This window comes from Scyliorhinus canicula, chromosome 15, assembly GCF_902713615.1.
Source record: "Scyliorhinus canicula chromosome 15, sScyCan1.1, whole genome shotgun sequence".
NCBI lineage: Eukaryota > Metazoa > Chordata > Chondrichthyes > Carcharhiniformes > Scyliorhinidae > Scyliorhinus > Scyliorhinus canicula.
The window spans coordinates 137,602,560-137,745,775 of record NC_052160.1 but is presented as its reverse complement, the minus strand read 5'-3'; the positions used below and the strand labels follow the sequence as shown (position 1 = coordinate 137,745,775).

At 48.8% G+C, this 143,216-nt stretch overlaps 5 protein-coding genes across 10 annotated transcripts in view; all 5 read right to left on the bottom strand.

Annotated features, from left to right (window-relative positions):
• The window catches only part of LOC119978319 (polymeric immunoglobulin receptor-like), a 49,578-nt gene extending 9,813 nt beyond the window's left edge, over positions 1-39,765 (bottom strand). The window contains exons 1-6 of one of the 3 annotated variants that reach the window (XM_038819860.1): positions 39,674-39,765; positions 32,530-32,859; positions 28,591-28,917; positions 27,575-27,605; positions 26,544-26,650; positions 25,419-25,674 (exon numbers count right to left, since the gene is read on the bottom strand). In XM_038819860.1, the coding sequence (XP_038675788.1) occupies positions 25,655-25,674; positions 26,544-26,650; positions 27,575-27,605; positions 28,591-28,917; positions 32,530-32,859; positions 39,674-39,713 (855 nt within the window). In that variant the 5' untranslated portion in view covers positions 39,714-39,765 and the 3' untranslated portion in view covers positions 25,419-25,654. Of the gene's footprint in view, positions 1-25,418; positions 25,675-26,543; positions 26,651-27,574; positions 27,606-28,590; positions 28,918-32,529; positions 32,860-39,673 lie in introns of those variants that run through there. The other 2 variants (XM_038819861.1, XM_038819862.1) reach the window with 2 other exon arrangements.
• A 3,604-nt stretch (positions 39,766-43,369) lies between these two features.
• LOC119978318 (polymeric immunoglobulin receptor-like) lies at positions 43,370-54,908 on the bottom strand. 3 transcript variants are annotated; one of them, XR_005463420.1, is made up of 6 exons: positions 54,780-54,908; positions 50,196-50,525; positions 46,143-46,469; positions 45,273-45,303; positions 44,032-44,204; positions 43,370-43,629 (listed from the first exon to the last, which is right to left on the bottom strand). XR_005463420.1 is itself a non-coding variant. In XM_038819858.1 (6 exons), the coding sequence occupies exons 1-6, from the start codon at positions 54,817-54,819 to the stop codon at positions 43,610-43,612; spliced, it is 855 nt and encodes a 284-aa protein (XP_038675786.1). In that variant the 5' UTR covers positions 54,820-54,908; the 3' UTR covers positions 43,370-43,609. The 3 variants fall into 3 exon arrangements, 2 of the variants coding, with proteins under 2 accessions (XP_038675786.1, XP_038675787.1); XM_038819858.1 differs by lacking the exon at positions 44,032-44,204 and adding an exon at positions 44,243-44,349; XM_038819859.1 differs by lacking the exon at positions 44,032-44,204.
• A 14,829-nt stretch (positions 54,909-69,737) lies between these two features.
• LOC119978184 (CMRF35-like molecule 1) lies at positions 69,738-87,963 on the bottom strand. The gene is made up of 6 exons (XM_038819614.1): positions 87,565-87,963; positions 82,411-82,734; positions 80,926-81,031; positions 76,894-77,000; positions 74,703-74,755; positions 69,738-69,893 (listed from the first exon to the last, which is right to left on the bottom strand). Exons 1-6 carry the CDS (start codon positions 87,602-87,604, stop codon positions 69,738-69,740), a joined length of 786 nt encoding a protein of 261 aa, XP_038675542.1. The 5' UTR covers positions 87,605-87,963.
• Positions 87,964-95,592: 7,629 nt separating this feature from the next.
• Positions 95,593-110,558, bottom strand: LOC119978233 (CMRF35-like molecule 3). The gene is made up of 5 exons (XM_038819693.1): positions 110,295-110,558; positions 105,229-105,552; positions 103,680-103,767; positions 98,920-99,036; positions 95,593-96,207 (listed from the first exon to the last, which is right to left on the bottom strand). Exons 1-5 carry the CDS (start codon positions 110,332-110,334, stop codon positions 96,180-96,182), a joined length of 597 nt encoding a protein of 198 aa, XP_038675621.1. The 5' UTR covers positions 110,335-110,558; the 3' UTR covers positions 95,593-96,179.
• An 8,745-nt stretch (positions 110,559-119,303) lies between these two features.
• On the bottom strand, positions 119,304-138,815 carry LOC119978232 (CMRF35-like molecule 3). Of its 2 annotated transcripts, none has more exons than XM_038819691.1 (5): positions 138,691-138,815; positions 128,770-129,096; positions 126,535-126,622; positions 122,633-122,749; positions 119,304-119,917 (listed from the first exon to the last, which is right to left on the bottom strand). In XM_038819691.1, exons 1-5 carry the CDS (start codon positions 138,773-138,775, stop codon positions 119,890-119,892), a joined length of 645 nt encoding a protein of 214 aa, XP_038675619.1. In that variant the 5' UTR covers positions 138,776-138,815; the 3' UTR covers positions 119,304-119,889. The 2 variants fall into 2 exon arrangements, with proteins under 2 accessions (XP_038675619.1, XP_038675620.1); XM_038819692.1 differs by lacking the exon at positions 138,691-138,815 and adding an exon at positions 130,720-130,964.
• Positions 138,816-143,216: the final 4,401 nt, after the last annotated feature.

Here is a 143,216-nt window from a genome sequence, read left to right as displayed (position 1 = left end):
AGAACACCGGCCTCTATCGCCTCCTGCACTCCCGGCTCCACTGCAACCCCAAAAATTGCGAGTCCCCAGCCTGGCTCGACCCTGGATCCCACCACCCTCGACACCGTCCTTGCTACCCCCTTCCAAAACTCCCCCAACGCTGGGCACGCCCAAAACATATGGGCGTGGTTCGCTGGGCTCCCCGAGCACCTAGCAAACCTGTCCTCGCCCCCGAAAAACCTACTCATCCTCGTCCCAGTCATGTGGGCCCTATGCAGCACCTTGAACTGTATGAGGCTAAGCCTCGCACAGGAAGAGGAGGAATTCACTCTCTACAGGGCATCTGCCCACGTCCCCTCCTCAATCTCCTCACCCAGCTCCTCTTCCCATTTACCCTTCAGTTCCTCCACCGAGGACTCGTCTACCTCCTGCATTACCCGGTATATGTCTGAAATCCTCCCTCCTCCAACCCACACCCCCGAGAGCACCCTGTCCCGTACCCGACATGGGGGCAACAAGGGGAACCCCTCCATCTGCCGCCTGGCAAACGCCCTAACCTGCATGTACTGAAACATGTTCCCCGGGGGGAGCCCAAACTTCCCCTCTAACTCCCCCAAACTCGCGAACCTTCCCTCCACAAACAGGTCCCTCAACCTCCTAACCCCTGCCCTGTGCCAGCCCAGAAATCCGCCATCAATGCTCCCTGGGACGAACCGATGGTTCCCCGTATCGAGGCCTCCATCGAGCCCCCCATTTCTCCCCTGTGCCGCCTCCATTGCCCCCAAATTTTGAGGGTAGCCGCCACCACCAGGCTCGTGGTATACCTCGTTGGAGGGAGCGGCAACAGCGCCGTTACTAGCGCCTCCAAGCTCGTGCCCACAGAAGACGCCGCCTCCATCCTCTTCCATGCTGCCCCCTCCTCGTCCATTACCCACTTACGCACCATCGCTGCGTTGGCAGCCCAATAGTACCCACAGAGGTTGGGCAATGCCAGCCCCCCCCCCATCCCTGCCTCGTTCCAGGAACAGTCTTCGAACCCTCGGAGTCCCATGCGCCCACACAAATCCCTGTTGACCCTCCTAAAAAAGACCTTCGGGATAAGGATGAGGAGGCACTGGAACAGGAGCAAAAACCTCGGGAGCACCGTCATCTTAACGGACTGCACCCTACCCGCCAGTGACAGCGGTAACATATCCCACCTCTTAAACTCCTACTCCATCTGCTCCACCAACCTTGTGAGGTTGAGCTTGTGCAGGGCCCCCCAGCTCCCCGCCACCTGGACCCCGAGGTACCTGAAGCTCTTCCCTGCCTGCTTCAATGGGAGCCTACCAATCCCCTCCTCCTGATCCCCCGGATGTACCACAAAGACCTCACTCTTGCCCAGGTTCAACTTATACCCCGAGAAACCCCCGAATTCCCTAAGAATCCTCATCACCTCCGGCATCCCCCCCACCGGGTCCGCCACATACAGCAACAGGTCGTCCGCGTACAGTGACACTCGATGCTCCTCCCCACCCCGCACCAGGCCCCTCCAGTTCCCTGACTCCCTCAATGCCATGGCCAGGGGCTCAATTGCCAACGCGAAGAGCAAGGGGGACAGGGGGCACCCCTGTCTTGTCCCCCGGTACAGCCGAAAGTACTCCGACCTCCTCCTATTTGTGGCTACACTCGCCATCGGGGCCTCGTAGAGCAGCCTCACCCACTGGATAAACCCCTCCCCAAACCCGAACCTCTCCAACACCTCCCACAAATACTCCCACTCAACCCTGTCGAAGGCCTTCTCCGCATCTAATGCCACCACTATCCAACCCCTCCAGCCCCTCCGTGAGGCCCAGGATCCGCAAATTCTTCCTCCTCGACCGGTTGTCTAGGTCCTCGAACCGCTCCTGCCATCTTTTATGGAGCACCTCGTGCATCTCCACCTTCCCCGCCACGGCCACGACCTTGTCCTCCCTTTCGGAGGCCTGCTGCTGCAGCTCCCGGATCGCAGCCCCCTGGGCTGTCTGGGTCTCCATCAGCTCCCTGTTAGTTACCTTCAGCGACTCCAGCAGCTCCAGCTTCAGCTCCTGGAAGCAGCGCAGCAGAGTCGCCTACGGCTCCTGGACCCACTTCCTCAGGACCTCGAGGACTTCACCGGCCGCTATTTTTTCTTCCTGCCCCCGTTTTTTCAGAGGCACTTTCCTTGGGTTTCTTCCTGCCCCGCTCCTGGTCCGGACAATGGGACCGTCGGGGACACCTCCTGCCTTCTTCCCCTGTTGGGGTTCGCCACTATAGCTCCGTTGGGGCCCTGAAAAGAGCCCCAAAGTCCGTTCTTCCGCGGGAGCCACCGAACGTGCGGCTCAGCTGATCATCACCGCCACCGGAAGTCACTGTGTGCATTTCTTAAAGGATAGTGTCATGTGAGAGTACCTTTAAGAAATGGATGTTTATAAATGGGTATGCATATAAATATCTGTAGTGAGAGTATCTTTAAGAAATGGGTGTTTGCTACTGCAGTGATGTCAGAGAGTGGGTGGAGCTGAGCTGCCTGTCAGCTTTTTACTTTTGTTTTAGGCTGTTTGCTGCATCGTGTGTTTTAGTTTTGTTTTCTGTGTTGGAACTGAAGCCAGACAGAGCAGCTATACTGTTGATCTCTCTGCCATGAAAAGACTATCTCTTGATCATTTGGTGAATTCAGAATTATAAATATTCTCAGTAGTGAATGTAAACCTTCTGTTAAAAGGTGTTTTTTGGGTCTTCTGGATGTTGTTTGGAAAGTTATTAAGGATTAGTTAGTGTTGTAGTCTTTGGGGGTTGTATTTGAATTAATGGTTGCTAAGATGTTCACTGTATGTTTCAAAAAGGTTAACTTGAGTTCACAGAATAAACATTGTTTTGCTTTAAAAAAATACTTTTCCATTTCTGCTGTACCACACCTGTTGAGTGGGCCGTGTGCTCCCCATACCACAATCTATTAAAAGTTGTGGGTCAGGTGAACTCCATGCTACATTTTGGGGTTCTCTCAACCCTGGCCAGTAACACTCGACTATTTCTGGCTATTTCTCGGTTATTTCTGGTTCCGGCCTTCCCTGCGACCTGCGTGCTCAGGGCTGGGAGGGTGGTGGGAAGAGACGGAGCAACAGAGAAGGCAGGGAGGGAATGAGTGTGGACAAAGGGTGGAAAGGTGGATGGATAATGGGGGATGGAGAGTCAAGGGGGTGGGGTGGAGGAGAGGGAGGCAGGAGGAGAAGGGGAGGGTGGATATGAAGGCAGAAACCTGATGTAATCCAGAAGTGCGGGCTATGGGGGGGGGGGGGGAATTGTGGGGACAGTTGGCAGAAAATGACTCCAGATGGGGAAGACAAATGCTGCAATCCGGGGTAGCGGGGGTGAGAGGGCATGGGGGGGGGGGGGGGGCGAGGGGATGTACTGTATTAGTTGTAGGTTATGAAGAAACATGTAAAAAACCAGCTCAAAAACAGATATTAATATCGAAGCTGCTTCTTCTAAAGTTAGCGTGGATTTTGGATGATGGAAGAAATAGATATTCAGAAATATGGAAGACTCCAGATTTTCCAGCAGGAAAACCATTGAATGGGATTTAGAATGTTCTATTCACAGTATTGGGCTTTACATAGTATCATAGAATTTACAGTGCAGAAGGAGGCCATTCAGCCCATCGAGTCTGCACCGGCCCTTGGAAAGAGCAAACTACTTAAGCTCACACCTCCACCCCATCCCGTAACCCCGTAACCTCACCGAATCTTTTCGACGTTAAGGGGCAATTTAGCATGGCCAATCCCCCTAACCTGCACAAGGGGCTGGTTTAGCTCACTGGGCTAAATTGCTGGCTTTTAAAGCAGACCAAGCAGGCCAGCAGCACGGTTCGATTCCCGTACCAGCCTCCCCGGACAGGTGCCGGAATGTGGCGACTAGGGGTTTTTCACAGTAACTTCATTGAAGCCTACTCGTGACAATAAGCGATTTTCATTTCATTTTCACCTTTGGACTGTGGGAGGAAACCGGAGCACCCGGGGGAAACCCACGCAGGCATGGGGAGAACGTGCAGGCTCCACGCAGACAGTGACCCAAGCCGGGAATCGAACCTGGTGATGCGACCATCAATTCACTCGAGACCTGAGTAGAAGTAAACCGTGGCTTTAATCAGAATTTGGGACATGTAGTCGGTCGGGTCCCTGCCCTCGATTCCCTCCGCCAGGTCCACTATTCAAATGTTCTGTCACCTCGACTGATTTTCTTGGTCCTCGACCTTCCCCATCCGGCTCCCCTGGGTCGCCAGCAACCTCTTCAGTTCAGCCTCCAGGGCGACCATTTGGTTGCTCTGGTCGGTCAATGCTTTTTCCAGCACCTTTATCGTGCTCAACACCCCCTTCTTAAGGGTACTTAGGGATAAAAATGCTGGTCTAGTCAGCGATGCCAACATACCGTAAAATAATTTTAAAAAACAGGTTTGGATGGAATATGATGTTAGGTTTGTCGATGGGTAAGGGGGAAATATGTTTAGAGAGGTTAATGGAAATGGGGAGAAATGGGAGGATGGGAGGCCTTTACTTGCACATAAGGAACTGTGATAATCCTTTCATAGTCTGAGCTCACACAGCAGCAGTGTTACTGCAGCCCAACCACATTATCAACGCTAGAATCAATCTTCTGCAATATTCTTACCTGTGAAAACCTTCAGCAATATAACATCTGAAATATGGGTTACACCATTATCATGTGGCCCACACCAGTATGTTCCTGTATCTTTCTCTTCAAGTTGTCGTATGGTTACTGATATCTTGCCATTGGTATCAGTAATCGATGTTCCTCGATAATCGTTTCTGACTGTCTGTCCATCAATGCTCGATATCTGATCGCACCGAGTTCCTGAAATTACCTTGCACCACCAGATGACATAGTTTCTTTTGTACCTTTCTGCCTGTGGACATCCCACTGTGATGGTTTCTCCCACTGCAGCTCTCATCACTATCGGAGCCGTCCGTGTCTGTGAAGCTGTTGGGGGAAACATTAAGTTTTAGGAAAGCTGGAAATATCCCAACAATGAATTTTAGACAATCCTTTCACAAGGGGACACACACAAATCCTGAGTGGGACTGGAATCAAGAACCTTAAAGCAGAGAAGGAGGCCATTCGGCCCGTCATGTCTGTGCCAGCTCCTGGAAAATTTATTGTCCAATTTAATCCCACACCCCAGCTCCCCCCCGAAACCCTGCACATTGGTCCCCTTCAAATGTATGTCTATCTGCCTTTGGAAAGTTCCTCTGGAATCTCATTCCATGATTATTCCAGGTGGTGTTTTCCAGATGATAACAGCCTAATGTGTGAAATAACGTCTCCTCATTTACCCACTGTTTTTTCTCCCAACTATTTTAACTCTATGATCTCTTGTTACCAATCCACCAGCCGTAGGAAATAATTACTCTCCACTTGCTGCAGAAGACCCTTCCTCAATTTCAATACTTTTTTCCCTTTAATCTTTTCTGCTCTAAGGAGAATAATCCCAATGTCTCCAATCTGCCCACAAATCCAAACTGCCACATCCCTGGTATCATCCTGGTAAATCTGTCCTGTGCCCTCGCCAGGGGCTTGATCTCATCCCTCAAGTGTGTTGCCCAGAGTTGAACACAGTACCTAACCAGTGAGTAGTGAAGGGTTAACATAACTCCTCACTTTGCATTTATTACTCTTATTTAAAATTCAAAAATCATCCTCACATTAACTTTATATTGTAATTATCAGCTTCTTTAAGCTTGGGGGAGTGATTCGGGATGGCACAGCCGCACAGTGGTTAGCACTGCTGCCTCACATCTCCAGGGGCTCGGGTTCAATTCCGGCCTCTGGTGACTGTCTCTGTGGAGTTTGCCCCATTCGACCCGTGTCTGCGAGGGTTTCCTCCGGGTGCTCCGGTTTCCTCCCACAGTCCAAAGATGTGCAGATTAGGTGGATTGGCCGTGCTAAATTGCCCCTTAGTGTCCAAAAGGTAAGGTGAGATTACTGGGTTGTGGGGATAAGGTGGAGGCGTGGCCTTAAGTAGGGTGCTGTTTCCAAGAACCGGTGCAGAGTCAATGGGCCGAATGGCCTCCCTCTGCACTGTAGGGCTTCTGTGATTCAGCGGCCTTGTTGGGCCCAAAAAGGCCGTTGAATCCTGCGAGAGGCCCCTCGTGAGATTTACGACGCTGGAAACAACGGAATCTCACGAGACGTCGCGATCTGGATCTCGCTCTCGCTGCGCGTGACCCAGATCGGTATATTTAAATGAGCCATTAGGCGATTGCCGGATTCTCCCAGCACTCGGGATGTAACGGCCACTCCTGGGAGATCTTCGTCAGGACGCCATTTAGAGCTGGTTTCCACAAACGTGGATCAGGCAAAACAGACCCGGGGTGGGGTGGTGGGGGCGGGGGGGGGGGGGGGGGTGGGTGGCTGCTCCCAGCCATTAGAGACCCCTGGGTGGTTGGGGGCAGGGCAGGGTGATACCCTGGAACTCCCTCTGCTAGCCTGTCACCTTGACCCTCCCACCCTGGCACCTTGGCAATGCCATCTTGCCGCTGCCTGGGTGCCAGGCTGGCAGTACCAGCGTGTCCAGGTAGCAGATTGACACTGATGGCGATCAGGCCCAGTGGAGCCTTACCAGGTGGAGGAGGGGTGACAGGGTGTTTCCAATGACCTCCCCAACGTTGGGGTTAGAAGGGTGAAAAGGAGTGGGGGGGGGGGGGGGGGAAGGCTGAAAGTGTGCAGGGCGGGGGCAGAAAGATCGGACCAGTATTTCAAAATGCGAGGTGCATTTCCTGGCGGCTCCCAGCCCCCTATTCTCCCGCTCCCGGGGGGGCGAGGAGCAGCACAGCGTCATTTACGCGATGCCAAGGCCCTGCACGCATAAATGACGCGGCTGCGCCGTGTAAATTACGTCACCCGCGCATGTGCGAGTGCAACCTCCCCGCGTCTGCCCCGCAAGAAGATGTCGGATGGATCTTGCGGGGCGGCAGAGGAAAGGAGGTCCTCCTTCAGAGATCTGGCGCGCCGATTGGTGGGTACCAATCGTGGGCCAGACCCCTTTTGAGGACCCCCCCCCCCCCCACAGGTTGCCCCCCCCAGTGTTCCCGCGCTGTTCCCGCCGGCAGCGACCAGGTGAGGACGGCGGCGGCGGGAACCTGTCATGTTGGGGCAGCCGCTCGGCCCATCCGGGCCGGAGAATCGCCGCTCGCTCGCTACAAACGGTGAGCGCCGATTCTCCCAGCGGCCAGCCGTGAATCTCGCCATGCCGGTTTGGGGGGGGGGGGGGTGGGAGAATCGCGTGCGGGTGCCGTGGCGGCGTGGCGGGGGGGGGGGGGGGGGGGGGGAGAATTCCACCCTACTTCTCCCAAAGGGTTGTGAATCTGTGGAATTCGCTACCCCAGAGTGCGGTGGATGCAGATACTGGAGTAAATTTAAGGAGGGGTTAGACAGATTTTTAATTGGTAATGGGTTTGAAGGGTGTGGTGAATGTATTGCAGGAATAATTCACCATGTGTCTTACTGTATTATGCTGTTGCCCATGTGGGCTCCACCTATGGACCATTGTAAGGTATTACCTATAATGTAGCATGTTGGGGCCTGTGTGGGCTCCACCCCCTGAGGGGAGGTATAAAGAGCAGTCGCCCTGTAAGCGGCTCTCAGTAGCAGACCAGTTGCAGGCAGGCACTGTTCTAGTTGATTAAAACCACAGTTTACCTCTACTCCTGGTTTTGTGTGAATTGATGGTCACATCAAAGGGTTATGGAGAACAGGCAGGACGGTGGAATTGAGGCCAGGATGGGATCAGCCACGATCACATTGAGGGTGTTGGGCTCGGGAGGGTAAATTCCCCACTCCGGCCCCGAGGTCGTGTGTTCCAGGGAGGAGATGCTCCGGCTGATTCTGCAATCTCGCTCTTGGTCTGTAACATTGTAGATAGCAGATGAGGGACATGACAGCCATGATAGAATGGTGGAGCAGACTCGATGGGCCAAATAGCCTAATTCTGTTCTTATATCTTATGAATTATGAATCTTATTCCATGACTATTCCAGTTGGTGTATTCCAGATAATAACAGCCTAATGTGTGAAATAACTTCTCATTTATCCACTCGCTTTTCTCCCAACTATTTTAACTCTATGATCTCTTGTTACCAATCCACCAGCCAGAGGAAATAATTACTCTCCACCTGCTGCTTAAGACCCTTCCTCAATTTCAATACATTTATTAAATTTCCCTTTAATCTTTTCTGCTCTAAGGACAATAATCCCAATTTCTCCAATCTGCCCACATAACCAAACTGCCACATCCCTGGTATCATCCTGGTAAATCTGCCCTGTGCCCTCGCCAGGGGCTTGACCTCCTCCCTCAAGTGTGTTGCCCAGAGTTGAACAAGTACCTAACCCCAGAGGCCTAACCAGTGAGAAGTGAAGGGTTAACATAACTCCTCACACTTTGTATTTAATACTCCTATTTAAAATTCAAGAATCCCACAACTCCCTTATCATCTTCCTCTTCCGTTAGTGATGTAATGATGCTGGAGCACACCGGAATACCACTCCGGCACCTCCAAACGGGAATGGGGAGCAGAGTGAGGAGGCCCCGGGGAGGAGACACAGATTGTGAGATGCAGGGGAGGAGAGGCTCATTGCAAGGCCTCGGTGTGGTGAACCATTGTTACACCTGTGTTAGGGGATGTAAGGTAGGACCTGTATTACAGGTTCGCTGGTAGCCCCTGCCTGCTGGCTCCGCCCAGGAAGAGGAGTATAAATATGTGTGTCCTCTATGCAGCTGCCATTTCGCCAGCTGCTGTAGGAGGCCACGCATCTTACTGCAATAAAGCCACAGTTGTACCCAATCTGAGTCTTTGTACAATTGATCGTGCATCACTCGGAATGGAGGTTGGAGTTTGGGAGGAAGAGGATGACGATGGTGTGTGTGTGTGTGTGTCAGGAAGTGGGAGGGGTGCGTGTGTGAGAGTGTGTGTGTGTGTGTCAGGAAGTGAGAGTGTGTGTGGATAAGTGTGTGCGTAAAGGAGCGAGAGTGTGCTTATGTCAGGAAGTGAGAGTTTGAGCGGGATTCTCCGTCCCGGCAGCCGGCCAATGGGGTTTCCCGTTGTGGACACCCCCCCACGCCATGGGGAAATCACGGGGGCGTGAGTGCGCTGCCGGCGAAGCGGAGGATCCCACGGACGGAGAATCCCACCCCTTGTGTTTGTGTGGAAGTGTGCCAGTGAGTGTGTGTGGTGTGTGGTGTGTGTGAGAAAGAAAGTGTGTGCACATGAGAGATGTGTGTGTGTGTGAGGCAGTGAGATTGTGTGTGTGTGTTAATGGGAGTGAGAGAGTCAGTGGGCGGGATTCTCTGAAAATGGGGCTATGTCCCCACACCGGCGGGAAAACCGGCGCCAACAACTCCGATGTCAGCAGCCCCCGAAAGTGAGAAAATCCTCACCTTTCTGGGGGGCTAGGCTGCCACCGGAGTCGCCCCACAGCTCCAGCCGGAGTTTGCGCATGCGCAGAATGGCTGGCGTATTTCCGCGCATGCGCGGGGATTCCCTTCTCCGTGCCGGCCCCCGGGCAATATGGCGGAGCCTGACAGGGGCCCGGAGGAAAGAGGACCCCCACGGAACCAGCCCGCCCGCAGATCGGTAGGCCCCGATCGCGGGCCAAGCCACCGTGGGGCCCCCCCCCCCCTGGGGTCAGAACCACCCTGCCCCCAGAACCGCCCCTGCACACTTACCTGCCAGGTCCCGCTATGCGTGAGGTGAGTAATTCACGCCGGCAGGACTGGGAAAACTTTACGGCCACCTGGCCCATCGGGGCCCAGAGAATCACTGGGGGAGGGGCCTGTCAATGGCCCCCTGACCGGCGTGGCGGGAATCCCGCCGGCCCCTGAAAAACGGCGCCGGAGAATAGGGCAGCCAGCGTCGGGGCGGTGGGTCGGGATTCGCGCCTCCCCCCCTGGGATTCTCCGACCCGCCGCAGGGCCGGGGAATCCCGGCCAGTGTGTCTGTTCGGGAGTGAGAGGGAGAGTATGTGTGAGTGTGCTTGTATGTGTGCGTGTGAAGAATTGGGCCTGCTCCTTCAGGAATGAGCCAATCCTGACAGCTGCTACCACCCAGGAAGCTGCCACCTTGGCATTGTGATACATTTGGTGACTGGATGTGTTGTGGGGCAGCTGCCATTGCTGAAGGATGTGGCACGGAGAGAGAAGCACATTCTGCAGGTACATCTCTCCCAGGCACTGAGCAATGGGCCCAAACCTATCCACGTTAAACCTGCATTCTCTTAAAATAATAATGTGTTCTGCTTTTTGATTATTATCCTTTCTTCCGTTGTGTTATCACAAGCAGAAGGAATGGCCTCTATTATAGAATCTCAACAACGGACTGCGACCTCTTTACCCTTCCCAACCTGATAAACATTGTTTAAAGATCAAGACTTGGCTCATGTGAAGCAAAATTCTGGACGAATCAAGAAATTTCTTTCGGCCCCAGAAGTTTGTCACCACATCTTTTATCCTTTGTGAAACACAGCCACATTTCCTCAATCAAAGAGGTAAAGTATATTCCGAAATGATGATAATTGGTCAGAAATGAGGGTGTTACCTTATTCAGTAGATAGTATGGCAGGGAAAGATAGTTGAGGGTGCAGGCAAGGATTTCTGCAACATGAAAATGTCTCAACATGTTGGGAAGTGATGGGTTTAATCAGTATCCTGAGATGATATTCAATTTCCATGAGGGAACCACAGGATTTCACAAGACAGAAGGAAACTACACAGCCCATCATTGTAACTGATCTGCCCTCAGAAAGTACTATCCCCACTGTCCTAGTCCCCACCCTCCTCCCTTTTCTTTACTTCAGATATGGAACATATGATGGATTCTATTCCTGCTGCTGTCCCTGGGTGGCAGGCTTCAGTACCATGTGGACCTCTAGATCTTGCAAATTGTTGTCATCTGTTCTCATTCCTGTAATATCCTCCGATATTCCATTATCCCCCTCCCTGAGAGAACTCTCCAATCCTCCGAAACAAGTGCATCGGTTCCTCCCTTTGCCCCTCTGTTAATGGCTGAGTTTTCAATCAGATCGAAAGTTTTGAATCTCCATCGCTAAACCCCTCCTCCTCGCCAACTCCCTCTCCCCATTTAGGATCCTCTTTAAAACCCATCCCTTTGACGGAGCTTTTGGTCAACCCCTCCAACCTTCCCTCCTTTGGCCCAGAGTCTGTGTTTCTTTACCCCTGTGCGGCAGTGGTGTAGTGGTATTGTCGCTGGATGTGTAATCCAGAGACCCAGGACAATGATCTGGGGAATTGGGTTCGAATCCCACAACGGCAGGTGGTGGGATTTAAATTCAGTTAAATTTCTGGAATTAAAAATCTAATGATGACCATGAAACCGTTGTCAATGGTTGTTAAAAACCCATCTGGTTCACTAATGCCCTTTAGGGAAGGAAATCTGCATCTACCATCCTGACCTGGTCTGGCCCACATGTGTCTCCAGCCCCAATGTGGTTGACGTTTAAACGCCCTCTGAAATGGCCCATCCCCACTCAGTGATATCCAACCGCTAGAAAAACACAAAAAAGGAACGGACCATCCGGCATCGAACCAGGGCCCGGACACGGCAATGCCCCGGAAACGACAATGTCCCGGAAACGGCAATGCCCCGGACACGGCAATGCACCGGAAACGGCAATGCCCCGGAAACGGCAATGCCCCAGAAACGGCAATGCCCCGGACACGGTAATGCCCCGGACACGGCAATGCCCCGGAAACGACAATGTCCCGGAAACGACAATGTCCCGGAAACAGCAATGCCCCGGACACGGTAATGCCCCGGACACGGCAATGCCCCGGAAACGACAATGTCCCGGAAACGGCAATGCCCCGGACACGGCAATGCCCCGGACACGGCAATGCCCCGGACATGGCAATGCCCCGGACACGGCAATGCCCCGGACACGGCAATGCCCCGGACATGGCAATGCCCCGGACACGGCAATGCCCCGGACACGGTAATGCCCCAGACACGGCAATGCCCCGGACATGGCAATGCCCCGGACACAGCAATGCCCCGGACACGGCAATGCCCCGGAAACGACAATGCCCCGGAAACGGCAATGCCCCGGAAACGGCAATGCCCCGGACATGGCAATGCCCCGGACACAGCAATGCCCCGGACACGGCAATGCCCCGGACACGGCAATGCCCCGGACACGGCAATGCCCCGGACACGGCAAAGCCCCGGAAACGGCAATGCCCCGGACACGGCAATGCCCCGGACACGGCAAAGCCCCGGAAACGGCAATGCCCCAAAAACGGCAATGCCCCGGAAATGGCAATGCCCCGGACACGGCAATGCCCCGGACACGGCAATGCCCCGGACACGGCAACGCCCCGGAAACGGCAATGCCCCGGAAATGGCAATGCCCCGGACACGGCAATGCCCCGGACACGGCAATGCCCCGGACACGGCAATGCCCCGGACACGGCAATGCCCCCGGACACGGTAATGCCCCGGACACGGCAATGCCCCGGACACAGCAATGCCCCAGAAACGGCAATGCCCCGGACACGGCAATGCACCGGAAACGGCAATGCCCCGGACACGGTAATGCCCCGGAAACGGCAATGCCCCGGACACGGTAATGCCCCGGACACGGCAATGCCCCGGACACGGTAATGCCCCGGACACGGCAATGCCCCGGACACGGCAATGCCCCGGACACGGCAATGCCCCAGAAACGGCAATGCCCCGGACACGGCAATGCCCCGGAAATGGCAATGCCCCGGAAATGGCAATGCCCCGGACACGGCAATGCACTGGAAACGGCAATGCCCCGGAAACGACATTGCACCGGAAACGGCAATGCCCCGGACACGGCAATGCCCCGGACACGGCAATGCCCCGGACACGGCAATGCCCCGGACACGGCAATGTCCCGGACACGGCAATGCCCCCGGACACGACAATGCCCCGGACACGACAATGCCCCGGACACGGCAATGCCCCGGACACGGCAATGCCCCGGAAACGGCAATGCCCCAAAAATGGCAATGCCCCAAATACGGCAATGCCCCGGACACGGCAATGCCCCGGACATGGCAATGCCCCGGAAACGGCAATGCCCCGGACACGGCAATGCCCCGGACACGACAATGCCCCAGACACGGCAATGCCCCGGACACGACAATGCCCCGGATACGGCAATGCCCCGGATACGGCAATGCCCCGGACACGGCAATGCCCCGGAAGAGTGCAGGAGAGCATGCCAGGAACAACATCAGGAATACTGAAAAATGAGGTGTCAACCTGGTGAAGCTACAATACAGGAATCCTGAGGTGAAGAACACACCTCCTACCCCAAAACCTGTCCACCATCTACTAGACACAAGTCAGGAGTGCAATGGAATATTCTCCACTTGCCTGGATGAGTGCAGCTCCAACAATACTCAAGAAGCTGGACACCCATTCAGGACAAAGCAGCCCCGCTTGATTACTCGCCTTTCCACAAACATTCAAACCCTCGACCACCGAACAGTGGATACCGTGTGTCCCATCTACAAGATGCACCATAGTAACTCACCAAGGTTCCTTCCACAGCACCTTCCAAACCCACAACCACTACCATCTAGAAGGACAAAAGCAGCAGATACCTGGGAACCCCACCACCTGGAGGTTCCCCTCCAAGTCACTCACCACCCTGACTAGGAAATAGATCGCCGTTCCTTCACTGTCGCTGGGGCAACACCCTGGAACTCTCTCCCTAACAGCACAGTGGGTGTACCTACACCTCAAAGTCTCGTTGTGGTTCAAGAAGGCAACTCACCGCCACCTTCTGAAGGGCAACGAGGGATGGGCCATAAATGCTGGCAAAACCAGAGACGCCACATCCCCGAACTGAATTTTTTAAATAGGATTGTCGTGCCATTGTTCTCAGACATAAACGTGAGCTGTTATTCCAAATATAGTATTTGAAAATCTTACTTGATATCAAAGTGAGGAACAGCAATGCAGTAAAAACCATGCTCCCAGTGACGGTTTCCACAGGTTTCAGTAGAAGAGTCTCTGTATCGTTCAAAAGATCTGTGATGAAGCATTTCCTTCCTCCTCGAACTAGAAATATCTGCCTAACACGTACAGGATAAGAGAAGTTGACCAATCACACTGCTTTACAACATAGTTTGTGTAAATGCCAATGGTTGCAACTTGAGGAAATGATCTCTTGTTCGCCGACTATTCTCACATTACGATATTCAGTAAAGATATTCTCTTTGAAAATATATTTTCAATTTGGACATCTGGTTGTTTTGCTTTTTGCTGTAATTTGTATTAATAAAATAAATAACCCTCTTGGTGCTTTACACAGGAAATTCATTCAAACACATCCTTTAAAATTCGAGGGATGGGAATCTGTGAATTGGTATTCAGGGTGTGTAAAGAGGAACTAGACTGAGGGTATGCGAACCTAACCATATACATAACATTTCAAACTGGGGTGTTTGATCCCTTGGGTTTAAGTTAATGTTTCTGTGCCGGGAAGGGTAAAACCTATAATTATATTGATGCTGCATAAAGGTGTATGTGTCGGGGTTGGTTCATTTCCAATTGTAATTCCATTGTGCTTTGAGAGGGCTGTGGCGTGAGCAAATAAACTAGCAATGGTTGCTGAGCAACAGTAGGCTACTTTCCAGAGGGGAGGGATTCTCTTTGTTCTTAGTTTTAGCTGAATTTGTTTTAAGTTGGAGATAAGATAGTGAGAGGGAAGGCCGATCTCACAGCTCTGCTAGAAACTGTTGGTGGGGGGCTAGAGAGGGAACATCTCTCTCAGCTTTTCTAGAAGGTAACCATACTATGGAGCAATGGTGAAGAAAACAAGTGCAGAGATCCCAAGTGGAGACAAGAGAAATGAAGAGAGGATTCCAGGAAATGTGGAGTAAACGGAACAGAGGAAACTGGGAACTAGAACAGGTTATTCTTGAGCGAGTGAAGTCACAGAGAATCGATAAGACATTGGATTGTGAGAGGCCCAGAAAGATATCTGCAGTGGTGCTAAGGTTTATCAGACATTACTACAGTCTGGGTTTGGGGGGTTGTTAGCACAGTTGGCTGCACGGCTGGTACGCGATGTGGAGTGACGCTAACATCACAAGTTCAATTCCCGCACTGGCTGAGGTTATCCATGAAGACCCCGCCTTCTCAACCTAGCCATTCTCCGGAGGTGTGGTTAACACTCCAGTTAAATCACCACCAATCAGCTCTCCCTCAACAGTCCGTCCCATTTAGCTCATCGCTAGTGCCAACCAGCACGATGGAGGTGACCCTCAATGTGAAATTGGGACTTTGTCTCCACAAGTACGGTGTGGGGGACACTCCTACCCACAGATTCAGCTGCTGCAGGCAGATTGGCCAGGGTGACGCCAAGTAATCTTTTCCTTCTTGTTGGTTCCCTTACCACCTGCCGCAGACCCAGTCAAGCAGCTTTATCTTTTAGGACTGGGCCAGCTCGGTCAGTAGTGGGGCTACCAGGCCACTCTTGACGATGAACATTAAAGTCCCTCAGACACGGTACACTCTGCACTCTTGTCACCCTCAGTGCTTCCCCCTAGTGTTGGTCAACACGGAGGAACAATGATTCATTAGCCGGGAGGGGGGTTGCGAATCGCGGTGTTGAGCAGGGGTTTTCCCAGCTCATGTTTGACCTAAAGACAAGAGACTCCATGAGGTCTGGAGTTAATGATCTTTTTAAAATATAAATTTAGAATACCCAGTTATTTTTTTCCAATTAAGGGGCAACTTAGCGTGGCCAATCCACCTTTTGGGTTGTGGGGGTGGCAACCACACAGACACGGGGAGAATGTGCAAACTCCACACGGACTGTGACCCGGAACCGGGATCGAACCTGGGACCTCAGCGCCATGAGGCAGCAGTGCTAAGCACTGCGCCACCGTGCAGCCCTGCCTGGACTCAATGCTGAGGACTCCCAGGGCATATCCCCCCTGACTCTATACCACTGTGCTGCCACCGCTTTTGCTGGGACTGTCCCGCTGGTGGAACAGGACGTACCCACGGGATGGTGGTGTCTGGGTCACTATCCTGTCAGGTAGGATTCTGGCAGTGTGACTATGTTGACTATGGAGACAGCTCTCCCAATTTGGGCAGAAGCCCCTGGTGTTGGTGGAGGACTTTGTAGGGTCGACAATGCCATTTTTGCCCTTGTCATTTCCAGGCCGTTGGTACGGTTTCATTGTTATCCAATTTTCTATTGCATGTTTAGGTACAACTGAATAGGTGGCTAGGCCAATTCGGAGGGCAATATTTGTCCTATTCCCCCCCTTTTTTCAAAGTTACCTGTTTTCCAGGGTCACATTCAAAGTCTTGGACGTGTCACCTTTGACGACCGGGGAAAAGCCTTGCCAAAGATCCTGGGTTTGGAAATTGGTCAAGAGCAAATCCAATTGCAGCGGCTCCCTGGTGGTCTGAGGGATGGCCAGGCAGCTGCTGACCCCGTTGCATCACCACCATGGGGCAGATTCCCTCCTGGAATGATTGCGAGTCCAGGCAGGGGGTGGGTGGCACGTTGAAAATGGGCAGGTATCACGTGAGTGTCCCTTTAAGAAATGTGTTTGTCTTATCACATGGCTTTAGTGATGTCATTGTGTGGATGGAACTGGGCTGTGGCTCTGGGTTTGACGTTCGCTTTGAATTTTGGACTGAGTTTGAACTGCACAGGTTGAAAGCAGTGTCTCTCTATCTTCATTTTAAAAGCTGCTTCCAGACTGTTTGATGACTTAAAAGAGATAATTGCTTTCTGGAAGGAATTCAAACCTGCTGTTTGAAAAGGGGGAACTGAGTCTCAATAACAAGTCTTATTCCAGTAAGGGTGCCGGGGTATGCATTTGAAAAGGGGTTTCTGGCTTTACTTGGATTTTGTTATTGAATTGGAACAGTTAAGGGGAAATTCACTAAGGGTTATACATCGATTACTGTAGCTGTGTGGGATCTTTATGTTTGCAGTTGACACAAATTCTTACTGTGTGTTTTTATTCAAATGATGAAAAGCGCCTGAGAACTCTGTTGAATAACACTTGAAAGGCAGGCTCTTGTGCTCATCGTAACCAGAATCAATAAACAGTTATAGATCAGGTGAACTCCATGATATAATTTGGTGTTTTCTAAACTCTGGCCCATAACACAGGTCTCCCAGCTCCGTCTTCATGCCCATGCCCAGCTTGGTGGGTGTCAAGGGGGCAGGTCTGCCACTCGGGCATTCGGCTGTCAGAAAGCAGCTGGTTTGTACGCAGTAGATACGGAGGAGCAGTATTGATATTGAGGAAAGAATGTAGTTTCTATCCAACTCATTTAGTTGAAGAGGAAACAGCTGTCCGGTTCAAACTCAGTAATGTAGCTGTTGGCATTCTGTGGTAATCAACGGCTTGGCACACTGCTCTACCCAGGATTTACAAAGGCTTCAAACGGGACAGAGCCTGAATCTTCAGACCCGAGTGATTTACCGAGAATCAAATAATGAACTTGTTCAAACAGTGGTTAGCACTATTGTTTCACAGCGCCAGGGTCCCGGGTTCGATTCCCGGCTTGGGTCACAGTCTGTGCGGAGTCTGCACTTTCTCCCCGTGTCTGCGTGGGGTTTCTCCGGGTGCTCCGGTTTCCTCCCACAAGTCCCAAAAGACGTGCTTGTTAGGTGAATTGGACATTCTGAATTTTCCCTCTGTGTACCCGAACAGTCGCCGGAATGTGGCGACCAGGGGATTTTCACATTAACTTCATTGCAGTGTTAATGTAAGCCGACTTGTGACACTAATAAAGATTATTGTTGTTATTATTAAGTTTGCAGTCGTTGATAGTTGTCAGAAATTGATACTTTACAGATTTGTTTGCTACTTGTAAGACATGGGTTGTGGCAATCAATTGGTAACAGTGTAATATAAAACACACTGTTAGAGACAATCCTGATTGGAGCTGATTGTACGCAATTTGAAGTGAAATTTTGACTTTGAAATAAACATTTCGCTGACTCCCCTGAGCTTTGTTTCTACAACATAAATCTGTTTCTCACAAAACTTTTTCACAAACTTCCTTTGCCATTTTGCGAATGTCGTTTTATGACATGTAACATTTTTCCCTTATTCATAGAATTTACAGTGCAGAAGGAGGCCATTCAGCCCATCGAGTCTGCACCGGCTCTTGGAAAGAGCACCCTACCCAAGGTCAACAACTCCACCCTATCCCAGTAACCCCACCCAACACTAAGGGCAATTTTGGAAACTAAGGGCAATTTATCATGGCCAATCCACCTAACCTGCACATCTTTGGACTGTGGGACGAAACCGGAGCACCCGGAGGAAACCCACGCACACACGGGGAGGATGCGCAGACTCCTCACAGACAGTGACCCAAGCAGGAATCGAACCTGGGACCCTGGAGCTGTGAAGCGATTGTGCTATCTACAATGCTACCGTGCTGCCCTCATTGGATATTTAGGTTTCATCCCTGCTCAATGATGGTTGGGTATCTTGCAGTCCTTGTGCTATTCTCTGTCATTTTACCTGAACTGACAAATCCATTTGAAAACACAAACAGCAGCACTGCCAGCACCAGCAGCTCCAGCAGCAGAACCAGCAGCTCCACCAGCAGCTCCAGCAGCTCCACCAGCAGCTCCAGCAGCAGCACCAGAACACAAGCAGCAGCTCTGCCAACACCAGCAGCAGAAACAGCAGCTCCACCAGCAGCAGCAGCAGCAGAACCAGCAGCTCCACCAGCAGCAGCAGCAGAACCAGCAGCTCCACCAGCAGCAGCAGCAGAACCTGCAGGTCCACCAGCAGCAGCAGCAGAACCAGCAGCTCCACCAGCAGCAGCAGCAGCAGCAGCAGAAGCAGCAGCTCCACCAGCAGCAGAAACAGCAGCTCCACCAGCAGCACCAGCAGCTCCACCAGCAGCAGCAGCAGCAGTGAAGGGGGGTGTCCTGAGGTATGACCCCTTAAAACCGGATTGCTAGGATAACACTAGAATAATTCTACATAAATTAACTTGTTAAGAATTGAGATTAATCATCGAACGTATCCCCAGTAATCATTATTAACCATTAAACATGTAGAACATAGCAGTGACAGGCATTTAAACTCTGGCTAATAAGTAGTGGGCGGGATGTATGATGGGATTTAAGCTAACGTGACCGAGTTCTCAAGATAGGCAGAATTAGACAGGAATAGTGTGGCCAGCAGTAACACAGTCAGCTCAGTGAATACTTCTTATCAGTGGCCCAACATCCTGCGCTCAGACAGGCCATGGCACAAAGAGGAACCAGCTTCAACACCCTGCACCCAGAACGAAGAATCAGCTGGGCAGGGACTGATTGAGATAAGCGACATGGGACAGGGGGGAGCAAAGGAACATGGATATGAAAATGACAGAGGCCAGGGAACAGGATGGGGCTAAATCATGAGCTGATCACGCAGTCACCATGCTGCCTAAAATAAACTTCATTGGTGAAGATAAAATTGACAGATACAAGGATTGGATATAGTCCAACTGGGGTGGGTACTGAATTTTGGAAAATTGTATAACTGTTGTACCTAAACCAGTGTAAAGTAGGTGCAGGCGTTTGTGACTCCGGGAGCGTGGATCCAGTCCCCATAGCGGCTTCAAGACCCCTAGATGGCGCTGGTGAGGGTGGCCGACCCGGGGAGGCGGCATCCAGACCTCTAGATGGCGCTGGTGGGGAGGTTGACTGACCAGGGAAGGGAGCGTCTGTAGAGTGCAGTCGTGGGCGGGGGGTGGGGGGAGGGGGGGTGGGGGGGTTCCAGGCAGGGCCAGTGGGAAAACCGGTTGTCCAAGGCAGGGGGCGACAGTGAGGTGCGCCGGTGGGGGGGAAGGTGGGGCTGGCGTCGAGGGCAAGGGAGGGGATCCAGCGGGCGCCAGGTCCCATAGGGAGACCGTGTCTTGTCGGCCGTCGGGGTACTCCACGTACACGTACTGGGGGTTAGCATGGAGTAGAGGACCCTTTCGAAAAACGGGTCCGACTTGTGTGCCCGCGCGTGTTTCCGGAGCAGGATGGGCCCGGGGGCTGCCAACCAGGTCGGGAGCGAGGTCCCTGAGGAGGACTTCCTAGGGAAGACAAGGAGACGTTCGTAAGGTGTTTGGTTAGTTGCAGTGCAGAGCAGAGACCGGATGGAGTGGAGGGCGTCTGGGAGGACCTCCTGCCAGCGGGGTACCGGGAGATTTCTGGACCGTAGGGCCAGTAGGATGGTCTTCCCGACTGTTCCGTTCTCCCTCTCAACCTGTCCGTTACCCCGGGGATTGTAATTGGTCGTCCTGCTCGAGGCAATTGCCTTGCTAAGCAGGAATTGACGCAGTTCGTCACTCATAAAGGAGGACCCCCTATCACTGTGTATGTAGGCGGGTAGTCCGAACAGGGAAAAAATGCTGTGGACTGCTTTGATGATTGTGGTTGTGGTCATGTCGGGGCAGGGGATGGCGAACGGGAAGCAGGAGTACTCGTCATCACGTTGAGGAAGTACGTGTTGCGGTTGGTAGAGGGGAGGGGTCCTTTGAAGTCCATGCTGAGGAGTTCAAAGGGATGGGAAGCCTTTATCAGATGCGCTTTCTCTGGACGGTAGAAGTGCAGCTTGCACTCCGTGCAGATGTGGAAGTTCCTAGTGACTGTTCTGACCTCCTCGATGGAGTAGGGCAGGTTGCGGGTCTTTACGAAATGGAAGAAACGAGTGACCCTGGGGTGGCAGAGGTCCTCGTGAAGGGCTCGGAGGCGGTCCACTTGTGCTTTGGCACATGTGCCGCGGGACAGGGCATCGGGAGGCTCGTTTCGCTTCCTGGGACAATACAGGATCTCGTAGTTATAGGTGGATAATTCGATCCTCCACCGCAAGATCTTATCGTTCTTTATCTTGCCCGGCTGTACATTGTCGAACATGAAAGCTACCGACCGTTGGTCCGTGAGGAGGTAAGCCTCCAGCCGGCCAGGTAATGCCTCCAATGTCGCACAGCTTCTACTATGGCCTGTGCTTCCTTCTCGACCAAGGAGTGGCGGATTTCGGAAGCATGGAGGGTACGCGAGAAGAAGGCCACGGGTCTGCCCGCTTGGTTGAGGGTGGCCGCCAGAGCCACGTCAGACGCGTCGCTCTCGACTTGGAAGGGGAGGGACTCGTCGATGGCGCGCATCGTGGCCTTTGCGATATCCGCTTTGATGCGGCTGAAGGCCTGGCGGGCCTCCCTCGACAGGGGGAAAGTAGTTGTTTGGATAAGAGGACGGGCTTTGTCGGCGTAGTTGGGGACCCACTGGGCGTAGTAAGAGAAGAACCCGAGGCAGCGCTTCAGGGCCTTGGAGCAGTGAGGGAGGGGGAACTCCATAAGGGGGCGCATGTGTTCCGGGTCGGGGCCTATCACTCCATTTCGCACTACGTAGCCGAGGATGGCTAGACGGTCGGTGCCAAACACGTATTTATCCTTGTTATACGTTAGGTTCAGGAGTTTTGCAGTCTGGAGGAATTTGCGGAGGTTGGTGTCGTGGTCCTGCTGATCGTGGCCGCAGATGGTGACATTATTGAGATACGGGAATGTTGCCCATAAACCGTATTGGTCGACCATTCGGTCCATTTCTCGCTGAAAGACTGAGATCCCGTTTGTGACACCGAAGGGAACCCTTAAGAAGTGGTAGAATCGCCCATCCGCCTCGAGCGCAGTATACCTGCGATCACTCGCGCGGATGGGGAGCTGGTGGCAGGCGGACTTTAGGTCTACCGTGGAGAAGACCTTCTACTGCCCGATCCTGTTGACCAGGTCGGATATACGGGGTAGGGGGTACGCATTCAGTTGCGTAAACCTGTTGATGATCTGGCTGTAATCGATGACCATCCTGTTCTTGTCCCCGGTCTTTACCACCACAACTTGAGCTCTCCAGGGGCTGTTGCTGGCTTCGATGACCCCTTCCCTCAGAGGCCGCTGGACCTCGGTCCTGATGAACGTCAGGTCCTGGGCACTGTACCGTCTACTGCTGGAGTGACGGGGTGGCAATCCGGGCTGAGGTTTGCTAATAGGGAGGGGGGGGGTCGACCTTGAGGGTCGCGAGGCTGCAGACAGTGAGAGGGGGTGTAGGGCCGCCGAATTTAAACGTTAGCCTCTGAAGATTACACTGAAAATCCAACCCTAGGAGTGTGGCCGCGTAGAGGTAGGGGAGGACGTAGAGCCTGTAATTCTTGAACTCGCTTCCCTGGACCGTGAGGTTCGCTACACAATACCCTTTTATTTCAACTGAATGGGAGCCAGAGGCCGGGGAGATTTTTGATTGACGGGGTGGACAGGAAGAGAACAGCGCCTTACTGTCTCAGGATGTATAAAGCTCTCCGTGCTCCCAGAGTCGAGCAGACAGGACGTCTCGTGCCCGTTGATCAATACCATTGTCGTTGCTGTGGAAAGAGTGCAGGGTCGAGACTGGTCCCGGGTCACCGGTGCCAGCTGTGGCAGGAGTTCAGAGTCATCATCGGGCGGTGTGTGGTCACCCGCTCTGAGGTCCTTGGAGCCGGTCCAAGATGGCGGCGCCCACTGGTCGCGCATGGCTGAGGGTGGACAAAATTGCGGCGCCCATCCCCCCGCACGTGGCGTCTGCGGAGCAAGATGGCAGCGCCCGGAGGCCCCACGTGGCGCTGAGGGAGGAAGATGGCGATATTCATGGGCCGCATGGTACCCGTGGAGAGGGTTGGAGCCGCGATCCGCACTCGCCGCCCGGGACCGCAGCGACCGCCCGGGCCGGGCAGACCGCCATGAAATGGCCCTTTTTGCCGCACCCCTTACACGTTGCCGAACGGGCTGGGCAGCGCTGTCGGGGGTGTTTCGCTTGCCCGCAGAAACAACAACGGGGCCCAGCGGGGTTGCTGGGGTGTCTCGCAGCGCAGGCCTCAGGCGATTCAGAGTCCACTGAGGGGGAATTCCACACTGCCCAGGGGGCCGGCGCGCGGTCGGGGACGTAGCCGTGGGTGTTTTGGGAGGCCACACCCAGCGAGTCGGCGAGGCCTGTGCCTCCTTGAGGCCCAGAGTTTCTTTCACGAGCAGTCTCTGGTGGATTTGTGGGGACTGCATACCCGCAACAAAAGCGTCCCAGATCAATAATTCAGTATGTTCGTTAGCCGAAACCTGTGGGAAGCTGCAGTTTCTCCGTAGCACGAGGAGCGCACGATAGAACTTGTCTAGTGACTCACCAGGGCTCTGCCGCCTCGTTGCCTGCAGGTGCCGGGCGTAGGCTTGGTTTACTGGGTGGATATAATGTCCTTTGTGTAGTTCCATTGCGGAATCGTAGTCAGTAGCGTCCTTTTTTAAAAAAAATTAATTTTTATTCAAATTTTCACATTTTCACAAAATTGAAAACAATAACCGAAAATTCTAAGAACAAAAAAAAACAGAACTCCCCCCCCCCCCCCCCCCCCCCCCCCACTGCCGTAAATACAAAAGAGAAGCAATAAATTAACGCCCGGTCAGTAGCGTCCTTGATGAGCCTATAGATGTCCAGGCCCACTCTCGAGTGCAAGATCTGCAGTTTCTGCTCCCTCGTAGGTGTGCTTTCTGCCGTGCCGAGGTAGCCGTTAAAACATGCTAACCAGTGCTTAAAGGTTGCTGCTGCGTTAGTCGCATGGGGGCTAAGTTGTCGACACTCCGGCTTGATGCGGACCTCCATCCGTTAAAATCTTGTCTATTAAATTGATGCACTATTAATTGACCACAGAAGCCAGGTTGTAGTCCGAACTGAAGGCTTTAATACACAAGATGTTTCCCCAGCAGCTCAGGTACAGAAAGGAAGCTGTGGGGAATACACGGGCTCTTATACCCCGCCTTACAGGGCGGAGCTACCTTACAGTTCTAACCAATGGGTGACTAGTGTTACATACCAATGAGCAGCGAGCCGTCTCCACTAATGGTGTCTCGGCATTGCTAGGTACCGGAGTACCAGTAGTCATACTACCACAGCGTTATAAACCCCCCGATGTCTCCCAGGAGTTGTGTGGGAAGCTGACGGAGGTGGCGGGAAGGGTTCCATTAACTTGTTCTGCAGTCATGGCCTCAGCCCCTCGTACTCAGGAAGGCAGGAGGCTGTTGGGGGGGGGGGTGGCACTCTGCACACACCCCACCCCCCAACCCTCAGATGTTACCAATGATGGGTGTGTCCAGAAACAGGGGTCATAGCCTGAGGATTCTGGGTAAACCATTTCGGACAGAGATGAGGAGACACTTCTTCACCCAAAGAGTGGTGAGCCTGTGGAATTCATTACCACAGGAAGTAGTTGATGCTGAAACATTGAATATATTCAAGAGGTGGCTGGATACAGCACTTGGGGAGAATGGGATCAAAGGCCATGGGGAGAAAGCAGGATTAGGCTATTGAGTTGGATGATCAGCCATGATTGTGATGAATGGCGGAGCAGGCTCGCAGGGCGAAAAGGCCCCCTCCTGCTCCTATCATCTATGTATCTATGGGATTTAGGAATTCTTGCAAAAAGCCCACTTAACCTTCCTTGAATTAGAAAGAATTAAACAGCTAGCATTTGACTGGTGGGTGTGAACACTCACAATTGGCCACATGAATGAGGGATTAAGAGAAGTAATCCTGTTGGGTGAGCACAAAATAATTCCCTCTTGCAGAACTTTAAAAGTCATGTGGCTGGACAAAGAGATTCCGAAGCGAGAGGATCAGCTATTGTAGCTGCTGGACAACAAAACTCATTCACAACCTTCCAACTCAGAGTGACCTTGGGTTTAGTAATTCCCTAGTAATATCATTAAATATGAATTCTGGGTTCATATAAAAATTTCTGAAATCGCATTTTACTTATAAGGACACAAACGTAAGACCATAGGAACCAGGAGCAGGAGTCAGCATTTCAAACCCTCGGCCCTGCTCCGCCATTCAATACTTTTTAAAATTCGCTCTTTGGATGTGGGCGTCGCTGGGCTGGGCCAGCATTTGTTACCCATCCCTAATTGCCCTTGAACTGAGGGGCGAAGGATTGTTGTGTGTATCTGGAGTCACATTTCGGCCAGACCGGTAAGGACGGCTGATTCCCTTTCCTGAAAGACCTTAGTGAACTAGATGGGTTTTTACGACAATCGGCAATGGTCATCATTCTACTTTTCATTCCAGATTTTTTTATTGAATTGAAATTTCACCATCTGCCAAGGTGGGATTTGAACTAGGATCCCGCACCTCTGGATTACTGGTCTAATGACAACACTACTGTACCATCGCCTCCCTAACAATCTTGGCTGATCTCGTCCAGGCCTGATCTCCCACCATCCTGCCCATTCCCATAATACTTCATCCCACCACTAATTAAAAACCTGGTTATCTCCTCCTCAAATTTCTTTAGTGTTCCGGCATCCACTGCTCCTTAATGTCAAAAAAAATCAACAAAGTTTATCATCTAGTTGTTTTTATTATAATCAAAGCAGCTCGCACAATTTGTGAAGACTTTACAAAGCTTTTCAGATTGTCATAAAGTATAAAACACTGCAATATGGGAAAGTAACTTCTAAAAGCAAGGTGAAAATATTCTGGTCATTCGTGTAGGTATTAGTCAACCTTCTGGCCGGTCTTCGAGTGCAGCTCTGATCCCATTGGTGTTCTCTGGCTGATGTTTCCACAGAAACGATCATTTGCTGGCCTGCAGAACTGTATAACAAATGAATTTAAACAATCGGAATGAGGAAAACGGATGGATTCACTTTTTTCTGTAAGGCAAATACTTCAAGCGATACTGGTGATAAAATAGGTGAGAGTGCGGATGGAGATATTCTGATGTAAGTGCTGAGGTTTGTTTGCCATAACCTCGCACTGTGATCTCGCTCCAATTTCCTGGGTTCAGGGAAGCTCTCTATTTTACATCTGGTGCCCACAGCTCTGGGGCACATCATGGGTTCCAGATTATACAATGCAATGCTGTGCCTGGTCCAGGGGCACTGTTTTTTAAAAATAAATTTAGAGTACCCAATTCATTTTTTCCAATTAAGGGGCAATTTAGTGTGGCCAATCCACCTACCCTGCACATCTTTGGGTTGTGGGGGCGAAACCCACGCAAACACGGGGAGAATGTGCAAACTCCACACGTACAGTGACCCAGAGCCGGGATCGAACCTGGGACCCAATGCACCACCGTGCTGCCCTCAGGGGCACTATTGATCCTCCTTTACCCATGTTCAAGGCCGCCTTTGTACACAGGCATGCATTATAAATAAATAATTTAATTAAACAGTGCTTTGCCTTGACTGCCGACTTAAATTTTCCCCACCTTGCGCTCCCGCGTAAAAATGAAATCTCCTGATGAACTAACATTTTTATCCTTTCTGTTAACGAGTTTAAAATTCACCCCAAAGGTCATTGTTACCACACTCGAATGGCTCCCTTGTTAAAATTTCACAGGGAGAACTTATTTTCTTGTGGATTATGCGTTGCTTTTCTTGGCAACTTTCAAAGTGCCTGAGCTTTTAGGCTGAAGTAAAATATCTGTAAATATTAGAGCAAATAGATTTCATATTTTATACCTGGCCCTTTTGCAAAATGTGCGTAGCATGTGACTGAAGCGGAGCAAACAGCCATAGCCGCAAAGAGCAGCCAACGGAATATAGTCCATATCTTCAGCAGAACCTCTCTGATTAAACAAGGAATTATAATTAATACAGTACAAAATAATTTAACTCACAGTTTATGCAACATGACCATCAATAATGTCAAAACAATTCTGCAAAATTATAATGAACGGAGTGACAGTTTGTCCGAGCTATGGGGTGATTTTCAAAGTGTAGTCACGCCTCGGAGTTTTGGGCTTTGTACACACAGGGAAAATATCTCTAACAGGAATTGCGCAGAGACGAGCTGTGTTCTGGTGAGACTGCATCTCTCTGTTGAGGATGCATGACAGCAACTTTCGAAGGCTTCTCCAGTAACACCTTCCAAACCTGTGACCATCACCAGTTGGAAAGACAAGGCCAACAGGTAAAGCAGCACCACCTCAAATTCACCTTCTTAACTACCACACTAACTTGACCTGTAAGTGGATCATGATTCCTTCACCTTTTCTGCGTCAAAACCCTCTCCACCGAACAACACCGGTGGGTGTATCGACATCACATGGACAGCAGTGGTTCAAGGTGGTGGCTTACCAATACTTTATCAAGGGCAACGAGGGATGGGCAATGAATGAGGGTTTTTCAGCAGCATCGACATCTCGTGAATGAATAAACGCTGGGCTGGGGTGTCGGATGTTCCGTAAGGGAAGGAATCAGCAGAAAGTGTTAATGTCACTCTCTCATATTATCGCACCGAATGATTACTGCCAAGGTCTGAAAAACGTCACTCCCTGGCTTCGATATGTGTGTATTAAATGGGAAGACAATCAATGGCAGAATTATGAGGAAATATATGGCATCAATATGGTGGTTGCGTGGATTATAGTAATTTAATAACATTGCATTGCTCATCATGACCTGTGAGGAAAGCAGGATTATCTAACAACCGTGGCTTCAATGAGGGTGGCACAAAACTGATATTTAGAAGTTGCAATTTAAAATCTTACCTTGAGGTATCGTTGGAACCATTTGGTCTTCCTATTGTCAGAAATAAACATGTATGAATAATTTGATGAATAACTGCCAACTACCACAATTATTATCTTCAACGTACTGTATTTATGGAAAGTGAACCTGGGTATTGTGAGCAGCGAAATGGTGGGAGTGGGTGGCCAGAAGGGTAGGAAAATGTTACGTTTTTCCTGGACACTTGCTGATTAAGTTTTCTTAAGCCAATTAGTCAAACACAGGATGAATGAACAATGATTTTTGAGAGGACGTCTTTGTCCTTGACTGACACGAAAGCTGAGGAAAAGGTAGATTCTGAGGGGCCTTCACAAAGAGCTTATAGTGTTGGAAGGACAATAATCTGTGAGGTATTGCACAAACTTTCAACATATTTTTAATATCAACATTTTCTTGTAGTATTAGTGAAAGTTTTGGACACTATACCCAGAGAGCTGATAGAAGCCGGAACTTGTTAAATGTGGAACTAGGGACAGTACCTCCAATCCAGTCATGGCTTTCAGATCTTGCTGGGGTGCAGGGTGGGCAGTCCAGGCCACGGGTGGTTCATGTGAGGCTGGGTCAGCTGGTGTAAGGATCATATGGAGCGGCGGATAGAGTGGATGGTGAAGCCAGTATCTAGTCTGGAGCCACATCGTGCCAACGTGGCTCCTAGCCGAGTTGTCCAGCGCGTTTTTAAAAATTTCAATCAGTTAAAATTGGTGCCTTGAGCATCCTAAAAATGTCTGGTTTGTGGACGGACACTGTTGTTTTTTTGGTCAGCGGATCTGAGACGTTCTACCTGTACCACAAGGTGTAATTGTGACAAATTTCATAGATGCTCTTCGGGGGAAATTGAGCTAATCTTAGCGAGGGGGAAAGTAAGAGAAGGATGGGCTGAAAGGTTGAGATGAAGTAGGGTTGTGTAAATAAAGAACTAAGCATTGACCAATTGTTATTGTTTTGTGAGTTTAATTCAACACTGATTGAATGATAATAATTTTATATTGAACCTTACCTTCAGCAGTTGTCAGATGTTTTACCTGGACGATCTTTATGTTCTTTACTGTCACTGCTCCACACCAGTACTCTCCTTCATCAGCTTTATTAATGTTGCCCAGGGTAACAGCAAAATTATGAGAATTATTAATAGTGATTGAAACACTCCCATTTTGCAGATTGGTTACAGCCCCATCAGAGCTGGCAATAATGGTGCATTTATTTATAGAGGTTACTTTACACAGGAATTTCTTATAGTAATTCTCCTCCTCCGTGTACAGACATGGTACAGTGGCGACATTTCCCACAACACCACTGATCTCTGATACAATTGGCTCCCATGTACCTGTTGATAAATGAGAAACACAATCAATAAAAGTTCAAAATGCTGAAAAACTGAGCATCTTTATATTGCTCAAAATATAATAAACCAGCCAAATGTTGAAAATGTCAGAAATATTTTCTGTTTTTAATGTACGGACTGGATTATAGTGTAACATGCACTGTAATCATTGAAGGCTCCTGCGTTCAATTCCTGCTCGTTCTAAACCTTTAATTTAATATTTCAGAGGTGTGTGGGTCTACGTTTAGTGAACCATTTCTATTTCTGTAGCTGCAGTGAAATTGCTCAGAACGTTCGGGTGGGTGAATTTTTAAAGTGGATGAAGGGACCCCAACTCCAGGCCTGTTGGACACAAACTGAGCATCGCTTTGGATAAACACTAAAAATATACAAACAATGTGAGTTTGTTACTTGTAGGTCAAATGGAGTTTCAGTTTTCATCGCCAGAACCATTGGGTCTGAGATTAACTGCTGAACTGCTTTTATACTAAAGAAAATGGTCAGATGTTCCTTCTGCGCTGTAAATTCTATGATTCAATGACATCGTGTTCTAATTTGGGAAGGGTTTTTCATGCCGTCAGCAGTATTTTGCCAACTTTGATGTCAGATGTGATGAAAGACAGCAGGCGTTACTATTATTATTAATTAATAAGTGGGAAGTCAGCAGCACGGTAGCACAGTGATTAGCACAGTGGCTTCATGACGCCAGGGTCCCAGGTTCGATTCCCAGCTTGGGTCACTGTCTGTGCAGAGTCTGCACGTTCTCCCCGTGTCTGCGTGCTCCGGGTGCTCCGCTTTCCTCCCACAAGTCCCGAAAGAGGGGCTGTTAGGGAATTTGGACATTCTGAATTCTCCCTCCTTGTACCCGAACAGGCGCCGGAATGTGGCGACTAGGGGAATTTTCACTGTAACTTCATTGCAGTGTTATCGTAAGCCTACTTGTGACAATAATAAAGATTATTATTATTATATCCCATCAGCACTTAATCCATTTTAGTAATCTATTAATTGTCGAACTGGGAAGAAATTATGAGGGCTCAGGACAATAGGAGTGAGTTTCGGTGGCCTGGTTGTTCCCCCACCCCCATCTCGCCAATCTCGTCTCTGCATCTCTGATGGTCACCCCCCCCCCCCCCCCCCCCTCCTCCCCCCTGTCCCCCCTGTCCCCGGCCCATTGACGTCCAGTACACTACGTGCAGTAGAGCTGGACACCTGGGTCATTTCTAGTTCCGGCCTTCCCTGCGACCTGCATGCTCAGGGCTGGGAGGGTGGTGGGAAGAGACGGAGCAACAGAGAAGGCAGGGAGGGAATGAGTAGGGAAAAAAGGTGGAAAGATGGGCGGATAATGGGGGATGGAGAGTCAAAGAGGGGGGGGGGTGGAGGAGAGGGAGGCAGGAGGAGAAGGGGAGGGGGGGAATATGAAGGAAGAAACCTGATGTAATCCAGGAGTGTGGGCGGGGGGTGGGGGGGGGGGGGGTGGAATTGTGGGGACAGTTGGCAGAAAATGACTCCAGAGGGGCAGAAGGGGAAGACAAATGCTGCAATCTGAGGTAGCGGGGGTGAGATGGCAGGGGGGGGGCAAGGGGATGTACTGTATTAGTTGTAAGTTATGAGGAAAAACATAAAAAACTAGCTCAAAAAGATATGTTAATATAGAAGCTGCTTCCTCTAAAGTTAGCTCAGATTTCGGCTGATTGAAGGAATAGAAATTCAGAAATATGGGCCATAATTCTCCTGTTTAAAAACCCCAGAATCTTTCCAGCAGGAAAACCATTGAATGGGATTTAGAATGTTTTATTCACAGGATTGGGCTTTACATAGTACCATAGAAATTACAGTGCAGAAGGAAGCCATTCAGCCCATTGGGGACAACGTGCAAACTCCGCACAGACTGTCTCCTGAGGCCAGAAATGGGCCCAGATCCCTGGAGCTGAGCCACCACTGTGCCAACATGCCACCCATACTTTGGGCTTGAGAGGGGTGGGGCCTAATCTCTCTGACAGGTATTCGGCCCCCCCCCCATTTCACAATATTGATGCAGCTCCCTCACAAATCGCTGGCAAGACCCCCACCTCCCCCCACCCAGGACCACTGGCAAGGCCCCTCACCCCCACCCCATTGCTGACAAGGTTCCCACACCACTGGCACGCATCTTTAATATTGATTAATTTATTAATAAATTAATCCTTATTGTCACAAGTTGGCTTACATTAACACTGCAATCAAGTTACTGTGAAAATCCCCTAGTCACCACATTCTGGTGCCTGTTCGGGTACACAGAGGGAGAATTCAGAACGTCCAATTCACCTAACAAGAAATGGTGTGAGACAGAAATGTTACGAGACAGTTGAAATGAAATGGGATGAAAACAAAATGGGTCGAGGTGGGGTAGAGCTAATCATCTGAAGTTGTTGAATTCGATGTTGAGACCAGAAGGCTGTAGCGTGCCTAACCGGAAGATGAGATGTTGTTTCTCCAGTTTGCATTGAGCTTCACTGGAACATTGCAGCAGGCCAAGGACAGACATGTGGGCATGGGGGCAGGGTCTTGTGTTAAAATGGCAAGCAACGGGAAGGTCAGGGTCCTGAATACGCACAGACTGAAGATGCTCAGCAAAGCGATCACCCAGTCTGCGTTTAGTCTCTCCGATATAGAGGAGACCACATTGGGAGCAGCGAATGCAATAGACCAAATTGGAAGAGATGCAAGTGAAACGCTGCTTAACCTGGAATGAATGTTTTGGGCCTGGGATGTTAAGCATGGAAGAGGTAAAGGGCCAGGTGTTACACCTCCTGCGATTGCATGGGAAGGTGCCATGGGTGATGGGAGAGGTGTTGGGTGGAGGAGTGGGCCAGATTATCTCGGAGCGAACGGTCTCTGCGGAACGCTGACAGAGGGAGTGAAGGGAAGACGTGCTTGGTGGTGGCATCACGCTGGAGATGGCAAAAATGGCGGAGGATTATGCTTTTCATCCCATTTCATTTCAACTATCTCTTACCATTTCTTTCTTTCTTGTCTTTCCTAATATATATTTAACTCCCCGCCCCATCTTATCAACCTTTCCTTATCCCTTCTCCCCTTTGCTTCCCCCTTCCCATCCCCCCCACATCTCCATCTGTCACAGTTTAGCCTCTGATGTTAGTTTTTCTGCTGTTTGGCCTTTCACACCTTTTGTTCTCTCTGTGGACTGCCATCTTTCCCCTTGGTTTCTGTGGCTATTAGCACCCAGTTTCCCTCGGTTTCTGTAGCTGTGGCTCATCTTTCATTCTCACTCCACAGTATAAATATTTCCCACTTTCTCTGTCTTTTAGCTTTGACAAAGAGTCATCGGACTCGAAACGTTTGCTCTTTTCTCTCCCTACAGATGCTGCCAGACCTGCTGAGATTTTCCAGCATTTTCTCTTTCGTTTCAGATTCCAGCATCCGCAGTAATTTGCTTTTATCCTATGTTTAGAGAGGTTAATGGAAATGGATAGAAATGGGAGGATGGGAGGCCTTTACTTGCACATAAGGAACTGTGATAATCCTTTCATAGTCTGAGCTCACACAGCAGCAGTGTTACTGCAGCCCAACCACATTATCAACGCTAGAATCAATCTTCTGAAACATTCTTACCTGTGAAAACCTTCAGCAATATAACATCTGAAATATTGAATGAGCCGGTATCTTCTAGTCCACAGCAGTATGCTCCTGTTTCTATCTCTTGAAGGTGTCGTATGGTTACTGAAATCTTGCCATTTGTATTAGCAATTGATGTTCCTCGATAATCATTTCTGACTTTGTGCCCATCAATGCTCGATATATGATTGCACCGAGTTCCCGAAGTTGTCCTGCACCACCAGATTGCAGAGTTTCCTTTGTACCTTTCTCCCTGTAGACATCCCACTGTGATGGTTTCTCCCACTGCAGCTCTCATCACTATCGGAGCCGTCTGTGTCTGTGAAGCTGTTGGGTGAAACATGTTTTAAGAAAGCTGGAAATATCCCAACAATCAATTTTAGACAATCCTTTCACAAGGGGACACACACAAATCCTGAGTGGGACCGGTCTCAAGAACCTTAAAGCAGAGAAGGAGGCCATTCGGCCCGTCATGTCTGTGCCAGCTCTTAGAACATTTATTGTCCAATTTAATCCCACACCCCAGCCCCCCCCCCCCGAAACCCTGCACATTGGTCCCCTTCAAATGTATGTCCATCAGCCTTTGGAAAGTTCCTCTGGAATCACATTCCATGATTATTCCAGTTGGTGTTTTCCAGATGGTAACAGCCTAATGTGTGAAATAACGTCTCCTCATTTACCCACTGTTTTTTCTCCCAACTATTTTAACTCTATGATCTCTTGTTACCAATCCACCAGCAGAGGAAATAATTACTCTCCACTTGCTGCATGAGACCCTTCCTCAATTTCAATACTTTTTTCCCTTTTATCTTTTCTGCTCTAAGGACAATAATCCCAATTTCTCCAATCTGCCCACAAATCCAAACTGCCACATCCCTGGTATCATCCTGGTAAATCTGCCCTGTGCCCTCGCCAGGGGCTTGACCTCCTCCCTCAAGTGTGTTGCCCAGAGTTGAACACAGTACCTAACCAGTGACCTAACCAGTGAGTAGTGAAGGGTTAACATAACTCCTCACTTTGTATTTATTACTCCGATTTAAAATTCAAAAATCATCCTCACATTAACTTTATATTGCAATTATCAGCTTCTTTAAGCTTGGGGGAGTGATTCGGGATGGCACAGCCGCACAGTGGTTAGCACTGCTGCCTCACATCTCCAGGGGCTCGGGTTCAATTCCGGCCTCGGGTGACTGTCTCTGTGGAGTTTGCCACATTCTCCCCGTGTCTGCGTGGGTTTCCTTCGGGTGCTCCGGTTCCCTCCCACAGTCCAAAGATGTGCAGATTAGGTGGATTGGCCGTGCTACATTGCCCCTTAGTGTCCAAAAGGTTAGGTGAGATACTGGGTTGTGGGGATAGGGTGGAGGCGTGGCCCTAAGTAGGGTGCTGTTTCCAAGAACCGGTGCAGAGTCAATGGGCCGAATGGCCTCCCTCTGCACTGTAGGGCTTCTGTGATTCAACGGCTTCGTTGGGCCCAAAAAGGCCGTTGAATCCTGCGAGAGGCCCCTCGTGAGATTTGCGACGCTGGAAACAACGGAATCTCACGAGACGTCGCGATCTGGATCTCGCTCTCGCTGCGCGTGACCCAGATCGGTATATTTAAATTAGCCATTAGGCAATCGCCGGAGTCTCCCAGCACTTGGGATGTAACGGTCACTCCTGGGAGATCTTCGTCAGGACGCCATTTAGAGCTGGTTTCCAGAAACATGGATCAGGCAAAACAGACCCAAACAGGGTGGTGGGGGTGGGGGGGGGGGGGGGGGGGGGGGGAGGGGAGGGGGGGGTGGGTGGCTGCTCCCAGCCATTAGAGACCCCTGGGTGGTTGGGGGCAGGGCAGGGTGATACCCTGGAACTCCCTGTGCCAGCCTGTCACCTTGACCCTCCCACCCTGGCACCTTGGCAGTGCCATCTTGCCGCTGCCTGGGTGCCAGGCTGGCAGTACCATCGTGTCCAGGTAGCAGATTGACACTGATGGCGATCAGGCCCAGTGGAGCCTTACCAGGTGGAGGAGGGGTGACAGGGTGTTCCCAATGACCTCCCCAAGGTTGGGGTCAGAAGGGTGAAAAGGAGGGGGGGGGGGAGGGCTGAAAGTGTGCAAGGGGGGGGGGGCAGAAGGATTGGGTCAGTATTTCAAAATGCGAGGTGCATTTCCTGCCGGTGAGCAGAAGCAGGAAATCGCTCAAAGTGCAGCCTCAGGGGGGAGTCACTCCCCTCGGCCAAAAGAACAGCAAAGTGCCGTTCAATATTGGGGTGTTTTTCAGCTCTGCAGCCACCCAGAAACACCCTGCTAAACGCGTGCCAACCAGACATAAATATTGTCTGCTTGAATTGCCCTGAGGTTTCTCATCAACCCTCTTGGGATGAAGCTCAAATCTAGTTGGATTTGTAGCTTCGGATGAGCTGTGGGGTTAGTGGAGTGTCCATCTTAACTCTGCAATCAAGGGGCAGCACGGTGGCGCAGTGGGTTAGCCCTGTGGCCTCAGGGCGCTGAGGACCCAGGTTCGATCCCGGCTCCGGGTCACTGTCCGTGTGGAGTTTACACATTCTCCCCGTGTTTGCGTGGGTTTCGCCCCCACAACTCAAAGATGTGCAGGGTAGGTGGATTGGCCTCGCTAAATTGCCCCTTAATTGGAAAAAAATGAAAAAGGAAGTTTAACTCTGCAATCCTGGACAGAATTGGACTTCCCAGTCTGTTGGGCGACAGGACTTACACTCTGCAAATTTATGTTACTGCATGTGTGTCCTGATTGTAGCTGCCTCATCTTAACCAATTGACTGCTGTTTCTACAATCCTTTGGTCAGATAGTTCTGTTCCTCCATCTCACTGCTGCTATTGGGGGGTCTATAGAAAACTCCCAATAAAGTGACTGCTCCTCTCTTGTTTCTGACTTCCACCCATACTGACTCAGAAGACAAACCTTCCTCCACTACCACATTTTCTGCAGTGTGGTGCACTCCCGAATTCACAGTGCCACTCCCCCTCCTCTTTTACCTCCCTCTCTATTCTTCTTAAAACATCTAAACCACAAAACATCGAACAACTATTCTAGCCGCTGTGAAATCCATGTCTCCGTAATGGCCACATCATAGTTCCAAGTACTGATCCATGCTCTGAGTTCATCTCCCTTATTCCTGACACTTCTTACATTGAAACAGACACACTTTAACCCATTCCACTGAGTGCAACTTTGCCCTATCAACTGTCTATCCTTCCTCACAGACTTGCTGCATACTATTTCAGCCCATTCAACAGCTACCCTATCCTCTGATCCATAGCTCTGGTTCCCATCCCCCTGCCAAACTAGTTTAAACCCTCCCGAAGAGCTCGAGCAAACCTCCCACCCAGGATATTGGTGCCCCCTCCAGTTTAGGTGCAATCCGTCCTTCATGTTCTGGTCCCACCTTCCCCAGAAGATCTCCCAATGATCCACATATCTGAAGCCTTCCCTCCTGCACCAGCCCTGTAGCCATGTGTTCAGCTGCACTCGTTCTCTGTTCCTTGCCTCACTTGCACGTGGCACCGGTAGCAATCCTGAGATCAGTACTCTGCTTGTCCTGCTCTTTAGCTTCCAACCTAACTCCCTTTTTAGATCCTCATCCCTTTTCTTAGCTGTGTCGTTGGTGCCTATGTGTACTACGACTTCTGGTTGCTCCCCCTCTCCCTTCAGAATCCTGCAGACTCAATCCGAGACATCCCTGACCCTGGCACCCGGGAGGCAACATACCTTCCGGGAGTCTCGTTCGCGACCACAGAATCTCCTACCCGTTTCCCTAACCATTGAGGCTCCTATCACTATTGCTTTTCTATTCTTCCCCTTCCCTTCTGGGCCACAGACCCAGGCTCAGTGCCGGAGACCTGGCTGCTTGGGCCTTCCCCCGGTAGGTCCCCAACAGCATCCAAAACGGTATACTTGTTTTGAAGGGGAACGGCCACGAAGGATCCCTGCACTGTCTGCCTGTTCCTTTTCCTTCCCCTGAGTGTAACCCAGCTACTCTTGTCCTGCACCTTGGGTGTGGCTACCTCCCTGTAACTCTTCTCTATCACCCCCTCTGCCTCCCGGATGATCCGAAGTTCATCCAGCTCTAGCTCCAGTTCCCTAACGCGGTCTCTGAGGAGCTGGAGTTGGGTGCACATCCGGCTGGTGTAATCACCATCCACATCCTACAGGAGGAGCTGGTAACTGCCCTAGCTTCCATCCCCTCTGATTTGAATTCCCAAAGAGCTTTAAAAGGAAAAAAAAGATTAAACACCCGTTAGGCCCTTAAAATATATATATATATACTGCTAAATGGTGCTATGTCTTTTCGTCCGACGTCATTTCGTCCAACGACACTTCGTCCACGTCTTTTGGTCCAACGTCTTTTTGTCCGCCCGTCTTTTGGTCCAACGTCACTTCGTCCAATTATCCAATTACAAATAGTTTAATTTAGTTTTTCAATGTTACTGCTCAAGGATCCTCTCCACCTATTTCGCCTCTTGAGGTTGAATTCTGCATTTGTGCTGCTTGATCTCCAGACATTATTAAGATAAGCTGCAGGATATTCACCCATGTATGCTCCAGCGTGATGAGAGCCATTGTATCTGATGGAATATTTGATCATTTCAGACCTGTAATGTCAGAACCCACTGCCAACCAGAGGTTTTAATCACTCGACGAAAATCGAGTTTAAATCTGCTTCTTTCAGAACTGCACTCATTGTCTAAATCCAATTAGACTCCCACTTATATCTGTGTCTGTCGGAATTGTAGAATATCAAATCATCTTGTCCTCTCCCCATTATTCTCTCTCGGGTACAGTTCTCTAACTTTTAGGGAATTTCGGGAATTTACAATTTACATCAATTTTAAGTAATTTCGGGAATTTTAAGTAATTAGTAAACTTTTAGATTTTTTAACTGCATTTTTAGATTTTTTAACTTTTTAACTGCATTTTTCAACTTACATTTTACTTGCATTTTATCAATTACTTGCATTTTAGGAATTAAATTCACTTGCTGTATTGTACTTGCATTTTATCAATTAAATGGTTTTATACGGAGTTAATTTGTAATTGGATAATTGGACGAAGTGACGTTGGACCAAAAGACGGGCGGACAAAAAGACGTTGGACCAAAAGTCGTGGACGAAGTGTCGTTGGACGAAGTGACGTCGGACGAAAAGACGCGACACGCTGCTAAATATATATATATATATACTGCTAAATATATATATATATACTGCTAAATATATATATACTGCTAAATATATATATATATACTGCTAAATATATATATATATACTGCTAAATATATATATACTGCTAAATATATATATATACTGCTAAATATATATATATACTGCTAAATATATATATATATACTGCTAAATATATATATATATACTGCTAAATATATATATATACTGCTAAATATATATATATATACTGCTAAATATATATATATATATACTGCTAAATATATATATATACTGCTAAATATATATATATGTATATACTGCTAAATATATATATACTGCTAAATATATATATATATACTGCTAAATATATATATATATACTGCTAAATATATATATACTGCTAAATATATATATATATACTGCTAAATATATATATATATACTGCTAAATATATATATATACTGCTAAATATATATATACTGCTAAATATATATATATATACTGCTAAATATATATATATACTGCTAAATATATATATACTGCTAAATATATATGTATACTGCTAAATATAATTATATATATACTGCTAAATATATATATATACTGCTAAATATATATATATATATACTGCTAAATATATATATATATATACTGCTAAATATATATATATATATACTGCTAAATATATATATACTGCTAAATATATATATATACTGCTAAATATATATATATACTGCTAAATATATATATATACTGCTAAATATATATATATATACTGCTAAATATATATATACTGCTAAATATATATATATACTGCTAAATATATATATATACTGCTAAATATATATATATACTGCTAAATATATATATACTGCTAAATATATATATATACTGCTAAATATATATATATGTATACTGCTAAATATATATATATATACTGCTAAATATATATATATATATACTGCTAAATATATATATATACTGCTAAATATATATATATATATACTGCTAAATATATATATATATATATATATTGCTAAAAATGGGCGGACTGCCCGACAGCTGCCCAACACCGAACCAGGCTCCGGAAACAACAACAGCAAACCCAGCTCTGCCGACCCTGCAAGTTCCTCCTTACTAACATCTGGGGGCTTGTGCCAATGTTGGGAGAGCTCTTTCACAGCCTAGCTAAACAACAGCCTAATATAGTCATACTCACAGAATCATATCTTACAGCCCATGTCACAGACTGCACAATTACCATTTCTGGGAATGTCCTGTCTATTCGGCAGGACAGACCCAGCAGAGGTGGTGGTACAGTGGTATGCAGTCGGGAGGGAGTTGCCCTGGGAGTCCTCAACATCGACTCTGGACCCCGTGACGTCCCCATGGCTTATTCACCACTTGTCTGGGTGAGCGCAGCTCCAACAACACTCAATAAGCTCAACATCATCCAGGACAAAGCAGCCCCGCTTGATTGCTCCCCCTTCCACAAACATTCAAACCCTCGACCACCGCGAACAGTGGCAGCCGTGTGTACCATCTACAAGATGCACCTCAGTAACTCACCAAGGTTCCTTAGATCGCACCTTCCAAATCCACGACCACTACCATCCAGAAGGACAAGAGCAGCAGATACCTGGGAACCACCCCCCCCCCCCCCCCCGACCTGGAGGTTCCCCTCCAAGTTACTCACCATCCTGACTAGGAAATAGATCGCTGTTCCTTCACTGTCGTTGGAACTCCCTCCCGAACAGCACAGTGGGTGTACCTACACCCAGACTGCAGCGGTTCAAGAAGGCAGCTCACCACCACTTTCTGAAGGGCAGCTAGGGATGGGCCATAAATGCTGGCATAACCAGCGGCACCCACATCCCCGAACTGAATTTTAAAAATAGAAACGTCGTGCCATTTTTCTCAGACATAAACATGAGCTGTTACTCCAAATATAGAATTGGAAAATCTTACTTGATATCAAAGTGAGGAACAGCAACGCAGTAATAATCATGCTCCCAATGGTTTCCACAGTTTTCAGTGCCTCTGTATCGGTCAGAAGATCTGCGATGAATCATTTACTTCCTCCTTGATCCAGCAATATCTGCCCAACACATACAGGATAAGAGAAGCTGACCAATCATACTGCTTCACAACATTATTTGTGTCGATGCCACTTGTTGCAATTTGAGGAAATGATCTCTTGTTGGCTGACCATTGCCAAATTCCGACATTAAGTAAAGATATTGGGCGGGATGCTCCGCCGGTGAGATGCTCCGTTTTGCTGGTAGCCTGGGGGTTTCCTGACAGCGTGGGCTGCCCCACAATGGGAAACCCGATTGACTGGCCAGCGTAATGGAACATCCCGCCGGCGTGATGGGGCAGAAATGCGGTTCAGCGGGATGGAGCATCCTGCTGTTTCTATGTGAAAATATCTTTTCAATTTCAATTTCTGGTTGTTTTGCTTCTTGCTGTAATGTGTATCAATATAATAAATTATCCTCTTGGTGCTTTATGCAGGAAATTAATCCAAATGCCTCCTACTTGGGTCATGAATAACAATTCAATTTGAGCTCTGGAATCCCACTGGTGTCTTCCACAGTGAAGACTGTCTTCCCTGATAGGCTCCTTCTCCAATCAACTCTGGCCAGCTCCTCCCTCATGTCTTTGTAGATACCCTTATTTAATTGTAATACCGTTACCTCTGATTCCAGCTACTCCCTCTCAAACTGCAGGGTAAATTCTATCATATTGTGGTCACTGCTCTTTAAGGGTTCCTTCATCATAAGTTCCCTCATCAAATTTGCCTCATTACACATCACCAAATCCAGAATTGTCTGTTCCCTAGTTGGCTTTGTCACAAGCTGCTTCAAATAACCATCTCTTAGACATTCCACAAATTCCTTTTCTTGGGATCCACTACCAACCTGATTTTCCCAGTCCACCTGTATATTGAAGTCCCCCAAGATTATTGTGATATTGCCTTTTTTACATGTCTTTTCTGTCTCCTGATTTGTATTCTGCCCCACACCCTGACTACTGCTTGGGGGCCTGTACATAACTCCCATCAGGGTCTTTTTTACCTTTGTGATTCCTCAACTCTACCCACAGAGATTCTACGCCTTCTGAGGCTATATCGCTCCCTGGCATCGATTTAACTTCATTCCATACTCACAATGCAACCTTAACCTTGTATATGTAGATCCCAGCCTTGATCTCCTTGCAGCTACATCTCTGTGACGCCTACAACATTGTGTTGGCCAATTTCAATGTGGTGTCTTGCCTTCCTGGCATCTCCTGCCACTCGGGATTGCACCACGGGTGGTCACCATTGGCAGGACCGGAATATCCCATCGTCAGGAATGGGTGGAATATTTAAGCCAAGGATTCTAAATGTACCAAAAACAGAACTATCTAACCAAAGGGTTGTAGAAACAACAGTCAATTGGTTCAGGTGAAGCATGTACAATCAGGACACACATGCAGTGATATAAATTTGCAGAGTGTAAGCCCTGTCCCCCAACAGCCTGTGAAGTCCAATTCTTCCGAGGATTGCAGAGTTAAATTGGGCACTTCACTAACCCCACAGCTCATCCGAAGCTACAAATCCAACTAGATTTGAGCTTAATCCCAAGAGGGTTGATGAGAAACCTCAGGGCAATTCAAGCAGACAATGTTTATGTCTGGTTGGCACGCGTTTAGCAGGGTGTTTCTGGGTGGCTGCAGAGCTGAAAAACACCCCAATATTGAACGGCACTTTGCTGTTCTTTTGGCCGAGGGGAGTGACTCCCCCCTGAGGCCGCACTTTGAGCGATTTCCTGCTTCTACTCACCGCCAGGAAATGCACCTCGCATTTTGAAATACTGACCCAATCCTTCTCTCCCCCCCCCCCCCCCTGCACACTTTCAGTCCTCCCGCCCTGTTTTTGACCCCTCTGACCCCAACTTTGAGGAGGTCATTGGGAACACCCTGTCACCCCTCCTCCACCTGTAAAGGCTCCACTGGGCCTGATCGCCATCAGTGTCAATCTGCTACCTGGACACGATGGTACTGCCAGCCTGGCACCCAGGCAGCAGCAAGATGGCATTGCCAAGGTGCCAGGGTGGCAGGGCTAAGGTGCCAGGCTGCCATCGGGAGTCCCACGGTATCACCTTGCCCTGTGCCCGACCACCCAGGGGTCTCTAATGGCTGGGAGCAACCCCCCCCCCGCCCCCCACCCCACCCTGAGTCTGTGATCCCTGATCCACGTTTGTGGAAACCAGCTCCAAATGGCATCCTGACGAAGATCTCCAAGGAGCGCCCGTTACATCCCGAGTGCTGGGAGAATCCAGCGAACACCGAATGGTTCATTTAAATATACCGATCTGGGTCACGCGCAGCGAGAGCGAGATCCAGATCGCGACGTCTTGTGAGATTCCGTTGGTTCTCGTGAGGCATTACAAGCGTCGCAAATCTCACGAGAGGCCTCTCACAGGATTCAACAAGGTCGTTGAATCACAGAATCCCTACAGTACAGAAGGAGGCCACTCGGCCCATTGAGTCTGCACCGGTTCTTGGAAACAGCACCCTACTTAAGGCCACGCCTCCACCCGATCCCCATAACCCAGTAACCTCACCTAACCGTTTGGACTCTAAGGGGCAATTTAGCACGGCCAATCCACCTAACCTGCACATCTTTGGACTGTGGGAGGAAACCGGAGCACCCGGAGGAAACCCACGCAGACACGGGGAGGACATGCAGACTCCACACAGACCGCCACTCGAGGCCGGAATTGAAGCCGGGCCCCTGGAGGTGTGAGGCAGCAGTGCTAACCACTGTGTGACCGTGCCATCCCGAATCACTCCCCCAAGCTTAAAGAAGGAAGGCTGTTTACTGATAATTGCAATATAAAATTAATGTGAGGATGATAGAATAAGTGCACCAAATGTAAGCTCCCATTTCTCTTGCTTTACAAGGAAAGCAATGTTAAAAAAAAGTCCAAATTCTATTTTTTCCCCTCTGCAAGCAAGGTGTGTCATTCCCAACGAAGGCATTGATATCATTAAATATGTATTCTGGGTTCATATAAAAGTTTCTGAAATCATATTTGACTTATTAGGACACAAACATAAGACTATAGGAACCAAGAGCAAGGGTCGGCAATTCAACCCCTCCACCATTCAATACTTTTTCTTATTCGCTCTTTGGATGTGGGCGTCGCTGGGCTGGGCCATCATTTGTTACCCATCCCTAATTGCCCTTGAACTGAGGGGCGAAGCATTGTTGTGTGGGTCCGGAGTCACATGTAGGCCAGACCAGGTAAGGACGGCAGATTCCCTTCCCCGAAGGACCTTAGTGAACCAGATGGGTTTTTATGACAATCGGCAATGGCTTCATGGTCATCATTATACTTTTCATTCCAGATGAATTCAAATTTCACCATTTGCCGTGGTGGGAACCCAGGATCCCAGACCTCTAGGTCTCTGGATTACTAGTCTTGTGACAATACCACTATACCATCACCTCCCCTAAAAACCTGGGCTGATCTCGTCCAGGCCCCATCTCCACCATCCTGCCCATTGCCATAATCCTTCATTCCACCACTAATTAAAAACCTATCTATCTCCTCCTCAAATTTGGATCGTGTTCCGGCATCCACTGCCCCTTAATATCAAAAACATCAAGAAATGTTATCATCCAGTTGTTTTTATTATAATGAAAGCAGTTCACATAGTTTCTCAAGACTTTACAAAGATTTTCAGATTGTCATAAAGAATAAAAATACTGCAAAACGGTAAAGTAACTTATAAAAGCAAGGTGAAAATATTCTGGACATTCGTGTAGGTATTAGTCAACCTTCTAGCCGGTCTTCGAATGCAGCTCTCTCTGACCCCATTGATGTTCTCTGGCTGATGTTTCCACAGAACCCCTCATTTGCTGGCCTGCAGAACTGAATAACAAATAAATTTAATCAATCGTAATAAAGAAAACAGAGGAATTGACCTTCTTTCTGTAAGTGAAATACTTCAAGCGATACATGGCGAAAAAATAGGTGAGAGTGTGGATGGAGACATCCTGATGTAAGTGCTGAGGTTTGTTTGCAATAACCTATTTTGCATCTGGTGCCCACAGCTCTGGGGCACATCATGGGTTCCAGGTTATACAATGCACCATACTGTGCCTGGTCCAGGGGCACTGTTGATGCTCCCTTACCCATGTTCAAGGCCACTATTGGACACAGGTATGCATTTTAAATAAAAATTTAATTAAACAGTGCTTTGCATTGAGTGTCTACACAACTTTTCCCATTTTGCACTCCCGCGTAAAAATGAAAATCTCCTGACGAACTGACATTTTTATCCTTTCTGTCGACGAGCATAAAATTCAGCCCAAAGGTCATTGTTATCACACTCGAATGGCTCCCTTGTTACATTTTCACGAAGAGAACTTCATTTCTTGTGGATTATGTGTTGTTTTTCTTGGCTACTTTCCAAGTGCCTGAGTTTTTAGGCTGAAGTTAAATATCTGTAAATATTAGAGCAAAAAGATTTCATATTTTATACCTGGCCCTTTTGCAAAATGTTCATAGAATGTGACTGAAGCGGAGCAAACAGCCAGAGCCGCAAAGAGCAGCCAACGGAATATAGTCCATATCTTCAGCAGAACCTCTCTGATTAAACAAGGAATTATAATTAATACAGTACAAAATAAATTAACGCACAGTTTATGCAAAATGACCATCAGTAACATCCCAACAATTCTGGAAAATTATATTGAACACATTGACAGTTTTTACAGGCTATGGGGTGATTTTCAAAGTGTAGTCATGCCTCGGAGTTTTGGGCTTTGTACACAGGGGAAAATATCTCTAACAGGAATTGCGCAGGGACGAGCTGTGTTCTGGTGAGACTGCATCTCTCTGTTGAGGATGCATTAGAGCAGTGTTCTAAGGCTTCTTCAGTAACACCTTTCAAACCTGTGACCATCACCAGTTGGAAAGACAAGGACAACAGGTAAAGCAGCACCACCTCAACTTCACCTTTTCAACTACCACACTAACTTGACCTGTAAGTGGATCATGATTCCTTCACCTTTTCTGCGTCAAAACCCTCTCTACCGAACTACACAGGTGGGTGTATTGACATCACATGGACAGCAGGGGTTAAAGGTGGTGGCTTACCAACATTTTATCAAGGTCAATTAGGGATGGGCAATGAATGAGGGTTTGTCAGCAGCATCAACATCCCGTGAATGAATAAACGCTGGGCTGGGGTGTCGGATGTTCCGTAAGGGAACGTATCAGCAGAAAGTGTTAATGTCACTCTCTCATATTATCGCACCGAATGATTACTGCCAAGGTCTGAAAAACGTCGCCCCCTGGCTTCGATATGTTTGTATTAAATGGGAAGACAATCAATGGCAGAATTATGAGGAAATATATGGCATCAATATGGTGGTTGCGTGGATTATAGTAATTTAATAACATTGCATTGCTCATCATGACCTGTGAGGAAAGCAGGATTATCTAACAACCGTGGCTTCAATGAGGGTGGCACAAAATTGATATTTAGAAGTTGCAAATTAAAATCTTACCTTGAGGTATCGTTGGAAATACTTGATCTTCCTATTGTTGGAAGTAAAGATAAATGAATAATTTGATGAATAATTGCCAACCACCACCATTATTACCTTCAACGTACTGTACTTATGGAAAGTGAACCTGGGTGTTTTGAGCTCAGGAAAAAATAGATTCTGAGGGGCCTTCACAAAGAGCTTATAGTGTTGGGAGGACAATAATCTGTGAGGTATTCGCACAAACTCTCTATTTATTTTTAACATTTATATTTTCTTGTAGTATTCGTGAAAGTTTTGGACACTATACCCAGAGAGCTGATAGAAGCTGGAACTTGTTAAATGTGGAACTAGGGACAGTACCTCCAATCCAGTGATGGCTTTCAGATCTTGCTGGGGTGCAGGGTGGGCAGTCCAGGCCACGGGTGGTTCATGTGAGGCCGGGTCAGCTGGTGTAAGGATCATATGGAGAGGCGGATAGAGTGGATGGTGAAGCCAGTATCTAGTCTGGAGCCACATCGTGCCAACGTGGCACCTAGCCAAGTTGTCCAGTGTGTTTTTTCAAAAATTTCACTCAGTTAAAATTGGTGCCTTGAGCATCCTAAAAATGTCTGGTTTGTGGACGGACACTGTTGTTTTTTTGGTCAGCGGATCTGAGACGTTCTACCTGTACCACAAGGTGTAATTGTGACAAATTTCATAGATGCTCTTCGGGGGAAATTGAGCTAAACTTAGCGAGGGGGAAAGTAAGAGAAGGATGTGCTGAAAGGTTGAGATGAAGTAGGGTGGCCGCAATGTGTAAATAAAGAACTCAGCATTGACCAATTGTTATTGTTTTGTAAGTTATATTCAACACTGATTGAATGATAATAATTTTATACTGACCCTTACCTTCAGCAGTTGTCAGATGTTTTACCTGGATGATCTTTATGTTCTTTACTGTCACTGCTCCACACCAGTACTCTCCTTCATCAGCTTTATTAATGTTGCCCAGGGTAACAGTAAAATTATGAGAATTATTAATAGTGATTGAAACACTCCCATTTTGCAGATTGTTTACAGCCCCATCAGAGCTGGCAATAATGGTGCATTTATTTATAGAGGTTACTTTACACAGGAATTTCTTATAGTATTTCTCCTCCTCCGTGTACAGACATGGTACAGTGGTGACATTTCCCACAACACCACTGATCTCTGATACAATTGGCTCCCATGTACCTGTTGATAAATGAGAAACACAATCAATAAAAGTTCCAAATGCTGAAAAACTGAGCATCTTTTCATTGCTCAAAATATAATGAACCAGCCAAATGTTGAAAATGTCAAAATTATTTTCTGTTTTTAATGTACGGACTGGATTATAGTGTAAAATGCACTGTAATCATTGAAAGCTCCTGCGTTCAATTCCTGCTCGTTCTAAACCTTTAATTTAATATTTCATAGGTGTGTGGGTCTACATTTAGTGAACCATTTCTATTTCTGTAGCTGCAGTGAAATTGCTCAGAACGTTCGGGTGAATTTTCAAAGTCGATGAAGGGACCCCAACTCCAAGCCTGTTGGACACAAACTGAGCATCGCTTTGGATAAACACTAAAAATATACAAACAATGTGAGTTTGTTACTTGTAGGTCAAAAGGAGTTTCAGTTTTCATCGCCAGAATCATTGGGCCTGAGTTTAACCCTATGTAGTTGGATGGGTTTGAATGAGCTAAGATGTTGCACACTGAGTTCAAAGTGGACTATGTAGGGCTCCTCTACGTTCATGATTGGAGTATTGCAGTTAAAGTCGAATGGGGGAAAAAAAGAAGTTTAAGAATTGAGCTGGCAATTTGTGAATAGCCATTTTATGCTATTGCCCAGAACCAACTGTATCCACCTCTGGGCCGATGTTCCTTAGTGTTTGAATTACATCCAACACCAGGCCTGTTACACAGGGAAGGGACGGAGTATAGTTCTGGTTGCACATTAAGCAGTTTGAGTTTTAGTTTGCATTGCTAGAACCATTGGGTCTGATTTTAACCTTTTGTAAGTGGATGGATTTGAATGATTTCAGATTTTAGCCACTGGGTTGAAACCCTACCAGAAAGTGTTGACATTATTCTTTGCGCTCAAAAATGACCAGCGCTCATTTGACAACAAGCGTTTTAATTTGGAATGTGTTTTTTATGCGGACAACAATGTTTTGTAATGAAATGTAATCAAAGGAGCTAGAAGGCAAAAGGTGCGCAAAGGCATCAACAATGCTCAAAGGCATCAATCACGCTCAAAGGCATCAACCACGCTCAAAGGCATCAACCACGCTCAAAGGCATCAACCACACTCAAAGGCATCAACCATGCTCAAAGGCATCAACCACGCTCAAAGGCATCAACCACGCTCAAAGGCATCAAATATGCTCAGAATCGAAATCAAAAAACACAAGGAAATTAATTACTGAAATAATATCTGAATTTATGTATTTTTTCATTTAGTCGAAAAAAACCCATCCCATAATGTATGCTTGAGAGCATCACCAGATTCCCATTGGTTCTTAATTTATTTATGTCATCTTCGGAAGAAAGCATGCAGGGTGCAGGATGATACGTATGCGTCTTGGTGCCCCTGGTTCTTCCCTTCCACTCCACTCCCTCCTCCACCATCTCCAGTCTCTGGCCTGCACCCACCACAACCGGTTTCGGGCCAGCTTTTGCTGCCTCTCCAGATGCTGCCAAACCTCGAGCCCGGGATGCCACTGTTGACTCTCTTCACCCCTGACCTCCCCAACCCGAGCACACACCACATTTGTGCAGCCATTGTTGCTCCACGTTGCCTGGATATCTTCAGCAGAGCGTGGAGGGGCGGAGAGGCAGAGAGACAAGTGGGGGTGGGATGGGTGGAGGGGAAGGAGGGAACGAGGGGGAAAGGCTCAGTGGAGGTGGAGAGAGGAGAGGGGGGTAGAGAGGGAGAAGGAGGGGACAGGGCAAGGGGGAGGAGGAGTTGGGTAAGAGAGGGAGGAGTGATGAAAACTGTTGCAATCTGTGAGGTGGGATTTTTGAGAAGAGGTAGGGTAAAATTACATGTGGGGAAAGAAAGCTGCTACAATCTGGGGTAATGGGGGCACTGCTGTATTAGTCATACATTTGGCAGAAAAACATAAAACTATCTTATAAAAACATATGTTGAAACAGCATCTACTTTTTCTCAAGCTAGCTCCTCTTTCAGGTGATTGAAGCAATGGTAATTCAGAAACTGGGAGAATAAACTCTCTGATCAGTTTTGGTTTCAGATTGTTGGAGAGACGGTGTGTGTTTGTTTCCACTGACGTTTAGATTGAAGTATACAATGATCCTGAGTGGTCATGACAAAGTGGGCGTGGAAAGGATGTTTCCTCTTGTGGGTGAGTCCAGAGTTAGGGGGCAACTGTTTTAGAATAAGGGGGACATCGTTTTCGGACAGCGATGAGGAGAATTCTGCTTCTCGCAGAGGGTTGTGCAACTTTGGAACTCTTTGCCTCAGCAGCCAGGGGAATACGGGGTACACTTAATATTTTTAAGGTGGAGGTAGATTGTTTCTTGTTAGGGAAGGGTATCAGTGGTTATTGGGAGTAGATGGGAATGTGGAATTCAAAATACAAACAGAGCAGCAATGGTCTTATTGAATGGCAGAGTAGGTTCGAGGGGCCGAATGGCCAACTTTCCTGCCTATTTCATATGCTCGCATAATGCTTCAACTAAATAATTTTTCAACTAATGCTTCAACTAAGTAATCAGCAATGTTTGAGCAATGCAGTTTATTGGCAATTGATGATAATGATGCCTGTTGATCACTATTTACAATGGCAAATGATATCTGAATGCTTTTGAGCACAATTGATATCAAATAACAAAGAACAAAGAAAAGTACAGCACAGGAATAAGCCCTTCAGCCCTCCAAGCCTGTGCCGACCATGCTGCCCATCTAAACTAAAATCTTCTACATTTCCGGGCTCCGTATCCCTCTATTCCCATCCTATTCTTGTATTGTCAAGATGCCCCTTAAACATCACTATCGTCCCTGCTTCCACCACCTCCTCCGGCAGCGAGTTCCAGGCACCCACTACCCTCTGTGTAAAAAACTTGCCTCGTACATTTCCTCTAAACCTTGCCACTCGCACCTTAAACCTATATACCCTAGTAATTGACCCCTCTACCCTGGGAAAAAGTCTCTGACCGTCCACTCTGTCTATGCCCCTCATAATTTTATAGACCTTTTGTAAACTTGTAGACTTATTTTGTAAATAAGTGCAAATGAATGCTGTTGAATGCAAATTATGCTAAACGTAATTCCAATAAAACAACCTCCAACTAGTTTTAACCAATTGACGCCATTGTGTTGCAGAAGGCAACTATTGATTTGGCAACTATTAGAGATTTCTACTGTGGTTACACACAGCGACTCACTCCTTCCAAACTTGCTCCCCCTTTCACCGAGAAGGACAAGGGAAGCAGGTGTATGGCAACACCACCACTTGCGTGCTCCTCTTCAAGTCACTCAGCAGCCTGACCTGGAATTACATCGCCGTTCCTTCGATGTCGCTGGATCAAAATCCTGAACTCCCTGCCTTAACAACAATCTGATAGTACCTGCACCACGTGGACTGCAGAGTTTCAAGAAGGCAGCTCACCACAACCTTCTCAGGGATACGTAGGGAGGGGCAATAAATACTGGCCTAGCCAGCAACGCTCACATACTTTAAAATAATTTTTTAAAAAGAGGCATTGGTGGAATTTGATGTTAGGTTTGTCGATGTGTGAGGGGGAAGTATGTTTAGAGATGGAAATGGGTAGAAATGGGAGGATGGGGGGTCTTTACTTGCACATAAGGAGCTGTGATAATCCTTTCGTAGTCTGAGCTCACACAGCAGCAATGTTACTGCAGCCCAACCACATTATCAACGCTAGAATCAATCTTCTGAAATATTCTTACCTGTGAAAACCTTCAGCAATACAATATCTAAAACATTGAATGTGTGTTTATCTCCTGGTCCACACCAGTATGTTCCAGTATCTTTCTCTTCAAGGTGTTGTATGGTTACTGAAATCTTGCCATTGGTATCAGTAATCGATGTTCCTCGATAATCGTTTCTGACTTTCTGCCCATCAATGCTCGATATATGATCGCACCCACTTCCCCAAGTTGCCTTGCACCACCAGATGACATTGTTTCTTTTGTACCTTTCTGCCTGTGGACATCCCACTGTGATGGTTTCTCCCACTGCAGCTTTCACCACTATCGAAGCCGTCTGTGTCTGTGAAGCTGTTGGGGGAAACATTAAGTTTAGGAAAGCTGGAAATATCCCAACAATCAATTTTAGACAATCCTTTCACAAGGGGACACACACAAATCCTGAGTGGGACTGGAATCAAGAACCTTAAAGCAGAGAAGGAGGCCATTCGGCCTGTCCAGCTAGTATTATATCAATGGAGGTATCTCTACAGTGCTGGAGGAGGCCATTTGGTCCATCAAGTCTGCATCAACCCACTGAAAGAGCATCCTACCTAGGCCCATTCCCCCGCCCTCTCCCCACAACCCAATCTACACATCTTCGGACACTAAGGGCAGTCTAGCATGGCCAATCCACTTAACCAGCACATCCTTGGGCTGAGGGGGGAACTGGAGCACCCTGAGGAAACCCACGCGGACACGGGGAGAATGTACAAACTCCACACAGGCAGTCAGCCAAGGTCGGAATCGAACCCTGGTTCCTGGCGCTGAGAAGCAGCAGTGCTAACCACTGTGCCACCGTGCTGCCCTCTTAGAAAATTAATTGTCACAAGTAGGCTTACATTAACACTGCAATGAAGTTAGTGTGAAAATCCCCTAGTCGCCTGTTCGGGTACACGGAGGGAGAATTCAGAATGTCCATTTCACCTAGCAAGCACGTGTTTTGGGACTTGTGGCAGGAAACCGGAGCACCCGGACGACTCCCACGCAGATACGGGGGGATTGTGCAGACGCCACACAGACAGTGACTCAAGCCGGGAATCGAACCTGGGACCCTGGAGCTGTGAAGCAACAGTGCTAACCACTGTGCTACCGTGCTTGAGATACTTAAGATTTTCTGACAGTAAACCCCACCGATTTCCCTTTAAAATACTACCCCCGAAATGACACATCGGTGATAATTTTTCAAGAGCACATTGACAGTGGCAAATCAGTTCCTATTGGACTGTTGCAGGCAGCACGTCCCGCCTTTTCTGATGTATGCTGGGAAGCACTCACTATCAGGGGAGAAAAAGCCCCTGCAATGATCTGCGTGTAAATTAAATGAAATTCTTCCTCGTTAAAATCAAAGTGTACAATACTGGGGATGCTGGAAATCTGAAATAAAATCAGAAAACGCTGTATAAACTCAGCAGGCCTGGCAGCTTCTGTAGACGGAACATTAAGATCCGAAACAGTAACTCTGGGCGCGGATAAATGGCCTCATCGCACCAGATTAAGTGTTGGGACGAGGCCGTTTAATCTCGCGAGAGGCCTTTCGTGAGATTGCCTCGTCAGATCTATCAGGATCCCTCGAGTCGTCGCGATCTGGATCTCGCCCTAGCTGGGTGAGATCCACATTAACATATTTAAATGAGCCATTAGGGGCCTGAGAACTAGCGGCCTCCACAGCGGGGCCTTGTCATGGTGCTGTTTACTACTGGTCCACTCAAACGTGGACCAAACGCAATGGCATCTGGGGGCTCTCCCAGGTCATTGGAGACCCCACAGTGGTCGAACTCTTGCCAGGGTGGTACCCAGGTATTCCGCTGGCATCCAGACACCTTGGCGTTGCCAGACTGCACATTGGCACCATTATCCTGGCACATTGGAAGTGCCAGACTGACAGGGGCACTGCCAGGGTGCCAGGCTGACAGTGCCAATGTGCCCAGGTGCAAGGTTGCCTAGGCCAGGGATTGGGCCCGGGTGTGCCTTGTTATTAAGAGGACTGGTGAGGGGGGGTGGGGGCTCGTGGACCCCCTAAGAGGTTTAGTTCTGGAGGTGGGGTGGTGGGGGGTTCCGGAGACGACGGCTGGAGATGCTGAGGGGGGGCCGAAATATTGGGGCGCCATTTAAAAATGGCACCCCAATCTCTCCCAGCACAGTTGAGGTGAGCTCCCCACTGCAGGAAATGATGTAAGCGCTGTTTCGGCGGGGTGTTCCCTGCACCATTAGATAGCAGGGCCGCTCTCGGTGTTGCAGGTGCCAAGTAACACCCTGCTCTACGAGCCCAAATCGGGACTCTGATCTTTCGTTAATGTGCACCCTCTGTCTCGCTCCACAGATGCTGCCAAACCTGTTGAGTTTATCCAGCATTTTCTGCAATTTGTCCGAGTTAAAGTCAAAAAACAAAATACTGATAAAACCGAAATAAGAACAAGAAATGCTGGAAGAATTCAATGGGGCTGGCGAGACCTGTGCAGAGAGAGACAGGGTTAACAATCCAGGTCAGTGACCTTTCATCAAATTAGGCTCACAAACTCAGCAGTGAATTCAATTACTTAAGATCGGAACTATTGCTCCCCTATCTTCAGATGGCAGCTGTTGGTAATGTTCCTGCCATTGCCATCTAAAGCTCCTCTTACTCCCTCTTTAATTCCGTTGCTTGTTCTGCTACCAACTTCCTATTTCCCCACGTCGTCTTCGCTTTTGTCCTTAATTTCTCCTTCCTTCACAAACCTGCTCTTGATGTTCCTTCCTGTCCTTCCCCTGCCCCGACCATTGTATTTACTTAAAACCTGTTGCAGGTCTTCAACCTGAAATGTTAGCTCTCTCTTCCCTTCCACAGATGCTCCCTACACCTGAAATGTACGCCTTCAAAATGTAAAGCCGGTCTATTCAGCACACTCCAAGTCCAGGTCTCATGTAAGTCAGGATGGAGATGTCGCCAGACATCCACCAGGTTGAGGGACCCGACCTGGTCCCTCAACTTCTCCATCACTGGCATGTGGCGCAGGGTTCCAAAGCAGTCCCTGGCCTTGAGGGGGCAGCTGAAATCTCCCACCCCCAAGAACAGTGTATTCGCCCAGGTCGATGGAACCGAGATGAGTGGACACTCGCTCACTTTGCTGCTGGTCAGCCAGGGGAGAGAAGACATTCACAAAGTGCAGCAATCGGCCTGGTATGTGCTCCTTGACTCCCAAGATCTCTGGCCGAAATAGCGGGGCGAAATAGCGGGGCGAACAAGAGAGCCACCCTGCTAGAATTGGAGGCCAGGTAACTCATGTAGAACCCCCCACGTGGCTTTGTTTCCTGGATCGATGTGGAATTCCTGCTGGAAGCACACTGCTTGCTTTACCTCCTAAGGACCTACCAGTTCTGGAATCTGTGTAGTGCCTCTCTGCTGGACCTGATGGTTTCTCCAGCACGTTCTGCCTTTTCATTAATGTGAAAGTCAGTCTGTGAATTCCATTGTACTTTGGGGACATTTGTGTGGTTGGTAACCACGAGACACTGGGCTATGCATCTAGAAAATGAAGCGCCCATTAGTCCTCTGTCATTGTCATGGGGACATTGGGAATCTGAAGGTTCGTTTTACTGAGCAAGGTGACACATATGACTTGAGAACTGAGACATGGAAACCAGCAGAGGTGGACCCAGTAAAAGGTGCCGGGAATATGTGAAGCCAATCAGTGTGAGATTTGTGGACTTTTGTGGCTCTCCTACTCCAAACCAGGAGTAATCTGTATTTCATTATCCAATTGATTGGTAGAACCATTATAATGACTTGAGTCGACAAAGAAAGCTTCTCCTTTTTGTGATGTAGCTTCAAAGGCAACACTGTTGGGAAAGTGCTGGTTACAGAACGGTATGTTTTAAAGAAGTCTCGATAATCTTCCGTTGGTTAACTATAAGTCTTTATTAACTACTAGGACTATTTACACATTTACAGTAAAGGGTTTAGGCTAGGATCTGACTCTAGGCTTAGGTCTGTATATGTTGCTGCTCAATTCTGCACTGACCCTCGGACCTGGGTCATCACTGTGCCACTTGGCTAGGATCGAGCGTAGGATCAAGCCCGAAATTGGGTGCAATGCCTTCTCTTGTCATCGAATCTAATAACCATTGCTTATTGTCACAAGTAGGCTTCAATGAAGTTACTGTGAAAAGCCCCTAGTCGCCACATTCAAGCGCCTGTCCGGGGAGGCCGGTACGGGAATTGAACCCGGGCTGCTGGCCTTGTTCTGCCTGACAAGCCAGCTGTTTAGCCCACTGTGCTAAACCAGTCTCAGGAGTATGCCCCTTCCGTGGGGACCATGAATTGGGTTCAATTCGAATTGGTTTTCAGAGCAAGCAAGGAGATGGATTAGGGGCGCGCCCCTTTCACACTGCACTTTGGCTTTGTGACTCTGAGAAAGGAATGACATTTAAAAGAAAAATCGCTATGGGGGCGGTACTGGATTCACTTCCACCTCAATCCTGTGTGTACCAGACCCTTATACTGCAAGAACCACACTGAAAAGTATGAGCTGAGCATCCGACATAAACGTGAGCTGTTAATCCAAATGTAGAATAAGGAAATCTTACCTGATACCAAAGTGAGGAACAGCAACGTAGTGAACGCCATGGTCCCAGTGACGATATCCACAGTTTTCAGCACAAATGTCTCTATCGGTCAAAACATCCGAACTGAATCATTGACTTCCTCATAGAATTAGAAATATTTCCTACATATGCACAGGATAAGGGAAATTGACCAATCATGCAGTTTCACAATTTGTTTGTGTATCCATGAACAGTTGCAATTAAGGAAATTGCCAGTTTCACTGACCCACTGTTATGATCCAAGACCAGATCCCGACAATGGCTAGGATAGTGGATTAAAACCCCAATATTTTAGTGTTTGAAAGACTATTGGGAAAGAATGATTCACTCCAGGAGTGATTGCATGAAGAAATAGGGCTTAGTTATTTTTAAAACAAAACTTTATGATGGCTACAATATTACACTTTGTTAACTTCACACCCAATCACGCGCACATGTTTTGGGGTTGCGAAAAATTGGGAAGGTTCTGGGCGGGAGTGTTGGTGGCCTTAGCCAGGACAGTGGAGGAGGGAGTGGGACCTGGACCCTTTGGTGGCGATATTTAGGGTTTCAGAGAAGCCGGAGCTCATGGAGAGGAGGAAGGCCGATGTCGTGACCTTCGCCTCTCTGATTGCACGGCGGCAAATTTTACTAGAGTGGCGGTCGGCATCGCCACCGGGGGTAGCGGCTTGGTTGGGTGACCTGTATGACTTCCTGCGATTAGAGAAGACAAAGTATGAGTTAAGGGGCTCTTCAGAGGGGTTTGAGGGAAGGTGGGGATGTTTGTGATTGTGTTTGAGGGGCTGATCATTGCGGGGGAGGGTTGGGGGGCTGAAAAAGAGGAAACTCTGTACAGAATGTATAGTTGATTTTCGGGAAGCATGCTTTCCAAGGTGTTTGTTCGCTGTAACATGTTTTGATACATGTTTGTAATAAAATACGTTTAAAAAAAACCTTCACACCCGAAGATAACAGCTTACAGTTTCACCTTAGACACCTGTACTCAATTTTGCATTACAAAACAAGAAAAGAAACATACAGCTCTCAATCTATCTTCCAGTGGGAGAATTGTGGACCCAGCATCAGGCAGATCAGAATGCAACTCTTCTCCCTGAGGTTTTCTCCAAAACTGCCTCTCTCCACAGCTTCTCAAAGTGTCTCTCGACAGTCAGTGATTGGTTCTTGTGTGATGCTACTGAGAGAGCTGAGCAGAAGTGATTAGACCTTGAAAGGGTAAGGGACAGTCTCTCTCTCGCTCTCTGCTAAAGTAAAGAGCTGCTTTATTGTTCTAAAACCAGTGAGTGGCTGGCACATCTTTACTATAAAATCAAAAGGATCTTGAATCTACAGAGAAAGTAGACGATCTTGCCAGAGAAAACCATCTCAAGCCTAGAAAGAAGAAGTACCAAAATTAAAGTTTGAACTGCTGAAAGAGCTTAACTGGAAGCCATCCCAATGCATCAAAGATCCTTTATCCTTTTACTTTTATTGATGTTTTCTTTACCTCCCAAACACCTCCCCCCCTCCGTGGTGTTTGTGTGTGTGTAGAGAGTGGGGGTAGTTCGAAGAGGGGGGGGGGTTGGAAAAGGGGTATTCCATAGTCAGTTACAGTTTTGTCAGTTTTATTGTATTACTCAGTTGGCTGGGCAGCTGGTGACATAATATCCTCTCATGTATATCATGAGATGCAGACAGGCAGTGATTGACACACAGGATAACCAATGAACACACAGGACACAGAACAACCAATCACCAGACAGGACACCACCACGATAAAGCCCACAGGACATTAAGGCTCTCTCTCTCTCACAGGACACGGCTGAGGAGATAGTCACAGTGCATAAGCCAGTGAACATCATCACCATGTAGTTAAGAGCTTGTCTGGCCAAGCCAGTAGGAGGTTATCAGTTAGGTTAATCGAGTGTCAACCCACAGCAGATTATGTACAGCAATCAGCAGTTTCAATAAAACAGTGTTGGACCATTTCCTGTGTCGGAAGCCTGTTTCCCGTTTCACTGCATCCAGTTGCAGTCGATGTTAGACCAACACAGATAACACATCAGCTGGCTCATGATGCAGAAAGAGGCCAACAGAATGCGTTCAATTCCCCGTACCGGCTGAGGTTATTGATCAAGGCCCCACCTTCTCAGCTTTGCCCCTCGCCTGAGGTGTGGTGACCCTCAGGTTAAATCACCGCCAGTCAGCTCTCCCCCCTCAAAGGGGAAAACAGTGTCACAGTGAATGTGGGACCCAGAGATAGGTATGTACACACACGCAACAGTTAGTGCCCAGCTCTTTCTGAATAATAAATAAGGAAAGTTCCTTTATCTGGGAATCTCAGAGCGGGATTTTTCGGCTGCGCCTGCTGCAATATTGCCAAGGTCGGGATCGGAACCATGGAAAGGTCCGTTGACCTCGAGCGGGAATTTCTGGTGTTAGGGTGGGTCAGACTCTAGTCACAGATTCAATTGTGTCTTGACAGCACTCTAAGTTACTAATGATTTAGATAACACCAAGGGTGTGGGAGTCACCTTTGCCTGGATTGTGAGATTTCCTATTTAGTCTCCACATTGTAACTATTAGCTCCCAAGGGTGTTCAGCTGCCTCTCTTAGTTCACCATCAGTGCTAGTTTAACAAAAAGGACTGGTACCTAACCGCCCTGCTTGGATAGTTTATATTAGAACTAAAGACCTTCTTTGTACATAAGCTGCTCATGTTCTTTAATGGTGTCTCTATGTCAGAATGCCGCAATGGCTGTTTCATAAAGATTTTTTGACGTATAAATGCTGATGACGGGAGGAGTGAAGGTCGGTATTGGAGAGTGTGGCAGGTTAGTCGGGGGACCCAGGGTCGGAGCAGGCGAAGGTTTGTTAAGAACAGTCTGGTCTCTCTCGCCTGGCCGCCTCCTTCTCTTTTCTGGGGTTGGTGGGCCTGCTGGAATTTCCCCGGTGACCGACGCTTCAATTCAAATTTGATCAACGGGATATCTGTTTGCTATTCTCTCCCATTGATGCTGTCCAGAATGTTGAGGCAGAGGGGCACAGGGAAACTCCAATGGTGTGGTCCAAACCTGAAATTCAACCTGACTTTCCCCCCACTGCGCCAACACAACCACCACCACCCCCCTCCCCCACTACCACAACACAACCACCCCCCCCCCCACTGCACCAACACAACCACCACCACCCCCTCCCCCCACTGCACCAACACAACCACCACCACCCCCCTCCCCCCACTGCACCAACACAACCACCCCCCCCCACTGCGCCAACACAGCCACCACCCCCTCCCCCCACTGCCTCAACACAACCACCCCTGACTGCAACAACACAGCCACCACCACCCCCCCCACTGCACCAACACAACCCCTCCCACTGCACCAACACAACCACCCCCCCCACTGCACCAACACAGCCCCCCCCACTGCACCAACACAACCCCCCCCCCACTGCACCAACACAACCACCCCCCCACTGCCACAACACAGCCACCACCCCACTGCCACAACACAGCCACCCCCCCCCCACTGCACCAACACAACCCCTCCCACTGCACCAACACAACCCCCCCCCCACTGCACCAACACAACCACCCCCCCACTGCCACAACACAACCACCCCCCCACTGCACCAACACAACCACCCCCCCACTGCACCAACACAGCCACCCCCCCCCACTGCACCAACACAGCCCCCCCCCCACTGCACCAACACAGCCACCCCCCCACTGCCACAACACAACCCCCCCCCACTGCATCAACACAGCCCCCCCCCCCACTGCGCCAACACAACCACCCCCCCACTGCACCAACACAGCCACCCCCCCACTGCATCAACACAGCCCCCCCCCCACTGCCACAACACAGCCCCCCCCCACTGCACCAACACAGCCACCCCCCCCCCACTGCACCAACACAGCCACCCCCCCACTGCACCAACACAACCCCCCCCCCACTGCCACAACACAGCCCCCCCCCCACTGCACCAACACAGCCACCCCCCCCCCCCCCCCACTGCCACAACACAGCCCCCCCCCCACTGCACCAACACAGCCCCCCCCCACTGCACCAACACAGCCACCCCCCCCCCACTGCACCAACACAGCCACCCCCCCACTGCGCCAACACAGCCACCCCCCCCCCACTGCACCAACACAGCCACCCCCCCCCCACTGCACCAACACAGCCACCCCCCCACTGCACCAACACAGCCACCCCCCCACTGCACCAACACAGCCACCCCCCCACTGCACCAACACAGCCACCCCCCCACTGCACCAACACAACCCCCCCCCCCACTGCACCAACACAGCCACCCCCCCACTGCACCAACACAGCCACCCCCCCCCCACTGCCACAACACAGCCACCCCCCCACTGCACCAACACAACCCCCCCCCCCACTGCACCAACACAGCCACCCCCCCACTGCGCCAACACAGCCACCCCCCCCCCACTGCACCAACACAGCCCCCCCCCACTGCACCAACACAGCCCCCCCACTGCCACAACACAGCCACCACCCTCCCCACTGCACCAACACAACCCTCCCCCCCACTGCACCAACATAGCCACCACGCCCCCCCCATCCCTCCACCGCACCACTCTTCACTTTAGAATCATAGAATCACAGAATTTACCGTGCAGAAGGAGACCATTCGGTCCTTCGAATCTTCATTGGCTCTTGGAAAGAGAACCCTACTCAAGCCCACACCTCCACCCTATCCCCATAACCAAGTAACCCCACCTAAGGGCAATTTAGCATGGCCAATCCACCTAACCCTGCACATCGTTGGACTGTGGGAGGAAACCGGAGCACCTGGAGGAAACCCACGCACGCACGGGGAGAACGTGCAGACTCCACTCAGAAAGTGACCCAAGCCGGGAATCGAACCTGGGACACTGGTGCTGTGAAGCAACTGTGCCAACCACTGTGCTACCGTGCTGCCTTCGAGCATGTTTCTGTATTGGAGATACACCCATATTGACATCAGCATTGACACATCCCATAAATATTTAATCTACCTAATTCCTCTTTGTGCAAAACAGTCTTGTTAAGCTTTTTCCCGTGTGTCAATAAGAATTGAGTAAATTTGAGCATTAAGTAAACACTCTACAACATGATTGAAACATAAGGTTCTCAGGGGTTTAGACAGGGTAAATAATGGGAGGCTGTTTCCACTCTTGAGAGAGTGTAGGACCAGAGGGCGCATAATAAGGGGCTGCTCATTGAAGCCGAGTTTGAGGAAGAATTTATTCTCTCAAAGAGTGGTGAATGTTTGGAATTCTTTACCCTGGGCCTAGATTGCTATTTGTACATCAATAGAAACCAAGACAGTAATATTGGATCAATGGTCTGGGATGTCGCACAAATGTACGAATACTAATGGATTTGTTATGCTAATGCCCTGTTTGATGTTCAATAAATCGATAGCTTTTGAACTTCACTATTTTGTATTCAATGGTACGATTATATGATTCTATGAATTCCACAGGCTCACCACTCTTTGGGTGAAGAAATGTCTCCTTATCTCTGTCCGAAATGGTTTACCCTGAATCCTCAGACTGTGACCCCTGGTTCTGGACACACCCATCATTGGTAACATCTTCCCTGCATCTACCCTGTCTAGTCCTGCTAGAATTGTATAAGTCACTCTGAGATCCTCCCTCATTTTTCTGAACTCCAGCAAGAACAATCTTAATCTAATCAATCTCTCCTCATACGACAGTCCCGCCATCCCTGGAATCAGTCTGGTAAACCTTCGCTGCACTCCTTCGAGAGCAACAACATCCTTCCTCAGAAAAGGATGCCAAATCTGCACACAATACTCCAGGTGTGGCCTCACCAAGGCACTGTACAATTGCAGCAATTCATCCCTGCTTCTATACTTGAAACCTCTTGCAATGAAGGCCAACATGCCATTAGCCCTCTTTACCGCCTGCTGCACCTGCATGCTTACCTTCAGCGAATGATGCACAAGGACACCCAGGTCCCGCTGCACACTCCCCTCTCCCAATTTAAACCATCCAGGTCATAATCTGCCTTCCTGTTTTTGCTTCCAAAGTGAATAACCTCACATTATCCAAATTATACTGCAGCTGCCATCGATTTGCCCACTTGCCCAAACTGTCCAGATTTTGCTCTAAGATCTCTGCATCCTCATCACTATTCACCCTCCCACCCAACTTGGTAACATCTGCAAACTTCAAGATGTTACATTTTGCTCCCTCATCCAAATCATTAATATATATTGTGAATAGCTGGGGTCCCAGCACCGATCCCTGTGGTACCCCACTGGTTACTGCCTGGCAATTCGAAAAGGACCCATTAATTCCTACTCTTTGTTTCCTCTCTGCCAACCAGTTTTCTTTTTTTTTTAAATAATTTTTATTGAAGAAGTTTTTCAAAATACAAACATTTTAACCCCCCCTACATTTACATTTAAATTATAACAAAACAAAGTCAAACCCCCCTACTTAACACAAAAAGAAAAAAGCCCCCCCCCCCCTACTCGCGCGTCCCCCCCCCCCCCCCCCCCCCCCCCCCCGCCGGCGAACCGACAGTCAGACCAACTTATCATTTCTGGCAGCGTCCTCGGGCAGGCCTTGCCCGTGCCACCACCGCTACCGTACTTCCTTCGTCTTTGTCCCCCCTCCCCCCCCCTCCCTCCCGCCCTCCCCTCCCCTCCCGGGTTGCTGCTGTCACGGCCTCAGTTTCTATCTCTGATCCAAGAGGTCTAGGAAGGGCTGCCATCGCCTGAAAAACCCCTGCACCGACCCTCTCAGGGCGAATTTGATCCTTTCCAATTGGATGAAGTTTGCCATGTCGTTTAACCAGGTGTTAACACTCGGAGGCCTTTCGTCCCTCCACTGAATCAAGATCCTCCTCCGAGCCACCAAGGACGCAAAGGCTAATATTCCAGCCTCCCTCGCCTCCTGTACCCCCGGTTCCACCCCAACCCCGAAGATCGCAAGTCCCCATCCTGGCTTGACCCTGGACCCCACCACTCTCGACAACCGTCCCTGCCACCCCCTTCCAGAACTCCTCCAGTGCCGGACATGCCCAAAACATATGTGCATGATTCGCAGGGCTTCCCGAACATCTAATACACCTGTCTTCACCCCCGAAAAACCGACTCATCCTTGTCCCCGTCATGTGGGCTCTATGCAGTACCTTAAATTGAATGAGACTTAGTCTCGCACATGACGACGACGAGTTGACCCTCTCCAGGGCGTCTGCCCATGTCCCGTCCTCTATCTGTTCCCCCAGCTCTAACTCCCACTTATCTTTCAGCTCCACTACTGGTACCTCCTCCACCTCCTGCATAATCTTATAGATGTCCGAGATCTTCCCCTCCCCGACCCAGACCCCTGATAGCACCCTATCACTAACCCCCCTGTCGGGGAGCGCGGGGAACCCCGCTACCTGTCGTCTGGCAAATGCCTTCACTTGGAGGTACCTGAACGTGTTCCCCGGGGGGAGCCCAAATTTCTCCTCCAGCTCTCCCAGGCTCGCAAACCTCCCCTCTATAAACAAGTCCCTCAGTTGTCTAATGCCCGCCCTCTGCCAGCTCTGGAATCCCCCTCCTGTGTTTCCCGGTGCAAATCTGTGGTTCCCTCTTAGTGGTGCCCCTATCAGACCTCCCACTTCCCCCCTGTGTCGCCTCCACTGCCCCCAGATCTTGAGGGTGGCCGCCACCACCGGGCTCGTGGTATACCTCGTGGGAGGGAGCGGCCATGGTGCCGTTACCAGTGCCCCTAGGCTTATGTTGCCGCAGGACGCCCTCTCCATGCGCTTCCAGGCTGCCCCCTCCCCTTCCATCATCCACTTTCGTACCATCGATGTATTTGCCGCCCAGTAATATCCTGAAAGGTTGGGTAACGCCAGCCCTCCACTATCCCTACTCCGCTCCAAAAAGACCCTTCTAACTCTCGGGGTGCCATGCGCCCACACATACCCCATGATACTACTCGTTACCTTCTTGAAAAAGGCCCTGGGGAGGAAGATGGGCAGACACTGGAACAAAAACAAGAACCTCGGGAGGACCGTCATTTTAACTGACTGCACCCTCCCTGCCAGCGACAGCGGCACCATGTCCCACCTCTTAAACTCCTCCTCCATCTGTTCCACCAGTCTGGAAAAGTTCAACTTGTGGAGGGTCCCCCAGTTCTTTGCCACCTGCACCCCCAAATACCTAAAACTTTTAACTGCTCTTTTGAAGGGGAGCCTCCCAATTCCCTCCCCTTGGTCTCCCGGGTGTATTACAAAGACCTCACTTTTCCCCAGATTTAATTTATACCCCGAAAAGACCCCGAACTCCGCTAGTATCCCCATTACCTCCGGCATTCCCCCCTCCGGGTCTGCCACATACAACAACAAATCATCCGCATAGAGCGAGACCCGATGTTCCTCCCCTCCCCTTGTCAGTCCTCTCCACCCCCCTGAACCCCTCAGTGCCATCGCCAACGGCTCAATCGCTAATGCAAAGAGTAAGGGAGATAGGGGACATCCCTGCCTAGTACCTCGATGGAGCCCAAAATATTCTGACCTCCTCCCGTTTGTTACCACACTTGCCATCGGAGCTGAATAGAGCAGTTTTACCCACTTGATAAATCCCTCCCCAAACCCAAACCTTTCCAACGTCTCCCACAAGTATTCCCACTCCACCCTGTCAAATGCCTTCTCCGCGTCCAGCGCTACCACTATCTCCGCCTCCCCTTCCACTGCTGGCATCATAATCACATTTAACAATCTCCGGACATTTGTGTTAAGTTGGCGTCCCTTCACGAACCCCGTCTGGTCTTCATGGACTACCCCTGGCACACAGTCCTCTATCCTGGTTGCCAGGACCTTTGCTAACAGCTTGGCGTCAACATTCAGGAGGGAGATGGGCCTGTAGGACCCGCACTGGACCGGGTCCTTGTCCCGCTTCAAAATCAAGGAGATCAGGGCCTGCGACATTGTTGGGGGCAGAACCCCCCCCTCGCGCGCCTCATTAAAGGCTCGCACCAGCACTGGACCCACCAAGTCCACAAATTTCCTGTAAAACTCCACCGGGAACCCATCCGGCCCTGGCGCCTTCCCCGCCTGCATCTGGCCTATCCCTTAATTAGCTCCTGCAGCTCTATCGGCGCCCCCAACCCTTCTACCAGCTCCTCCTGTACCTTTGGGAACCCCAATTTGTCGAGAAAGTTCTTCATTCCCCCTCTCCTCTTTGGCGGTTCAGACCTATACAATTCCCTATAGAAGTCCCTAAAGACCCTATTCACCTCTTGCCCCTTCTGCACTACGTCCCCACCCCTCTCTCTCACTCCCCCAATCTCTCTGGCTGCATCTCGCTTACGAAGCTGGTGTGCCAGCATCCTGCTCGCCTTTTCCCCGTACTCATACGCCGCACCCTGCGCCCTTCTCCACTGCATTTCCGCCTTCCTGGTGGTCAGTAGGTCGAACCTGGCCTGCAAGCTACGCCGCTCCCTTAATAGCCCCTCCTCTGGTGCCGCCGCATATTTCCTATCTACTTCTAGGAGCTCCCCCACCAGCCTCTCCCTTTCCTGCCTCTCCTTCCTCTCTCTGTGTGCCCTTATGGAGATCAGCTCTCCTCTAATCACTGCTTTCAAGGCCTCCCAGACCGTCCCCACCTGCACCTCACCTGTGTCATTCGTACCCAGATAGTTCTCAATGCCCGTTCTCACCCTTCTGCACACCTCTTCGTCCGCCAACAGCCCTACATCCAGGCGCCACAACGGGCGTTGATCCCGCGCCTCCCCCATGTCCACGTCCACCCAATGTGGTGCATGGTCCGATATCGCAATGGCCGAGTACTCCGTGTCCTGCACTCTCGGTATCAGCCCCCTGTTCAATACAAAAAAATCGATCCTAGAGTACACTCTGTGGACGTGGGAGAAAAAAGAATACTCCCTCGCCCTAGGCCTACCAAATCTCCATGGGTCTACCCCTCCCATCTGCTCCATGAACCCCCTTAACACCTCTGCCGCTGCCGGCCTCCTATTCGTCCTGGAACTCGATCTATCCAGCCCAGGGTCTAACACCGTATGAAAGTCCCCTCCCATGATCAGGCCCCCTGCCTCCAGTCCCGGGATGAGGCCCAGCAGGCGCCTCATAAAACCCGCGTCGTCCCAGTTCGGGGCATACACATTTACCAGTACCACATTCTCTCCCTGCAACCTACCCCTCACCATCACGTACCTGCCCTCCTTGTCTGCCACCACCTCTGCCGCCACAAACGACACCCTCTTTCCCACCAAAATCGCCACCCCCCGGTTCTTGATATCCAAGCCTGAGTGGAACACCTGTCCCACCCACCCCCTTCTCAGGCGAACCTGGTCCACTACCTTCAAATGGGTCTCCTGTAACATTGCTACATCAGCCTTCAGTCCCTTCAGGTGTGAGAAGACCCTTGATCTTTTGACCGGCCCATTCAGCCCCCTTACGTTCCACGTGATCAATCGGATCGCAGAGCGACCCGTCCCTACTCCCTGTCGATTAGCCATGTCTTGTCCCTAGCTCGCCCCGGGTCATCCCTCCTTTTCTGACCCGCTTCCCATAGCGATGGCCCCCCCACCCCCCCGGCTCTCCCCTTCTCGTCCCTGGTCTTTCCAGCAGCAACCCGGTGTCACCCCCCAGCCCCCCCCCCTTCCCCCCCCCCCCCCCCCCCCCCCCCCCGGCTAGGACCCCTCCTAGCCGCGATGTACCCAACATCGTACTCCCGAGAGTCAGCTGGTCTCCGCTGACCCGGCTGCTCCTGCCACATTCCGACTCCTCCCGGTTCACCCCATCTGCGCCCGTGAAAGATCCCCTTAAAACCCCAGAGAAAGACCCGCATAATCAACCCGCTCCCCCCGTCCCGTCCCCCCAACTTAACGATATAAATACCCAATGGCAACTAAATACATAAATACTTAACTACATACTTAAATAACAAAATAATTAACTAGCTATCAACTAACAGTGTGCCCAACCATCACCCTCCATCAAACAGTATAAATAACCGCAGATAACCATAACCCGAAAAGAAAAAAAAAGGAACACAAAAAAAAAACCCCCCCCAAGCACCCAAAGAAAAAGGGTAAGAGGGGTAAATAACTAAGGGAAATTGGAAACGGGAAGAAACACCCCATAAGAAGCCAACGACCCACAATAGAGATTTCAACAGTACAAATATACAGAAACACCCAACAACTCGAAACCTTCAAGATATTCAGGAAAGTCAACCGTTCGAGAAAAAACACCCCAAACAATCCACGAAACTGTTACCCAGTTCCGACCTGGCCTGAAAAAGAAAAGGGCCACTTGCTCAATCAAGAGTCCCCAGGCGGCTACGACCGCCGGTGCTCCCAGGTTTTAGTTCGTGTCCAACTTTTCCTCTTGTACAAAGGTCCAGGCCTCCTCTGGGGACTCGAAATAATGATGTTGGTCCTTGTAGGTGACCCACAAGCGCGCCGGTTGCAGCATTCCAAATTTGATCTTTTTCGCGTGTAGCACCGCCTTTGTCCGGTTGTACCGGGCCCGCCGCTTTGCCACCTCCGCACTCCAGTCCTGGTACACCCTTACCGTCGAGTTCTGCCACTTGCTGCTTTTCTCCCTTTTTGCCCACCTCAGGACTTTCTCTCGATCACTTAGCCGCTGGAACCGCACCAGCACCGCCCTCGGGGGCTCGTTTGCCCTAGGCCTCCTGGCCATGACCCGGTATGCCTCTTCCAATTCCAGGGGCGCCGGACCGGCCCCTTCCCCCATCAGGGAGCTCAACATCTCCGCCACATATCCCGGGAGATCCGACCCCTCCAGGCCTTCTTCCAGGCCCAGGATCCTCAAATTTTTCCTCCTCATCCGAGTGTCCAGCTCCTCGAAGCGGCTCTGCAACTTCATGTGGAGTGCCTCGTGCACCTCCACCTTTGCCCCGATGACTGTGGCCTCCTCCTCCCTCGCGGTCATCTCCTGCTGCAGATCTTTAATCGACGCCTCTTGGATCGCCTGGGCTCCCACCAACCTGGTGGCCGTCGCGTTCATGGACTCTAAGAGCTCCACTTTCATCTCCGTGAAAAAACGGAGGAGAGCGGCCTGCTGCTCCTCCGCCCATTTCTTCCACTCCTCCGATGCGCCGCCGGCCGCCATTTTGATTTTCTTCCCCCGCTTTTTTTGGGGAGCTGCTGCCGTTTTTCTTGCCGCTCCACTCCGGGTACCGACCATAAAATCGGTCTAGTTCTCCTCAGGGGACCTTCCCCCACCGGGATTCGTTTTTTCAGCACCGTTGGGGTCCTCCAATTGGCCCAAAAACACCTTTGTCGCAGGAGCTTCCAAATGTGCGGCTTAGCTAGTCATAGCCGCAACCGGAAGTGCCAACCAGTTTTCTATCCACCTCAATACACTTTCCTCAATCCCATATGCTTTAATCTTGTATTATAATCTATTATGCGGGACTTTGTCAAATGCCATCTGAAAGTCTAAATATACCACATCTCTTGGCTCCACCTTGTCAACTGTACTGGTTACATCTTCAACAAATTCCAACAGATTTGCCAAGTATGATTTTCCCTTCATAAATCCATGCTGACTCTGACTGATCCCGCCACTGCTTTCTAAATGTTCCGCTATAAAGTCCTTGATAATGGATTCAAGCATTTTCCCCACTCCCGATGTTAGGCTTACTGGTCTATAATTCCCTGCTTTCTCTCTGCCTCCCTTTTTCAATATCGGAGTGACATGAGCTACCCTCCAATCTGCAGGGACAGTTCCAAGTCTATAGAATCCCAGAAGATGACCACCAATGCATCAACTAATTCCAGAGCCAGCTCCTTAAGGACTCTGGGATGCAGATTCTCAGGCCCTGGGGATTTATCCACCTTCAATCCCATTAATTTTCCCAGCACCATTTCTCTACTAATGTTGATCTCTCTCAGTTCTTCCCCCTCACTAAACCTTTCATTCTCCAACATTTCTGGTATCAGATTTGTGTCCTCTTTTATGAAGACAGAACAAAAGTATGTATTCAATTGCTCAGCCATTTCCTTGTCCCTTATTATATATTCCCGTTTCTGTCTGTAGGGGGCCTACATTTCTCTTTACCAATCTCTTTCTCTTCACATATCTATAGAAACTCTTAGTGTCAGTCTTTATATTCCCTGCAAGCTTCCTTTCGTACTGTACATATCCCTTCTTAATCAATCCCTTCGCCCTTCTTTGCTGAATTCTAAACTTCTCCCAGTCCTCAGACTTATTGGGCGCGATTCTCCGCCCCCCCACGCCGGGTGGGAGAATAGCGGGAAGGCCTCCCGCCATTTTTCACGCCCTCCCGCTATTCTCCCCCCCCCCCCACGCCCGACCCACGCCACGAATCGCCGCTCGCCATTTTTTACAGCGAGCGGCGATTCTCCGAAGCCGATGGGCCAAGCGGCCGGGCCTTCACGGCCGTTTCAACACAGCAGCAAACACACCTGCTCGCTGCCGTCGTGAAACTGGCGCCAGGTGCCCGTTTGGGGCACCTGGGGGCCCGATTGGCACGGCAGTACCACGGCCGTGCCAAGGGGGGCATAGACCCGTGATCGGTGCCCACCTATCGTGGGCCGTGCATCCGTAACGGGCGCACTCTTTCCCCTCCGCCGCCCCGCAAGATCAAGCCGCCACGTCTTGCGGGGCGGCTGAGGGAAAAGACGGCAACTGCGCATGCGCGGGTTGGCGTTGACCAACCTGCGCATGCGCAGCTGACGTCATCGGCCGCGTCAGCCGGCGTGACGCTTGACGTGCGGCCTTGACGACCGTCGTCAAGGCCACGCCGCCGTGACGCACGGGGCCGCGCTCCTAGCCTCGCCGGGGGGGGGGGGAGAATCGGCCCCGGAAGTGGGCGTGAAGGCTGCCGGGGTCACACGGTCCTACGGCAGCCTTTACGATTCTCCGCATTTGCGGAGAATCTCGCCCATTATTTTTCTTGGCCAATCTGTAGGCCTCTTCCTTGGATCGGATACTATTTCTAATTTCCTGTGTAAGCCATGGATTGGCCCTCTTACCCCCTTTGCTTTTGTGCCAGACAGGAATGAACAGCTGCTGTAGTTCCCCCACTCGTTCTTTGAATGTTTGCCATTGCCTAGCCCCTGCCATCCCTTTAAGTAATTGTTGTTGGAGGGTAAATCAACATCGGATATGTGAGAATCTTTCAAGTGACAGTTGATTAGGATTCAGGGAAGTCATGTTCCTGTCTGTATGTACGGGTATGTGCTTTCCTACCTTCAAGAGCGTGGATCCCAAATCAAATAATTTCAGCAGCAAGCGTTTGTAAGCTTAAAAAGAAAATGTTATTTATTCTGACATATTTAGCCCCAAAATAATGCATTGTTTATTTTGTGAGGGCCACAAAGAATCCAGCGCGAATCTGCAGAGTCAAACAGAAAGTAACGTTATTTACAACAATATGTACATGGGGCAAGCAGTTCACTCCTGGTTCCCTCTCTAGCCAGATACGACACTGTTAATGATTCCCCCCCCCCCTCCTCTCTCCATTGGGGGTATTTATATGGGGTGTTTGTCCCTATCGAGGCCGCACTTGACTCATTTCCTGCTGGTAATCCCAGCCGAGCAGGAAAGGCTCCTCGCAGATTGGGCTGTCATTTTGTTTGGCTGACCCAATCCCCCCCCCCCCCTCCACTTTCAGCCCCCTAGCCTCTTAAATGAGCTGAGAAGCACTCTACAAACAAAACTCAAAGTAGGGGGTGTTCTGTCTAAGAGGGAATTTCTGATTGCCAATGTGTAATCTCTCAATAAAAAAGGGAGCCTGACAATCGCTGAGTGAACCTGCCAAAAATTATTTCTTCAAAACATATATCAGTTCATATACACGGTCTTCTTGAGAAACATTATAACGGGAGGTTGATCATTTGTAGCTGGGTTCAAGGCACATCGCTGGGGTGGTCCAGACAATTCACAAACGTGGATCCTTTTTTTTTGGGTCACTTCATTGTGAGCCGAAATGAAGTGTGGAATATTCCACAGTTTCCGAAGAATCGCGGCCTTTGGCTGTTCTTTGAGCTTCCTGAAGATTGAGGTAAGTATTTTCCAAGTCAGGCCTGGGAACCACGTTCACAGTGGCGTACGCCACCTCTGTGTCCTCCTTAGGAAATTGAGACAAAAGGAAACCGTTACCACAATGATGCAGAATGTTACCGACAGGTGGTATTTCAGGGAGGAAAAGCGAGCCTCGCCTGTCAGCTGGAGACCCAGCAACACTCCTGCGCGCTGCTGTATTCAGTGTCATTCAGGCACTTAGCCGGACAGTGGAAGGCCTTCCCTGGGATCAAGATCCCCAGGGGCAGAACTGCCACCTGCCGAGAGCTTCTGGCCACCCAGGTGCTGGCAGCTCTATTGAATGGCAGCGCACCGGGGAGGTGGTGGCAGCTGCTGGTCAGACCCCCACCCGTGGTCTAGTAAATAGCCGGAGTGATGGCGGGAGCGGGTCAGGGGATCACGGGGGAGGAGCATCGGCAGCAAGGGTAGGTGGGTGATTCTCAGCTGACCCTTCAATCAGGCACTGAGTGTCTTTGAACAAGAACAACAACCCGCCCCCCCACCCACCCGCCCGCCCCACTCCTCCAACTCCCTGCCCAAGCCCACAAGCAGCGCTGCATGGTTTTGCTTGTCACGTTCCTCGCTTGGCGATCGCTGGGTGGCAGGACAAGGCCACTCATTACCCGTGGGCCAGGAAGGCTCTCCTCAGGCCTTCGCGCCACAGACTTAATCGAGGTGGAGGTGGGAAGGTGGTGGAGTCCCCAACCGCCAGCCTCCCTCCGTGAGGGCCAGGGGCTGGTATAGCACAAGGGGCTGGTTTAGCACAGTGGGCTAAGCAGCTGGCTTGCAATGCAGAACCAGGCCAGCAGCGCTGGTTCAATTCCCGTACCGGCCTCCCCGAACAGGCACCGGAATGTGGCGACTAGGGGCTTTTCACAGTAACTTCATTTGAAGCCTATTCGTGACAATAAGCGATTATTATTATTGATTGTCCTTCCGCCCGATCACCATAGTCCCCATGGGGAAAGGTATTAACGTTTGACCACAGACTTTTATCATACCTAATGAATACTAGAGCTGCAAATGTTCTGTTGCTGTCTATTGTTCTTGTGACTGTTCTATCATTATTTTTCAAGTTGAGGAACTTGAATGAAGGATCAGGGTTAGGAAGGTTTGGAGTAAATGAGTAAAGATATTTCGCTATAGTTGTGGGGGTTTTGAGAGACTGAATCTGGAATGCCGTCCCCACACTCAATAAAGGATATACAGAGGCAGGACAGCAAAGGTTCACTAAAGTGGAACCTGGAATGAGGGGGAACGTCCAATGAAGAGAGGCTGAGTAAATTGGTTTCATCTGTGAGATACCATCGCGTTGAAACCTACAAAACCCAGAAGGGGTTTGGTAAGGCGGACGCTCAAAAGCCTGTTCCCACTGGTCGAGGAATCGAAAACATGGCGCCATAGCTTCAGGTTAAGCAGCCAATCATTTAGGACTGAGTCGAGGAGAAATTACTTCCCTCAAAGGGTTTTGAACCTTTGGAATTCTCCATCCCAGAGAGTCGTGGCCGCTCCATCGTTGAATAAATTTAAGGCTGGGAATGACAGATTCTTGGTCACTCCGTGAATTAAGGGATATAGGGAATGCCGGGAAAATGAAGATGAAAGCCAAGATCAGCCATGCCCGAGCAGGCTCGGGAATCACCAAGACTACACGGAATGGGGGGGAAACTAAGATAGGTCAGAAAGTAGCGGAAAAAGGATCTTGCATAATGTTGTGTCTTTCATGGTCTCAGGAGTTCCAAACATTCTACAGTTAGTAAAACCCACACCCTTTGCAATCCTCTTGCCCTGATCTTATTCCCCATGGCACATTTACCCCCCCCCCCCCCCCCCCCCACCCGCCCCATATGCCTTCCCTCGCTGGACTTTGGCTGCCCTAACCAACCAATGATGGTATCCACCTCTCACACCCCACAACTCACACCGTCCAGTCCTCACGCTATCTCTCATTCCCAACACACCAGCCGCTCGGTGACCCCGGATTGTTACCGGCTAGTCCTGGATCTCTGTCGCCTTGGGGATGGGTGGGGGAACCCTCCTGCTATGGCCCCAAAACTTGGGCCAACTGGACACTGCCATGTGCTGCAATCCAGGAGACTCCTCGGCAATTCACGATGCCGTGGCAGTCCTGTGTGAACTATGCCAAGCACTGAGATTACTACCCGCTTCATAATCTCTTGGTTCGCTGAATCTCTTGGTTCGCTGAATTTGCACCAGCCAGTTTTGACATGCGGAGTACAGATTGGCTCCGATTGAGGATTCCAGTAGCATTGTCACCTTGACAGGGAACCAGAGACAGAACCATAGTCCAAGGAGATAGGGAGAGGGGACAAGTGGGGCTGCACGATAGCACAGTGGTTAGCACAGTTGCTTCACAGCTCCAGAGTCCCAGGCTTGGTTCTCGGCTTGGGTTGCTGTCTGTGCGGAGTTTGCACTTTCTCCCCGTGTCTCCGGGTGCTCCGGTTTCCTCCCACAGTCCAAAGATGTGCAGGTTAGGTGGATTGACCATGCTAAATTGCCCTCAGTGTCCAAAAAGGGTAGGTGAGGTTACTGGGTTATGGGGATAAGGTGGAGGTGTGGGCTTAGGTAGGGTGCTTTTTCCAAAGGCCGGTGGAGACTCGATGGGCCTCCTTCTGCACTGTAAATTCTATGATAAAAAGGTCTGTTGATAGTGGCATCTGACCCCTTTTTTTGCAATCCAGGAGGATTCTATCTATGGTTTCAGTGCAAATTTCAGTCGGTTAGAGGATTATGTCTGATTATAATGAAATGAAAATCGCTTATTGTCACGAGTAGGCTTCAAATGAAGTTACTGTGAAAAGCCCCTAGTCGCCACACTCCGGCGCCTGTTCGGGGAGGCTGTTACGGGAATCGAACCGTGCTGCTGGCCTGCTTGGTCTGCTTTCAAAGCCAGCGATTTAGCCCTGTGCTAAACAGCCCCTGGTAAGTTGGATATTGTGGTGTTACACCTGTTAAAACCAATTATGTATAGATTATCAATCTCCTGGGTTTACCATTGGCCAGAAACTGAAGTGGACAAGCCATATACATACTGTAGCTACAAGAGCAGGTCAGGGACCTGGAATTCTGTGGCAAGTAATGCATCTCCTAACTCCCCAAAGCCTGTCCACCATCTACAAGGCACAAGTCAGGAATATGATGGAATACTCTCCACTTGCCTGGATGAATGCAGCTCCAACAACACTCAAGAAGCTGAACATTATCCAGAGCAAAGCAGCCCGCTTGACTGGCAACCCATTCAACACCTTGAACATTCACTCCCTGCACCAGGAACACACAGTGGAAGCCGTGTGTACCATCTTCAAGATGCAGTGCAGCATCTCACAAAGGCTCCTTTAGCATCACCTACCAAACTTTCACTCTCTACGACCTGGAAGTAGGAGAGCAGCATTTGCAGGGGTACACCACTGTCACCAAGCTCCCCTCCAAGACGCACACCATCCTGATTTAGAAATATATCTTCATTCCATCGCTGTCTTTGGCTCAGAATCCTGGAACTCCCTCGCAGCACAGTGGGAGTACCTACATGGACTACAGCGGTTCAAGAAGGCAGCTCACCATCACCTCCTCGAGGAAATTAGGGATGGGGAAGAAAAGCTAGGCTAGGCAGTGATGCCCATAACCCGGGAAAGAATATAAAATACTACCAGTGAGTTATTCAAATGCTTTCACTTACTCGGTGTGTCTGAGTGTTCCTACCTTTACTACTAATTACCAGCCCAATTCCAGTGAGTTGTTTCTGGTTAATGGTGGAATTAAAGCTCCTTCCACCTGGTTTCCCCCCCTTTGATTTGCTCCATCATTCTCAATTTCTACCCTTGCTTGTCCTATGTTTCCTCTCTTCGCATAATGAGTGACTTCTTCGTCCTCAGAGTTTCCCTGCACAACAGTTCCTGGTTCAAACCCACGGACAAGCACCCAAGGGCAGCATGGTAGCATAGTGGTTAGCACAATTACTTCACAGCTCCAGGGTTGCAGGTTCGATTTATTGGGTCACTGTCTGTGTGGAGTCTGCACGTTCTCCCCGTGTCTGTGTAGGTTCCCTCCGGGTGCTCCGGTTTCCCCCCACAGTCCAAAGATGTGCAGGTTAGGTGGATTGGCCATGCTAAATTGTCGCTGGTGTCCAAAATAGTCCTTCGTGTTGGGTGGGGTTACGGGAATAGGGCAGAGGTGTGGGCTTGGGTAGGGTGCTCTTTCCAAGAGCCGGTGCAGACTCGATGGGCCGAATGGCCTCCTTCTGCACTGTAAATTCCATGATTCTATGACAACGACAGGTGACCAAACTTTTATAAAGTAAATGCAGTCATGTTTACATTTGTCACGTTTTTTGAACGTTATGCGATCAGAGTCATGTGATTGAGTGTCATGTGGTCAGAATGTCATGTAAGGCTGTACCCCAGGGGTGGGAAAACTACGGCCCGCGGGCCGCATGCGGCCTGCCAAAGGTCTTTATGGGGCCCACCAAGTCAATTTTTAAATTAAAAAAAAAAAAATTTAAAATTATTTTTTTAAGGTTAATGGCTGTTGGGTTACTTACTGGTATAGGGTGGATACGTTGACTTGAGTAGAGTGATCATTGCTCAGCACAACGTCGAGGGCCGAAGGGCCTGTTCTGTGCTGTACTGTTCTATGTTCTATATGAGGCGCCCAGAATCATAACCGGGTGAAGTAATTATTTTACTTAATATACTATGCGGCCCTTTAAAATTGTGAATTTCTGAATGTGGCCCTTGCACGGAAAGGTATGCCCACCCCTGCTGTACCCAATCTATGTTTGGAATTGTCTCTTTGGGTCTGCTGTCATGGTGTGACCATTGACGCGACATCATCTCACCTGACGGACTGCCACAGAATTTTCCACACCAGAAAGGTTCTGTCCGGTCGTGACTGCAAAAGAAAATTATCAAACATCATTTTATTATCAGAACTTTATTGAGTTCAAATATGCAAAGATTCTTGATGGGCTTTATTTATTTAATCGATATTTGACCTATGATTTAGGTGGAGATTTTATTCTTCTGAAAGATAGACCTTGTTAGTTTCCAATCGCATCCTCAAGATATTCCATTGTATAACAGAATCTATGGGCGAAATTCTCCCAAAACGGGAAAAATCGTCAAACCGCCGTAAAACCCGGGCGGGTTTTACGGCATCGCGCCCCTTCCCGACGGGGGACCGATTCTGGTCCCCCGTCGGGGCTAGCAGCCCGACGTCGGAGGCTCCGACAAGTCGGGCTTAACGAAAATCGTTAAACCCGCTTGTCGGACTTAGCGCCGGCTGACGCGTCATATGACGTCAGCCGCGCATGCGCAGGTGGGAAGACGCCACCCGCGCATGCGCGGGTGACGTCACCGCGTTTTTGCGCGAAACCCGCGCATGCGCGGTCCGGGTTGCCCCTCAGCCGCCCCGCGTATTGATACTGCGGGGCGGCGGAAGGACAAATAGTGCGCGGGCATCGGGCCCGCTGCCCGCGATCGGTGGGCACCGATCGCGGGCCCATGGCACCCTTGGCACGGCCGTGGTACTGCCGTGCCAATCGGTGCCATGGTTATTTTTTTCCAGGTAGTCACGACGTTTTTACGAACGGCAGGACCAGGTGTGTTTGCCGTTCGTAAAAAGGTCGTAAAGGGCTGGGACTTCGGCCCTTCTAACAGCTGTGAATCGCTGCCGGCCGTAAAAAAACGGCGGCAGCGATTCGTGTCGGGATTTCGGCGGGGGGGTGGGAGAATAGCGGGAGGGCGTCAAAAAAGTCGGGAAGGCCCTCCCGCTATTCTCCCACCCGTCGTGGGGGGTGGAGAATTTCGCCCAATGGGTTTCTAATGTACTGGATTCATAATTTAGACCATTTGAAGACATTACTAAACTGCTTGCAAATCTTCAAGTGCCCTGGAAAGACACAAAGGAGTAGACTTTCCTCCTCCCGGACCTGCATGCATTGGATCACATGGGAGAAGACGGGGCACAAACCTATGTGGCCATTTGCTTTTCACCCTACCCAATCTTCCTCTTGCAATCATAGAATCATAGAAGTTACAGTGCAGAAGAAGGCCATTCGGCCCATCGAGTCTATGCTGGCCCCTGAAAGAGCGCCTTATCTGAGCCCACACCTCCACCCCATCCCCGTAACCTAGCAACCCCACCTAACCTTTGGACACTACGGAGCAATTTAGCGTGGTCAGTCCACCTAACCCGCACATCACGGAGGAAACCCACGCAGACACGGGGAGAATGTGCAGACTCCGCACAGACAGTGGCTCAAGCCGGGAATCGAACCCGGTCTCTGGCGCTGCGAGGCAACAGTGCTAACCATTGTGCTACCGTGGATGTAGGTAATCCAGGATACCCCGGCACTGTGGCAGTAACACCTGACATTCAGCTGTAATGCTGATGATCTGTCAGCATTTGTCACTATGATTCTAGGAAACTGATGACAACTTCTGCTATTAACATACGCAGAGTTCACTGCTTTCATTGATAACCTGCTTCCCCACCGGGTGCGCTGTTGAGGTCCTTGCAGGTGAAAATCAATTATACATTTTATTCTGCGAGTCTGGTTGTAAAAACACTTGAAACAGTTATTCCTCGCTGAATGAGGTGGTTTTTAACAGCAGACTGAATTATAGCTCCTGCTGATCAATCCTTCAAATTGTTTTAAAATCACATCAGCTAAATAGAATCCAGTCCCTCCACCCCCCCCCCCCCCCTCCCTCCCCCTCCCTCTCCTTCTAAATACCTCAAAGAAGACCAGAGGAATTCTCATAGCCATCAGGACCAATATTTACCCCTCAATTCATGTCATTAATCAATGACTCTGCTCATTGCAGTTTTTGGGATCTTGCTGTGTACAAATTAGATGCAATTCCGACATTGCGACAGTCACTGCTCTTCAAAATATTTAATTGGTTGTTAAGTGATTCAGGGATTCCCCGAGGTGCCGGGAAACGCTGCATAAATAAATGCTCATTTGTTCTCATAGTTATATTTGCTGCGGCTGATTTTTACATTCTGTTGCGGACAGAACGTACCGTTTTTCTTCTGCTGCCTCAGTTTTACATAAAGAATAACAGCAGCGATGACCAGTAGGATGAAGAGCGCCAAGACCACCGGCAGGATCACACCCCACGGTCCCTCGCTGCAAAATACAATTCAGATAATGGGGCATGAGACCGTCACAACTGATGTAATCGTACAACATTCCTCGCAAGTTCACTCAGTCGCAATCTGATCAAGTGCAAATAAGAAATACATTTTAATGTTGCTAAACCTGTAGCTCTAAGTGGTGCATGAAATAAGCAACTAAGGGCAGCACGGCAGCGCAGTGGTTAGCACCGTGGCTTCACAGGGCCAGGGTCCCAGGTTCGATTCCCCGCTGGGTCACGGCCTGTGCGGAGTCTGCACGTTCTCCCAGTGTCTGCGTGGGTTTCTCCGGGTGCTCCAGTTTCCTCCCACAAGTCCCCAAAGACGTGTTGTTAGGTAATTTGGACATTCTGAATTCTCTGTCTGTGTACCCGTACAGGCGCCGGAGTGTGGCGACTAGGAGCTTTTCACAGTAACTTCATTGCAATGTAAGCCTACTTGTAACACTAATAAAGATTATTATTATTATCATTCTTTCTGCTGCCATTTAAGGAAACTCTGTGCCTTTGGAACCATACCGTGCCAAGATTAGTTCCTGAACATTTAATGTGTTCCTACTAAATTATTTTTCCTGCTATATTTGCAAATGTTTTTCAAAAGCACATTAAACGTTTCTGTTAAAATAGGAATTTAACGCAAATGTGCGGGTTACATTCTTGTGAACCGACTTACTTCCTGCATTCATGTAATTAGGAGCACAATTCACCCCAATCATTTCTGAGTCTGGTTTCGGGAGGGTGTGGTGGGATGTTTCTAAGGGGCCGCAGTGCCGAGAATGACACAGCCGTTCAATGGCACCTAGCCATGTTTGTGGGCCTCGGAGAATTCCTCCCCATTGAAGCCACACTCGGAGAGGTTTCCTGCGCTGCGGATCGGAGCTCACCAGCAGGTCAGAGATCAGAGTGCGATTCTGAAAGGCCGCCCCCATCTCTACACCCTCCCCTTTCAAGACCCCCCCCTTCACCACTCCACCCTTCCTTCGGCCCTCTCAGGCCCTCTTGGCAGTGCCGACTGGGAACCCTGGAAGTGCAAACCAGCCACCCCGACAGTGCCAGATTGGCACTGCCTGGGTGCTTGGTGTTAGGAATGGGTTAAGAGACATTTCAATTACATGTCAAATTGGTGTTAAGTATCCAATAATTGACATTGATATGTGAAGGGTTTGCAGGTGGCACTTGTGGTGTGTGGTGATAGAGTTTTGTATGGAGTGCGTTCAAGGAAAGTAAAGGTGTTTGGGAAAGGAGCAGAACTCTTGACTCTTTACTCAACAGCAGCCAAAAGCTAACACTTGGTTGGCACTGCCAGGGTGCTAAGCTAGAATGCCAAGATGCCCAGGTGCCGGGGGAGTGCCCAGTCCCAGGCCACCAGGGAAGGGGGGGCACCCTCTGATGCCCTGCGAGACAGCAATGAGGTGCCATCACGCCTGGCCCATGGTTGTGGAAGCTGAACGGCGCCCGATTGAGGCCTCGCTGGCATGGCTGGTGACTCTTGGGCGACGGGTGAATACAGCGACCGGGTATTTAAATAAGCCCAATTACTCATTTAAATATCAGGATCCTACCTAGTGAAGGCGTGATCCAGATCGCGCTGGGCGTAGCGAGTCGGGTGATTGGACCAGCACTCGGTGTGAAGCTTGATTTGAGCCTTTCCTGGAATGCACCCATTGCCTCCGTAATGTGCTCGCTGAATCGCACCCCACATCCAGGGGGCTTTGGGCTTTGTACACACAGTGAAAATATCTCAAACAGGAATTGCTGAGAGATGAGCTGTGTTCTGGTGAGACGGCATCTCTCTGAGATTCCAAGATGGCGCCGGAGCGAGGCGACTCTCTGCGAGTTCACCCAACAGATCAGCCCATAATTCACCCATACCCAGCATCACAGCTTCCGAAGTCAGATCGGCCTTCCTGAAAGTGAACACTTGGAAGGCGACAGGCCCGGACGGGATCCCTGGTCGTGCACTCAGGGCCTGCGTGGTCCAGCTGGCAGAGGTATTCGCGGACATCTTTAACCTGTCCCTACTCCACTCCGAGGTTCCCACCTGCTTCAAGAAGACCACCATCATACCGGTACCAAAGAAGAACCAGGCAACGTGCCTCAATGACTACCGTCCAGTGGCCCTGACTTCAGTCGTAATGAAGTGCTTCGAGAGGTTGATCATGAAGCGCATCACCTCCATACTCCCAGAATGCCTTGATCCAATTCGCATATCCGTTGCAAACGGTCCACATCAGACGCCATTTCCCTAGAGCATCTTGAAAACAAGGACTCCTACAATAGATTCCTATTTATTGACCACAGCTCCGCCTTCAACATCATAATCCCAGCCAAGCTCATATCAAAGCTCCAAAACCTAGGACTTGGCTCCCCACTCTGCAACTGGATCCTCGATTTTCTGACCAACTGACCACAATCAGTAAGAATGAACAACAACACCCCCTCGACAATAGTCCGCAGCACCGGGGCCCCGCAAGGCTGCGTACTTAGCTCCCTACACATGACTGCGTGGCAAAACTTGGTTTCAACTCCATCTACAAGTTTGCTGACGATACGACCATAGTGGGCCGGATCTCGAATAACGACTAGTCAGAATACAGGAGGGAGATAGAGAACCTAGTGGAGTGGTGTAAAGACAACAATCTCTCCCTCAATGCCAGCAAAACTAAAGAGCTGGTCATTGACTTCAGGAAGCAAAGTACTGTACACACCCCTGTCAGCATCAACGGGGCCGAGGTGGAGATGGTTAGCATTTTCAAATTCCTAGGGGTGCACATCTCCAAAAATCTGTCCTGGTCCACCCACATCGACGCTACCACCAAGAAAGCACAACAGCGCCTATACTTCCTCAGGAAACTAAAGAAATTCGGCATGTCCACATTAACCCTTACCAACTTTTACAGATGCACCATAGAAAGCATCCTATCGGGCTGCATCAGCCTGGTATGGCAACTGCTCGGCCCAGGACCGCAAGAAACTTCAGAGAGTCGTGAACTCCATCTACACCTCCCGCTGCCTGGGGAAAGCGGGCAGCATAATCAAAGATCCCTCCCACCCGGCTTACTCACTCTTCCAACTTCTTCCATCGGGCAGGAGATACAGAAGTCTGAGAACACGCACGAAACTGACTCAAAAACAGTTTCTTCCCCACTGTCACCAGACTCCTAAATGACCCTCTTATGGACTGACCTCATTAACTCTACACCCTGTATGCTTCATCCGATGCCGGTGCTTATGTAGTTACACTGTATACCTTGTGTTGCCCTATTAGGTATTTTCTTTTCTTCCCATGTACTTAATGATCTGTTTAGCTGCTCACAGAAAAATACTTTTCACTGTACCTCGGTACACGTGACAATAAATAAATCCAATCCAATCCTCTGTTGAGGCTGCATTACAGCAACTTCCCAAAGCTTGTTCAGCAACAGCTTCCAAACCTGTGATATCCACTGCGTCACCGTGCTGCCCGTCTATATCCATTTCTAAGGTTCTTATTTCCTCATTGCAATTTACTGTCTCACCTGTTTTAGTGTCATCTGCAAATTTGTCCATAGAACTTTCTATCCCTGTCTCTGAGTCATTAATATAGATTGTAAGTAGTTGGGGCCCAAGCACCAAACGCTCTGCAACCCCACTAGTTACACCCTGCCATCCAGAAAAAGGCCCGTTTATCCTGACTCTCTGTCTTCTGTCCGTCAGCCAGTCTTCTATCCAAGATAATAAATTACCCCAATCCCATGTGATCTAACATTGTGCATTAACCTTCTGTGCGTCACCTTATAAAATGCCCTCCGGACGTCCAGATATACTACATCTACAGGATCCCCATTATCCACTTGGCTTGTTACACCTTCAAAGAATACAGATAGCATGTACGAATACTACAGAAGCAAATATACTGAGTTCAGTTTTTACAGGACTCACTTGTGAAAGTTAGCAGTGGTAGAAGTGGTGAGAGCTGTGGTAACAGGAGTCTTGTTACTTTCTGTTGTGACAGTAGATGGGCTCATTGTTGACCTCTGTGGTTGGCCTATAAGAGACAAACTTGTTGAACACTTTATTATTAAATATACTTTTTGTGCACAGTGAATTGGGAGGCAGCTGAGACTTGGACAATGGGGGGGGGGGGGGGGGCGGTGACAGGAGGGCCGCCCAATGTATTGTCAGCGGCAGCAACCTCAGTTACACAACGAGAATTCACCTACCCCCAGTTGGTGGGATTTTAAAATTATTTTGTGGTATGTGGATGTCACGAGCAGGGTCAGTTTTTGTTGCCCATTTCTAATTGCCCTTGCACTGATTGACTTGCTTGGCCATTTTGGAGAAGTGGTATTAGTGGAGGTGCAGCTTCCTGAGCAGTGGCTCTCTGATGACAGTCGCTACTCCTGACAGGGGAGGAGCTGCGGCGCGCGTGACCATGTTCCAGACTTTGAGAAGGTCCTGGTAAAAGATGGACAACACCTGCAAAGAATTGTGACGATAGGTCTGGTCTACGAACAGGTGTTGCATGTCATAGTGCAGGCCGTGCACCTGGTGGAAGAAATGCGTCACCAGGGGTACATCGTCTAGGAGGGGCCTTAACGTAAAGGTACTGCTGCAGAATCTGAAGATCACCACCTGGATTATTAGCACCCTTCCCCCTTGGTTTCTGCAGCTGTCTGCACTCTGTTCCCTTGGTTTCTGTAGCTATCTGCACTCTGTTCCCTTGGTTTCTGTGGCTATGACTCATCTTTCATTCACACTCCAGTATAAATATTTCCCACTTTCTCGGTCTTTTAGCTTTGACCAAGGTCATCTGGACTCGAAACGTTGGCTCTTTTCTCTCCCGACAGATGCTGCCAGACCTGCTGAGATTTTCCAGCATTTCCTCTTTGCTTTCAGATTCCAGCAACCGCAGTAATTTGCTTTTAGCCCAGAGTATTTGCCTGGGTCTCTGGATTACTAGTCCAGTGACAATACCACTACACCACCGGCTACCTCTCTGCCTCTTGTCTCCTTGCAATTAAACCGATTAATTGCCCAATTAAGGGCCACGTTCTGCTGCAATCAGCAATTTCCAGGTATTGGGAGCAGCTGCCACCACAAGTTGAGACATCCAGATAAACCCTGGCCTTTATCCCAGTGGGTTCCATGGAAGGGGGAAGCCTCCATGGCCCATAATGGAAGGTGCACCCCCTGATGGCTGAAGCCTGCCGACTAGGCCCCAGCTTTGTAAATACTATTCTCTGATGGTGCCTCAGAGTGGAGATGCTTCATCGTCATCCTGTCGCCTCAGCAGTGGCCACACCGTTTGGTGACATTGCCAAGTCTGTTGATCTGCTGGTCCTCTGGTGGGACAGGTGGTATTTCTGATTTCAAATGTTAAAATTTTGACTGAATAAATTAAAAGGAAATCCGTTAGTATCTTACCTTCAGATAATTCTATGTCAACAGAAACCATTTTATTATATTTAAATAGTCTTGTTTCTATCACACACCAGTATCGTCCTCCATCGCTCTTTATTAGCTTATCCATGGTCACTGAAAATATTCCTTGTGTTTTGTTGTCAGTCAGAGTTACTTTTCCTTTTTCTGGATGTTCAGTGGAAACCACAACAGAACTTCCTATGTAATAAGAACCTTTACACCATAGTTTAACATTGTCCTCGTATTTCCGATCATACTGACAGTTCACAGTGATTGATCTTCCTAATTCCCCAGAAACCTTCTTGGGTCCAGTTAATTGACACAAATCTGTTGGGATATTAATGACGAAAGGTTATTAATAGCTTCATCAGAATCAACAAAAACAACAACCAAGTAAACGCGGCTGTTTCATTGTTAGGGCAATCTCCTTTGCAATTACCGATCAAGTCACATTTCCCCAACAATCATTCACCTCATTTCACCAACAATCTGTCAAATCACTGCCTGTACACAGGTCAGAATATTACATTGCTCTGGCAAGGTCCTGCCTGACCCGGGAGCGTGTGTATCTCACAGAGAGGCGTCAGGAGCTCATCCCAACGTCATTGTGCACTTGCAAATTATTTCAATTGGCGGGTGCACGTGAGGGTCAGATGTGTGCCCACCCACAATCACTTTAGGGGCACTTTAGCCCAGTAAGGGATCAATGAAAGCAAAGTTTACGTGGCCCATCTAATTTTACAGTTGCTGGTAGGGCCGATTAGTCAGAGAGTCTTTTGATTTAACTTCAATTTCAATCAATGGAGGGTGGGGTGAACTGTCGGACCGGCAATAACAATTAAAAAGGTATCAGGGATGAGATTTATGTTTAAACATGTGGCCTAGACACCCTTGACAAGCACGGATGCTTGAGTGCTTGAGTACACGAGTGTGTGTATGAGTGCACGAGTGCTTAAGTGTGTGCAAGAGTGAGTTTTGTGAAGAGGGGAACCACAAATTAATTAAGCAAAATAAATTTAATTGATACAAAGATGGCAGTTTTTGTTAAGACTACAGCACGTGGGGGCTCATGGTTACCACTGCAATCCAACTCTCTGTCTCGCGTGAATTGATGGTCACATCACGGACATTGGAATGCATCAGCGAGCAGGAACGTTACCTGGAAACATTTTTCCAGAAGGCAGTCCACACTGTCTTGATTAGCATCCTCTGATTTGTTTAGTGATCAGGGACTGAAGGGTGTGACATGTGAGTCAAGTAGGTTAAGGGGATTGAGAAGGAGGGAGTGCAGGATCTTCAGCCCTTCCAGTTGAACAACAAGTATGAGGGGTGGGATTCTCCGACCCCCCGCTGGGTGGGAGAATCGCTGGGGGTGGGGCGGCGTGAATCCCGCACCGCCCCCCCCCCCCCCCCCCCCCCCCCCCGACGGCGCCTGCCGAATTCTCCGGCAGCAAGGTTTTGGCAGGGGCGGGAATCGCGCCGGTCGGCAGCCGCTGTCAGCACCCACTTGGCGATTTCCTGCTCCGCGATGGGCCGCGCAGCTGCCCGTTTTCGGCCGGTCCCGCCGGCGTAAATCAAACCAGGTCCGTACTGGCGGGACCGGGCTCTGCGGGCGGCCTGCGGAGTCCTTGGGGGGGGGATCTGGTCCAGGGGGTGCACCCACGGTGGCCTGGCCCGCGATCGATGCCCACCGATCCGCGGGTGGGCCTGTGCCGTGGGGGAACTCTTTCCCTCCACGCTGGCCGCTGTAGCGGTCTGCCATTGCCGGCGCGGTGAAGAACCTCCCTGTGCATGCACTGGGTTGAGGCCAGCACACGCTGGCGCTCCCGCACATGCGCCAACACGCGCCGGCCGGCAGAGGCCCTTCGGTGCTGGTTGGCGCGACGCCAACCCCTCCAGCGCCGACCTAGCCCCCGAAGGTGCCCGACCCCGGAGTGGTTCACGCCACTCCATCGTGTCAGTCCAGTCCGCCCCGCTAGTGAGCGGAGAATCCCGCCCCATATTCTTGCAGATTGTTTAGACAAGATTAAAGGGCATAGTGTGGATGGACAGACTGACATTGGCACCAAGGGACTTCATCTTCAAGGCAGTACCTCAGGGTCGAGGATGACTGGTTCCACTCTGGGGAGGTGGGTTCTGCGGTGGCTGAATAGGCCAATCGTGGATCCGCAGGCGCTGCCAGAGATCTGGCAGGCGGTGATTGATGAGGTGGATGGTTGGGTCATTCTGGATTCTCAATCTCTTTCCACGGTTTACACTTGGCCTGTGCGTGCTCCACCCTGCGACGCCCGAGGTGATTGGCTTCCGCGCCGATGTTTTTTCCCAGTTTGTTTCTTCTCAGGCAACCAATTCCCACCTGTTCCTGGGGTGTTGCATTTATTTATGGAAACTTTCAGAGTGTTCTTGTAGTGGTTCCTCTGCCCTCCTGGTGATGTCTTGCCATTGGGGAGCTCAGATTAGAGCACTTGTCTTGGGAATCGGGCATACGGGCAATGTGGCCCACCCATTGCAGCTGGTCGAGCGCGACCAGTGCCTCGATATTGGGGATATTGTCCTGGGAGAGGGCTCTCAGGTTGGGACGCCTATCCTGCCAGTGGATTTGCAGGATTTTGCGGATGCAGCGTTTGTGATATCTCGCCAGGGATTTGAGGTTTGCGATGCTTGTTATATCTCACGCGATCTAACGTTGCCATATTCAAGTGAGTAGTTAGTGAGAAGTTGCGCAAGGCTCAGAATCGAATGGCCCCACCTCCGAGACCCTGCCATGGTGCTGGTTTCCACAAATGTGTGCCAGGCATAATGTCATTTGGGGATCGCCGTGGCGATCGGAGGGCTGGGGGTGTCAGGCTCTGGGCACGGTGGCACTCCTGATGCCACGCCGGCACCTTGGCACTTCCACGCTGGAATTCTGGCAGTGTCACACTGTCACTACCACTCTGGCCCTGCCAGGGTGCCCAAGTAACACTGACAGGTGGGCATGGGCACTGCCAGGATCTCAGGCTGGCAGTATCAAGGCACCTATGTGCCAGGTTACCTGTGCCAGGGATTGGGACAGGGGCTGCCCGGCCCTAATGAGATGGATTATGGGGTGGCTCGTGGAGCCCCTAATTGGTAAATTGGGGCACTGGGTGGGACCCGGAGGCTGCAATGGGTGGTTGAGAATTGGGCACCATTTAAAATTGGTGCCCAGATCTCTTCCTGCATTGGCAAGCTGAGCGGGAAATGAGTCCAAGTGGGGCGTTCCTCTCCGAGGCCGGAAAAAGAGTCCTATATAATAGCGGGATCGTTCTCTGTGCTACCAAGCGTCGGAAACACCGTGGTAAATGCGCCCAAAGCGGGACTCTGTTTTTCTATTAAATTGCACCCATCGAATTAGTTTGGGTGGAACTAAGAAACAGCAACAGGCAGAAAACATTGGTGGGCGTAGTCTATCGGCCACCAAATAGTATTGGTTTAGTAAACCACAATATACATCAGGAAATTAGCGATCTGTCTGACAAAAATAATACAATGTTCTTGGAAGCTTTGGGGGCTGGTTTAGCTCAGTGGGCTTGACAGCTGGTTTGTGATGCAGAACAAGGCCAGCAGCGTGGGTTCAATTCCCGTATCAGCTGAGAATTCTGAATTCTCCCTCTGTGTTCCTGATCAGGCGCCGGAATGTGGCAACTAGGGGCTTTTCACAGTAACTTCATTGCAGTGTTAATGTGAGCCTGCTTGTGTCAATAAAGGTTATTGATTATTTATTTATCAATGTACTAATAGGTTAGGTGAACCTAATTAGTATTAATGTTGTGGAAGATGAATTCATGGAATGTATGGGAGATGGATGTCTAGAATAGTGCACTGAGGAACTTGCTAATTTAGATCCAGTATTGTGCGATGAAAATAGGCTAATTAATAATAGTATTTCGGAAAGAGTGACCACAATATGAAAATACTTCACACTAAGTTTGAAAGTGATGTCGATCAAACTGAAACTAGGGTTTTAAATCTAAGCATCAATGTCTGAGAGACAGCAGGGTGACACAGTGGTTAGCACTGCTGCCTGACAGTGCCAGGGACTCGGGTTCAATCCTGGCCTTCGGCTACTTTTTGTGTGGAGTTTGAGCTTTCTGCCTGTGTCCGTGTGGTTTTCCTCCGGGTGCTCCGGTTTCATCCCACAGACTAGTGTCCAAAGATGTGCAAGTTGGGTGATGTTATGGGTTCCGGGGATAGGGTTGGGGTTGTGGGCCTTGGTAGGCTGCTCTTTCAGAGGGTCAGTGCAGACTCAATGGGCTGAATGGCTTCCTTCGGCACTGCAGAAATTCTACGGTTCTGATTCAACAAGATAACCATGCAATAGGGGGACAGGGGGGTTAAGGCAGGTTCTCTGTGGCTCCGTTAGTTTGTAAACACACAAAGACTGAATTGGCTAAGGAGGTGGCCTGTGCTAATTTCGTCACTAAAAAGCAGATGGGAAATGATGTCGGACGACATGAACAGGTACAGGAAGAGAATTGTCAGCTCCGAGCTGATGCTGAGAAATATGATGAAATAATCCCTGGTAAAGACATGTGTCGCAATGCAGATTCATTTAAACAGAAAGAACCACTCAATGTCTATTCTCACGCTGGTGATCTTGGCTGAAATAAAACAGCCGATTGTGAGTCTTTGTTCTCCAAATCTACTTCTATACAGAAGAAGAATATTCCACAGTTTGCCTTTTAAGACACACATACATGTCTTCTAGGTTCCCTATTCATCTATGCAACCTGCTGAGGGAACACCATGTGAATCTGCTTGAGAGCTTTTACTGAGGTCAAGGTGCCCCCCCCCACAGAACTTGTTGTGTTAAACTGAAAAGAGAACAAACAGTTAGTTTCCTGTGATTGATGAAGAGCTGGTGTTTCAGGGAAGACAGAGCTGCGACGAGGCAGATGGAGTGAGAATGCAGAGGGGGAAGCGCGGAAAGGAGCGAAGGCTGATTGAAGATGCTGGAGGAGCAGATTCGTGGCTTTTCCAACAACACCTACAACTTGTAACACCATCCGCAGCTCACACCGACAAAACCACCGGTGCCTGAGTCAGTTCAGTGTTTCTGGGTCGCATCAGCTCAGGTTGCAAAAAAATGCTTTTTAAGAATATTAAAGATCAACGTTTAAAAAAAAAGGAACTCACTTGATACCGGCATTAGAATTAGAAGAGCAATTAATTCCATTGTTCGGAGTGTTTTGGGTGGGTGATGTCTCCCAGCTCAGAGCTCTGCTGTCTTCCACTCTGGCGGTTTTCTACTTTGTATTTGTCATTTCCTCCTTCAAATTGCAGCCAAATTTCTCAGTTCCTCTTTCAGAATGTGAAAGAGGTCGGGCACCAACTGCAGAGCCTGTATCCATGTTCCCCAACCTGACTAAAGGCCTGGGTCGTGGGACACTTACATTCCGGAGACTAAATAAATGGGGAGGGGTCTGTTTCAGTTTAGGCACCTTAATGGTAAATTCTAATACTCTGTATTCAGGTAGACTACTCTTTAACCTCTTCTTACACATTAACAGTTCCAAGTGCTTCCTCACACGTTTCGAAAAGGGAAACAGTCTGTTGAATAGACTCTATTCTAATCAATCACCGTGACAACATAAATGTGGCAGCTGAGGGAGGTTACTTTCACGAGCAAGAAAATAACTTTCCAATCAACATTCTCCCCAAATCGCGTTCCATCATCAACTTACCTCTCAGAATAAAATTCCTCGCCGGCTGCGGAAACCGTTTTCCCCACTTTCTGACCATGAGGGGGATTTTTGTCGGCCAGGATTGAGCTAATTAGAGAGGTTAATGAGTTTACTTGGTTCCTGCTGCATCATTTCGGTAACTACAATATATTTTTATGCCTGCCGTGTTGGAGCCTAAACGTTTTCTGGAACACAGTCTGCACTGATGTCCAAATGCGTGTCTCCAAATTAACAAAGGCCATTCTGCACTGTCTCGATCCGCACGTTTAAACAGCATATTCTGTGAGTACATGACCGGTTATGCAGTCTCATGGTGTTATAACCTGCCTGCTTACCACTGGCTGGGGACTAATGGCAATCCAACAATCCTTTGGGAGTATGAGCTTCCCCAATGAGGCGGCGGGGGGGGGGAGGCGGAGAAATCGTCAGCAGACTCCCTGCATAAATAAAGCTGGCCAGTTTGGAACCGGCTAGAGGAGAGTGAGCAGCTAGGGAAATTGCTGCTGCTGCTGCTGCGTATATACGTTATTGTAAATAAATGTTATTTCTTTCCATCCTTCAACTTGTGCTGGATTCTTTGGGGCCCTCGCAAAACGTGGCAAATGTCTTCCCTCCTCTTATCTGTGGTTAGCAGTGCTTCCTCACAGCGCCAGGGGCCCCGAGTTCACTTCCGGCCTTGGGTGACCGTCTGTGTGGAGTTTGCACATTCGCCCCCGTGGCTGCGTGGGTTTCTCTGTGGGTCTCCGGCTTCCTCACACAGTCCAAACGCTGGCCAGCTGTTAATTATACATGGCATGAAAATTAAAAACACAAAGCGGTAATCTGTATCTGCACTGACTGAAGTCCACCTGTAAAAAAGCGGCTTCCATGAAGTATACGTCAGCACCAGTTTATTGGAACAGACTTGAGGAAAGCTGTATAGTCAGGCTCGTTTTCTGTCTGGATATGGGAGCTAAAACCTATTTGGTTTGAATGTTTTGTTCGCCAGTGTTATGTTGCTGTGCTTCTCATTATTTCAATCCTGTCAATGGAAATCATGAAAGGCATTGGCTGGGATTTTCCCCTCCTGTTCTTTACGGATGGGGAGGTGGGGGGGGGGGGGGGGGGGGGGGGTTGAGAGCGTTCCCGGGGGCACCCCAAGGTTGGAGGGTTGAGGGGGGATTGAAAACGGGGGGCGGGACCTTAAAGGGGGATGGAATTGATTAAGGCAGCCTTCCAAACTGGCACCCTGCTGTGCTGCTGAGGGTGAGAGAGGAGGTAAGACATGTTTCTAGAGGCCCAACCCTGGGCTGATAGCAGTGCCGCTGGCTGAGGGCAGGGGGAGTAGCGGGGTGTGTGACCAGGAGATGGCCCGAGGTCCGGGAATGTCATCCCAAGTCCGGGTTGTCCGGGCACGCACCACCATTGCTGTGGCCATCTGGCTGGGCAATTCACTGACTGCCCACCATGACCGTCAATGTGCAGAGCACCAACGGCTATATGGGGGCCCTGCCCCACTTCAAGCCATCCCACTAGGAACCCCCAGATTCTCGGCAACCCATGTACAGGGCGTGCGTGGCCCAGCTCAGCCAGTGACCCTCCAGGTGACGGCATCACTCAGTACACCCTTCCAAAGAACTGCTCATCTGCAGGGAGGGACGCGGGGGGAGGGGCAGAGCACAGTCTGAACAGGAATAGCAGATGTATGCACCGTGGCAATTGCTACATTCTCCCTGGCACACTGGCACTCCCAGTGCCCTATCACCTCCTCCACCCTCAGGGTGCCTGATGGCCCCTGCGCTGCTCTTTGGGATGGGGGTGTGGCGAGAGGGAGCTCCGGCAGCTCTGCCATCACCTGGCACTGCCAGTCCTGGAGGTCTGCACTCATACCGACCAGGGTCTCAATACTCGCGTCCATGGAGCACAGGGACTACGCCACGTCCCCCTGGGACTGGGCCATCTCACTCAGGGACTGTGCCAGGTTCCTTTATGGTTGGCTCTGATCATCCAGGAACAGGCCAATGCTTTTGACTCCCGCAGCCAGAGCCTGTTGTGTAGGGCCATGCTCTGGATGGCCGCAGCAATGTCCATGTGGCCCTGACACATGGCCACCCTGACCTGTGCCTCAGCCACTGCCCGCACAAGATGCCCCATGCCTTGGATATCCTGACCCATGTTTTATACCTTTGCACCCATGTCCTCCACATGGATGCCACCCATGCGGTGTTGGCCTGGGTAGCAAACATGGTCTGCAACGCCTCCTGCAGGGGGCTGTACTCCTCCAACTGCACCTGCAGGTGCTGGATGTTTGCTGGCACCCCCTCCCGTAGTCCCCGGCTCGGAGTCTGCATCTCCAGCATTGATGGGACCACCACGTGCAGAAGTACCCGACCCTTCTGGACGGCAGCTGGTCCCTGGGGTCGGGTGTCCTCCGACCGCCCGTCCCCTCGCGTGTTCCCACCTCCACCTGATGCATCGCTGCATGTGCCTGCTGCTCAACAGATAGTGTCCCAGGAGCCTCTTCCAACTGAGGTGAGTGTCTCTGGGTGGTGGAGGGTGCCGGTGACAGGTGTGACCAGATGTCGGTGCCGTCCCTGGACATGTGCCACGGAGTGATGTGGGATTGCGGCGGAGGGGGGGGCGGGTGGGGGAGCGGTGTCCCGTCTCATGGCCTGGTGAGTCGTGGGGTTGTAGTTGGGGGCGGGGACACAGGCCGATTCCGCCTGGTCTGGTGGTGACCCTGCAGGACACAGTGCAAAACGTACGGTGAAATTGCGGAGAGGCGCGGTGTGGGGGGGGGGGGGGGGGGGGTCAGTGAGGGGTGCCTCATGTGCCATAAGCACATCGCAACGAAATGGGGGTATCTCATGCCGACTTCCGCTTCTGCGACTACCCTCTTCCTCACCCCGCCAAACAGGTCCGACACCCTCTGCCCCACGATGGTGAGGGGCCGCATGTCTGGAAGCCCCCCCTCCCCAGTCTATTCTCTCTCCCTGCGGTTATGGGCCACCTTATCCTGGGGGACAGATTATGCGCAGTGTAAGACACTCGGACATGGGCAGTGCACGGGGTCTGCAGATGGTGACCTGTGTGTGCGGGGCACACCCCATGGTGAGTCGGATGGGTGTTGGCATGATGGGGGTGGGGGGTGGTTGTGGGGATGGGTGTGGGGTGGGTGGGCAGGAGTGGCGCCAGGGGCAGGAGGCGGTGACTCACCTGGGCCACCCTGAGGAGTTTGTGCAGCTTTGCCCGGCACTGCTGACCGGCCCTCGCGGTGGGGCCCACGGCTCTCCTGCCACCTGCGGCCAGGCCCAGTTAACACGGCGGGTAGTAACCTCCATCCAACTCCGGGGAACAGGGTTCCTGCGTCTCCTCCACAGCATCTGGCAATACCTCCAACTCTGCATCTGTGAATCCCGGGGCCGCTCTCTGGGGAGCCATTTTCTTGGCTGGAATGAGTGTGTGTGGGGAGTGGAGCTCTTATCCGCAGCTCCAGCTTGTCAGCCTCTCCGGTACCAATCCTGACTGCAGCAAATCCAGCGCCGGCGGCAGATGGAATCACACTGGTTCCACGTGCCGCGAGTGCCGTCCTGAATTGCTTTGGGACCGATGCCGCCATCGGGACCCTGGAACATCCACCTTCCAGCCACAGAGTCGGCGGTTATTCTCTCAATCGGAGAATCCAGCCCAATGTTTCCCAACCGTGCGCTACCAGATAAAAAAGGAAAGCTTCCACGGACAACGAGGAGAGGCGACACCGCTGTTTCATTTACTTCCATTTTACTGTAATATAGCCTTTTAGTGGTCTGACCTCTGTGTGTATAGGTTAACATTTAATGGTATTAATGGCAGGTGCTCGAACTTCTGATTATAAATAGTCTCTGGTATCAATGATACAGCTGCACCCATATATGTTTCCAGTTTGATTTGGTTACCATCTAGTTTTGGGAGTACCCAAAGACATTGTTAATCACCCTGTCCTGACAAATCATCCCCTGAGGGGTCTCAAACTTAGTTTATTAACATGTAAACTCGACGAGTAGGTTGAGATATATTTTTTCTCTTACACATCTTAAGTGTTGGTGAGGTTTGCCGTGCCCAGCACACTTTGGCAACATGACCCTTTTTACCACAGCACTTATGCACTTATTTTCTGTTCTCCAGCATTTCCCCATTGAGTGTCCAACTTTCTGCTCGTCGATGACACGGTCGAACCCTTGCAGACTTGTTTTTGGCCGCCTCCATTTTGTGCATCTTCACTCCAGCTCCTATCTGTGAATTGGCTTTTGCTGCGAGCTTCATTGATGTGGCAATTTCTCCAGCTGATTTGAGTTAAATCTCTTACAGTAAGCAGCTTCCTCTGAACAGCTTTGTTGTGGAGGACTCATACCAGCCTGTCCCAAAGGGTGTCGTCAATTGTAGTACCAAACTCTTTGCATTTTGCTCACTTTCTTAAGGTCACCAAGAATTGTAACCTTCTTCCTGACTGGAAACGAAACCTTCCTGTAATTGTAAGTGGTCACGGTCAGAAATGCCCTTCTAGAATTTTCATCCATTTGTTGTAGGTATTATCTCCCAGCTTTGCTGGGTGGACCAAGGTTTACAACAGCATAAAAGTTTTACACCTCACCGAACTGAGAAATATTGCAATCTTTGAGGTCCACAGATGTTTGAGTTGCTAGGAGGACAAATGGAAAGTTCTCTCGATGCAAGTTCCAACACTCACCGTCATCATCAAATGTATCCACGGTGCCACCATTTCCCGCAATTCCAGATACCGGCGCCTCGGGAATATACTTCGATCAACTTTCCTCCCTTCCGTTTTTTATCATGTGTGAAACAAGAGGTCTCCTGATCCACAATGCAACATAAAAATGTCTCTTTTGCCTGGACTCTGGTTTGCCTTATTGGGGTAGTGACATGCACAGAATCGGAAAGACTTTTGAATCCCTAATCCCACAGCCCGTTTCATTCCGCCAGGCGTGTGGTTCCTGCAGCCCAGACCAGTGCTTCCCAACCTGTCCAGTAAAAGGGCACACTTCAATGAGAAATATAATTCCACAGCACAAACACTTTTTTTTTCAGCCAAATTGATTGCTTATAAACACCCCACATTGTAGTAGCGAACCGACTGTGGCCAGTCACATACTAGGGGAGGGGGCATAAACTGTGCCACAATTCAGCAATCTGCAGCAAAGTGTTCCCCCATTGTACGACCATTCATTCTGGGAGATCAGTTTAAATCCGCATTCGGACTGAGCTTCACTTTAATTCAAAGCCCTTATATTCAGTGTAACAATAATTCCAGTGAAAATGATAATAGTTTGATCAACGTATTATTTTAAATTTGTGGCAATAATGATATTAAAAACCCTGGTTTACAACATTGACAGGCAGTGTGTCTACCAAAGCGGTAATTAAGGTATAGTAAATTTGAAGAATTCTTTGATTTTAACCATTTACTTGTTTACAGGGAGATGGTGGATTGAACATTATTTTAATTGCTGGAGGTCCCCTGGAGTGTAGATAATTTGAGGGATTTTGTTTAGTCCCAGCTAAGCAGGTCATGGGACATCTTAGTGGGATATAATTAATAAGAGGGGCCTGTGTGTCTATGGTTTTGCTATAGGATTTGAATCTGACAAGACAGATTCAGGTTGTTCCTGAAAGGGTCTCTCTTCCAAGGTCTGGCAACAAGTCCAGACAACAACAAGTAACCCTGATTGCTAACTTTATTTCTGAGTGGATTTTGACCTGCATTGGGTTGCTTAGTTGGAATATGTACAGAAGCAGGTGTACTGAGCGAGTTAAGGTTTTTCCTTTCATTTAGAACTGTTTAACTGTTAATTGTAAAGCTATTTATTTGATGTCAATGTGATTCATTCTGTGTTTAAATTAAAGTTTGTTTTAACATTAAAAAATACCATTTGGTCAGGTTCATCATTCCTGGGGCGATGTACCCCTGTCTCACAGTTTTCCATGGCGGCTTGATCTTGCGGGTCGGCGGAGGGAAAAGAGTGCGTCTTTTAGAGACGCCAGCCCGACGATCGGTGGGCACCGATCGCGGGCCAGACATCTGCTGAGCACGCCCGTGGTGCTCGATCCTCCCTCCGTCCCCCACAGGCCCCACACTCACCGGTCGCGCGCTGTTCACGCCGGCAGCGACCAGATTTGGTAGGCGCCGTCGTGAACCGGTTGGGCTCGGTAGGCCGCTCGGCCCATCCGGGCCGGAGAATCGCCGGTCGCCGTGAGATAAATACAGGTGTATATATTTCCTCAACATTTTTCTATTATATATCGTTGAGTGTACTTTAATTAAGCTATGCATTCTGTCTCAATAAATCATTAATCCTTGGGGGGGGGGGGGTGACATTTTGTATATGTTCAAAGAATGGGCCATTTCATAGACACAAAAGTATTCCTTTCAAATCAATTCACTGCCTGCTCTGTGTCTTGGGCTCCGAGTAGTTACATCGCTTCCTGTAAAGTCCCAGAGTAAACATAACAGACAGAGACTCCCAGGGAATACAGGAGCAGCTGCAGCTTCTCTCTGGGTACATTTTACATTGAGGATTTGGCTGCCTTGCCCGACATCACGTTAATGGCAGCCAGTGACCAAACATTTGGCAAGGCCTTGTTTTTGACCTTCTCCTAGGCAGCACAGTGGATTAGCCCTGGGTGGCGCGGTGGGTTAGCCCTGCTGCCTCACGGCGCCGAGGTCCCAGGTTCGATCCCGGCTCTGGGTCACTGTCCGTGTGGAGTTTGCACATTCTCCCCGTGTTTGCGTGGGGTTCGCCCCCACAACCCAAAAGATGTGCAGGGTAGGTGGATTGGTCACGCTAATTGGGAAAAAATGAATTGGATACTCTAAATTTATATTGAAAGAAAAATAATTTTGTTGGCCTTCTCCACAGCGCCCAGCAAAGACCTCACAACCGGTGCATTGTATGAGCTGAAAAGGGCCTCCCTTGTCTTGGCCCGAGCGATTGGTGCTCTGCTAACTGGGTGGACGCGTGCCCGGCAGCTGTTGGGAAGAGAACGGATTTCGAATGCAGCATTCAAGTGGCAGCTACAGAGGGAGCCGAGCAGTCACGGAGAGAAAAGATCGGCCGTGTCGGGAGGCATGATGCAAGGGTGAGTTCGCAGAAGCGTCGGCGGCCGAGCCACACTTGCATCCTTCCCGCAGCTCACCAATATGGCCGAGAAACACTGACCTAGAATCCACTGGCATCCGGCGGCAAGAAAACATTTCGAAACTTTTGTTCTGCCAACTCCCGTGTAGTGATCTGTATATCTGTGTAAATATACGAGGGGGCAATGTAGATGCAATACAACTGAGCAAGCACTAGAGGGAGCACGGGAGAGGTGTAAATAGAGACAGACAGGAAGTTAGGGGTCACTTCACAGGAACTGCAGCTGGGAGCAGAACACAGACAGGCAGCTCAGATATAACATAGTTTAAGCGCTGGAGAGAGAACAAACTCACAATAAAGCATCTATCTCAACTTTAAGACTACGAGCTTTATTCAGTGACAAGGAACAACATATCACGGATATCTTTGTTTTATTCTTATTTAAACCTCCTGCATCAGTGCCCTTTCTTACGATCGACTTCAACGTCCAGTCCGCAGAATCTCCTCCACCGCTCTCGTCGCCGCCTCCTCTTTTTGCGCCGGCGATTTCAGTCCCTCGGCAGGTTTTGTTTCTTGCCTCAATCCTCGTCGCCAGTTTTTGCTTTTATTATGTTCTCAATTTTCTGCAAAGAGAAAAGGTTTGGAGGTGCCGCAGGCATGGATTTCTGACAAACAAGATGCGAGGTTTATTAGGAGATGTTACTCATCCAATCTAAGATGGAGAACTGAAGACCACACAAACACTCTGCTGACATCACTATAGATCAGATGATGTTCCACCAGCAGGGCGCGTTTTCTAACACAGAGAAATTTCAAATTATAATCAAGTATAAAATAACATTGGAGCGTAACTTCTAAAAGCAAGTGAAAATGTTCTGGACATTAGGCTCTGATCCTCTGGCCAGTCTTCGAATGCCGCTCTGATCCATTCGTGTTCTGTGGTTGATGTTTCCGTTTAACCCTTCATTTGCTGCCCTGGGGAACTGAATAAGAAATGAATTTAAGCAACTGACCTGTAGAAAATGAACTGATTGTCCTTCTTTCAAAAGTGTTTCACGTGAAGGGCTACCAGGCAATAATACGCAGGGGAGATGGTGGATGGCAATATTCTGATCCAAATGGTGAGATTGGTCTGCCATAACGTCTAACTCTGATATTGTTCAACTTACCTGGGGTTTGGGGAACTTTCTATTTTGCAATTGGTGCCCATGGCATTGGGTCCCAGGTTGAACAATGCAACACACTGTGCCTGATCCAGGAACGCTGTTGATGCTTCTCCCATCCCCTGTTTCATATTTGCCTTTGAACGTAGGCATTGATTTAAGATGAAGGTCAGCATTCTCCACTATGGATCATAGATGCTCTTGCCAGTGGAGAATCGCTACTGGTCTCTGCTGGTGTTAGGAGCAGCGCCCGGAATGCGAGTTTCTCTCCCTACCCATGCTAATTTATGCATGGGGAAGAGTTTGCCCCCACAGCAGAAAGCACGTAGCTGCTTTTGATGTGGTGAGAATCTGTCAATCATGGCAAGAGTGTTTATAAACATTGTGGTTAGCATCACAACAGGCTATTTGAGATGCAGTCAAGTCTGAAGGGAAAGAAAGATAAACAATCCACCTAGCAAGTGTGTCTGGAGTATTAAAACTGTCATCACTGGCTAATGAAATGTATTGTTGCGTGGAATTGAATGGAAGATTTGCATTTCAAAGCTTATCGAGGGATTTGAAGCCTTTTCAGTGTACTTGGTCTTCAAGGAAGCCTCTGGCAAAGCTGCTGTGTTAAACATTATTGCCTGAGGCAGCAGGTGTTAGGGAAGGGGAAGTGAAAATGCAGTGATTTTCGCTCTACTGCCTGGACTTCTCTTCAACTTTCAGGCACGAGTGACTGACGGGAATCTCTGATCGGGGGTTTGTTGGGGGATTTGATGGGTGGTTTTGATGAGGGAGCTAGTGGGGGGGTTGGGGGGGGGGGGGGGGGGGGAGTCGGGTCACCTTCATGCCTGTCTGCTGTTGGTGAGGGGGTGACCTGGTATCGTCATGACCGAGGGTCAATTCCAGAGGGGAAAACAGTGTGCGGCCCATCAGCTCCCCTACAGGTTTGACCCAATATATTTATTGACACCTATTTTGGAATGAGAATGGCATGGATGAGAATAAATTACATTCTTTATTTTACAATTCACAGCAGCTTTCTGGTAGAATCATTTAAGTGGGATACACACATCGATGGTCAGGAACTAGAGCATACTTCCAGACAAAATACATGGATCACAGGCACTAACTGGAAATGGTAATTCTGTCAGTGACAAAATATCTACAGCATCAATGGCAACCTGCACTTTTATAGCTCCGTTAAATGCAGTAAAGTGTCAACAACAACACTGAGTCACAGAAGGAGATATCGGGTAAATGACCAAAAGCTGATCAGTTTTCCACACTTGACCTTGTGCTGCACTCACGTGGGTTGTGACTGGGTCAAGCGGTTACATAAGGCAGGTTTCACCTCCATGAGCGCGGCAGCCCCGACATTGGGAGGGAATGTGCGTCACCACGAGTGGGCGGAGAGTCTGCCAGTTAAATTTTGCGGGGAGCTGCCTATTATGGATGGCCGTCTGCCCACAGAACTGTCGACTCAGCCAGAGGGTCAGTAACTCAGCAGGAACACCGGGAGTGGTGTTGGCTCCAGAGGCAGGAGGGAGACCTGATCTCTACAGGTTTGTTGAGGCCCCAAGGCCTGTCTGCCCCCAGGGCCCTCTCTTTGCTGCTTAAAACCTCCCCTCAGCTGGGCTGTCGCTCAGAGGTTGACTCCATTTAGCTGGTGGCTCCACCACATGTGACAGGGAGTTGCCACGTTGTTGGCTAAATGTAGACAGCCCTGTAAAATGGGCCTTGCTGCTGGTCCACCCAGCAACGCCCACATCCCACAAATTAATTTTTTTAAAAAGGCGCCTTGACATCTGTAAATTGTCTGTCTGTCTCCATGGGGTAATTAGCCTGCCCACTCCCCCCCCCCCACGGCCAGTAAATTACCCCGATGGGAGGACTGTGTCGAGGAGCTGATCTGATTCTGCTCCCCAGGGTTTTACCTCCATTTCTCTCCCTGTTGATCGTTAAAATTCAGCCCATATCATCAGGTAGTTGTTGTAATGTTCTTGTTGGATGGTCTAATTTATTACAAGAACACTTGTAGTTAAGGTTAGAAACGGATAAACTATACAAGACAGCAGATGAACAACATCAAAATCATGCTACATGCAAGCTCCCTCTTTTCCTTCCTCCAGCCAATGTCTGGTCAGCTGAATTCACCTATATACGAGTGAGACTCTTAATGGTCCGTCAGTGAATTGCAACACTACCGTGATATCACTGCAGTTATGTTCTGTAATCAGTCAGTGATCAATGTATGTGAATGTTTTGTATCATCTGCCTGCTCCGATTTGTCCTCTCTCATGGATTTCCATTTGAGAACAAAAACTCCAGACTAACTGCAGTCGACAGGCATAAAGCTTACGGTAAAAGCCATCGTTATAACATCGGAATGGTGACAATGCTTCACTCACTTGGAGTTTATGAGCAGTGGGGATTTTATTTTGGATCTTTGACCTATTATTTTGAGGCAACTTTCAAAGTGCTTGAGCTTTTCAACTGAACGAAATCACCTTGAATATTAGAATCATGAGATTTTAATGATCATACCTGGATTGTTTTGCAAATCGTGTCCAACATGTGACTGAAACGGTGCAAACAGCCAGAGCAGCAAAGAGCAGCCAGCGGAATAGAGTCCATAAACGGTGACTGTTCAGTTCAGCTTCTCTAGTTAAACAGGAAGCTATCATTAGTACATTATAAAAGTGCTTACACCCCATGATGAGTATTTTTAGCCTTTTAGCGTCCCGAGGAATTGTGTCACGTAATAGTGAATGCACTGAGATTTGTCCATTTTCCAGCCTGCGCACATATCTAGGAGGGCTTGGGCCGCCCATAAACACAGGTAAAATAGGACTTGTATACAGTAAACACAGCCACACACTTCAGCAGACCACAAGGTGCCAGTCCAAACACCAGTAATAAAATACACAGCATGAAAGTAAACTGTATTACTAATTAATTTTATAGTTATTCCTTCACGAGACGTGGACATTACTGGGTAGATCAGAATTGATTGCCCATCCCTGATTTCTCTTGAGAAGATGGAGGTGAGCAGCCTGCTTGAACTGCTGTGGTGTAAGTACACCCACTGTGCTGTTAGGAAGGGAGTTCCAGGATTTTGACTCAACAACAGTGAAGGAACGGCGATATCTTCCCAAGTCAGGGTGGTGAGGCACTTGGAGGGGAACCTCCAGGTGGTGGGGTTCCCAGGTATCTGCTGCTCTTGTCCTTGTAGATGGTAGTGGTCGTGGGTTTGGAAGGTGCTGTCTAATGAACCTTGGTGAGTGCCTGCATTACATCTTGTAGATGGTACACATGGCGCTTCTTTGCGCCAGTGCTGAATGTTTATGGATGGGTGCCAATAAAGTGGGCTGCCTTGTCCTGGATGGTGCCACGTTTCTTGAGTGTGGTTAAGCAATGTAATATGTGGGACGTCCGGTGCCGGCAATGCGGAGCTAAGCCGCACGTTCGGCAGCTCCCGCTTTTATAGGCCTTGTGGGCTCTTTTAAGGACCCCAAACGGCGCTGATTCAACGATTCCCGGTGTGTAAAGGGGTCTGGGGCAATACCCCCGGGATTTATGGTGCTGACCCGGAGTGGGACGAGGAAATAAGCGGCAGCAGCTCCCCTGGAAAAGCGGGGGAAGGTGGACAAAATGGCGGCCGGTGGAGCCCCCGAGGAGTGGAGGCAGTGCGCGGAGGAGCAGCAGGCGGCCCTTCTGCACTACTTTACGGAGCTGAAAGTGGAGTTGCTGGAGTACTCAGACCAGCCTGTCCCAAAGGAGTTGGTGGAGCCGGGAGTGCAGCAGGCGAAAGAGGCCGGTGTTTTGGCCTTTGCGTCCTAGTAGCCCGGCGGAGGATCTTGTTGTAATGGAAAGATGCGAGACCCCCAAGCGTGGAAACCTGGATCAATGACATGGCGGGATTCATTAAGCTGGAGAAGGTCAAATTCGCCCAGAGGGGGTCTGTACAAGGGTTCTTTAGGCGGTGGCAGCCTTTCCTCGACTTTCTGGCTCAAAGATAGGGAACTAGGTCAGTGGCAGCAGCAACCTGGGGGGGGGGGAGGGGGAAAAAAAGGGGGGTGTTTCAGGGGGGCATTGTTTATTTAATTTATTGTTAATTTATTTTGTTGTTTATTGGGTTTGGGAGCGTGGGGGAGTTAGTCATATGCATTGTTATGGGTGCCGGGGGGTGTTTATTATTGTTATTGTTATTATTATTATTGTTCTGTTGTTAAACATTTTTCAAAAAGCTCAAGAAAAATTATTATTTAAAAAAAGCAATGTAATATGTGGAGTGGAACCTTTGTCAACTTTGATGAGGATAGTCCTGAACTTTAAAGGGACAGATATGTTGGCGGATTAGACATACAAGTGGCAGGTGAAGTTCAATATAGAGAAGTGTGAGGTGATTCATTTTGGCAGGAAGAAAATAGAGAGACAGCAGAAACAAAGGGAGAAGCTCTAAAGGAGGTGCCCAGATGGATATCACTGGAGATGCATATGAAGCTGGCAGGGCATGTGGAGAGGTTAATAAAGCTAATAGGATCTTAGGCTTTATTAATACAGACTGACAAATTATTGATTGATTTATTTATTTGCTGCCTTTAAGGATTGATTGAGTGTATAGCTTGAGAAGAAAATTATTCAAGACACCCTAACTGCAGAATGATAGTCACTGTTTCAGATAATGAATACACTCTTGAACTTTGGTGCCATGCCTGCATAAATTCAGACATTGTTTCATAAAATATTTTGTATAATGTATAGACCATTGTATTCTAGTGCATTTAGTAATGAAAATGTATCAGATAATTAGCAACAGCAAGGTTAATAGCTCGCCATGACGGGAGCATCTTATCCTCGTACAGTGGTGCGCATGTAGACACTGAATTAATTTTGATGGACATTAGTAAATCTCAAGTAATGACCAATGTTTGATTAATAAATCATCTTCTAAGTGACAAACATCTATTTGAATAAACCAGGAGGTCTCAGCTGAGTATTTGAAACCAATGAGAGTGAATGAGGGATTAGACCATCGATAGAAATTTCCTTAAGAGAAAGACCTCGTGGTTAAGGGGTTGGTCCAAATTTATGCTTTCATGAATTTTTGAACCATCTATCGACTTAATTTGTTTTGAAGTAATTTTATTTGAACTTTTCTTCTGCTTTATGTTTTACGCTTTTCGCTATGTTCTGACAAGTTTCTGTATTTTTTGATCAACGATTTTGATTTAGTTTTTTTGCAAGTGTATTAAGGTGAATAATTAGCAAATAAAAGTTGTATTTTGGACACCTCCAATCAACCGGACTTTTGATCTTATCAGAAGATAGAATAAGCGATCCTATCGGGGCATTGTGTACAAGAGTAAGGACGTCATGTTGAACTTGTATAAGACGCTACGCATGGAGAAAAACAAAGTGGATCAGTATTATTATTTCTGAGATTTTACTATTTTTCACCTTCTGGGTGGTTAGGTCTCATCTTGAGATTGTGTCCCGTTCTCGCCGTCATACATGAGGACGTTTTGAAGGCATGGGAGGCAGTACAGAGGGGATACACAAGAATGATTCCAGGGATTAAGATCTGTAGCTATGAGGATGGATTGGAGAAGTTCGGACTGTTTTCCTTGGAGAAAATAAGGCTGAGAAGAGACTTGATAGAGGTGTTCATGACCCTGAGGGGTATGGGCAGGGGAATTAATGAGATACTGGGCGGGATTCTCTCAGCCCAGGCTGGAGAATCGTCTGGCTGGGCGTGAATTGCGCGACGCTGCCGCGACGGCGGTCTGCCGACTCTCCGGAGAGTGGGGAATCGGGGCGCCGGTCAGGGCCGCACTACGCGCCCCCCCCCCCGGCGATTCCCGCCCGGGATGGGCCGAGCGGCTGGACAACAAATCCGAGCAGCTCCAGCACCGTCCACATGTGGCCTTACCCGGTGGGGCCTCGGCATCCATCCATCTGTGGGTAGCCTGGTGGGGGAGGGAAGGGGGGTCCGACCCTGGGGGGAGGGGACTCCGCGATCAGGGCCTACCAATCGGTGGGCCGGCCTCTCAGGCTGGGGGCCTCTTTCATTCCCTGCCGGCCTTGTCACCCTACGCCATGTTGCATCGAGCCGGCGCGGAGAAGGGACCCACCACGCTTGCGCGCATTGGCACCTTTCGCACTGCGCATGCGCAGACCCGCGATGCCCATCTGACACCTGTATCGACAGCTGGAGCGGTATGGGTCATTCCAGTGCCGTGCTTGCCCCCTGTAGGGGTCATAATCGCTGCTCCTGAGGGCATGTTGACGGCATCGAGGAACGCGACACCGTTTACGACTGCGTCAACACTTAGCCTCAGGATCAGAGAATCCCGCCCACTGTTTCCACTCAAGTGAGAATCTCTTGGCAAAAGGAGTAAAAGTGGTGTGAGGAAATGTTTCATCCAGAGGCTGGAATGAACTTCCTCTGATGGCGGTGGAGGTAGATTCGATCTAAGTATTCGAAAGGGAATTGGATTGCTATTTGAAAAGAAAAAAATCTGCAATGTTACTGGGATAAGGCAGAGGACTTGGCAGCATGCTTTTTTCAGAGAGCTGGTGGAGACACGATGGGCCAAATGGACTCCTTTCGCACTGCAAAGTTTCTGTGATTTTGTAATGTCTGACGTGATAAAATACATTTCGATACTCAGGCTTGACCAGAACAATTGCCATGATATAATGCTGCAGTTTTCATTTACTTATCTAACTGCTAAATAGGGGACTTGGGACGGCGGTGGCATAGTGGGATTGTCACTGGACTGGTGACCCAGAGAACTCTCGGGGTCCCTGGTTCAATTCCTGCCACTGCAGTTAGTGAAATTTGAATTCAATAAAAATTGGGAATTAAAAGCTTAAAAATGACCATGAAACTTTTGTCGATTGTCATAAAAACCCATCTGATTCACAAATGTCCTTTTGGGAAGGAAATCTGCCTCCCTTACCCGGTCTGGCCTATGTGTGACTCCAGACCCACATCAATGTGGTTGACTCTTAACTGCCCCTCAAGGGCAATTAGGGCTAGGCAATAAATGCAGGCACAGCCAGCGACACCCACGTCCCATGAACAAATTAAAAATAATAGTCCTTGAAATCTGATTTGCCCAAAAAAGCCACCTGACCCGTAGATATAGGGTTGGCTGTACTTTGAACTGCGACTGCCCAAAGAATACTGAAGTACAATCTTGCTGTCAGCTCTATAGGGTCATCTTGGCTAATGTTCTGTAGGCTGCCATTCCTTATATATGGTTACTAAAGAAACAAATATATTGATTTCAACTTACATGTGATTGGGACTTATGGAAGAAGAAGGTGTCACAGTATCCGATGCTATCCTGGTGTTAGGGCCCATTGTTGAAGTCCATTGCAGTTCTATAATAGAGGAAGCCGTTGAACATTTTATTAATGAATGCGATCTATTTCAATATTCATTTCTGGGATGTGGGTGTTGCGGGCGAAGCCAACATTCATTATCCATCACTAACTGTTCTTGAGAAGGTGGAGGGTGAGCTGCCTTCTTGAACCGCTGCAGTCCATGCGTTGCAGGTAAACCCACAGTGCTGTTAGGGAGGGGTGTTCCTGGATTTTGACCCAATTATTCTCTTGACTACGCCACATTTTTAAAATATGAAATTTCCACCCCATACCATTTGAGTCACTTAATTCAGCTGATCGTTCCTTTTTAAAGGTAAAATACTGGGATGCATTTGTTAGTCCATGGCACGCAGTCACCCTTCACACCCTTCCCTCTTATTCACACAAGCCATTTCTTCTTTTTTTTATTTAGAGTACCCAATTCATTTTTTCCAATTAAGGGGCAATTTAGTGTGGCCAATCCTACTCTGCACATCTTTGGGTTGTGGGGGCGAAACCCACGCAGACACGGGGAGAATGTGCAAACTCCACACGGACAGTGACCCAGAGCCGGGATCGAACCTGGGACCTCGGCGCCGTGAGGCTGCCCTGCACAAGCCATTTCCAACACTCACAACTCCCGACCTCTCCTTGTGGAGAAGGGAGGACAGAACCTCAGGGAGAGGCAGAGACCTGGGTGGGTTAGAGGGTGGGGTGTGGGGACAGCCAGCTGGGTGGGTTAGAGGGTGGGGTGTGGGGACAGCCAGCTGGGTGGGTTAGAGGGTGGGGTGTGGGGACAGCCAGCTGGGTGGGTTAGAGGGTGGGGTGTGGGGACAGCCAGCTGGGTGGCCATTGGCAAGGTTACCCACCCGGGTGATCGGCCAGGTCTGGGAAACTGAGGCTCGTCATTTTCACTGTCAAAGGCTTCCCAGCCTGTCAGTTTTATTGAAGAAATGTTGTGCAGTCGCCTCAGTGACACGAGTAAGTTCCAAGCAGCTTGGAAAAGAAGTCCGCTGTCTGTTAAGGTCAGAATCCTTAATTTAAATAGAACTTAATTGCTTATCTGAATATGCAAATGACATATCTGACAGCGAGCTGCACGAGGGTTCCCCGCCCCCCATCAAACCTTCCCACGGATATCCTGAAAGGGCACTGGATGCTATCGGGATCCCAACTTTCTGTGACTTGATGTAACCCTTTGCACACATCCAAACGTGCGTCTATTTAACTGTTAAAATTCACCCAATTACTTTGCGGCTGAACCACACGTGAGAAATGTCTGTCTGTGAACAGATCCGCTGCCAATTCAATCCTCTCAGCAGAGGCAGCGTTCCTGCAGCCTCAGCAGTGGCCACGCCGTTTGGTGACATTGTCAAGTCTGTTGAGCTGCTGGTCCTCTGGTGGGACAGGTGGTATTTCTGATTTCAAATGTTAGCATTTTGACTGAATAAATTAAAAGGAAATCCGTTAGTATCTTACCTTCAGATAATTCTATGTCAACAGGAACCTTTTCATCATATTTAAATGCTCCTGTTCCTATCACACACCAGTATCGTCCTTCATCGCTCTTCATTAGCTTGTCCATGGTCACTGAAAATATTCCTTGTGTTCTGTTGTCAGTCAGAGTTACTTTTCCTTTTTCTGGATGTTCAGTGGAAACCACAACAGAACTTGTTATGTAATAAAGACCTTTACGCCATTGTTTAACATTGTCCTCGTATTTCCGATCATACAGACAGTTCACAGTGATTGATCTTCCTAATTCCCCAGAAACCTTCTCGGGTCCAGTTAATTGACACAAATCTGTTGGGATATTAATGACGAAAGGTTACTAATAGCTTCATCAGAATCAACAAAAACAACAACCAAGTAAACGCGGCTGTTTCATTGTTAGGGCAATCTCCTTTGCAATTACCGATCATGTCACATTTCCCCAACAATCATTCACCTCATTTCACCAACAATCTGTCAAATCACTGCCTGTACACAGGTCAGAATATTACATTGCTCTGGCAAGGCCCTGCCTGACCCGGGAGCGTGTCTATCTCGCGGAGAAGCGTCAGGAGCGCATCCCAACGTCATTGTGCACTTGCAAATTATTTCAATTGGCGGGTGCACGTGAGGGTCAGATGTGTGCCCACCCACAATCACTTTAGGGGCACTTTAGCCCAGTAAGGGATCAATGAAAGCAAAGTTTACGTGGCCCATCTAATTTTACAGTTGCTGGGTGGGCCGATTAGTCAGAGTGTCTTTTGATTTAACTTCAATTTCAATCAATGGAGGGTGGGGTGAACTGTCGGACCGGCAATAACAATTAAAAAGGTATCAGGGATGAGATTTATGTTTAAACATGTGGCCTAGACACCCTTGACAAGCACGGATGCTTGAGTGCTTGAGTACACGAGTGCGTGCGCGAGTGCACGAATGCTGGAGTACACGAGTGCTTGAGTGTGTGCAAGAGTGAGTTTTGTGAAGAGGGGAACCACAAATTAATTAAGCAAAATAAATTTAATTGATACAAAGATGTATCAGTTTTTGTTCAGACTACAGCACGTGGGGGCTCATGGCTACCACTGCAATCCAACTCTCTGTCTCGCGTGAATTGATGGTCACATCACGGACATTGGAATGCATCAGCGAGCAGGAACGTTACCTGGAAACATTTTTCCAGAAGGCAGTCCACACTGTCTTGATTAGCATCCTCTGATTTGTTTAGTGATCAGGGACTGAAGGGTGTGACATGTGAGTCAAGTAGGTTAAGGGGATTGAGAAGGAGGGAGTGCAGGATCTTCAGCCCTTCCAGTTGAACAACAAGTATGAGGGGTGGGATTCTCCGACCCCCCGCTGGGTGGGAGAATCGCCGGGGGGGCGGCGTGAATCCCGACCCGACGCCGGCTGCCGAATTCTCCGGTGCCAGGGTTTTGGCAGGGGCGGGAATCGCGCCGGTCCCGCTGGCGTAAATCAAACCAGGTCCGTACTGGCGGGACCGGGCTCTGAGGGCGGCCTGCGGAGTCCTTGGGGGGGGGGGGGATCTGGCCCAGGGGGTGCACCCACGGTGGCCTGGCCCGCGATCGATGCCCACCGATCCGCGGGCGGGCCTGTGCTGTGGGGGAACTCTTTCCCTCCACGCCAGCCGCTGTAACGGTCTGCCATTGCCGGCGCGGTGAAGAACCTCCCTGCGCATGCGCTGGGTTGAGGCCAGCACACGCTGGTGCTCCCGCACATGCGCCAACACGCGCCGGCCGGCAGAGGCCCTTCGGTGCTGGTTGGCGCGACGCCAACCCCTCCAGCGCCGACCTAGCCCCCGAAGGTGCCCGACCCCGGAGTGGTTCACGCCACTCCATCGCGTCAGTCCAGTCCGTCCCCCTGGTGAGCAGAGAATCTCGCCCCATATTCTTGCAGATTGTTTAGACAAGATTAAAGGGCATAGTGTGGATGGACAGACTGACATTGGCACCAAGGGACTTCATCTTCAAGGCAGTACCTCAGGGTCGAGGATGACTGGTTCCACTCTGGGGAGGTGGGTTCTGCGGTGGCTGAATAGTCCAATCGTGGATCCGCAGACGCTGCCAGAGATCTGGCAGGCGGTGATTGATGAGGTGGATGGTTGGGTCATTCTGGATTCTCAATCTCTTTCCACGGTTTACACTTGGCCTGTGCGTGCTCCACCCTGCGACGCCCGAGGTGATTGGCTTCCGCGCCGATGTTTTTTCCCAGTTTGTTTCTTCTCAGGCAACCAATTCCCACCTGTTCCTGGGGTGTTGCATTTATTTATGGAAACTTTCAGAGTGTTCTTGTAGTGGTTCCTCTGCCCTCCTGGTGATGTCTTGCCATTGGGGAGCTCAGATTAGAGCACTTGTCTTGGGAATCGGGCATACGGGCAATGTGGCCCACCCATTGCAGCTGGTCGAGCGCGACCAGTGCCTCGATATTGGGGATATTGTCCTGGGAGAGGGCTCTCAGGTTGGGACGCCTATCCTGCCAGTGGATTTGCAGGATTTTGCGGATGCAGCGTTTGTGATATCTCGCCAGGGATTTGAGGTTTGCGATGCTTGTTATATCTCACGCGATCTAACGTTGCCATATTCAAGTGAGTAGTTAGTGAGAAGTTGCGCAAGGCTCAGAATCGAATGGCCCCACCTCCGAGACCCCGCCATGGTGCTGGTTTCCACAAATGTGTGCCAGGCATAATGTCATTTGGGGATCGCCGTGGCGATCGGAGGGCTGGGGGTGTCAGGCTCTGGGCACGGTGGCACTCCTGATGCCACGCCGGCACCTTGGCACTTCCACGCTGGAATTCTGGCAGTGTCACACTGTCACTACCACTCTGGCCCTGCCAGGGTGCCCAAGTAACACTGACAGGTGGGCATGGGCACTGCCAGGATCTCAGGCTGGCAGTATCAAGGCACCTATGTGCCAGGTTACCTGTGCAAGGGATTGGGACAGGGGCTGCCCGGCCCTAATGAGATGGATTATGGGGTGGCTCGTGGAGCCCCTAATTGGTAAATTGGGGCACTGGGTGGGACTCGGAGGCTGCAATGGGTGGTTGAGAATTGGGCACCATTTAAAATTGGTGCCCAGATCTCTTCCTGCATTGGCAAGCTGAGCGGGAAATGAGTCCAAGTGGGGCGTTCCTCTCCGAGGCCGGAAAAAGAGTCCTATATAATAGCGGGATCATTCTCTGTGCTACCAAGCGTCGGAAACACCGTGGTAAATGCGCCCAAAGCGGGACTCTATTTTTCTATTAAATTGCACCCATCGAATTAGTTTGGGTGGAACTAAGAAACAGCAACAGGCAGAAAACATTGGTGGGCGTAGTCTATCGGCCACCAAGTAGTATTGGTTTAGTAAACCACAATATACATCAGGAAATTAGCGATCTGTCTGACAAAAATAATACAATGTTCTTGGAAGCTTTGGGGGCTGGTTTAGCTCAGTGGGCTTGACAGCTGGTTTGTGATGCAGAACAAGGCCAGCAGCGTGGGTTCAATTCCCGTATCAGCTGAGAATTCTGAATTCTCCCTCTGTGTTCCTGATCAGGCGCCGGAATGTGGCAACTAGGGGCTTTTCACAGTAACTTCATTGCAGTGTTAATGTGAGCCTGCTTGTGTCAATAAAGGTTATTGATTATTTATTTATCAATGTACTAATAGGTTAGGTGAACCTAATTAGTATTAATGTTGTGGAAGATGAATTCATGGAATGTATGGGAGATGGATGTCTAGAATAGTGCACTGAGGAACTTGCTAATTTAGATCCAGTATTGTGCGATGAATATAGGCTAATTAATAATAGTATTTCGGAAAGAGTGACCACAATATGAAAATACTTCACACTAAGTTTGAAAGTGATGTCGATCAAACTGAAACTAGGGTTTTAAATCTAAGCATCAATGTCTGAGAGACAGCAGGGTGACACAGTGGTTAGCACTGCTGCCTGACAGTGCCAGGGACTCGGGTTCAATCCTGGCCTTCGGCTACTTTTTGTGTGGAGTTTGAACTTTCTGCCTGTGTCCGTGTGGTTTTCCTCCGGGTGCTCCGGTTTCATCCCACAGACTAGTGTCCAAAGATGTGCAAGTTGGGTGATGTTATGGGTTACGGGGATAGGGTTGGGGTTGTGGGCCTTGGTAGGCTGCTCTTTCAGAGGGTCAGTGCAGACTCAATGGGCTGAATGGCTTCCTTCGGCACTGCAGAAATTCTACGGTTCTGATTCAACAAGATAACCATGCAATAGGGGGACAGGGGGGTTAAGGCAGGTTCTCTGTGGCTCCGTTAGTTTGTAAACACACAAAGACTGAATTGGCTAAGGAGGTGGCCTGTGCTAATTTTGTCACTAAAAAGCAGATGGGAAATGATGTTGGACGACATGAACAGGTACAGGAAGAGAATTGTCAGCTCCGAGCTGATGCTGAGAAATATGATGAAATAATCCCTGGTAAAGACATGTGTCGCAATGCAGATTCATTTAAACAGAAAGAACCACTCAATGTCTATTCTCACGCTGGTGATCTTGGCTGAAATAAAACAGCCGATTGTGAGTCTTTGTTCTCCAAATCTACTTCTATACTGAAGAAGAATATTCCACAGTTTGCCATTTAAGACACACATACATGTCTTCTAGGTTCCCTATTCATCTATGCAACCTGCTGAGGGAACACCATGTGAATCTGCTTGAGAGCTTTTACTGAGGTCAAGGTGCCCCCCCCACAGAACTTGTTGTGTTAAACTGAAAAGAGAACAAAGTTAGTTTCCTGTGATTGATGAAGAGCTGGTGTTTCAGGGAAGACAGAGCTGCGACGAGGCAGATGGAGTGAGAATGCAGAGGGGGAAGCGCGGAAAGGAGCGAAGGCTGATTGAAGATGCTGGAGGAGCAGATTCGTGGCTTTTCCAACAACACCTACAACTTGTAACACCATCCGCAGCTCACACCGACAAAACCACCGGTGCCTGAGTCAGTTCAGTGTTTCTGGGTCGCATCAGCTCAGGTTGCAAAAAAATGCTTTTTAAGAATATTAAAGATCAACGTTTAAAAAAAAAGGAACTCACTTGATACCGGCATTAGAATTAGAAGAGCAATTAATTCCATTGTTTGGAGTGTTTTGGGTGGGTGATGTCTCCCAGCTCAGAGCTCTGCTGTCTTTCACTCTGGTGGTTTTCTACTTTGTATTTGTCATTTCCTCCTTCAAATTGCAGCCAAATTTCTCAGTTCCTCTTTCAGAATGAGAAAGAGGTCGGGCACCAACTGCAGAGCCTGTATCCATGTTCCCCAACCTGACTAAAGGCCTGGGTCGTGGGACACTTACATTCCGGAGACTAAATAAATGTGGAGGGGTCTGATTCAGTTTAGGCACCTTGATGGTAAATTCTAATACTCTGTATTCAGGTAGATTACTCTTTAACCTCTTCTTACACATTAACAGTTCCAAGTGCTTCCTCACACGTTTAGAAAAGGGAAACAGTCTATTGAATAGACTCTATTCTAATCAATCACCGTGACAACATAAATGCGGCAGCTGAGGGAGGTTACTTTCACGAGCAGGAAAATAACTTTCCAATCAACATTCTCCCCAAATGGCGGTCCATCATCAACTTACCTCTCAGAATAAAATTCCTCGTGGGCTGCGGAAACCGTTTTCCCCACTTTCTGACCATGAGGGGGATTTTTGTCGGCCAGGATTGAGCTAATTAGAGAGGTTAATGAGTTTACTTGGTTCCTGCTGCATCATTTCGGTAACTACAATATATTTTTATGCCTGCCGTGTTGGAGCCTAAACGTTTTGTGGAACACAGTCTGCGCTGATGTCTAAATGCGCGTCTCCAAATTAACAAAGGCCATTCTGCACTGTCTCGATCCGCATGTTTAAACAGCATATTCTGTGAGTACATGACCGGTTATGCAGTCTCATGGTGTTATAACCTGCCTGCTTACCACTGGCTGGGGACTAATGGCAATCCAACAATCCTTTGGGAGTATGAGCTTCCCTAATGAGGGGGGGGGGGGGGGGGGGGGGGGGCGGAGAAATCGTCAGCAGACTCCCTGAATAAATAAAGCTGGCCAGTTTGGAATCGGCTAGAGGAGAGTGAGCAGCTAGGGAAATTGCTGCTGCTGCTGCGTATATACGTTATTGTAAATAAATGTTATTTCTTTCCATCCTTCAACTTGTGCTGGATTCTTTGTGGCCCTCGCAAAACGTGGCAAATGTCTTCCCTCCTCTTATCAGTGGTTAGCAGTGCTTCCTCACAGCGCCAGGGGCCCCGAGTTCACTTCCGGCCTTGGGTGACCGTCTGTGTGGAGTTTGCACATTCGCCCCCGTGTCTGCGTGGGTTTCTCTGTGGGTCTCCGGCTTCCTCACACAGTCCAAACGCTGGCAAGCTGTTAATTATACATGGCATGAAAATTAAAAACACAAAGCGGTAATCTGTATCTGCACTGACTGAAGTCCACCTGTAAAAAAACGGCTTCCATGAAGTATACGTCAGCACCAGTTTATTGGAACAGACTTGAGGAAAGCTGTATAGTCAGGCCCGTTTTCTGTCTGGAAATGGGAGCTAAAACCTATTTGGTTTGAATGTTTTGTTCGCCAGTGTTATGTTGCTGTGCTTCTCATTATTTCAATCCTGTCAATGGAAATCATGAAAGGCATTGGCCGGGATTTTTCCCTCCTGTTCTTTACCGATGGGGAGGGGGGGGGGGGGGGGGCGTTGAGAGGGTTCCCAGTGGCACCCCAAGGTTGGAGGGTTGAGGGGTGTTTGAAAACGGGGGGGGGGGGGGGGGACCTTAAAGGGGGATGGAATTGATTTGGGCAGCCTTCCAAACTGGCACCCTGTTGTGCGGGGAGCATTTCCTGCTGGTTGGCTGAATCTGAGTGCTGAGTAAAATGAGCGTTTTGTTGCTATTGCCCTCCACGATGATCTACACGTGCGAGGTTGGATATTACGTTTTCATGAAGGTGGAAACGGCACGAAAGAACTGGCTGAACTCTGCCAGTTCCTGCATCGCCATCTTCTCCATTAAACCTGATTCAAGTGAGATAGTGAGCTCCTAACCAGTGCCCCTTTCACATTAGAGGTAAGCGAACATGGCGTGTGTCGCGAGGATTCGCTGGTGTCTCTGGCCTTCCGCGGTGCTCTACCTTCGTCTGGCGGAAGTGACGCCATCGCGGTTCACTTGTGGTATTTAAAAACGGGAACCGGGCGCGTGGCTGCTGAGGGTGAGAGAGGAGGTAAGACATGTTTCTAGAGGCCCAAACCCTGGGCTGATAGCAGTGCCGCTGGCTGAGGGCAGGGGGAGTATTGGGGGGTGTGACCAGGAGATGGCCCGAGGTCCGGGAATGTCCTCCCAAGTCCGGTTTGTCCGAGTGTGGTATTGTGCGAAGCAAATAATGGCATGATGGGAAAACTTGTCAAGTCTTCTTGGTACAATTGAATTTAAACTGACTTCACATAACCTAAGGCACAGATACAAACAGCTGAGGTCAACTTGACCTGAGAACTGGCTGACTCTAAAACTCAGATAAGACGCGTTCGTCATGAGACCAGAGGAGTCTAAATATATTCGATAAGCTAAAAAACTGTCTCTTCCTGTACGTAAACAAATTTGTCCATCGCTTAAAACAAAGACAAGATAATGACATGAGACCCGAGTCCTCTAAAGGTCAACAAGGAGACGCCATTGTAACGAGTATTATTTATGTTTTACTTTCGATCAAATTCCTGACCAAGCTGTATTCATGTTATCTTGATCCTATAATGTATACAAATCGCCTTATTCTTCTGTAATATCGCAGACTTGGGACGGACCAAGCAGTTTGTATTTGACTGCCTTCCGACTTCAAGTCTCAGCCATACTGCTAGCAGTCAGTTCTAATTCGTAAATAAAGTTCAGTTTTGCTTACGTAATGAATGTTGTTTGAATTTCTCTATCACAGTCCCGAAGCGGGGAAAATATTGAATACGACACGGGCACGCACCACCATTGCTGTGGCCATCTGGCTGGGCAATTCGCTGACTGCCCACCATGACCGTCAATGTGCAGAGCACCAACGGCTATATGGGGGCCCTGCCCCCCTTCAAGCCATCCCACTAGGCACCCCCAGATTCTTGGCAACCCATGTACAGGGCGTGCATGGCCCAGCTTAGCCAGTGACCCTCCAGGTGATGGCATCACTCAGTACACCCTTCCAAAGAACTGCTCATCTGCAGGGGGAGACGCGGGGGGAGGGGCAGAGCACAGTCTGAACAGGAATAGCAGATGTATGCACCGTGGCAATTGCTACATTCTCCCTGGCACACTGGCACTCCCAGTGCCCTATCACCTCCTCCACCCTCAGGGTCCCTGATGGCCCCTGCGCTGCTCTTTGGGATGGGGGTGTGACCAGAGCGAGCTCCGGGAGCTCTGCCATCACCTGGCACTGCCAGTCCTGGAGGTCTGCACTCATACCGACCAGGGTCTCAATACTCGCGTCCATGGAGCACAGGGACTACGCCACGTCCCTCTGGGACTGGGCCATCTCACTCAGGGACTGTGCCAGGTTCCTTTATGTCTGGCTCTGATCATCCAGGAACAGGCCAATGCTTTTGACTCCCGCAGCCAGAGCCTGTTGTGTAGGGCCGTGCTCTGGCATGCCGCAGCAATGTCCATGTGGCCCTGACACATGGCCACCCTGACCTGTGCCTCAGCCACTGCCCGCACAAGATGCCCCATGCCTTGGATATCCTGACCCATGTTTTATACCTTTACACCCATGTCCTCCACATGGATGCCACCCATGCGGTGTTGGCCTGGGTAGCAAACATGGTCGGCACCGCCTCCTGCAGGGGGCTGTACTCCTCCAACTGCACCTGCAGGTGCTGGATGTTTGCTGGCACCCCCTCCCGTAGTCCCCGGCTCTGAGTCTGCATCTCCAGCATTGATGGGACCACTCCGTGCAGAAGTACCCGACCCTTCTGGACGGCAGCTGGTCCCTGGGGTCGGGCTGTCCTCCGACCGTCCGACCCCTCGCGCGTTCCCACCTCCACCTGATGCATCGCTGCATGTGCCTGCTGCTCAACAGATAGTGTCCCAGGAGCCTCTTCCAACTGAGTGTCTCTGGGTGGTGGAGGGTGCCGCTGACAGGTGTGACCAGATGTCGGTGCCGTCCCTGGACATGTGCCACGGAGTGATGTGGGATTGCGGCGGAGGGGGGGCGGGTGGGGAGCGGTGTCCCGTCTCATGGCCTGGTGAGTCGTGGGGTTGTAGCTGGGAGCGGGGACACAGGCCGATTCCGCCTGGTCTGGTGGTGACCCTGCAGGACACAGTGCAAAACGTACGGTGAAATTGCGGAGAGGCGCGGTGTGGGGGGGGCAGTGAGGGGTGACTCATGTGCCATAGGCACATCGTAACGAAATGGGGGTATCTCATGCCGACTTCCGCTTCTGCGACTACCCGCTTCCTCACCCCGCCAAACAGGTCCGACACCCTCTGCCCCACGATGGTGAGGGGCCGCATGTCCGGCAGACCCCCCCCCCCCCCTTCCCCAGTCTATTCTGCCTCCCTGCGGTTATGGACCACCTTATCCTGGGGGACAGATTATGCGCAGTGTAAGACACTCGGACATGGGCAGTGCACGGGGTCTGCAGATGGTGACCTGTGTGTGCGGGGCACACCCCATGGTGAGTCGGATGGGTGTTGGCATGATGGGGGTGGGGGGTGGTTGTGGGGATGGGTGTGGGGTGGGTGGGGCAGGAGTGGCGCCAGGGGCAGGAGGCGGTGACTCACCTGGGCCACCCTGAGGAGTTTGTGCAGCTTTGCCCGGCACTGCTAACCGGCCCTCGCGGTGGGGCCCACGGCTCTCCTGCCACCTGCGGCCAGGCCCAGTTAACACGGCGGGTAGTAACCTCCATCCAACTCCGGGGAACAGGGTTCCTGTGTCTCCTCCACAGCATCTGGCAATACCTCCAACTCTGCATCTGTGAATCCCGGGGCCGCTCTCTGGGGAGCCAGTTTCTTGGCTGGAATGAGAGTGTGTGGGGAGTGGAGCTCTTATCCGCAGCTCCAGCTTGTCAGCCTCTCCGGTACCAATCCTGACTGCAGCAAATCCAGCGCCGGCGGCAGATGGAATCACACTGGTTCCACGTGCCGCGAGTGCTGTCCTGAATTGCTTTGGGACCGATGCCGCCATCGGGACCCTGGACCTTCCAGCCACAGAGTCAGCGGTTATTCTCTCAATCGGAGAATCCAGCCCAATGTTTCCCAACCGTGCGCTACCAGATAAAAAAGGAAAGCTTCCACGGACAACGTGGAGAGGCGACACCGCTGTTTCATTTACTTCCATTTTACTGTAATATAGCCTTTTAGTGGTCTGACCTCTGTGTGTATAGGTTAACATTTAATGGTATTAATGGCAGGTGCTCGAACTTCTGATTATAAATAGTCTCTGGTATCAATGATACAGCTGCACCCATATATGTTTCCAGTTTGATTTGGTTACCATCTAGTTTTGGGAGTCCCCAAAGACATTGTTAATCACCCTGTCCTGACAAATCATCCCCTGAGGGGTCTCGAACTTAGTTTATTAACATGTAAACTCGACGAGTAGGTTGAGATATATTTTTTCTCTTACACATCTTAAGTGTTGGTGAGGTTTGCCGTGCCCAGCACACTTTGGCAACATGACCCTTTTTACCACAGCACTTATGCACTTATTTTCTGTTCTCCAGCATTTCCCCATTGAGTGTCCAACTTTCTGCTCGTCGATGACACGGTCGAACCCTTGCAGACTTGTTTTTGGCGGCCTCCATTTTGTGCATCTTCGCTCCAGCTCCTATCTGTGAATCGGCTTTTGCTGCGAGCTTCATTGACGTGGCAATTTCTCCAGCTGATTTGAGAGTTAAATCTCTGACAGTAAGCAGCTTCCTCTGAACAGCTTTGTTGTGGAGGACTCATACCAGCCTGTCCCAAAGGGTGTCGTCAATTGTAGTACCAAACTCTTTGCATTTTGTTCACTTTCTTAAGGTCACCAAGAATTGTAACCTTCTTCCTGACTGGAAACGAAACCTTCCTGTAATTATAAGTGGTCACGGTCAGAAATGCCCTTCTAGAATTTTCATCCATTTGTTGTAGGTCTTCTCTCCCAGCTTTGCTGGGTGGACCAAGGTTTACAACAGCATAAAAGTTTTACACCTTACCGAACTGAGAAATATTGCAATCTTTGAGGTTCACAGATGTTTGAGTCGCTAGGAGGACAAGTGGAAAGCTCTCTCGATGCAAGTTCCAACACTCACCGTCATCATCAAATGTATCCACGGTGCCACCATTTCCCGCAATTCCAGATACCGGCGCCTCGGGAATATACTTCGATCAACTTTCCTCCCTTCCGTTTTTTTATCATGTGTGAAACAAGAGGTCTCCTGATCCACAATGCAACATAAAAATGTCTCTTTTGCCTGGACTCTGGTTTGCCTTATTGGCTTAGTGACATGCACAGAATCGGAAAGACTTTTGAATCCCTAATCCCACAGCCCGTTTCATTCCGCCAGGCGTGTGGTTCCTGCAGCCCAGACCAGTGCTTCCCAACCTGTCCAGCAAAATGGCACACTTCAATGAGAAATATAATTCCACAGCACAAACACTTTTTTTTTCAGCCAAATTGATTGCTTATAAACACCCCACATTGTAGTAGCGAACCGACTGTGGCCAGTCACATACTAGGGGAGGGGGCATAAACTGTGCCACAATTCAGCAATCTGCAGCAAAGCGTTTTGCCCATTGTACGACCATTCATTCTGGGAGATCAGTTTAAATCCGCATTCGGACTGAACTTCACTTTAATTCAAAGCCCTTATATTCAGTGTAACAATAATTCCAGCGAAAATTATAATAGTTTGATCAACGTATTATTTTAAATTTGTGGCAATAATGATATTAAAAACCCTGGTTTACAATATTGACAGGCATTGTGTCTACCAAAGCGGTAATTAAGGTGTAGTAAATTTGAAGAATTCTTTGATTTTAACCATTTACTTGTTTACAGGGAGATGGTGGATTGAACATTATTTTAATTGCTGGAGGTTCCCTGGAGTGTAGATAATTTGAGGGATTTTGTTTAGTCCCAGCTAAGCAGGTCATGGGACATCTAAGCAGGTCATGGGACATCTTAGTGGGATATAATTAATAAGAGGGGCCTGTGTGTCTATGGTTTTGCTATAGGATTTGAATCTGACAAGACAGATTCAGGTTGTTCCTGAAAGGGTCTCTCTCCAAAGGTCTGGCCAACAAGTCCAGACAACAACAAGCAACCCTGATTGCTAACTTTACTTCTGAGTGGATTTTGACCTGCATTGGGTTGCTTAGTTGGAATATGTACAGAAGCAGGTGTACTGAGCGAGTTAAGGTTTTTCCTTTCATTTAGAACTGTTTAACTGTTAATTGTAAAGCTATTTATTTGATGTCAATGTGATTAATTCTGTGTTTAAATTAAAGTTTGTTTTAACATTAAAAAATACCATTTGGTCAGGTTCATCATTCCTGGGGCGCTGTACCCCTGTCTCACAGTTTTCCATGGCGGCTTGATCTTGCGGGGCGGCGGAGGGAAAAGATTGCGTCTTTTAGCGACGCCAGCCCGACGATCGGTGGGCACCGATCGCGGGCCAGACATCTGCTGAGCACGCCCGTGGTGCTCGATCCTCCCTCCATCCCCCACAGGCCCCACACTCACCGGTCGCACGCTGTTCACGCCGGCAGTGACCAGATTTGGTTGGCGCCGTCGTGAACCGGTTGGGCTCGGTAGGCCGCTCGGCCCATCCGGGCCGGAGAATCGCCGGTCGCCGTGAGATAAATACAGGTGTATATATTTCCTCAACATTTTTCTATTATATATCGTTGAGTGTACTTTAATTAAGCTATGCATTCTGTCTCAATAAATCATTAATCCTTGGGGGGTGTGACATTTTGTATATGTTCAAAGAATGGGCCATTTCATAGACACAAAAGTATTCCTTTCAAATCAATTCACCGCCTGCTCTGTGTCTTGGGCTCTGAGTAGTTACATCGCTTCCTGTAAAGTCCCAGAGTAAACATAACAGACAGAGACTCCCAGGGAATACAGGAGCAGCTGCAGCTTCTCTCTGGGTACATTTCACATTGAGGATTTGGCTGCCTTGCCCGACATCACGTTAATGGCAGCCAGTGACCAAACATTTGGCAAGGCCTTGTTTTTGGCCTTCTCCTAGGCAGCACAGTGGATTATCCCTGGGTGGCGCGGTGGGTTAGCCCTGCTGCCTCACGGCGCCGAGGTCCCAGGATCGATCCCGGCTCTGGGTCACTGTCCGTGTGGAGTTTGCACATTCTCCCCGTGTTTGCGTGGGGTTCGCCCCCACAACCCAAAAGATGTGCAGGGTAGGTGGATTGGTCACGCTAATTGGAAAAAAATGAATTGGATACTCTAAATTTATATTGAAAGAAAAATAATTTTGTTGGCCTTCTCCACAGCGCCCAGCAAAGACCTCACAACCGGTGCATTGTATGAGCTGAAAATGGCCTCCCTTGTCTTGGCCCGAGCGATTGGTGCTCTGCTAACTGGGTGGGCACGTGCCCGGCAGCTGTTGGGAAGAGAACGGATTTCGAATGCAGCATTCAATTGGCAGCTGCAGAGGGAGCCTAGCAGTCACGGAGAGAAAAGATCGGCCTTGTCGGGAGGCATGATGCAAGGGTGATTTCGCAGAAGCGTCGGCGGTCGAGCCACACTTGCATCCTTCCCGCAGCAGACCAATATGGCCTAGAAACACTGACCTAGAATCCATTGGCATCCGGCGGCAAGAAAACATTTCGAAACTTTTGTTCTGCCAACTCCCGTGTAGTGATCTGTATATCTGTGTAAATATACGAGGGGGCAATGTAGATGCAATACAACTGAGCAAGCACTAGAGGGAGCACGGGAGAGGTATAAATAGAGACAGACAGGAAGTTAGGGGTCACTTCACAGGAACTGCAGCTGGGAGCAGAACACAGACAGGCAGCTCAGATATAACATAGTTTAAGCGCTGGAGAGAGAACAAACTCACAATAAGCATCTACCACAACTTTAAGACTACGAGCTTTATTCAGTGACAAGGAACAACACATCACGGATATCTTTGTTTTATTCTTATTTAAACCTCCTGCATCAGTGCCCTTTCTTACGATCGACTTCAACGTCCAGTCCGCAGAATCTCCTCCACCGCTCTAGTCGCCGCCTCCTCTTTTTGCGCCGGCGATTTCAGTCCCTCGGCAGGTATTGTTTCTTGCCTCAATCCTCGTCGCCAGTTTTTGCTTTTATTATGTTCTCAATTTTCTGCAAAGAGAAAAGGTTTGGAGGTGCCGCAGGCATGGATTTCTGACAAACAAGATGCGAGGTTTATTAGGAGATGTTACTCATACAATCTAAGATGGAGAACTGAAGACCACACAAACACTCTGCTGACATCACTATAGATCAGATGATGTTCCACCAGCAGGGCGCGTTCTCTAATACAGAGAAATTTCAAATTATAATCAAGTATGAAATAACATTGGAGCGTAACTTCTAAAAGCAAGTGAAAATGTTCTGGACATTAGGCTCTGATCCTCTGGCCAGTCTTCGAGTGCCGCTCTGATCCATTCGTGTTCTGTGGTTGATGTTTACGTTTAACCCTTCATTTGCTGTCCTGGGGAACTGAATAAGAAATTAATTTAAGCAACTGACCTGTAGAAAATGAATTGATTGTCCTTCTTTCAAAAGTGTTTCACGTGAAGGGCTACCAGGCAATAATACGCAGGGGAGATGGTGGATGGCAATATTCTGATCCAAATGGTGAGATTGGTCTGCCATAACGTCTAACTCTGATATTGTTCAACTTACCTGGGGTTTGGGGAACTTTCTATTTTGCAATTGGTGCCCATGGCACTGGGTCCCAGGTTGAACAATGCAACACACTGTGCCTGATCCAGGAACGCTGTTGATGCTTCTCCCATCCCCTGTTTCATATTTGCCTTTGAACGTAGGCATTGATTTAAGATGAAGGTCAGCATTCTCCACTATGGATCATAGATGCTCTTGCCAGTGGAGAATCGCTACTGGTCTCTGCTGGCGTTAGGAGCAGCGCCCGGAATGTGAGTCTCTCTCCTTACCCATGCTAATTTATGCATGGGGAAGAGCTTGCCCCCACAGCAGAAAGCACGTAGCTGCTTTTGATGTGATGAGAATCTGTCAATCATGGCAAGAGTGTTTATAAACATTGTGGTTAGCATCACAACAGGCTATTTGAGATGCAGTCAAGTCTGAAGGGAAAGAAAGATAAACAATCCACCTAGCAAGTGTCTCTGGAGTATTAAAACTGTCATCACTGGCTAATGAAATGTATTGTTGCGTGGAATTGAATGGAAGATTTGCATTTCAAAGCTTATCGAGGGATTTGAAGCCTTTTCAGTGTACTTGGTCTTCAAGGAAGCCTCTGGCAAAGCTGCTGTGTTAAACATTATTGCCTGAGGCAGCAGGTGTTAGGGAAGGGGAAGTGAAAATGCAGTGATTTTTGCTCTACTTCCTGGACTTCTCTTCAACTTTCAGGCACGAGTGACTGACAGGAACCTCTGATCGGGGGTTTGTTGGGGGATTTGATGGGTGGTTTTGATGAGGGAGCTGGTGGGGGGGTTGGGGGGGGGGGGGGGGGAGTCGGGTCACCTTCATGCCTGTCTGCTGTTGGTGAGGGGGTGACCTGGTATCGTCATGACCGAGGGTCAATTCCAGAGTGGACAACAGTGTGCGGCCCATCAGCTCCCCTACAGGTTTGACCCGATATATTTATTTGCACCTATTTTGGAATGAGAATGGCATGGATGAGAATAAATTACATTCTTTATTTTACAATTCACAGCAGCTTTCTGGTAGAATCATTTAAGTGGGATACACACATCGATGGTCAGGAACTAGAGCATACTTTCAGACAAAGTACACGGACCACAGGCACTAACTGGAAATGGTAATTCTGTCGGTGACACAATATCTACAGCATCAATGGCAACCTGCACTTTTATATCTCCTTTAATGTAGTAAAGTGTCGACAACAACACTGAGCCACAGAAGGAGATATTGGGTAAATGACCAAAAGCTGATCAGTTTTCCACACTTGACCTTGTGCTGCACTCACGTGGGTTGTGACTGGGTCAAGCGGTTACATAAGGCAGGTTTCACCTCCATGAGCGCGGCAGCCCCGACATTGGGAGGGAATGTGCGTCACCACGAGTGGGCGGAGAGTCTGCCAGTTAAATTTTGTGGGTAGCCGCCTATTATGGATGGCCGTCTGCCCACAGAACTGTCGACTCAGCCAGAGGGTCAGTAACTCAGCAGGAACACCGGGAGTGGTGTTGTCTCCAGAGGCAGAAGGGAGACCTGATCTCTACAGGTTTGTTGAGGCCCCAAGGCCTGTCTGCCCCCAGGGCTCTCTATTTGCTGCTTAAAACCTCCCCTCAGCTGGGCTGTCGCTCAGAGGTTGACTCCATTTAGCTGGTGCCTCCACCACATGTGACAGGGAGTTGCCACGTTGTTGGCTAAATGTAGACAGCCCTGTAAAATGGGCCTTGCTGCTGGTCCACCCAGCAACGCCCACATCCCACAAATTAATACTTAAAAAAAGGCGCCTTGACATCTGTAAATCGTCTGTCTGTCTCCATGGGGCAATTAGCCTGCCCACTCCCCCCCCCCCCCCCCCACGGCCAGTAAATTACCCCGATGGGAGGACTGTGTCGAGGAGCTGATCTGATTCTGCTTCCCAGGGTTTTACCTCCATTTCTCTCCCTGTTGATCGTTAAAATTCAGCCCATATCATCAGGTAGTTGTTGTAATGTTCTTGTTGGATGGTCTAATTTATTACAAGAACACTTGTAGTTAAAGTTAGAAACGGATAAACTATACAAGACAGCAGATGAACAACAGCAAAATCATGTCACATGCAAGCTCCCTCTTTTCCTTCCTCCAGCCAATGTCTGGTCAGCTGAATTCACCTATATACGAGTGAGACTCTTAGTGGTCCGTCAGTGAATTGCAACACTACCGTGATATCACTGCAGTTATGTTCTGTAATCAGTCAGTGATCAATGTATGTGAATGTTTTTGTATCATCTGCCTGCTCTGATTTGTCCTCTCTCATGGATTTCCATTTGAGAACAAAAACTCCAGACCAACTGCAGTCGACAGGCATAAAGCTTACGGTAAAAGCCATCGTTATAACATCGGAATGGTGACAATGCTTCACTCACTTGGAGTTTATGAGCAGTGGGTATTTTATTTTGGATCTTTGACCTATTATTTTGAGGCAACTTTCAAAGTGCTTGAGCTTTTCAACTGAACGAAATCACCTTGAATATTAGAATCATGAGATTTAAATGATCATACCTGGATTTCTTTGCAAATCGTGTCCAACATGTGACTGAAACGGTGCAAACAGCCAGAGCAGCAAAGAGCAGCCAGCGGAATAGAGTCCATAAACGGTGACTGTTCAGTTCAGCTTCTCTAGTTAAACAGGAAGCTATCATTAGTACATTATAAAAGTGCTTACACCCCATGATGAGTATTTTTAGCCTTTTAGCGTCCCGAGGAATTGTGACACGTAATAGTGAATGCACTGAGATTTGTCCATTTTCCAGCCTGCGCACATATCTAGGAGGGCTTGGGCCGCCCATAAACACAGGTAAAATAGGACTTGTATACAGTAAACACAGCCACGCACTTCAGCAGACCACAAGGTGCCAGTCCAAACCCCAGTAATAAAATACACAGCATGAAAGTAAACTGTATTAGTAATTAATTTTATAGTTATTCCTTCACGAGACATGGACATTACTGGGTAGATCAGAATTGATTGCCCATCCCTGATTTCTCTTGAGAAGATGGAGGTGAGCAGCCTGCTTGAACTGCTGTGGTGTAAGTACACCCACTGTGCTGTTAGGAAGGGAGTTCCAGGATTTTGACTCAACAACAGTGAAGGAACGGCGATATCTTCCCAAGTCAGGGTGGTGAATCACTTGGAGGGGAACCTCCAGGTGGTGGGGTTCCCAGGTATCTGCTGCTCTTGCCCTTCTAGATGGTAGTGGTCGTGGGTTTGGAAGGTGCGATCTAAGGAACCTTGGTGAGTGCCTGCATTGCATCTTGTAGATGGTACACATGGCGCTTCTTTGCGCCAGTGCTGAATGTTTGTGGATGGGTGCCAATAAAGTGGGCTGCCTTGTCCTGGATGGTGCCACGTTTCTTGAGTGTGGTTAAGCAATATAATATGTGGAGTGGAACCTTTGTCAACTGTGATGAGGATAGTCTTGAACTTTAAAGGGACAGATATGCTGGCGGATTATACATACAAGTGGCATATGAAGTTCAATGTAGAGAAGTGTGAGGTGATTCATTTTGGCAGGAAGAAAATGGAGAGACAGCAGAAAACAATGGGAGAAGCTCCAAAGGAGGTGCCCAGATGGATATCACTGGAGATGCATATGAAGCTGGCAGGGCATGTGGAGATGTTAATAAAGCTAATAGGATCTTAGGCTTTATTAATACAGACTGACAAATTATTGATTGATTTATTTATTTGCTGCCTTTAAGGATTGATTGAGTGTATAGCTTGAGAAGAAAATTATTCAAGACACCCTAACTGCAGAATGATAGTCACTGTTTCAGATAATGAATACACTCTTGAACTTTGGTGCCATGCCTGCATAAATTCAGACATTGTTTCATAAAATATTTTGTATAATGTATAGACCATTGTATTCTAGTGCATTTAGTAATGAAAATGTATCAGATAATTAGCAACAGCAAGGTTAATAGCTCGCCATGACGGGAGCATCTTATCCTCGTACAGTGGTGCGCATGTAGACACTGAATTAATTTTGATGGACATTAGTAAATCTCAAGTAATGACCAATGTTTGATTAATAAATCATCTTCTAAGTGACAAACATCTATTTGAATAAACCAGGAGGTCTCAGCTGAGTATTTGAAACCAATGAGAGTGAATGAGGGATTAGACCATCGATAGAAATCTCCTTAAGAGAAAGACCTCGTGGTTAAGGGGTTGGTCCAAATTTATGCTTTCATGAATTTTTGAACGATCTATCGACTTAATTTGTTTTGACGTAATTTTATTTGAACTTTTCTTCTGCTTTATGTTTTACGCTTTTCGCTATGTTCTGACAAGTTTCTGTATTATTTTGATCAACGATTTTGATTTAGTTTTTTTGCAAGTGTATTAAGGTGAATAATTAGCAAATAAAAGTTGTATTTTGGACACCTCCAATCAACCGGACTTTTGAGTCTTATCAGAAGATAGAATAAGCAATCCTATCGGGGCATTGTGTACAAGAGTAAGGACGTCATGTTGAACTTGTATAAGACGCTACGCATAGAGAAAAACAAAGTGGATCAGTATTATTATTTCTGAGATTTTACTATTTTTCACCTTCTGGGTGGTTAGGTCTCATGTTGAGATTGTGTCCCGTTCTCGCCGTCATACATGAGGACGTTTTGAAGGCATGGGAGGCAGTACAGAGGGGATACACAAGAATGATTCCAGGGATTAAGATCTGTAGCTATGAGGATGGATTGGAGAAGTTCGGACTGTTTTCCTTGGAGAAAATAAGGCTGAGAAGAGACTTGATAGAGGTGTTCATGACCCTGAGGGGTATGGGCAGGGGAATTAATGAGATACTGGGCGGGATTTTCTCAGCCCAGGCCGGAGAATCGTCTGGCCGGGCGTGAATTGCGCGACGCTGCCGAGACGGCGGTCTGCCGACTCTCCGGAGAGTGGAGAATCGGGGCGCCTGTCAGGGCAGCTCTACGCGCCCCCCCCGGCGATTCTCCACCCGGGATGGGCCGAGCGGCTGGACAAAAAATCCGAGTACCTCCAGCACCGTCCACGTGTGGCCTTACCCGGTGGGGCCTCGGCATCCATCCATCTGTGGGTAGCCTGGTGGGGGAGGGAAGTGGGGTCCGACCCTGGGGGGAAGGGGGGGGACTCCGCGATCAGGGCCTACCAATCGGTGGGCCGGCCTCTCAGGCTGGGGGCCTCTTTCATTCCCTGCCGGCCTTGTCGCCCTACGCCATGTTGCATCGAGCCGGCGTGGAGAAGGGAGCCACCATGCTTGCGCGCATTGGCACCTTTCGCACTGCGCATGCGCAGACCCGCGATGCCCATCTGACACCTGTATCGGCAGCTGGAGCGGTATGGGTCATTCCAGTGCCGTGCTTGCCCCCTGTAGGGGTCATAATCGCTGCTCCTGAGGGCATGTTGACGGCGTCGAGGAACGCGACACCGTTTACGACTGCGTCAACACTTAGCCTCAGGATCAGAGAATCCCGCCCACTGTTTCCACTCAAGTGAGAATCTCTTGGCAAAAGGAGTAAAAGTGATGTGAGGAAATGTTTCATCCAGAGGCTGGAATGAACTTCCTCTGATGGCGGTGGAGTTAGATTCGATCTAAGTATTCGAAAGGGAATTGGATTGCTATTTGAAAAGAAAAAATCTGCAATGTTACTGGGATAAGGCAGAGGACTTGGCAGCATGCTTTTTTCAGAGAGCTGGTGGAGACTCGATGGGCCAAATGGACTCCTTTCGCACTGCAAAGTTTCTGTGATTTTGTAATGTCTGACGTGATAAAATACATTTCGATACTCAGGCTTGACCAGAACAATTGCCATGATATAATGCTGCAGTTTTCATTTACTTATCTAACTGCTAAATAGGGGACATGGGAAGGCGGTGGCATAGTGGGATTGTCACTGGACTGGTGACCCAGAGAACTCTCGGGGTCCCTGGTTCAATTCCTGCCACTGCAGATAGTGAAATTTGAATTCAATAAAAATCGGGAATTAAAAGTTTAAAAATGACCATGAAACTTTTGTCAATTGTCGTAAAAACCCATCTGGTTCACAAATGTCCTTTTGGGAAGGAAATCTGCCTACCTTACCCGGTCTGGCCTATGTGTGACTCCAGACCCACATCAATGTGGTTGACTCTTAACTGCCTCTGGAGAGCAATTAGGGCTGGGCAATAAATGCAGGCACAGCCAGCGACACCCACGTCCCATGAACAAGTTAAAAATAATAGTCCTTGAAATCTGACTTGCCTAAAAAGGCCACCTGACCCGTAGATATAGGGTTGGCTGTACTTTGAACTGCGACTGCCCAAAGAATACTGAAGTACAATCTTGCTGTCAGCTCTATAGGGTCATCTTGGCTAATGTTCTGTAGGCTGCCATTCCTTATATATGGTTACTAAAGAAACAAATATATTGATTTCAACTTACATGTGAATGGGACTTATGGAAGAAGAAGGTGTCACAGTATCCGATGTTATCCTGGGGTTAGGGCCCATTGTTGAAGTCCATTGCAGTTCTATAATAGAGGAAGCCGTTGAACATTTTATTAATGAAGGCGATCTATTTCAATATTCATTTCTGGGATGTGGGTTTTGCGGGCGAAGCCAACATTCATTATCCATCACTAACTGTTCTTGAGAAGGTGGTGGGTGAGCTGCCTTCTTGAACCATTGGAGTCCTTGAGGTGTAGGTACACCCACAGTGCTGTTGGTGAAGGGTGTTCCAGGACTTTAACCCAATTATTCTCTTGACTACGCCACATTTTTTAAATGTGAAATTTCCACCCCGTACCATTTGAGTCACTTAATTCAGCTGATCGTTCCTTTTTAAAGGTAAAATACTGGGATGCATTTGTTAGTCCATGGCACGCAGTCACCCTTCACACCCTTCCCTCTTATTCACACAAGCCATTTCTTCTTTTTTTATTTAGAGTACCCAATTCATTTTTTCCAATTAAGGGGCAATTTAGTGTGGTCAATCCACCTACCCTGCACATCTTTGGGTTGTGGGGGCGAAACCCACGCAAACACGGGGAGAATGTGCAAACTCCACACGGACAGTGACCCAGAGCCGGGATCGAATCTGGGACCTCAGCGCCGTGAGGCTGCCCTGCACAAGCCATTTCCAACACCCACAACTCCCGACCTCTCCTTGTGGAGAAGGGAGGACAGAACGTCAGGGAGAGGCAGAGACCTGGGTGGGTTAGAGGGTGGGGTGTGGGGACAGCCAGCTGGGCGGGTTAGAGGGTGGGGTGTGGGGACAGCCAGCTGGGCGGTAGGTGTAGGGTGGGTGTGGGGACAGCCAGCTGGGTGGCCATTGGCAAGGTTACCCACCCGGGTGATCGGCCATGTCTGGGAAACTGAAGCTCGTCATTTTCACTGTCAAAGGCTTCCCAGCCTGTCAGTTTTATTGAAGAAATGTTGTGCAGTCGCCTCAGTGACACGAGTAAGTTCCAAGCAGCTTGGAAAAGAAGTCCGCTGTCTGTTAAGGTCAGAATCCTTAATTTAAATAGAACTTAATTGCTTATCTGAATATGTAAATGACATATCTGACAGCGAGCTGCACGAGGGTTCCCCGCCCCCCATCAAACCTTCCCACGGATATCCTGAAAGGGCACTGGATGCTATCGGGATCCCAACTTTCTGTGACTTGATGTAACCCTTTGCACGCATCCAAACGTGCGTCTATTTAACTGTTAAAATTCACCCAATTACTTTGCGGCTGAACCACACGTGAGAAATGTCTGTCTGTGAACAGATCCGCTGCCAATTCAATCCTCTCAGCAGAGGCAGTGTCCCCAGTGAGTGGGTAGACCTTGCCTTGGAAATCCAGTGTTCCCAGTGGTTGGGTAGACCTTGCCTTGGAAATCCAGTGTTCCCAGTGGTTGGGTAGACCTTGCCTTGGAAATCCAGTGTTCCCAGTGGTTGGGTAGACCTTGCCTTGGAAATCCAGTGTTCCCAGTGGTTGGGTAGACCTTGCCTTGGAAATCCAGTGTTCCCAGTGGTTGGGCATATCGGTAAGTGGATGTCCACCCCTCCAGCAAATCCACAATATGCAGAGCATGATCCAAAATCACTACTGCAGGTTAGGTGGATTGGCTATGGTGACTTGCCCATTAGTGTCCAAAATGTTGGGTTGGGTTATGGGGATAGGTATGGTGCTCCTTCAGAGGGTCGAGGAAAACTCGATAGGCTGAACAGCCTCCTTCTGCAACGTAGGGGTTCGATGATCCTATGGCAGCACAGTGGTTGACACTGTTGCTTCACACAGCCTGGGACCTGAGTTTGATTCCCGGCTTGGGTCACTGTCTGTGCGGAGTCTGCACATTCTCCCCGTGTCTGCGTGGGTTTCCTCCGGGTGCTCTGGTTTTCTCCCACAACTCCCGAAAGACATGCTTGTTAGGTGAATTGGACATTCTGAATTCTCCCTCTGTGTACCCGAACAGGCACCGGAGTGTGGCGACGAGGGGCTTTTCACAGTAACTTCATTGCAATGTTGATATAAGCCTACTTGTGACAATAATAAAGTTTATTATTATTAATATGCATGTGATGAACCCAGTATGTGGTGGCGAGTGATTTAGAGCAGACTGGTGGCTATTTCCGATTACAAATGTTTAAATCAGGAAGAGTAAACTATACAGAAATACATTAGCCATCTTACCTTCAGAAACTTCCAAATCAATAGAAGTCTTTAGATGTATTTTAAATAATGACATTAATATTATCACACACCAGTATCGTCCTCCATCATCCTTCATTAGGTCATCAATTGTTATTGAAAATATCCCTTGTATTTTGTTATCAGTGAGAGATATTCTTCCATTTTCTGGTTCAATAGTGGAAACCACAACAGAACATTCATAATAATCATGACCTCTGCACAATTGTTTAACATGGCTCACATAAAGCAGATCATACTGACAGTTCAGAGTGACCGATCCTCCGAATTCCCCATCAACCTTCTCGGGCGCAGTTAATTGACACAAACCTGTTGAGATATTGATAATTAAAAATGATCAGCAGCTGTATCGCGATCAATACAAACAATATCTAGCCAGATAAATATTCCTGTTCCATTGTTACGACAATCGCTTTTGCCATTACAGATCCAGTTCCATTTTCAACATTGGATTCCTTGCATGGACTCTCATTTAGCCGACCCTTGTTATTCAAATCACTGCGGGTACACCATCTCTACGCCCACTTCTCCCAACGTGCAGCCTGGTGATTATCTAAACATAGAACATACAGCGCAGAAGGAAGCCATTCGGCCCATCTAGTCTGCACCGACCCACTTAAGCCTTCACTTCCACCCTATCCCCGTAACCAGCTAACCCCTCCTAACTATCCCCGGAACCCACTAACCCCTCCTAACCTTTTTGGACACGAAGGGGCAATTTAGCATGGCCAATCCACCTAACCTGCACGTCTTTGGACTGTGGGAGGAAACCGGAGCACCCGGAGGAAACCCACGTAGACACGGGGAGAACGTACAGACTCTGCATAGACAGGGAACCAGCGGGAAATTGAACATGGGACCCTGGCGCTGTGAAGCCACAGTGCTAGCCATTGTGCTACCGTGCTGCCCAGCTCTCCAGATTCTCCACAATCAGAACATTCAGTTAAAATTCCTGCTGATTTCATTATTCATTATTAGCCCTTATTTAAACTGATCGTCGCTATTAAAACGATTAAAAATATTGTTAAATTAAACAAATTCTCTAAATCTGCCTGCTTGTAAACTTATGTAATATATTATCATAGATTATCATAGAATTTACAGTGCAGAAGGAGGCCATTCGGCCCATCGAGTCTGCACCGGCTCTTGGAAAGAGTACCCTACCCAAGGTCAACACCGCCACCCTATCCCCATAACCCAGTAACCCCACCCAACACTAAGGGCAATTTTGGACACTAAGGGCAATTTATCATGGCCAATCCACCTAACCTGCACATCTTTGGACTGTGGGAGGAAACCGGAGCACCCGGAGGAAACCCACGCACACACGGGGAGGATGTGCAGACTCCGCACAGACAGTGACCCAAGCCGGAATCGAACCTGGGACCCTGGAGCTGTGAAGCGATTGTGCTATCCACAATGCTACCGTGCTGCCGGAGCCTTTTGCGGATCAGAGGAATGTTGAGACATCAGGAAGAGGTGGAGACCCTTGGCAACACTTGGTTTCAAATCCCTTGTTATCCTTACCTCATATCAGTCCTATTCCAACTTCTCAGCCCTAATCTCAAAACCTCCACCAGCTCCAGTATCCAGAGTAACTTGTGGAGGGGGGCGCAGAGCGACTGTTTCTATGAAAAGGTGCCTCCTGATTTCGTTCTTGAACAGCCTAACTCTAATTTTAAGATTCTGTCCCTTTGTTCACAAGTCCCCAACTAGAGGAAATAATTTCTCCATGTCTACCCTGCCGATCATTTTCATATTTCGACACCTCCACCAGATAAACTCTCAATCTCCTAAACACCATGGAGTCCCAGCTAGGATTTTGCAGGCTGTCCTGATAATCCAATCCTTTCTAACCTTCATCAGCTCTGATTACAAAAATACTTCTCATCCATGCTAAAGGTTACTATTTCTTTAAATAAAGAGACTTACTTGATAGGGGCATAAGAATCAAAAGAGCAATGAACTCCATTGTCCTGGGCTGCTTTTTCTGCGTTCTCTCTGCCTGGGTGCTGTAATATTTACTGTCCTGCGTTTGAATTGGTTGATTTTTCTGGATGTATTTGTCATTTCCTTCTTATTGCAGCAAAATTGGACAGTTCCTCTTTCACAAAGCGGAGATGGCGTGGGCCCACCTTCCAAAGCTGATTCTGTGCAGACAGGCTAACGCAAGGACCCAAGTTGCTATTCTAAATCTTATGGGGCACTTAACCTCCATAACATTCCAGAGATTTAAATAAAATGTGTTTCACTTGATGGTAAACTCTGATACACTGCCTTCTTAGACAATGCTGTTTTAAATCCCTCTTACACAATAATGCTGCGATAGGATTTCTCACACAGCTTTGAAAACCAATCACCACGACAGCAGGAAAGTGGCAGCTGACGACGTTTTTTTCCTCACAGCAGGAACATAATCATCCAATCAAAATTCAGCCGAAATCATTGTCCATCGCTTCCTTGTCTCCCAGAATGAAACTTCTTGTGAGCTGTGAAGATGACTTTTCTCACTTTCTGACGAGAAGGGGGATTTAAGTAGTTGGGGATTGAACTAATTATGGAGGTTAATAAGCCTAAATTTGGCAATTTGACAGTTTTCCCAATTTCTTTGGAGAATTTAATTTTCCAAAACTGTTTTCTTCTGGGTCTAAAACAAGCTATGAAACGTCTTCTAATGGTGGTCATCTTCCAGGATTGTAGGGCAGCACGGTGGCACAGTGGGTTAGCACTGCTGCCTCACGGCACCGAGGTCCCAGGTTCAATCTCGGCTCTGGGTCACTGTCCGTGTGGAGTTTGCACATTCTCCCCGTGTCTGCGTGGGTTTCGCCCCCACAACCCAAAGATGTGCAGGGTAGGTGGATTTGCCACGCTAAATTGCCCCTTAATTGGAAAAAATGAATTCGGTACTCTAAATTTAAAAAAAAAAATTCCAGGATTGTATCGACATTGGAACAGTTCCTACAGATTGGAGGGTAGCTAATGCTATTTAAAAAGAGAGGTAGAAAGTTAACAGGGAATTATAGACCAGTCAGCCTGGTGTCAGTGGTGGGGAAAATTCTAAAATCCAGGATAAAAGATTTTATAGCAGAGCACTTTGAAAATGGTGGCAGGATCAGAGCAGGTTTAGCACAGTGGGCTAAACAGCTGGGCTAAACAGCTGGCCTGTAATGCAGAACAAGGCCAGCAGTGCCGGTTCAATTACCGTACTGGCCTCCCCGAACAGGAGCCGGAATGTGGTGACTAGGGGCTTTTCACAGTAACTTCATTGAAGCCTACTCGTGACAGTAAGCGATTATTATTATTATTATTATTAGTCAGCTTGGATCTATGAAGGGGAAATCATGCTTGACAAATCTACCAGAATTCTCCGAGGATATAACTAATAGAGTTGATGAGGGGGAGCCAGTGGATGTGGTTTATTTAAACTTTCAGAAGGCTCATGACAAAGTCACTGGCGGGAGTAATTGAGATGGATAGAAAACTGGTTTGGCAGACAGAAACCAAAGAATAGGAACTAGCATGTCTTTTTCAAATTGGCAGGCAGTGGCTGGTGGGGTACCGCAGGAATCGGTGCTGGGATCCCAGCTATTCACAATATATATTAATGATTTAGATGAGGGAACTAAATGTAATATCTCCAAATTTGCAGATGACACAAAGTTGGGTGGGAGGGTGAGCTGTGAGGAGGATTCAGAGATCCTTCAGTGTGAAAAATGGGTAGAACGGATGTGAGGAACAGGTGGGGAGGTGGATTTGAGACCAGGAAGAGATCAGTCATGATCGGATTGAATGGTGGAGCAGGCTCAAAGCTCTGAATTGCCTATTTCTGATCCTAATTCTGATGTTCTTCTGTGATTTGGACAAGTTTAGTGAGTGGGAAAATGAATGGCAGATGCAGTATAATTTGGATCAATGCAAGGTTATCCACTTTGGTAGCAAAAACAGGAAGGCAAATGATTAGGGGCTGGTTTAGCACACTGGGCTAAGCAGGCCAGCAGCACGGTTCAATTCCCGTACCAGGAGCCGGAATGTGGCGACTAGGGGCTTTTCACAGTAACTTCATTGAAGCCTACTTGTGACAATAAGCGATTTTCATTTCATTTTCATATCTGAATGGCCATAAACTAGGAGAGGGTAATGTACAATGGAACCTGGGTATCCTCATACACCACTTGCTGAAGGTAAGCATGCAGGTGCAGCAAGTGGTAAAGAAGGCACATGGTATTTTGGCCTTCATAGCGAGAGAATTCGAGTACAGGAGCAGGAAGGTCTTGATGCAATTATGCAGGGTCTTGGTGAGGCCACACCTGTAATATTGTGTGCAGTTCTGGTCTCCTTATCTGAGGCAGTCTGTTCTTTCTGTCGTGGGAGTGCAGCTAACCTTCAGCAGACTGATTCCCAGGATGGCCAACGGACATGGAGGAGCAATTGAGTCGGTTCGGATTCAATTCACTGGAGTTCAGAAGAATGAGGAAGCATCTCGTAGAATCCTTGTCCCACTGCGAAGTCCACCATACCAGGACCAGGACCAGACCATCTGAGCCCTCCCACAATGCACTACCTGCTCAGACCTCCTCTTCTAGAACCCCAGCACACCCCCTCCCCAGGGACCCATGTAATAGGGAGATCCCCGCCAGGGAAGCCCTGACCAAAGGGACCCCCAACAGGTACCCATGTAATAGGCGGACCCCAACTCCCCACAGGGACCCCCCTGCCTCAGGGAACCTCCTACCTAAGGAGACCCCCCCCTCCCCAATGACGCACACCCCCTGAGAAAACAGACCATTGTCTGGAAGGTAGAGAGCAGTCCAGACAGGAACAGTGGGTAAAGTTACAGCTGTAACATTTACCTTGAAGCTCCACGTGTCCCTTCTATGAAGCTTAACAGCTGTGACTTGCATCTGGTTCCCACAGATCCATTCGCTGCAAGCCATTCATAGCGTTCCAGTGGTGGTCTGTGATTGACAGCTTCTACAAACCAGCTGCAGCTTGGATTCATTCATCTCCCTTCATGGTTCAGTGGCCTGAAGTGTTGAAATTCAAAGTTTACAAACACTGACCACATCAAAGAGCGGTAAGTTCAATCCAAGCACTTACACCCTGGCAGTGAAACCACGCCTGGCACGGTGGATCACAAGGTGGGGGGGGGGTCAAGGGTCAGGCCATAGGTCATGTGACCATCTGTGTTGCCAGCTAAGTACTTTTGGCTGCAAGAAGAGAGGAAGTGAAACCACTTAGCTCCATATCAAGTGTGTTTATAAACATTTTGCTTATGTGATAACTTGCGTGGGACATGTCCAGCTGGGGATAATTGTTTCCCTGTGTGCATTGGTGCTGCAAGCTCCCCCACCATGGGCAGAGTGGCTTATTAGCACCGATATATAAGTTTGGTCAGTGTGGGGCTGACCAGAAAGGAGAGAGGGTCCGGTAAGTTGTATCGGGCCTCGTGTAGGCAATGTTGTTTGTTGAATAAAAAGGCTTTTAAGAAACTGATCGACTCCCCTCAGGTTAGCTTCAAAGCAGCATACTTGAGATGCATTCAAGCGTGAAGGGAAAGATAAATAAACTATCCACCAAGCCGGTGTCTGAACCATGAAACTGTCAATCACAGGATGAAATGAAAATGAAAATCGCTTATTGGCACAAGTAGGCTTCAAATGAAGTTACTGTGAAAAGCCCCTCGTCGCCACATTCCGGCGCCTGTTCGGGGAGGCCGGTACGGGAATTGAACCTACGCTGCTGGCCTGCTTTAAATGGCAACTATTTAGCCCTGTGCTAAACCAGCTGATGAAGTATGAAGGACGATGAAGCATTGCTGTGTGAAGTTGAATGGATGCCCAACATTCCAAATGCTGTCAGAGGATTTCAAGGCTTTTCAAGTGTTGCTTTTGAGGCCGCCTCTGAAACGTTTAACAGCTGCTGTTTTGAAGGTTTTAGTCTGAACAAGCAGATTTTAGGCAAGGGAAGTGTACCTGCTTTGTTTCTTCACTGGACTTCCTGGACCGCTCTTTAGATGTCAGGCAGAGCAGTTCAAGCTGAGGAGGCCACATCGGAACTTTAAAAACTCAGACCAGGAGGATGATGTTGAGCAGAGGCCTGCCTGAGATCACCGTGCCAAGGGTAATCTTCAGCTTGCCCAGGGCTGGAAGGGGCCGACCAGACACGGGACACCCCCTCCATCCCAGGGGTTGTGTCCTGGGGTCAACCCTTCAACCACAGACTGAGCCCACCCAACCCGAGATAGAAGCATCGCGGTGGGAGGGGGGAGAAATATCGGGCTTCCAGCCCGTTAATTGCACACTTATGCATTCTAAACCTGAATTCACATTCTCCGGCTAGCATGGGTGGGTAGCGTGCTGCGGCCGGTGGCAAGACAGTGGAGCATTGCAACAGGTCTGGAACCCAGCACTGATCCCTGTTTTCGGGCAACCCGCCATTCTACAACAGATCCAGAATCCCGATACCGGCGTCGGGAAATGGAGAATCAACCCCTGTATCTCTTTTGTTGTTTATGTGCTTGTTAGGTTAATTAGGTGGGCAGCACGGTAGTATAGTGGTTAGCACTATGGCTTCACAGAGCCTGGGTCCCAGGTTCGATTCCCGCCTGGGTCACTGTCTGTGTGGAGTCTGCACGTTCTCCCCGTGTCTGCGTGGGTTTCCTCCGGGTGCTCCGGTTTCCTCCCACATGACCCGTAGGACGTGTTGTTAGGTGAATTGGACATTCTGAATTCTCCCTCTCTGTACCCGAACAGGTGCCGGAGTGTGGCGACTGGGGGCTTTTCACAGTAACCTCATTGCGGTGTTAATGTAAGTCTACTTGTGACAGTAATAAAGATTATTATAATGCTGGCTTCCACCTTTGTCAGATGGAGGAAGGCCTCAGAAAATAGAAGAGACTACAACTCCAGCTAAGGAGACTATCCCTCACTACGTGTCACCATCCCCACATATCATGGCTCATGTGCTTTTCCTGTCTATTCAGCTAATGTGTCTTATTCAAACTATTTCTTCTAAATTAATTAGTAACCTGCACGGAAATCACTAAAGAACTCGACCCCTTTTTTGGGTGCTCTATAACTCCCAAATTGAAATCTTACAGTGTGAAGACAGGGAGGTCAAGTTAGTTATTTTTTGTGGAAGAGAGTTGCAAAAAGCCAAGGATGTGACCTGTTCAAAAACATCAGCGAATCTTCGCAGAGGGGTTGTAGAGTTACACACGAAATGTCACTGCGGGGGGGGAGGGGGGGGTGGGGGGGGGGGGGGGTCAGCTTTGAGTTGGCACTGAGAATTACGGTGGAATAAATTCCCAGTCAACCATCAATCACAATGCAAATGATTGAAGAGAACAATTCAATTCTTTGAGCTTCAGAGTTGCAGTGAAAAAAAATATGAAATCACGCGAGAAGCAATTACTCAATATCTGTTCTGATGCAATCGATTTTTGTTAAGACGAGATAATAAGACTGTGGGTTTTTTTTGCTCAAAATGTACTTCTGTTCTCAACAATATTTTTTCATTATTGCCCCTTAATTGGAAAAAGTAAAAAAAAGATAATAGTTTTTCAATAATAATTATTATGCAGTCAGCAGCGGGATCTTCACAGGAAGCTCTAAAGTGGGGTAATTCGACATTTAACATTAATAGCTTTGATGTGGGCAAGTGCAGTCATGAGTATCAACAGCTTTAAAATAATAGTTATTAGAGCCCTTTCTCAGCATGATGGTGTGGGAAAGTAACAATCACAGACTTAATGACTGTCACAGGATGTGATAAGAAGCACAGACTTGGCGCTGCCCTCGTAATCAATAAATGGAACAACTGCAACCTGTGGATTGAATCCGAGAATTGTTATAGTGCAGAAGGAGGGCATTTGGCCCACAGAGTCGTTGATAGTGACGTTTAATGGGCAGCTTGACAAATACATGAATAGGATGGGAATGGAGGGATACGGACCCATAAGTATAGAAGATTTTAGTTTAGACGGGCAGCATGGTCGGCGCAGGCTTGGAGGGCCGAAGGGCCTGTTCCTGTGCTGTACTTTTCTTTGTTCTTTGTTGAGTGTGCACCGACCCTCTAATAGGGCACCCTACCGACGCCCACTCACTGCTGCCCCCCGTCTCCCGGTATAACCCCACATAACCTGCATGTCCTTGGAGACAAAGGGCAATTTAGCATGGCCAATCCATCTAACCAATCTACAATTCTCCTTAGTTAGTGAAATATGTTAGCCCAAAATATAACTATTTTACACCGCCTTTGCGTTGCCAATTTGCACCGGAGACACCAATAATGTTGCTTTTTTTAATGAATGGAATACTATCCCACCAGCGTCACCAATAATGTTGCCAAATTAACTAGATATGGCAGTTATTAATGATAATATTGCTTTTCAGAGTCGCCAGGTATCAAATGGTACCACCCAAGGCTTTACCGGATATCGATCAAAGACCAAACAACCAGTTAGTTAGTTCAAGTTCAAGGATAGTTTATTTACACACAAGGATTACTTCGACATGCAACACAAAACACCACAAGTTAAACTACACCTAACAACTACAATAACCTGTACTTAACTTCAGGGCAACCGGCTCTTTGCAGATAAACAAGGCCTTTGTTCGGATCTTCTGCGGTTGGGTACAGGAAGTGGCTTCGTTTCTGCTGGGCTCATCCGTCTGGTAGCGATCGTTGGTATTGAACTTGTCTGTCTGGTCGTTATGCTGCACTTTGGTTGGCATAGGCCGGATCCAAGAGAGACCGAACACATGACTGTGTCTCTTTTTATCCCTCTGGGATTTCGCCCTCTTTGGGGCTGTCCTTAGCTTTGGACCCAATAATTCGACAGGCTTCGATCACTCCCTTCGATTTTGGCCAATAAAGGGGTGGGTGCCTTGAAGGCCGGGCGTGTCCTGAGCGGTCATTGACCTTGTCTGTTTGGGCTTTCTTAGCAAAGGGAGTGGCGCCGGTTAGTCTGCATCTGTATCGGTTACCTGAGTACAGTCCTTTTGTTCTGGGGAAATGGGCCATTAGAATGCAGACGAGCCGGGGTTTTGATTGCGTCTAGCTATCTGGGTTGCAAATACACACACAAGCTCTGAGTGTGTCTGAGTCCTGGGTTGGCCATAATTCCCATGGTCCTTTGCAGGTTGCCATCTGAGATGGCTACATTTGTATCAGAGAGACACCCTTTAGGAGCAGCCATGTGTCTCCCAAGCACGTTTGTGAATAAAAATCTTTGTTACTACAAGTTACGGACTTGCGTGATTGCAATATTTTACCGTCACAAGCACCTTGTGTTTTTTATACTAAGTTTAGTGATATGTAATCCATTAAAAGTGAAATACCGCAGCTACCGAAAAGCTGAAATAAAATCAAAAAGTGTTGGAAATACTCAGCAGGCCTGGCAGCTTCTGTGGAGATAGAAACAAGAGTTAATATTTCAAGTCAGAAGTGTCCCTTCTTCTGAGCCGAGGAATTGGACTTGGATCGTTAACTCTATGTTTCTCTCTCCACATGCTGCCAGATCGGCTGAGCATTTCCAGCACTTTGTTTTAATAAATGCCATATCATGCAACTTGCTGCTGATATTGTTGTTAAAATCTAATATAAATTAACTCAGTCTCTTAGTATTGACGAACAGCAAGAATTTCAGGGAAGATGGAGGGTCAACAGGTCTGACTGAACCACATACTGCAGGAAAGCACAGAAAGAAGCGATGTGGACGGATGGTGCTCAAGAAGCAGATGGACATCATGACAATTTGCAAGACCATGAGCGTTTCATCTTTAGTTCATCACAACAGAACTCCTTGTGACTGAGCCAGTGGATGTTTCTGGTCTTCATCAACTTTGACTACAAAAGTATTTTTTAATGACGCCAAAGGACAAGATTATAAAATATACTTACTTGGTACAGACAGAACAATCAAATGTGCAAATAATTTCAATGTTCTGGACTGTTTCTGGTCAATAAATTCACTGCGTTCGGACATTATTCAGCCGTGCTGTGTTCAGATCACTTGGTTCCTGTGTTATATTTGTGTCAGTGACTTCCTTGTTCATGTAGTTATCAGATCTGAGCTGGTCTTTCACAATAAGGAGGAAGCTGAATCTGGGCTCCCCAACCCAACTAATGGACTGGGGCTCTTACCTTCCATAATGTTCAAAGGATTTAGATGTAAAGTGGAGCGATCTGCTTTATTCTCATCTTTCCATACCCATTGTGGTGATATGCATCACTGTAGATACACAAGGGGTTAATGGAAGTACACGTAGACTAGCTAGACACTAGAGGGAGCACCAGAGATATGACACACACACACTCAACCAATAGGTCAGTAAGATAGGACACGACCAATGGGCATTCACGATACACACAGAGGTGACACTACCACAGGGGGGCATTACACCAACCCATATATAAAGGACACAGCACACATGATCTTCCTCTTTCCAATGGAGACACTCAGTGAGTACAGACACAGGGTTGATTCAATATCACACCCACCACGTGGATTGTAGCAGACTGGTTTGTCAGTCTGAGTAGCTATAGGATTAACAGTAGTGGCGAACCCAAGTTGGAGAATTGTAAATAGTTCAATAAACGTGTTGAAGTTATCTCCGCATCTGAACCTTCCTTTGTCAGAGTGAACATCAAGGAAGCCGCTTATGCTACACCAAGAGCATAACAAGACACCCGTCACTGGGAAAATGCTAGAATCTATTATTAAGGAGTTAATGGCAGATCATTTAGAAAATCATTATACAATCAGATTGAGTCAACATGGTTTTCAAAAAGGAAGCTCATGTTTGACTAAGTTATTAGAGTTTGCTGAGGTTGTAACAAGCAAAGTGGATAAAGGAGAAACTGTGGATGTGGTGTACTCAGATTGCCAAAAAGCTTTCCATAAGGTACCACCCTCATTACACAAGATAAGAGGTCATGGGGTAGCGGGGTAACATATTCGCGTGGATGGAGGATTGGCTGGCTTTCAGGAAGCAGGAAGTGATGAAAAATGTATCATTTTTAGGTTGGTATGATGTAATGAGTGCAATGTCACAGGGATCAGTGCTGGGGCCTGAACTATTTACAACTGATATCAATTACTTGGATAGTTCACTTTGTTGAAGACACAAAGTATAGGTTGGAAAGTAATTTGACAAGGGGGCATAAAGAGTCTACTTATATTAAGTGAGGGGACAAAGATTTGGCAGATGGAGTATAATGTGGAAAAATGTGAGGTTGTCCATTTTGGCAGGAAGAGGAGAAAAACAGCATAAAATTCAAATGGAGAGAGATTGCAGAACTCAACAGTACAGAGGGATCTGGGCGTCCTGCTACATGAATCACAAAACATTAGGCTGCAGGTACAGCAAGTGATTAGGAAAGCAAATGCAATGTTAAAATTTATGCAAGGCGAATTGAGTATAAAAGTAGAGAAGTGTTGCTGCAACTGTGCAGGGCCCTTGAGACCTTGCATACTGTGTGCAGTTTGGTCTCCTTACTTAAGAAGGGGTTTGATTGATTAGAAGCAGTCCAGAGAAGGTTTGTTCTACTGACTCCTGGGGTGAAGATAGGTTGGGCAAGTTGGCCATTGACTGTTAGAAGAATGAGAGGTGATCTTATAGAAATAATATACGATCTTGAGGGGACTTGATACTGTGAAAATGTTTCCCTTGAGGGGCAATTTAGAACTAGGGGACACAGTTCTCTTCCCCAGAAAATAGGGATGCTGGACCATTGAACATAACCCAGACTGAACTAGAGAGATTTTTGATCAACAATGGAGTTAGAGGGTTATGGCCGGCAGAGAGGAAGGTAGAGTTGAGGCCACAGTCAGGTTAGCCACAATCATATTAACAGAGCCTTTGCTTTTTCCTGCAATCTGGGGTGGTGCTTTACCTCCCCACGCTTTTTTGCTACTCTGTACTGGCCACTGAATGGGCTTTTAGGGATTCGTCCAGTATTGGTAGGGCCACGAGCACCTAGTCTCCTCTGCTGAAAAGTTTGGGCCTTGGCTTGTTTGCCTGTTTTTTCCTCGCTGTTTCAGGAGTTTGTTTTAACTGTTGTTGAGTCACACCACTGACTCTTGCCAGTTGCTCATGGAATATGATTACATATTTGATAACATAGAGACTTCCTCCTTCTAAAAATCTCTCCTTGATTAGTTTGAGAGGACCTCTCACTCAGTGTCTTATTAGGACGTGGTTGATTCCAGCCACACAGATGCTGGAGTCCCGGCACAAGTGAATTAATCAATAACTTGTATAAAAGGCACAGAATTTTTGTCCCTTTGGCTGCTCAGTACATTATAGCCACCAGTTCTGTAAGTTGAACATAATAACTGTTTATAACCAAAACAAAGTTGAAATATGCAGTACTTATGACAGAATAATGGCCAGCGCATTTACTACTCTCTCCCTTTATCATCCCACCCTCTACCCAAACACACACAAGGTAGATACACACGAAGGTGGGGGGGGGGGGGGGGGGGGGGGGGGGGGGGGGGGAGGGGGGAGTGAGGGGGGGGATAATAAGGGGATTAATATGACATGAAAGATGAGCGTTCTTGCTTCTGATGTTGATGTTGTTGCAGCAGGCTGTCCTCCCAGGATGCTTAGGGATCAAAGCCACTAACGTAGTATTAGAGATGATCTTCTGGCAGTGGCATTCAGTCAGTACTACCAGACAATAGGATGTCCTCTGTAGAGGCACCTTAACTTTTATTAACCTCAAAGGAACATCCTCAGGCCTGTTTAATTCTTACTTGCTTCCAACTGCACCAGAATGACCAACAACCTTTCTGAGATAAGAACAAAGTTCGCCAGACCATATTTTAATAGAGTTGTAAACATTTGAATCTCGCTGCAGCTTGTGGCTTGACTTTGGTTTCCTTGATGTTCAGTTTGGCTGTGCATAAAAGGAGGTTTTTACTTCAGATCTTCAAAAAGACTCCATTAGATGGGAGAGAAATCAGAGCTGTGACCCTCCAGCTTCTGACCAAAAGAAAAATAGAAGAGAAAACACAGTCGCACAGGGGAAGAAACATTCCAGAGAAAACCCAAACCAATTGACAGGGGCCATTGACAAGGCTCGGAAAGTTGAAACAGTCCATTGGCCGACAGCCAAGTCCATCAAGATGTGTCAGCACTGATCTCCCTGGAATCTGCTGATCTGAAAAGTAAACAACTTCTTGTAAGCTGCCTTGCCTGAGGGTCATAGGTCAACCCTCAGTTTACCAGTCACTCGAATTAAAGGTGAAGTCCATCGTAAAGGCATAGGTACGTTAATTGTCCATGTAAAACATTGAAATAGCCAAAAGAATAACAGAAATTAAAAGGAGAAAAAGGGAACAGACAGGGATTAAACAGGAGGATCTTTATAGTCTATAAACCAATTTGAAAGGAGTAAAACCTGTGAACTCATTGGGCAAGTCCCTGGTGGTGAATAGAAAAAAAACTTAGTCCTTTATCCCAGTCTGCTACTCCAATCTTGATTTTTCTGCCACTAAATTATCTTTTTCTGTGTCCTCAACTTCTGCTGCAAGAGTCCCCTCTGTTTATTTCCTTTGTTTCCATTTATAATATTTTATTATTTTTGGTCCGTGGACCCATAATCGGAATGTGCCTTTAAGCAGCGGACTCAAGCTGAGGCAGTCTGCGAGTCACGACAGTGTGTTCCAGGTTTTCTATTTTGGAGAAGAGAAAACAGACTCGCCGGCGCTGAGTGAATCTTAGACACTGGTTTTGGTGGAATTCGGTTCGATTGGCTGGCTGGCAGCCTATAGGATGGCCAGGGACAGTGTCCTGCCTGACAACAGTCAGTGAGTGATTCCGGCATGGTGCTTCTGAGAGAAGTGAGCAGAAGTTTTTAGACCTAGTGTTTTTGTTCTAAAACCAGTGAGTGGCTGGCACATCTTCACTGTAAACTTGAAATGATCGTGAATCTACAGAGAAAGTAGTCAGTTTGACAAAGAAAACCAGCTCAAGCCTAGAAGGAAGAAGTACCAAAATGCAAGCTTGAACTCCAGAAAGACTTTGGGTGGAATGTAACTAAATGAGAACAAAGTCCCCAAGCGAGCGCAGAGAAACACAACGCTATAAAATGGCAGCCGGGTTAGATAGGGGTTTCAGCGGGGAACGCACGGCCCAAGCTGCACATAGTGTGTACTGAGGAATGAAAATGAAATGAATGAGAATGAAAATCGCTTATTGTCACGAGTAGGCTTCGAATGAAGCTACTGTGAAAAGCCCCTAGTCGCCACATTCCGACGCCTGTTCGGGGAGGCTGGTACGGGAACGAGGAGATCTGCTCGGTGGAACACTTCAGTGTAGCGAGTGAGCGGGACGCCATTTTTAAATGACGTCCTGATCTCTGGAGCCCCTGAAATGACCCCCGACTCCCCCCAAGCCCAAGCGCACTATGGGAGGGTT

Coding starts and splice junctions, on each gene's coding strand:
- LOC119978233 (XM_038819693.1), bottom strand. CDS start 110,334: ATGGAATTAATTGCTCTTCTAATTCTAATGCCGGTATCAA. Junction 105,553..110,294: donor AATTCTAATGCCGGTATCAA/GTGAGTTCCTTT, acceptor ATATCCCAACAG/ATTTGTGTCAATTAACTGGA. Junction 96,208..98,919: donor CGATTTGCAAAACAATCCAG/GTATGATCATTA, acceptor TTTCTTATTCAG/TTCCCCAGGGCAGCAAATGA.
- LOC119978184 (XM_038819614.1), bottom strand. CDS start 87,604: ATGGAATTAATTGCTCTTCTAATTCTAATGCCGGTATCAA. Junction 82,735..87,564: donor AATTCTAATGCCGGTATCAA/GTGAGTTCCTTT, acceptor ATATCCCAACAG/ATTTGTGTCAATTAACTGGA. Junction 81,032..82,410: donor TGACATAGAATTATCTGAAG/GTAAGATACTAA, acceptor TGTCTCTTATAG/GCCAACCACAGAGGTCAACA.
- LOC119978232 (XM_038819691.1), bottom strand. CDS start 138,775: ATGTCCGAACGCAGTGAATTTATTGACCAGAAACAGTCCAGAACATTG. Junction 129,097..138,690: donor GATTGTTCTGTCTGTACCAA/GTAAGTATATTT, acceptor ATATCTCAACAG/GTTTGTGTCAATTAACTGCG. Junction 119,918..122,632: donor CGATTTGCAAAGAAATCCAG/GTATGATCATTT, acceptor TTTCTTATTCAG/TTCCCCAGGACAGCAAATGA.
- LOC119978318 (XM_038819858.1), bottom strand. CDS start 54,819: ATGGCGTTCACTACGTTGCTGTTCCTCACTTTGGTATCAG. Junction 46,470..50,195: donor ATTGCTGAAGGTTTTCACAG/GTAAGAATATTT, acceptor ATTTATCAACAG/GTACATGGGAGCCAATTGTA. Junction 44,350..45,272: donor ATTTCCAACGATACCTCAAG/GTAAGATTTTAA, acceptor TTGTTTAATCAG/AGAGGTTCTGCTGAAGATAT.